The 144,179-nt window shown below is 42.7% G+C and overlaps 2 protein-coding genes across 2 annotated transcripts; one reads left to right on the top strand and one right to left on the bottom strand.

Annotated features, from left to right (window-relative positions):
* Window positions 1–27,249: 27,249 nt before the first annotated feature.
* LOC126547352 (docking protein 5-like) lies at window positions 27,250–62,628 on the bottom strand. The gene is made up of 7 exons (XM_050195330.3): window positions 62,345–62,628; window positions 61,857–61,941; window positions 58,087–58,309; window positions 57,127–57,243; window positions 49,676–49,865; window positions 48,248–48,395; window positions 27,250–32,663 (listed from the first exon to the last, which is right to left on the bottom strand). Exons 2-7 carry the CDS (start codon window positions 61,920–61,922, stop codon window positions 32,406–32,408), a joined length of 1,002 nt encoding a protein of 333 aa, XP_050051287.1. The 5' UTR covers window positions 61,923–61,941; window positions 62,345–62,628; the 3' UTR covers window positions 27,250–32,405.
* A 230-nt stretch (window positions 62,629–62,858) lies between these two features.
* On the top strand, window positions 62,859–142,600 carry LOC126547355 (RING finger and SPRY domain-containing protein 1-like). Its single transcript, XM_050195334.3, has 15 exons — window positions 62,859–62,954; window positions 66,471–66,941; window positions 67,222–67,387; window positions 73,500–73,626; window positions 77,671–77,729; window positions 84,753–84,822; window positions 88,587–88,727; window positions 98,585–98,595; window positions 100,680–100,784; window positions 102,008–102,151; window positions 102,638–102,749; window positions 104,051–104,153; window positions 120,863–121,018; window positions 124,060–124,164; window positions 133,916–142,600. Exons 2-15 carry the CDS (start codon window positions 66,520–66,522, stop codon window positions 134,001–134,003), a joined length of 1,809 nt encoding a protein of 602 aa, XP_050051291.1. The 5' UTR covers window positions 62,859–62,954; window positions 66,471–66,519; the 3' UTR covers window positions 134,004–142,600.
* Window positions 142,601–144,179: the final 1,579 nt, after the last annotated feature.

Raw genomic sequence — 144,179 nt, 5'->3', positions numbered from 1 at the left:
CAGAATGTACAAGAAATCTTTATAGTTAAACTTTTCTATATACAGTGCAGGTAAAACAAATACATTACAAACTTGAACAATTGAGAAACAAAGTCTCACTCTTCGACTGTCTCAATGACTGTTAGAGCCCAGACTCGTTTTAACGTACATAGTACGGAGGCTCACTGATCTATCAGCAATCCTGATTTCAGCCAAGTCTGAGGGACAGCATGTCGTCCCGATTTTTATAGCCCAAATATACAGAAAAACAAATATACAAAGAAAAAAAAGGCAGTAGGGCCGTTGGCCCGTCCCACAGGTTCAGTTGCCAATCAGAGTCAACCGTTTGTTAAACCACAACCCACAGGGATGGGCTTACTCTTAAAAATAAACATATTGGAAAACAAAGCTCTTTTCCTTCTTCCCTAAAACTCCGTTGCCCTCTCGTTTCTACGTAGTTAGTGACGGGCTCAGCAAAACACGCCAGGCCCGAACAAGTTATCGCTAGACCGCCTCAAATCCCAACGGCGTCTAGGCCTCAAATGTCTCGGAAGCAGGGGCATCGACACCACGTAGTGCCGCTGTACTCAAAGTTTGGCCGTGTGGGAGACGGATGGCCCTCCTTGTCCTTCAAACTTATTGTCTACAAGACAAAGTTCTCCGAGTGCGTGTTTACAAGACGCCGCCGTCCGAATGCACTCTTCACGTGTGCACCGCATCCCTACAGCGTGCACTGTAAGCTGGCCTTCGACACCACACAGGCAGTCGCACCCAACAACAAGGCTGGCGATTGCGTTCCGGACGCGCGGCACGGGGTCAAGGTTGCTAAGCCCTTCTTAACCTCGGCGGCGCCTCCAATTAGTCAGGTACTCGGGCGCCAGACCCACAATACCGTATACAGCGGTCCCTTTCAAGGCTGGTCTGTGTGGACTCGTGTGACCGTCGGCGGACTGCCAACACCCTGCGCACAATACCGACTTCCCGGAACCGGCACTCGCCCTCCTGGCGCCTGCCGCGACGCGTCACCCAACACCGCGCGGTCCGTGACCCCACATAACACACAAACGGTTGCCCCGCTGACATGGGGGGGAAGTGAACCCCCTCTCTATACACACAGCACGTGGCCGATTCGTGACACTTAAGAACACGAACAATCAGAGCGACCTTACAGAAGAGATGTGTATATACGAATTCACAGAGTTGTGGCCTCTCTAAAGCCGTGCGTCCAGCCCAGTGGCTTGGAGAAAAGCTATAGCGGCTCTTGTTACCAGGGCTGCGCTGTTTGCATTAGGCCAAAGACCTAAAAGAAACTCGTCCGATAGCGGTCTCTCATGGATCTTTGCAATGGAAGAGACAAGTTGGTGTCGTTCTTGCGCGTAGGCGGGACACACACAAAATACATGTTCAAGCGTTTCTGGCACCTCACAGCATTCACAGTTTGGGCTAGTATCACTGGCACCTATCATATGTCTATAACGGTTGGTGAATGCGACACCAAGGCGAATCCGGTGCACCATGCTCGTGTGGCTTCTCTTGAGCTTGTGAGGCATAGGAAATTTCATTTCTTGGTCCCATTTGTGTAATCGCTTGTGTCGTCGATCTGGTTGGGTCCAGTGTTCTAACGTAGAGTTGCGGTTTACGCGACGAAGTAGGGCGTTTGTGTCTGTACGTGAGAACGGAATGCGTACTTCACAAGCATTATCTAAAGCAGTTTTCGCTTCAGCGTCTGCTTGTTCGTTCCCGATCAAAGGGATCAAATACATGAATAATAACTTGCATGGATAATAACTGCATTGCCATTGCCAAAGATGTCGCAAACGAATTTTTTAATGCTACGCACTGTCAAGACATGTAAAATATATTTTTTCATAAAAGAATATATTCGTACGTCCCAAAAATTTGTGCCGGAAATAACTGATATGAATGCTTCCACCTTTTTTGTCTATTTAATGTGTAAAGAAAATATCACATGAACTTTAGAACTATATCAGTTCAAAACCAGCAAAGCAGTGCATTAAGCTTATATGAAAATAGTGATGGCCATGAAATGAACAAAATGAGGACACATATTTAATGAAACTTTGTAATTCAAGAACTTTGTTTATAGGAGGGGAAGTCAAAAAGTAAAAGGACTTTGGAGAAAAGGTACATATATGTTAATGATAGAAAACTGAAACATTATTTTTCTATACCCAACCTCCCTGCACTTCAACGCCCTTTGCCCAACATTTCACAAGTTTTCTTATTCGGTCGGAAAAAAAGTTTTTGGGTTGCACCTGTAACCAATTTTGCACGACGTCAATGACTTATGCATCGGCTGCAAATCTTCCCCTGAGCCCTTCCTTCAATGGTTCAAATGTATGAAAATCACTTGCAGCCAGGTCTGGACTGTATGGCGGCTGTTCAAGCAATTCGAATCCCAACTTGATCCTTTATTGTTTCGGCCGCCCGTTTGGCAGAATGTGGCCGAGCGTTATCTTCCTGCAGGATGACACTTTTCGCAGCTTTCCACAACGTTAGGTTTCAGTTTGGTTCGCAACACATCGCAGTAGTTCTCACTGTTCACAGTTTCGCCTCTTGAAGTGAAATGAACGGCTACCACACTTTCCATGTCCCAGAAATAGTGTTAGCATAATCTTCCCAGCTGATGGTTCACATTTAAATTTCTTAACTTCTGGTGATGAGCGTTTCCAAACCTTGCTCGCAGCCTTACTTTCTGGTTCGTGATGATGTACCCAAGTTTCATCTACACTAACAATTTGCTGTAAAATCGCATTTCCCTCGCAACGATAACGGGCCAAATATTTGCGAGATTTGTCCAAACTTTGTGCCTTATGCTGCGCTGGCAATTCTTTCGGGACCAACCTTGCACGCACTTTCCGAAAATTTAGCCTCTGGTGTAAGATGGTATACGCTGAACCATGACTTATATGTTAAGTATTGGCGATTTCGTCCACTGTGATGCATCTGTTTTCCATCACCATACCCTCAACGACTTTCAGATTGTCCTCAGTATTTGACGTCGATGCACTGCCCGATCTATCCGCATCACATAAAGAAGTTTTTTCCCAGTTAGAAATTCTTTATCCATTCGTAGATCTTGCTTCGCGATAAACAGCTGTCACCATACTGCGCTTGCATTCGACGAATAATTTCCACAGGTTTAACACCTTCCGCAAACAAAAAACGAATCACTGCCCTCATTTCCTCCGTGGTGCAGATCGACAATGGAGCTGCCATGTTTAATGGTCTGCTACGCTATAATGACTAACGCGGGAATAAAAGTGACACGTTCCATAGAAGTGTTGCAGAGCGCTGGATGCTAGCAGTGTTACCATGCCCTAGTGCGAGAAATTGCAAAAGTCCCTTTGCTTTTTTACTTCCCCTCGTATTTTTGTACATATGCAACGGCCATGGAAAAATCTCAATGACGCTGTCCTTTGTTCCAATGTATTGCGCAGGAGCAGCTGTCACCGGTCGTGTATTGCGGGTAATTGGATCAAAATTATAGTCACAACAGTAAGCACATATAGAAAGAAGTTCTACAAAATATATATTAGAAATGCGAAGATACAATGAAATAAACAAATGTGAAGATACACCTTGATAAAGGATAAAAAAGCCTCAGTGGAAACAAAGTTCAGTGAATCTATACACAAAACCTCGCAACAAGATATTTAAATATCCGTGTAAGTCTCCAATAAACCTATGCATCTAAGCAAAAGCCACTGTATATAATGCGTAAAACAAGGCAAATAAACATGTTGCGCAATCACAGATTCAGACCACAGAATCATTATGCCCCCTCCCCCCCCTCCACTCTCCCCGATGCATCGCGTTAAGGAGCCCGTGTCGCAGAAAATCCGGCGTTGGCGTCCGGCGTCGTTGCAGCAAAAAATTTTAGAACCACCCATACCCAGGCTATCCATGTGATGAAAGGGGAACTTACCGAACTAATTCAATGTCTCAAGCTGAAATACCTCGAAATATCGTAAACTACGATATACACATACCTACAGACATGATAGCTCTCCGATTGTAATTTGACTACACGAGAAAACATAATTCTGTTACGCGAAAACTCAAGGAAGTCCCTTTCCCAGTGTTTCTACAATTCACAGACCGGCTGCGGCGTCCGCCATTTGCGCACGCCAGCGCATGGGTGTCTCGGGGGCCACGGGGCGGTTCGATCGCCCGATTCCTTGCAATACCTCCAGCTGGCGCTCGCCTCCGCCGCATCGCGGGTCATGCAAGAGGCCACCTTTCTACCACAAAGCCTGCCTTCGTGCACAGCGTTCGTGGCCAGCGTTCCCCGGTAAACATTACGGTTACATACGCTCCAGTTTCCGGGAAGCATGAGAAGCATGCAGTCGGAGATCTTTGAATGCTATCATGCTCCACTCTTAAAGGCGAAGCTTAAACGTCTTCCAAATTTTCTCCCTTGCAGACACAAGGCTGAGCCCCCAATGTCGGCTCACCCATCCGCCTAGTGAACTATATGCTTTCCCTCGCGCATACACGATTGCCTGGACTGTCCGTATAATTGCCATCGCAACAATATAAGAGTATCCGGCAAATGAAGAGTCCCGTGGCCCATTACTTTCCGCAAAAGAAGTAAAAAATCGAACTTTCACATGCCACAATTTGCTGCGCCGCAACAATGTCCTTTTTTTTTCTTTTGTGGGGCGGGGGCACCAAAATGGAAAAAGAAAAAAAAACGCAAAGGAAAGCATGTTGGCCACAATCGAATGCCTACTTTAGGCACCTTATGGGCTACCGAAGGAATATTGAGGAAACGTGAGACGCTTGGTTCACAGAGACCCGTACACATACTGCCGAGTATCCTACACCGGCGAGACAAAAGACTTTCCGGAGAGGTTGCAATAACATCGAAGTGAACGTGATGCCCTCAGGCGAACGCGTTGCATTCCGTCAAGTCCCCACAGTGATGGCGGTGAGCGACCATTGCTTCTTTTTCTCATCTGTTCGCCAAAGGCCGAAATCCACTCAGCCAGAGAAAAACGATCGCACACTGAAGTGCGCCGCGTGGTTGTCAGGACAACACGTGAAAAACGCATGACCTCTGGCTGGCTCTGGCAGCCCGGGGTTAGTGAGAACAAGAAAATTGAAGAGGCTCAATGTGTCCTCGTGAATAAAAGTCAAAGTAGAAAAAATAAATATAAAGCGTAGTTACCTTTGCTAGCTTTAGTGCCTTGCCGAGGATGCTTTGGCGCAAGTGAAAAAATGTTGATATTCACACATGATGACACAAATGAACCACCACAATGCTTCGTCGATCTCATCGGACCTCGCTGCATGCTTTGCCAACTTGTCTGATAGTGTGTTGATTTGGCTTGTCTCGTATGGTCTGATGTACGACTTTAGAAAAGTCAATGCACCTTAATTTGGCATCAAATGTTTATTAGAACACTAAACCCACCAAGTTTCGGAATTGAAAACCTAAAGCACACTTTGGAAATCTCAATGCACATTGTGCATCAAAAGTTTACGAGAACATTATGCCCATAATGTTTCGAAATTTGAAAGCCATGTGCTCCGTATATTCTGCGGCCTCCGCGACGTGCCCCGACAAGTGCGCTGGCCATGAAAACGCCCCTGAAACTGTGCTCGGATGGCGCTCCTTATGTTATGCGACCCCAGGTGCATGAGCGTTGCCACGAAATCCAGCCAGAGTTCACAATGTTCGTGCCAAAACGTCTTTTCAAGCATGAACAAGACATTCTAGACAAAAGCCAGAATTATTTCCGGCACCGGGGTTGTTAGTGGGCGGTGCATGACAGCACAAAAAAAAAAAAAAGTAAGGGGAGGGGGCGGTTATGGGGTCTGAAGCCCCATAACCGCCCTCTCCACCCTTGGCTACGCCCCTGACTACCAGTTAAGAAGCAGTTCGGAGTAGGATTCCTAAGCCATAAGGACATAGCGGGCAACAATGACAAATTCCCCAGCATTAATGAGAGGGTACCAGTAGTCGTGATAAAGCTGACTAGGAGATATAGAATAAAGGTATGACAAACCTCAGCTCCAAACTCCAGCCACGATGATGAAATAGAACAGTTTTATGAAGATCTTGAATTAGTGATGCGAAAAGTGCAAACTCAGTATACTGTAGTAATGGGAGACTTCAATGCAAAAGTAGGGAAAAAGCAGGCTGGTGAACTAGCAATTGGCAACTACGGCATAGATTCTAGGAACACTTGAGGAGAGATGTTGGTAGAATTGGCAGAAAGGAATAAGCTGCGAGTAATGAACACCTTCTTCAGGAAGCGTAGAAAAAGAAAGTGGACCTGGAAAAGCCCTAATGGTGAACCAAGAAATGAAATTGATTTCATACTTTCTGCCGATCCCAGCATAGTGCAGGAAATAGAAGTGTTAGGTAGGGTAAAGAGCAGTGATAATAGGTTAGTGAGGGCTAGGATTCACCTCAATTTGAAGAGAGAAAGAGTAAAATTGGTCAAGAAGAAACAGGCTGACCTAAATGCAGTAAGGGCAAAAGCAGACCAATTCAGGTTGGCACTTGCAAACAAATATGGAACCTTAGAACTGAGAGATGAAGATGACATAGAGGCAGTGAATGAAACCATAACTAGGCTGGCTTCACAAGTAGCAATTAAAGTGGGAGGTACGGCGCCAAGGCAACCAGTAGGTAAGCACCCCCAAGTAACAAAAGACCTAATAAAGAAACGACAAAGAATGAAAGTTTCCAACTCAAGAGATACGAACTGACTATTCATTTTAAGGGTCCCAGAAAACTGGAAGGATGCCACCATTATTATACTAATACTACCATTATACTAATACACAAAAATGGAGATGTTAGAGAATTGAAAAATTATAGGCCCATTAGCTTACTTCCATAATTATATAAAATATTCACCAAGATAATCTCCAATAGAATAAGGAGAACACTGCACTTTAGAGTCAACCAAGGGAACAGGCAGGTTTCAGGAAGGGATACTCTACAATGATACTCTACAGCAGCGGTGGCGTAGAGGTAGAACACCCGCCTCGCGTGCAAGAGGTCCGTGGCTCGAATCCCGGTGCCGCGCAATTTTCCACCGGATTTAAAGAAAAAAAAAAATCCGCGTGTTCATAAAATTGCATAAACAGGCCTGGAGTGTGGCCTGATTCCAGTGACTAGAACCGGTAACGCACTCCCTCACCAGAGCAGGATTGACCACCCTGGTGCAGTACTTCGCCACAACCTCCTATATGAACACAACAATCAAACCCCGGCCCTCAGTCCCCAGCAGGAAGAGGATCATAGGAAGAGGACCCAGGAAGAGGACCATAGTGTTGAAGCAATGAACGACAATCTTGAGGGCATCATTAAGGAGTGTGCAATAGAAGTCGGTGGTAACTCCGTTAGACAGGATACCAGTAAGCTATCGCAAGAGACGAAAGATCTGATCAAGAAACGCCAATGTATGAAAGCCTCTAACCCTACAGCTAGAATAGAACTGGCAGAACTTTCAAAGTTAATCAACAAGCGTAAGACAGCTGACATAAGGAAGTATAATATGGATAGAATTGAACATGCTCTCAGGAACGGCGGAAGCCTAAAAGCAGTGAAGAAGAAACTAGGAATAGGCAAGAATCAGATCTGTGCGTTAAGAGACAAAGCCGGCAATATCGTTACTAATATGGAAGAGATAGTTCAAGTGGCTGAAGAGTTTTATAGAGATTTAAACAGTACCAGTAACACCCACGACGATAAGGTGAGAGAGAATAGTCTAGAGGAACTTGAAATCCCACAAGTAACACCGGAAGAGGTAAAGAACGCCTTGGGAGCTATGCAAAGGGGGAAGGCAGCTGGAGAGGATCAGGTAACAGCAGATTCGTTGAAGGATAGTGGGCAGATTCTTCTAGAGAAACTGGCGGTCCTGTATACGCAATGCCTCAGGACTTCGAGCGTACCGGAATCTTGGAAAAACGCTAACATAATCCTATTCCATAAGAAAGGGGATGCCAAAGACTTGAAAAATTATAGACCGATCAGTTTACTGTCCGTTGCCTACAAAGTATTTACTAAGGTAATTGCAAATAGAATCAGGAACACCTTAGACTTCCGTCAACCAAAGGACCAGGCAGGATTCCGTAAAGGCTACTCAACAATAGACCATATTCACACTATCAATCAGGTGATAGAAAAATGTGCGGAATATAACCAACCTTTATATATAGCTTTCATTGATTACGAGAAAGCGTTTGATTCAGTCGAAACCTCAGCAGTCATGAAGGCATTGCGGAATCAGGGTGTAGACGAGCCGTATGTAAAAATACTGAAAGATATCTATAGCGGCTCCACAGCCACCGTAGTCCTCCATAAAGAAAGCAACAAAATCCCAATAAAGAAAGGCGTCGGGCAGGGAGATACGATCTCTCCGATGCTATTCACAGCGTGTTTACAGGAGGTATTCAGAGACCTGGATTGGGAAGAATTGGGGATAAGAGTTAATGGAGAATACCTTAGTAACTTGCGATTCGCTGATGATATTGCCTTGCTTAGTAACTCAGGGGACCAACTGCAATGCATGCTCACTGACCTGGAGAGGCAAAGCCGAAGGGTGGGCCTAAAAATTAATCTGCAGAAAACTAAAGTAATGTTTAACAGTCTCGGAAGGGAACAGCAGTTTACAATAGGTAGTGAGGCACTGGAAGTGGTAAGGGAATACATCTACTTAGGACAGGTAGTGACTGCGGATCCGGATCATGAGACTGAAATAATCAGAAGAATAAGAATGGGCTGGGGTGCGTTTGGCAGGCATTCTCAGATCATGAACAGCAGGTTCCCATTATCCCTCAAGAGAAAAGTTTATAACAGCTGTGTCTTACCAGTACTCATGTACGGGGCAGAAACCTGGAGGCTTATGAAAAGGGTTCTACTTAAATTGAGGACGATGCAACGAGCTATGGAAAGAAGAATGATAGGTGTAACGTTAAGGGATAAGAAAAGAGCAGATTGGGTGAGGGAACAAACGCGAGTTAATGATATCTTAGTTGAAATCAAGAAAAAGAAATGGGCATGGGCAGGACACGTAATGAGGAGGGAAGATAACCGATGGTCATTAAGAGTTACGGAATGGATTCCAAGGGAAGGAAAGCGTAGCAGAGGGCGGCAGAAAGTTAGGTGGGCGGATGAGATTAAGAAGTTTGCAGGGACAACATGGCCACAATTAGTACATGACCGGGGTAGTTGGAGAAGTATGGGAGAGGCCTTTGCCCTGCAGTGGGCATAACCAGGCTGATGATGATGACTCTACAATGGGTCACATCCATGTCATCAATCAGGTAATCGAGAAATCCGCAGAGTACAATCAGCCTCTCTATATGGCTTTCATAGATTATGCAAAGGCATTTCATTCAGAGATACCAGTAGTCATGGAGCCATTCCGTAATCAAGGAGTACAGGAGCCATACATGAATATCGTGGGAAATATCTACAAAGAATCCACAGCTACCTTAATTCTCCACAAGAAAAGTAGGAAAATTTATCTACATCATAAAGAGCAGAGGCAACAACGGGCAACCCTGGCGAAAGTCTATCTATATAAGCTATGTCGTCACCACTTAGACCAATTCCTATTGCTATCTATACTTTATCATTCCCATATATATAATTCCTTTAGTAGTCTTATGTTTGCTTCCCACAGACCTCCATCTTAATAGAAATATTCCACAAAATGTCTGTTTACATATATTGTATGCACCACTATATATCGAGAAAAGCGCATTATAAATCTTTATTATCTGATCTGGCTATTTCTATAGACATTGTGATTGTAAAGAGGTTATTATCTATGCACATGTACCTACCAACACATCCCAGCAAAGTTTTGTCACAAATGAACAAGTTCTTTTTCACTGGCACTCATGCTTGCTGCGCACACACATTTTGCTTGCCAACTGCAATAAAATTTCCTGCTGACTAAATTGGTTGAAAATGAGTATGATATATTATTGAAATGTGCTTGCTAAAGCTGCAGGTTTGGTAATAGTCAAATTTTCTTGTTAACAGCCTTTAAAGCACTTCAGCTATCAATGCGTGCACCTGGTGGTTAATGGATTAGACGTAAATCCCGACCATTTATCGGAGATTTTCAGTGTACTGCGGATGCCACACCATCTCGAAGCTCATGCCGAGGAGCTGCGTTGATTCGCAATGTTCTGGGTTCTGTACTTTAGTGGTGAACAGTAATGGCGGCGTTTTTGAAGACAAGGTCTTAGCTACGAGACATTCGCTGACTTTACACGAGTTTGGCATGGTATATGGATATCTTGTAACCAGATCATGAAAAAAAAACGGCCTTTTAGCGCCTCCAGAGCTTCGTATGGAGTCACAAGAGTAAACAAAATGTAGGTCTCAAAGAAACAGGAAGCAAGAATTAGCCGCAGAGTAAGTAAAAATAACGGTACGGGCGTAAGTAGCACCATTATAGACGAAAATTAACCCTATCGCACTCTACCCCTGTAAAGGATGCACCGCCATAGATAAAAACATGTTGAGGCAAAGCCACCATAAGGCACACTTTTGTGTAAATGAGCGAGTTCACTTGGACTAAGGAGATCATGCGAGGCAATGGTGTCGAAGGCAGCTTCAGAGGTGCCAACAAGATGAGAGAGTTAGTCGCAGAGTATGTAAAATTAACGGTACGGGTAATTAGCACCAATAGAGTAGTAAATTAACCACATTGCACTATATGCTTCACTATCTCCTGGATCAGCCCTCCAGGCTTCTTGGTTAAAAAAAAGGTCACTTAAGAGTTGACACTAAAAAAGACAAGGTTGACGTAATAGCGTGTAAAATACGATGGGAATGTGATACGAAATGCGCAAATAATGAACATTAATAAGGGTCAGAAAGAGACAGAATATAGAGATATAATGAATAATTAATCATTGAATAATTTGATGACCGAGTTGAACAACGTCAATCTTTTTTTTTTCAGTTTCGGTATCAAAAACTTATATTTTTTGCTAATTCTTCGTGAAGTACCCACTGCTATTTCAAATGTAAATTATTCTATGGAGGCTGCTATATATGTGCGCTATCCTAAACTAGGCTATTTAAAAAAAAAAAAAAGGCGGCGGAACCCATCTCACAATGTCTGTCGACAGTAATGCATTGGATCAACATAGCGACACAATTTATTGCCACCGTCGAAACGAGTTATGTATGAGGCGTGTACTACAGCAGGATTCTTCTTTCGCGCTTTCCTAAAAACACTCGGCACCATCTAGCGCCGCTGCCGTGAAGCCTGCGCGTGGTCTCCGAAATGCATGGCGCGCCGGTGCCTGCGAACGCTGGGAAACACACCATGCGGCAACCGGACTCCACTCTCGCGCTTTTTTGTGGACCCGCTGCGCCAACTAGTGGCACTGCCGAGAAGTACACGCGTGGCCTCTGAGACGATAAGCGTGACACGCCGATGCCTGTGAACGCTGAGAATTGTTCCCTTGTTTGCAACACAGTCAATGGCACATACTCAGTGACCAAAGTTGGCGAGGAGTTAATTGAAAAGTGGCACATTCCCAGTGCATTTGTGGCGCAGCCTGCTAATGTGTCATGTTGCTGTCGTTGAGGAACCCTTGTGACGTTGGTTTGATTCCGCTCGGCACTGGATAAATTTATGAATTTTTACGTCATTGTAGAGCGGCACATTCCCAACGGCGCATACCTAATTACTCAAGTTGGCGTCAGAGACTTTCATTGAAGAGCGGCACTCGCCTACTGGCACATACCAAGTGACCCAAGTTGACATCAAAGAGGTTTATTGAAGACCACCACAGACCAAGTGACACATACCCATTGCTCCAGTTCAGCATCAAAGAATATCTTTGAACAACGGCACCTACCCAGTCTCGCATCTACAGTGACCCATGTCGGTGTGAAAGAGCTTCGTTGAGCACATATGTACACATTGCCACATATTCAGTGACCCAAGTTGGTCCCATGGTTGGTTTTTGAACCTTGTTATGTCAGCACAGCAGCCTGATGCGCTACCCATTTGCCTGCGAACTACCCATTTATCAAGGTAGGCAGGAAAACAGTTAGATACAAACAGACAGATACATAGCCCCCAGAAAGTGCACAAAGTAACAGAAGATTGTGAACAAAAAAGTTTTAACAGAGCTCAACTCATCATGAATGTCGAGGTTAATGCGATTAGCATTGAAGTAATGTAGTGACACACCATATTGCCACTGCAGACATGCATTATGAATGACGAGTGTATGCAGCTGGGTTGACGCTTTTCCCACTAAACACGCTGCACCATATAGTGATACCGCCACGACATCTGTGTTTGGCACGTGCAAATGTATAGTCAGACAAGATTATCTGAGTATGTATATGGTGTGGTCTCGATGCTGTCCCGCACTGGAAAACTTTTTAATTTTTTTGTCATTGAAGAGCGGCACATACCCAGTGGCCCATACCAAGTGACCTAAGTTAGTGTGAAAGAGGCTAATTGAAGAGCGGCGCATACCCAGGGACACATAGCCAGTGGCCCAAGTTGGTCCGACGGTTAGTTTCGAGCACTGTTCCCTCAACACAGCAGCCTGATGCTAAACTCGGTAGACCACGGACTAATCAGTGGCCCAAGTTGGTAAGATTTCTGGGATTTTATGTGCCCAAACCACAATCTGGTTATGAGGCATGCTGTAGTGATAGGTTTCTAACTGAGACTACCTGGGATACTTGAATGTGCATCCAATGCACAGTACACAAGCGTTTTCACATTCTGCCCTGATCAGAATGCAGCCACAGTGGCTAGGATTCAACATGTGACCTTGAGCTCAGTAGCGCAACACCATCGCCAAGCTGCTACTGCGGTGGGTCAAGGCTTTTTATGCAGCCAAAAATTTTGTTGTTGTTCGCTTTTAAGAGCTTAACTATAAATGTGCAATAGTGGAGATCTGTTTATGTCACTGGGTGAGCCAATTGGATGCTAACTTGAATGGAATCCACAAAACAAAGTGAAGACAAAAGAGAGAACCAAACAAGATAGGTACTCACCGTAATCTCAGCTCCTGAAGGTGTACAGTTAGGTTAACCTGAGTCATCTGAAACTTTAGACCAAGACACAGGTGCATCGCAATGCATGGGTGAAAGTGTGTGCCTTTCACTTTTAATGTGGTAGTGTATGCTATAAAAAGCCTTATGCACGAAGCAGTATATGGGCCAGTTGTGGGCATCTCAAAGCTTTTGTCAAAGGCTTTGAGAACGTAAGAGTATGACAAGCAGCAGCGATAGAATGGCTGGGATACATGAACTGCCACTTACCCGTTTGCTAGAAGGTTGGAGGAGTGTGCAAGCATGTGCGAGCTTTTACTCCGAAGAAATTCATGGTCATGAACAATTGTCCAATGGCTGGCATCTAGCAATGGCATCTACAACTTCATTGATTGGAGCAAAAGAGAGGGGACCTTTAAAGCTACAGGAGAGCGAGCTACCTATTATGTGAGATTGCAAGCTCCCTGCTGGATGCAGTGAATATTTGGTACACATCTTCAGGATCCAATTGTCTATAGATAGTAAATGCTTTGTTACCATGTTGATCAAGTACTGCAGTGCTCCTTTCATGTTGTTTTACTCCATACGGAGAAAATTTTTTCTACAGAGCTGTGGGAAAAAAAACGAGAATAGCAAGTCAGTGCCATTTTTCTCGAGCAGAGGAATATTCCCAAACACGTACACACGACTAACTGACTGAATGCTATACGTTAGCCAAGTTATTCGTATCAAAGCCTTCAGTACTCATGTGCTCGCTTGCCAAGCAACTGAGATACTAAACGCATGAACTGTTCAGTTTTGAATGTTTGGAAACATTGCAGTGCCTGCTTTGCATGCACACTGAAAATGATTGAACATGCGCATGTGTTACAAGAGCACAAAATGCTCATACTTTTGTGTTCCTGTGTTAAAGATTAGCTTGACCGATGTTGCACCTTTATTGCATGGTCAGGCTTTCACAGTGTCAAGTTATTGGTTGTGAATAGTCACTGCATGCACATGTGATGCATATTTTTACAGAGCATACTTAGTCAGCATCTGTGACAGCACTCTTCTTCCACCTTGCGCTGCTTCCCTTATCCTTCCCGTATCCACACGAATGAGAAATCCACCCACCTGCTGCAAGGGGAGCACATCACATGATGACATCATGCCTTTATAAGGCAGCATGATCTTGTTGAGCTCCCTGCAGAGTAGGGGGACTGTTTGTTCAAGTGCCACAAACGCCCACCCACTGCTGGTGTGAGACAAGCACCCAGCCTTTGCAGTGCATCTGCTCAACGGCAGCACTGCCTGCAGGGCAGGAGTGGAGCTTACCAGAAAAATCCCCCATATGAACACTCCTTAAATTCACTTCGCATACCCTAATTGTTCAATCTTTCTACTTTTTCTTCTACCTCAGCTCCACTTTGTATGGCACAGTTCAGGTGTTCCTTCACTGAGTAAAGTATAGCACTTCGAAAGAACAAACAGTGATAAAACCAACCAACCGCAGCGGCAAGAATGTCAGTGTGCCTGATATAAAAGAAAAATCTTAATGTTCACAAACATATTGACTTGTAGTTATACTTCTAAATGACTACTATATTAGGGGAGACATGGACGAAAAATAATATATTTCATTACATTTTTTTTTTATTTTGATAGCAAAATTACGCGACAACATTTTATTTTCCTGCATAAAAACATGGAATTGTCATCAATCCAAGCACTGCAAAAAATTATCCTACTCAAGGTATGGTAGCTGGAGGGGCTTTATTTTTTTAATTCATACTCTACTGATGAGACAGAAGCACAGTTTTGCCCAGATGGAGAGCATTCCTCACAAGTGAGCACTAGCCCTGGCTTTAAATCGTTATGAGCTCATTCTCCACTTTTCACCAGTACTCAGGTGAGGGCTATGCTTCCTACATATGCGAGACTGACAAGCAGAAACCTGTTTTGCTGTATTCAGGGCAAACCCTAAAATGTGGCCGAGTCTCTCTATGCCCCAAAACAAGAATTGCTTCACACACTGTTGGTGAGATGGTCACTCCTATAGCCATAGTGTGGTTCAACAAAGGCTTTGAGGAGGTTCTACAGGAGTTCGGCATCCTTACAACTTGGGAGTTGATCACTCTGAACAACCAGAGAGACCAGAGAATGCTCCCAGGGACCAGAGAATCTCCGGAAATAGACAAGTGAGGCTAAATCTCGTCATTGCATGCTGTGTAGCAAAGAAAACTCTGCTGGATGAGTAAGCTCACAAGGCGTCCGAGGATGCCACCTATGTAGCAAGACAATTTTTGGGTTTTACACTTCTGGAAAGACTGGTCTGCATTCTCGCCAAATTTCATGCAAATTGATCATCTACAATAATAATAAGCATGTTTAGATGCTTTGTTTTTCACTTCTTTCAATCTTATTACCACTTGTGCACAAAATTCTTGTACTTAACGTGACTCAAACTCGGCTAATTTTTGCTAAGGCATGGACAAGGATGTGCAGAATGCAAATGTCTAGGCTTTACTGCAACTTGCACCAATTTTGGTCAAGTGCATTTTAGGAAACCAACCTTCAATGTTCAAAATAATTTTAAAATATGTAATTAGATTCTAGTGTTTTACGTGAGGCAAGCCATAGTGGGGGACTCCAGATTAATTTCAACCACCTTGGGTTCTCTAACGTGCACCCAATGCACAGTACATAGGCATTTTTGCATTTTGCTCCCATCGAAATGCGACCGCCGTGACTAGGATTTGATCTCGCACCCCCAGGCTTTGCAGTGCAACGCCATAGTCACTACGCCACCATGGCAGGTTGTTTTCTTTAAATGATGATACTAAATGAAATTACCTTTTGAGCTTGTTTGCAATTTACTTATAAGGAGAAATATGGTATTTTATAACACTCTGTTAGGCCTAATATGAAGCCCAAACCTTGCACAAGAGACCCTACTTTTCCAACCTCCAGGAGGTACAGAAAAATAACCAAATATGATATTGAGCAGCTAAAATCATATTTGAAAATAGGAGTAATAGCTATATTTAGTGTAAATTCCATCCAAATAGCTTCATTAATAATGAAAATGGCTCGCTGAGGTGCATCTTAATAGTAAATAGCACAAAGAGCGGCATATGAGATATTGTCCAGCCGCTGCACCAATTGCAAAAGCTAAAGGCTACTGGAGCCTGTGTGCTTCGAACAAAGTACCAGTAAAATCCCTATAGCTACACTGCTCTTCGTCCACTCCAAACTATCACACACACTGAAAAATTTGGAGGACGCTTAAGCTTCACCTTTAAGAGTGGAACACGATAACATTAAAAGATGCCCGACTGCTTCTCACGCTTCCTGTCAACTGCAGCGTATGTAACTGTAATGTTTACCGGGAAACACTGGCGGCAAACGCTATGCACGAAGGCGGGCTTTCTGGTAGAAATGTAGCCTCTTGCGTGAACCGGGATGCAGCGGTGGCGAGTGCAATCTGGAGGTGTTGCAAGGAACCAGGCGCGCTGCTCCGTGGCCTCCAAGATATTCGTGCGCAAATGGCGGATGCCATGGCCAGTCTATGAATGGTAGAAACACTGGAAAAGGAGTTTAAGTTTCGTGCAACAGAATTACGTTTTCTTGTGTATTCATATTACAATCCGATGCTATCATGTCTGCAGGTTGTGTTTAAGTCGTACTTTACGATTTTTCTATGTATTCTAGTTTCAGAAATTCAATTAGTTCAGTAACTTCCTTGCGCCACATGGAGGGCATGGGTATGGGTGGCTTGAAATCTTTTTCCCAAAATGACGTCCGACGCTGGACACCGATGCCAGACTTTCTGCGGCATGGGGCCCTTAATGCTGTCGCGTTGAAATAGCATTTTAATGAACCGAAGGCCAGTAAAATGTCTCCACAGCTTCACTATGTCAATGCCTAGAGCCTCCTTACCAGCCTTATTGAGCAAACAAACACTTTCTTCCCTTTCTTGAACACTGACTATTCACACCAGTGGGTAGTATTTTACACATTACGCAGAATAACTGCAGTGTCATTTACATGCAGGAAATAAAACATAGTACACTGATATATTATTGCAGGAGTGACAATGTAAAATTCTTCTGAAGGAAGTTAACGCTTTACGGAAGGAGTGCTCCTACACCACTGCCTTGTTTTTATGTATTTTGAGAGTGCACATAAAAGATTGAAAGGTCAAGCTCACTGTCTCAGATACATATTGCCACAGTGTCCATGCCTGTTCTCTCCGCTACTCTCACTGACAGTTTGTGTGGTGTTTTGTTGAAGCGAGACTCATTTAGGCAAAGTAAGAAAAATACTGCTATGGTACTGTTCATCCTATGCAACAAAGATATTGAATTTATGAAAATAATGGAAATCACACGATGCATGCCTGCTTTGTGTGTCAATTTACCACATTGAATGTTGCTTCTATCCTGCACCAATATTTCAAGAAATGTAATTATAATTTTTTCCTCACAAATACGCTGGTTTCAAGCTGTTTCTTGCAACATAGCAGTGGAGGCATCAGCATACATCCTATCCACACCGAAAAGCAACTAGTTAGGCCAGCAGAGATACTTTGAAGCAGCAGTATCTTTCTTGAAGAAGATATCCAATATGCCAAAATTGCACAAGCCAATATGCTGAATTATGAAATTACAAGGTTTATGTCTGAAAACTGCACAGTGTGTTGTGAGAGGCACCTAGAGGAGGGCTTCAGATTAATTTTGACCACCTAGGGTTCTTTAACATGCACCTAAATTTAAGTGAACAAATTTTTTTCATTTTGCCCCATTGAGATACCACCACCATAACTGTGAATTGAACCTGCAACCCTTTGCTCAGCAGAATGCCGTAGCCACGGAGCCACCACAAGTGGGATGACAGTACATACCGATGTGCTTGCTGCTGTGCACACTGTGCATTACAAATTCACATCTCCCAAACAACCTCACAAAAATTCTTCAAGGCGATGTATTCAGAACATTCAGTATTTCTGGTGTTGGCGAAGACATTTGGTCATCTATAACATGTCCTGATGATGCATGTGTAACACAGCCTGAATTCTTGCTTTTAGTGTGCAAATGCTAGAAAAAGGCCTATAGATTAAGAACTAGGTAGTGACTACAGTGACGGGACCCGGTACTTTAACATCTGCACTACAGTGACGGGGCCCGGCACTTTCACATCTGCACTACAGTGATGGCGCCCGGCACTTTAATATCTGCACTGAAGTGACGGGGCCCGGCACTTTAACATCTACACTACAGAGACTCTTTAACCACATTGACATATGACAAAAATACGAACATGTATATGGACATGTTGATATAAGAACCGTAATCGAGGTCCCATGACCATGATCGTGTTATGACAAAAGGTGGAGAATAGCATTTTTGCGATTTCACTAAGTTCCATGTTTGGGGCCTTCCTGCATAACGATACATTTTTGTTGCGCATGAGCATTTTCTTAGCGATCAAATCTCGATACATCTTGCGTGAAGGTTGGGCTGAAAAGTGGCTTCTTCGTAGCGCGCAGCTCGTGGAGAAATGTTTAGGAATTTTTCCCAGAGTAAGAATACAACAAAAGAAATATTACTCAGTGTTTGAAACAATACAAGTTGTTAGGCTTACATGAGAAAATACTCAAGCACGACAAAAAAAATTGTGCATGCAGGAGGCCCCAGACTTGGAACTTTGTGAAATCGCAAGAAATAGCATGCTCCATTTCTTGTCACATAAAACATTTTCCCAAGAAAACTAGAGCGTGTTATGCAGAGCTAAGGGTTATTCCTTTGTGTCAACATATTCGCCCATCACATATAAAAATTCTAAAGAAAACAAAAAAATGGTAATGGAACTTTGATTAGCGTAATCTGAACACACCCATATTGAGAAAACTTTGTATAATTTCGAAAATTTCACACAATTCCGACAAAACCACACCTTACTTTTTGGCGTAGATGTGACAGACACACATTTATAGTGTAGCCACTTCAGGCACGCGTCACACCCAATGGCGTTATCATGAACCCTTTGCCGACATGCACTACACGTCCACAAAAACTATGATTACGCTTCTGAGTAATTGTTGCAGTGAGTGCGGCCCACCCATCATCAGTGAAATAGTTCCAGATTTCACCTATCTCAACTCTGTCGTCCAGAACTGCTGAAGGAACTTTCTCAGGGGCGACTTCAATTTCTTTTTCACCAATCTTGTGTCCCCTGATAGCCTTTGGAGACATGGAACATACCCTCCAAAAAAAAGCACGAAATTTCGGCACAGCACTACTATCATATTTATTAGCTATAAACCACTGATTTGGTACCTGTATTCTTGCTTGGCGTTCTCTTCTTTGCGGTTTGATAATTTATGTAACTGGTGATAATTTTTATGCATGCTGTAAAAAAATTCATTTTTGTTTTTGTTTTTAATGGGCTAGTGTGTTGCATTCATCCTCTGCATTGACCCCCTATGCTTGTACCGAATGTGTATTATATTTCACATCCGGACCCATCCACTAGCCTGCCGCTATTGGGTCCAACAGTCTTTTGCGTATGCACTGTAACACCTATGATGATGATATTAAAGAAAAAGAAAGTTTACTGGAATGGAAAGGGAACGGTACCAAGCGCATTAAAGGAAAGGCATGACATATGTTGATGCTTGTGTAGCACCAGACAATGAATACTGTACTGGATTAAAAAAAAAGAAGCAGCGGGTAATTGCTCGCTTAGGAGACCGATAAGCATCCAGTGCAATGCAACTTGAGAAATAATGATATTGAAGCTTTGAAGACTTTAGAAGAAAAGAAACAGAAAACACTGAATCATTGCGATGGCACAGCACAAGTCGCTGTATAGACGTCGAAGTCCCTAGTGTTACGTTTCGCCTACAACGCGCGGTATAGCCGGCGCGGATGCAACGGACGCCGGGGCTTCGTTCAAAGCGGCGAACATTTTGGCCCGTTCGGAGCTGCCGCAAAGCCTCCCCGCCAAGCGCGTCCAGGCGTGTTTCAGTGCCACGTGTCTTCGTGTGTGCGTGTGTGTGTGTGTGCCCACGCTTGTCAAAGCGCGGCAGCCGGGGAGAGGAGCTCCCCAAGTGTGAAGCGAGGAGGACCGACCGGCGCCCGTTTGGCGGATCCGTCACTACACTCGTCTCAACCTGTCTCTCAGCGTGTCCGTGCCCAGTCACGTGCGCATCTGACGAGACGTTCCTCCTTGCCCTCAGCTGCGAGACTATAAAAGCAGCTGCCCCCAGACGCCAAGAGAGAGGCTCCGATTTCATCCGTTGAGTTACGTGCTCTCCCGTCTCTCCACTTCGGTCGACCTGACCGCCCGCTCTTTTGCGACGTTAAAATAAACAAGTTGTTCTGTTACCAGTCGACTCGTGCTTTGCCGGGACCTTCGGATGCTTCCAGTTGTGCCCCAGGCCGCCAGGCCAACGCTACCCTTGGGGCTTGCGACCCAATTGCAACAACGGGCGTCAGCACTGAGGTTCCAACAACTCGTACCAGCGGTGCGATTCTAACAGCTGGTTGCCAGCGGTGAGATCGCGACAACGGAGGCCAGCAGCGAAGAGATGCGGTTGACTGTATGCTGAGCAGCACAACGACCATCCGGGAGCAGTGCAACGAGCCCTGTGTGATGACTGGTTGCCTGCAGCGGAACGACTGCGCTGAATTCTTGGCTGCGAGGTTTGGTGAGTGCGGGACTTTCTTCTTCTGAGTTTTGCCAGGCTTTTGTTAGTGTCAGAAACAGAGCTGGTAATTGTGGTTGTCGTTGCTGCCGGGTTAGTTTGCGGCAAGACAATAGTAGGCAGTAGAGAAAGCAGCATTCAGAGCAGCCATGGATTTGAAGTCGTTGCGCAAACCGAAATTGCTGGAGCTTGCAAGAGAGTTGGGTCTGGATGTCTCAGACAAACTCAGAAAACCAGAACTGCTGAGGGCTATTCTTGAGTTAGAAGCTGAGGATGACGAGCTGTCGGAATGCCTTGAGACCATTGAGGAGAGGGAGACGGCAAAAAGACAGGAGCGCGAATGAAAAGAGCAAAAAGAGAAACAGGAGCGCGAACTTAAAGAACAGAAAGAGAAAGATGAGCGCGAACGAAAAGAACAAAAAGAAAAAGAAGAGCGCGACCGTCAACACGCTTTGGAAATGAAGCGTCTCGAGGTAGAGATGGAACGCGCTCGTAATGGAAGTCAGGCACACGGTGCAGGAGAACGAGTATCGTTCAAAATGACTGATTTGATGCGGCCGTTTAAGCTTGGAGAGGACATTGGTTTGTTCCTGGTTAACTTTGAGCGAACGTGCGAGAAGCAGGGGTTCTCTCGGGAAACGTGGCCACAGCGCTTGCTCACTTTGTTACCCGGCGAGGCGGCCGACGTAGTCGCTCGCTTGAAGAGAGAGGAGGCAGAGGATTTCGACCAAGTGAAATCGAGTCTGCTAAAAAAGTACAGACTGTCAGCGGAGGCTTTCCGTCGGAAGTTTCGGGAAAATGAGAAAGGCAGAAGTGAGTCATACACAGAGTTTGCCTACAGGCTAATGTCAAACATGCAGGAGTGGCTCAAAGAAGAGAAAGCGTTTGGTGACCACGAGAAAGTTCTGCAGTGTTTCGGGCTAGAACAGTTTTATAGTCGGTTACCTGAGAACGTGCGGTACTGGGTCTTGGATAGGCCAGACGTTAGTACGGTGGCTAGAGCCGCTGAGCTAGCCGAAGAGGTTGTGACGCGTCGGGCTCGCGGAGCTAAGGACGGTCAAAAGGGTGAATTTGGCTCGAAGTTTGAGAGGCCGAAGTTCACACCTATGAGAGCAAAGGGGGATACACGTAGTGCGGATGCGAGTGAAAGCAGTCCGACCGAACGTAAGGAGACGGCGGCAGCCGAAGCCGAACGCAGAAAGCGGTTCGAGACGAGGCAAGCGCGCGTTTGTTATACGTGTCAGAAGTCGGGTCACTTTTCGGCGCAGTGTCCAGGAACAAAAACAAAAGTCGTGTTTTTGTCATTATGCAGCACTGACGAGAACATGAAGCTTCTCGAGCCTTACATGCGAGACCTCCTCGTGAACGGGAAAGAGTGCCGAGTGCTTCGCGATTCCGCAGCTACGATGGATGTAGTTCACCCCTCTTACGTAGAACCCGATATGTTCACGGGCGAGTGCGCATGGATCAAGCAAGCCGTGGAAGCTCATAGCGTGTGTCTGCCCGTAGCAAAAGTGCTTATTGAAGGACCTTTCGGAGCGCTTGAGACGGAGGCCGCAGTGTCATCTATGCTGCCCCCCCAGTACCCGTACCTATTTTCGAACAGGTCCGATCACCTCCTGCGCGAGAAGGGGCTTTTGTTTGGTGAGGCTAGCGTTCAGGCCTTAACCAGATCGAAGGTTCGGGAGCTCGCTGCAAAGGCGGTAGTTGCGGGGCCGACGTTGTCGAACAATGAAAAAGGGTCAGAGGCGCAGCAAGCTGATATTCAGAGCACGTCCGAACTGAATAAAATTGAGCCTGTAGCGTTGAAGGCATCAGATACTGGAGAGGAAATGCCCGACACGGGAAAGTTAGAAGAGCTATCTGCAGATTTGCTCATCGCGCCTACGTCAGATGGACTGAATAGGTTGCTAAAAGTCAGCCGGTCGGCTTTGATAGCCGAGCAAAAGAAGGATGGCAGCCTAGAAAACATACGCTGCATTGTCAAGGAAGGTGTCGCCAAGAAAAATGCTCGTTTTGTGGAAAGAAGTGGGGTCCTGTACCGAAAGTATCTAGACCGCAGAGGAGTGGAGTTCGATCAGCTGATCGTGCCTCAATGCTACCGTCAGGATCTGTTGCGCTTGTCGCATGGGGGTTCGTGGTCCGGACACCTAGGAGTTAAGAAAACTAAGGACCGTCTCTTGCAAGAGTACTATTGGCCAGGGTGTTTTCGGGACGCAGACCACTTTGTGAGGACATGTGACACCTGTCAGCGGGTGGGCAAACCAGGGGACAAATCGAGGGCGCCGTTGAAGTTGGTACCTATCATTACGGAGCCTTTTAGACGGCTCGTTATTGATACAGTGGGACCTCTGCCGGTAACAGCCACGGGGTACAGACACATTTTGACTGTGATCTGCCCAGCGACAAAGTTCCCTGAAGCAGTGCCGCCTAAAGAACTCAGTTCAGTTGAGATAGTCAATGCACTACTGTCCATATTTGCGCGAGTTGGTTTTCCTGCGGAAATCCAATCAGATCAGGGCACAGTGTTTACTAGCGCTTTGACGACAGCCTTTCTCGAAAGGTGCGGGGTAAAGCTGTTACACAGCTCAGTGCACCACCCCCAGTCGAATTCCGTTGAGAAGCTCCACTCCGTCATGAAGCGCGTGTTGAGAGCATTGTGTTTTGAACATCAAACTGACTGGGAGCTGTGTCTGCCTGGGCTGATGTTTGCATTACGGACCGCGCCGCATGCGGCTACGGGGTTTTCGCCAGCTGAGCTGGTGTACGGTCGCTCGCTGCGATCTCCGCTTCGCATGCTTCGAGAATCGTGGGAAGGCAGGGGCGACGACCCAGTCGTGGTGGAGTACGTGCTTCAGCTCCTCGAACGCTTAAGAAGGGCACAGGAGTTGTCAGGTGAAGCAATGGCAAAGGCACAGCAGAGGGCCAAGTTTTATTATGATCGGACAGCCAGGGCCCGTCGTTTTGAGGTGGGCGATGAGGTCATGATATTGCGCACATCGCTAAAAAACAAACTCGACGTGCAGTGGGAGGGCCCAGCACGGATTGTTCAAAAACTGTCGGACGTGAACTACGTGGTCAGTCTGCCAGGAAAACGGAAAGCACAGCAAGTTTACCACTGTAATCTGCTCAAACCCTATAAGCAACGGGAAGCAGTAGTGTGTATGATGGTAAACGCTCCCGAAGAGCTTCCGGTCGAGCTTCCGGGACTAGGCTCAGTGACGAACAGGAAAGACACCGATCAAGTCATTAATGACTTAATCAGTAAAGCATCGCTGTCGCCTGAGCAGAAAACCGAACTACACCAGCTCTTACAAGAGTTTCAAGGTCTGTTCTCTGAGAGGCCTGGTAGGACTTCTGTCCTTACTCATGACATAGAACTTACCTCCCCAGAGCCAGTACGATCCAAGGCGTACCGGGTGTCACCCCGCCAGAGCGATATTATGGAGGCTGAGGTAAAGAAAATGCTACAGCTCGGTGTTATTGAGGCGGGTGAGAGTGATTATACCTCCCCTTTGATTTTAGTTGAGGTACCGGGCAAGGAACCTCGCCCTTGCGTCGACTACCGCAGGCTTAATTCCATTACTAAGGATCAAATTTATCCGATCCCTAACATCGAGGAGCGCCTTGAGAGAGTGAGTAGCGCTCAGTTTATTTCCACCCTAGATCTTGTCAGGGGCTATTGGCAGGTTCCACTTACAGAAGAGGCTAGTAGGTATGCGGCGTTCATTTCACCAATGGGGACATTCCGTCCTAAAGTTTTGAGTTTTGGTTTGAAGAACGCGCCATACTGCTTTTCAAGCCTCATGGATAAAGTGTTGCGGGGACAGCAAGAATTCGCTTTACCGTATCTAGACGACGTAGCGATATTCTCCGCATCCTGGCCTGAGCATATGGCCCACTTGCGGGCAGTGCTAACCCGCCTGCGCGATGCGGGCTTGACAGTCAAGGCTCCCAAGTGCCAGTTAGCACAGGCCGAGGTTGTCTACCTCGGACACGTGATTGGTCGGGGTCGTCGCCGCCCCTCTGAAATAAAGGTGGCCGCTGCGCGAGACTTCCCGCAACCGCGCACGAAGACCGATATTCGGTCGTTCTTAGGTGTCGCCGGCTACTATCAGAGGTACATCCCCAGGTACTCTGATATCGCGGCTCCCTTGACCGATGCTCTAAGAAAGACAGAGCCGCAAACAGTCGTCTGGGATGAGACAAAGGAAAGAGCTTTTAGCGCCCTAAAGAGCGCCCTAACAAGCCAGCCTGTGCTACGATCGCCCGACTACACAAAAGGGTTCGTTGTTCAGTGTGATGCTAGTGAGCGAGGCATGGGCGTTGTACTGTGCCAACGGGAAAATGGAGAAGTAGAACACCCCGTCCTGTATGCTAGTCGTAAGCTGACGAGTCGTGAGCAGGCGTACAGCGCCACCGAGAAAGAGTGTGCGTGTATCGTGTGGGCCGTTCAGAAATTGTCATGCTACCTAGCCGGCTCGAGGTTTATCATTGAGACGGATCACTGCCCTCTCCAATGGCTGCAGACCATCTCTCCCAAAAATGGCCGCCTCCTGCGCTGGAGCCTCGCTTTGCAACAATATTCCTTTGAGGTGCGTTACAAAAAGGGGAGTCTCAACGGTAACGCCGATGGCTTAAGTCGAAGCCCCTAACGTGGGAATTAGCCTCAAAATTGTTTGTTACTGATGTTTTTCTTCCTGAGGCAGGATTTTTAACATATTGCTTTTGTGTAGTGTTTCAAAGTGATGATGTGCTTTCTAGTGCAATTTTCCGATTTGTGGACGCGTTCTGAGTGCTGCTAAACTACTGTAAGGAACTAGGCAGTAGTATAAAAGGGGAAAGAGCCTGGCAGGGCTTAGTGAGGGTTGTGCCGTGCTTGCTGACTGAGCGGTTGACTTTCGGCGTAGTTCTAACGCTTGCCGGAAACGAGAACAAAAATGTCAACTCTCCCGAAGTCACTTTGCAGTGTCCTGTGTGAACCTGAACGAGAGAACGAGGCCTTCTCTGTGCGCTGCGCTCAAGAAACGCCGAAGGACGACCGACTTCGGTTATGAGCATCATCAAGCGACATCCCTCCGGACAGCGGATGCAGTCCCCTGACCATCGGGATCTCCTTCCCCCGGCGGGGCGGTCTGTTACGTTTCGCCTACAACGCGCGGTATAGCCGGCGCGGATGCAACGGACGCCGGGGCTTCGTTCAAAGCGGCGAACATTTTGGCCCGTTCGGAGCTGCCGCAAAGCCTCCCCGCCAAGCGCGTCCAGGCGTGTTTCAGTGCCACGTGTCTTCGTGTGTGCGTGTGTGTGTGTGTGCCCACGCTTGTCAAAGCGCGGCAGCCGGGGAGAGGAGCTCCCCAAGTGTGAAGCGAGGAGGACCGACCGGCGCCCGTTTGGCGGATGCGTCACTACACTCGTCTCAACCTGTCTCTCAGCGTGTCCGTGCCCAGTCACGTGCGCATCTGACGAGACGTTCCTCCTTGCCCTCAGCTGCGAGACTATAAAAGCAGCTGCCCCCGGACGCCAAGAGAGAGGCTCCGATTTCATCCGTTGAGTTACGTGCTCTCCCGTCTCTCCACTTCGGTCGACCTGACCGCCCGCTCTTTTGCGATGTTAAAATAAACAAGTTGTTCTGTTACCAGTCGACTCGTGCTTTGCCGGGACCTTCGGATGCTTCCAGTTGTGCCCCAGGCCGCCAGGCCAACGCTACCCTTGGGGCTTGCGACCCAATTGCAACAACGGGCGTCAGCACTGAGGTTCCAACAACTCGTACCAGCGGTGCGATGCTAACACTAGCTATAACGAAATTATTTTTGAACAGCTCTGATAGTGTACATGCAACAATGGTTGCTTGCGTACGGTCAAATGCTCATACTGCGGCATAAAGCTCAAGGCACGGTGCGAAAACGCTCTCGCAACAAAAGCGAAACATTGTGCGCTGGACATGCATGCAGACGCGCAGTCGGTCACCGCGAACCTGTCTGATCGCTGCATTGAAGCTTCATTCTGTGATGCTCCATTTGGTTATACAGACGGCCCACTATAAGAACATATTTCGCATAGTTTTCTCTCAGCGATTGCTACCTTTAACGCAAGAAACCGGTTCGGGGGAATCGATCGCGGCGACTGCGTGCAGTGTCCCAGCTTACTGTACGTAGTAGGTAAAAAGATAGCGTCTGTAAACCATTCTGTGCCTTCTGTTTGTCCAAGATTATTATTTTAAAGGCAAGATGATCCTGTCATTTCGAGAGTACTTGCAAAAATGTCCAGGAGAGCTCCCGCGTAGTATGTTTATTTAGCGCCGATAGCCAAACCTATGTGGAGCGCGCCGCATTATCCCTCAGACTACACAAGTGAGGCGCTTCCGACAAATGGCGACTCCGTAAGTCCTCGCCCCCTATACCGACATCGTTATAGTGATGGCCCCGTCGCTACAGTGTTGTTAAAGTGACGGGCCCCGTCACTTTAGTCACTACCTAAGAACTATACAAAAATGTGTCATTTGCTCAATACTGCTCCTGTACAACAGATCTTAACACACTCACGTACATATCTTGTCAGATCAATTTATTATGCAAACATGTTCACTCATTCTGTACAAAACTTGACGTAATTACTCCAATGCAAGTAGATTAGGAGCAACAGTTGCACTAGGTAACAAAACACAACCTGTACTTTCTAAAAAATGTACACAAGTCTCACTGTTCAAATTACAAAAATATGCGGCAATTTGGGTTCAATATGATGCAAGACAACCATCGTTATGTACACTCAAACTTCACTGCAAGGTGCTTGGAAGATTCCATAACAAAGCAGCTTCTGTACCTCAAAACAATTATTTTAAATCATTTTAGGCTTTATGGCATTGCTAAGCTTCACCTCAGTAACCATTAACTGCAAAACTCTAACTGACATGTGCTGATAATCATTACTTCAACTTATAATACATAAAGTTAAGATCACGTTTGTTAAACTTAAGGCTGACATTCAACAACAATATGTGCATGCAGATTCCCAAGTTCATCTTCAGGTTCATATGTTGATGTTTCACAGCATTTTGAATTAGTTTTCACATATAAAAGCCTCGTGCCAACTCTTGTGACCATTATTCTGTTGTAGGCCACTCACATACACCTTGGCAGCTCAGGTGGAATATGTCACACACTCAAGTGAAGGTAAAAAAAATATGCTCAAGAGTTCCCTGAAGGCATTCTTTCAGAGGGGTGTGAGGCAGGTGGGACCAACAGAATGAAGGACATTAGAAAGTGCACAATAAGTACCAATTAGTGAATTAATAAACTAAATGGCAATTTCAAGTGTGCGAGCAGGTGCACTTCTTAACTGTGCTCGTGTGGGTACCCAACTTCCTTCGGCTGAAAAAAAAGTCGGCAGCGGGATCACCAAATTGGCAAGAAAAAATCTGCTTACTGCACCAAGAGCAACAAAGCAAGAGGCAAGGGCACATGAGATATATCTCCTTTCATACCACACTACTATTGCGAATTCTGACAAAAAATGGCCAAATTATTTTGAAGGACCCCAGTTGTCGAGATGTTTTGTTGCCTCTACCAGAGTAAACTTGCTCCCTCTTGCACTGCCCCATGTATTATGCGTTGCCACCCACCAGAAGCACAACAAAGCACTGACAAAACCAGCTTGTCTATGGCACTGCTATAAAATGCAAAGTACCGCCAATGAGCTGAGCTTGTCCTTGGCCATTTATACTAGAAACATGTGGATAAACCCAGCTCGTCCATGGCACAAAAAGGGTTGAACAAGTGGAATAAAACATTCACTATTAAAAGCCACTGGTGTATGAAACTGCTCTGTCCCGAGTACGACAGAGGGTGAGAGGGACAGTGGAATAAAAGGGATATCCAAAATCAACATACTGAAATTACAATAAACAATGGTGCTAAAAATAGTATGCCTTCTGAATGACCATGCCAACAGCACAATGACCATCTGAGAGCTATGTTCAAAAGTAGTCAAACACCTCTGTAGCATAGTTTCACGCTAAGAATACCATAGGAAAATCTGGCACTGGTGTTTTAACAATACGGCTGCTCAGTGATAGCATGGTAATGATGGCCAGTACATTAATTTGCTTAACTTTGTCAGAAGTTCTCCTTATAGCGTAAGTCCCCTTCATGACCTAATTTGAGCCATTTGACAGTTTCCATATCAGTACTAACAAAGATAATTGTCTAGAATACAAACCATCATAACACATGGTTTGCGTTACTAACATTGCACTGTCTGATTTAGTGACATTTAGGGATGCACATCCCCAAAAGTATCACGATTTATTGATGTGCTGAAAATCACTTTTAAACGAGAATGTAAAACATTGAACTGCTCAGAAGAAACATTGCGAGGCTAAAATGCGACACAACTGAACTTCAAATAACAAGAGCTGCAATATGCTTTCTTAATGAATCTGTGCCAAATAGAAAAATCCATTACTCAGGATTCTCATGGTCATTAGACAATAATTGCAGCACAAGACTTCCCTTTAGTAAGTGTAGTATGAAACTATGCTATGCGGACAGTCCTGATAAAGTTTAATGACATTTCTTACAGAACAATAAAAGCACACTGAAGAAATGACAAAAGTCTAGGATTTTACAAAAGCTCTTCTGGTAGGGAATGATTATGGTACAGTTGTGTATGAACAAAGGTGCAGAACAATCAGAAAACTAGAGCGTTAAAACAATTAAATAGAAACAACTAGACATTTTAGCTCATGCACAGGAGCTGTACTGCTTTGTTTTTAAAGAATATTTTAACCATCTAGTGTTTTTAATGTAGTCAGCATCTATGTTATTACATAACTGTGCCATGAAATGGTAAAGGAGGAATAAAAGTGGAAAATTCTAACACACTAACATCGATGCACATGAAGTTTATCGCACTGTGGTCAGCTGGAGAGACAAGAAACAAGCAAGAGGAGGGACACAATGTCTTGTGCATTGTATATATAGCTGGCCACATCAGAACGAACATGCACCAACTAACCCACCTATTCACTTTACATAGAAAGCAGAATATACGCTCTATTACTTTCAGAATTCTGCATCCTAAGTATGCTTGTGACAATGCTCACAAAAATTCATATGCTTCGAGCATAAAAAATTACCCGCAAAAATGCTGTTCGGGTTTTGCAGTGGCCACTGAGGCTAGCAGGCATGCACATCTTCTGTACTGCTTATTTTAACATGCACACATGCACAAATTGTATGCCCTTTGTCAAAAGTATATAGTCTGGACTGCATGCGACTAGAGCAGAATGCAGGATGAGCAGTGGGCACCTAATGCGTACCCAGCACAGATGCACAGAAGACCGAGAACTCTTTCCCTTCAGAGTTCTGTAACGCCAGGACTGTCACAGCACCATCACCACCTAGCCCAGCAATAGCTCTGATCAGTCTTGCAGATGCCTGTATATTTTTGACAAAGGTTGTCACAAAAACCACATGGCCAACATCGGGGCAACACAGGCACTGTCCCATAAGTGCTGGCCACAGATAATGAGGGAAAGTACATCATCCCACATGACACATCACAGTCCAATCCACTGCCATGCACACTTAACCCATCACACTGGCTGTTCCCAGCTTGTTACTTGCACGCAACAAATCAAATTCACTACTGTGGCACGAAGTCAGGCACACAAAGTTTCCATCAGGAAAGCTCCCATGTTCACATGATGAACTGAAATTTTTCTATACAACTGCTAAAGCGAGCCTTTCCCACTTATGAAACTAATGTACAGGAAGCCAACCAATGTAGACACAGACAAGTATTGAATTGTAATTACTGAAAGGAATATGGTTCCTAAGTCACTAATATTAAGTTACTTTAACCTGCACTTTGACATAATCCTTCTCTTTCAACATTGGTCACCCTTACTCACTGCTCCCTCCCCTCAATGAAATCAGGCACTGCTCTTATTTGTGTCTTTGCACCCAATAGCTAAAATTAGGTGCACATTAAAGGCACTCTACCCTGCATAAAATTTATTTGAGGGCATCTTATTTCCAGCATCTAGCAAGAATGCAACTGTAAATACAACACAATGATTTTAGCAAAGGCACAAAATTCAGCAAAAGAAAAATAAACTTCAGGTAGAAAAAGATCCCTCCATGAATAACATGAGCACTGTGTTACATCATAGAACTGCTGTGGAAGTAGCTTTTGCTTGTAACAAAAACAAAAAATAACAATCAGGTATCACCCTTAACTTTCCTATCTTCATGTGAAGTAGTTACATCAGTAATTGTTTCAACCAATACAAAAGGCCTTCTTACCACTAGAAATTAACAAAAAAAATTATGTATGCACTACGGTTCTGTTGCAGTGCTGTTTATATACAATCCGGATCAATACAAACTTTGTTAGTAAAGCCCAGCCAGGGCTATGCCATTAAGGAGCCTGTGCAGAACAGATATGAATACCAGCACAAGACACAAGGCAATGCAAATAACACAATCTAGAATACAGTCTGCCCACGAAGGCATTATGTCTACAGCAACCTGTCCTAACTTCACCACAAGATTCAAGAGTTTGGGCTGCAGAGCTACCTTATGAATATGACTGAAGTACCCATTCATGTTTGGGATAGTTAAAATTAATATAAATACCAAAGCTAAGAAAAAATTCAAAATAGCACACCAATTAACCAAATCACACGTTTGGTACATTCACTCACTTTCATGTTCAACAAGTCACTTTGCTTTCTTCCAGTGTTCTTTTTTTTTTCCTGAACATGCAAAGTCTGAATTTGAATTCTGGGGTTTTGCGTGCCAAAACCACGATTTGATTAAGAGGCACGCCGTAGCGGGGAACTCCGGATTAATTTTGACCACCAAGGGATCTTTAACATGCCCTCAATGCATGGAAAACATGGACGTTTTTGGTTTTTGCCTTTATCGAAATACAGCCGCTGCGGCTGGGATTGATTCCGCAACCTCGTGCTTAGCAGCGCAACACCATAGCTGCTAAGCCACCGCGGTGGGTGAAAACAAAGTCTAGCATTCAGAAAGCAACCAATGGCTGTGCAGAGGTGTTCCATAAATAATACAAACACTAATTTCAAGCAACTTTTTGTTGGCAGTGTACAAGTACAATAAATGACATAAAAGACGTAAAGTGCTTATTCACACACACAATTTTAGCGTCCACTCTTGTTTCCAACGTATATATATGATGGCCTTAAAGCCAAACAATGGTTGGAACATGTACCAGCCAGCCCAGGCCTACAATATGTAAAGATGGGAACAAAGGAGGGCAACATGGTTTCTTAAACATACTCATTTCAGTGTCCACAGCTTAGGGCACCTGAGGTATCTGCCAAGCACAAGCTATGTCTAATCGACCAAATAAAACAGCGATGCACAAGGCTCTGAAGGTAACATAAAAAAGTGCCACGTCATTGGGTAATAACAACCACAAAGGCTTATCCACTTTGAGTCCACTTTAGTGCACACATAAATCAGTACAAGTGATGACAAACATTTACACATGCACGGTGAGTTGCAAAAATGGTGTCCTACAACCATTTGAAGGAGGACAGGTCCAAAGCTGCTACAGCAGCAGCAGTCCACTACTGTGTGTTAAAAAGAAAATCATGATCCACATGCCCGTAGCTTCACTTGTTCAGCAGATCATTCACATATACACAGTCTCCCTCACTTGCGCTGATCATCAGCGCGCTTGAAACTGAAGAAGATGGGATCGCAGACTACAACGCGAGGTCCCACTGACAGTACTGGAAACTCGTGGGGGATTTAAGATGTTGTCAAAGGACTGCGAGGTAGTAGGCACGTCCCGCAGGGGCATTAATGAATGGTTGGTCCGCTCCTGACTACCTGGTAGGTTTTCAGATGAGCTGAATTGCTGGAGGGGGCTCGTGGAGTTACGATAGGGCACAGACGATGTTGGGCCAGTGGGTGGGATCAGGCTCTGCAAAAAAGATCACCGACATTAGCAGCAGTTGCTGGCACAGTTGGCTACACTGACCATTGACCCTGGCTGCCACAACAGTTCACACTGAAGACTGCTAAAAAATAATATTCATATAAGCTTCTCAGAAGAAAAGAAAAATGCTGATGCATGACAGAAGCCAATTGGGGTACACTTGCAAATTAGCCATGATGCAAAACAAAATTACTGTAACATCAGAGCATCTGTCAGTGCTGTAATAAAGTATGTGAAGCCACCCCAGGTGGTTTTGAATGTGGGCCCTTAGAATCTGGTGCTGCAGTCAAGTGCACCATCAGGACATTGGCAGCGTGCATGCAAAACCAACAAGCCCTTTTTTCATAGCTGCCTTTGCAGGCAGGTGTGACATCAGAAATAATCACTACATTACTCTAGCCCAGTATTATGAAAGCTTGCTTTATCTAAACCAGAGCTTCCCAAACAAAACTATATTTTTGTGTAAAACTTGTGTAAGGGCCACACCCCTAAATTTAGGCCTAAATATTTTAGAAAAAATTAATCTAAAAAATTCCGGCAGAACCCATCTCACGACAACTATCAATGTTATTGCAATCAGCATTCAAGCCACAGGTCCATTCGATTTGCCTGCACCATTATGAACTAGTTCACAGCAGTGCACGAGACATTCAAAACTTGTGCAGCTCAATTTCTGCGGTGCAGACACAATGTGTCACTTGAATGCCGAGGTGCAGATGAGGTGGAGGCATTAGGTTTTGGCAGATTAATGTGCACTGAGTCCGCAAATTTTAAATGTCCTGAACCACAGGTATTGTCGGCTTCCGAGGCACAAATACACCCAGCGCATGCGTACACATAGCGGGGTTTCAGAGCCACTTTTGCCTGTATGCTATGTCGTCCGCTGCAATGCTACTTCACACCTGTATGTCTTCACTGGTCTCTGCACCACGTCTGCACCAACAGTAGAGAGGGTGCAGCAACATTGTGAACTAGCACAGCACCTTTTGAAATGAACCACTTGGTTCAGAGGGCGCCATTGCTGTGCCACTGAAATGAACAGCGAAGTCAGTATCTCGTGAACTGGTTTATGTGGCGCTGGTGATTCAAACAGACCTAATGTGGCAACACACCATATTGCTAAAGACATCTTTATTTAGAATCTGTAGTGGTGATTCTGAGATTTCCACTGCTTCAGCATCATGCGACATACAGTTAAACCTCGATATATCGAACACAGATATACTGAAATATTGCATATCTCAAACACTTTCTATATCACCTGGAAAATCGCATAGATTTTTATTTCAACTGGGGTTGGACGTAAAATGGATATATCGAACTCCGCCACTCCAGACCACGTGCGCTCTGTTGCCAGGCAGCAAGCTTTCCTGCAACACTCTCAAAGATAGCGGTGGAACAGTGGGCGTTCCCGACTGCTGCGCACTATAGCTGCACACATCGATTGCGCTGAGGGTGCCATTTGAACGTAGCGGTGTATGCACGTGGCAGCTTGGCTAGTTCAACAACGTCAACAAGACATTGCATTTGCCACACTGATTCTTCGGTGCTGCGCTCTACGCCTGCTGCACCTCGCAAGGACTGGCGGTTTGCTTTCACAAAGACTCGCAACAGCGCGCATTCACTGGGCTCACTCATAGACGCCATGGCAGATGCCACTTAATACTTTGTTATTGACAGTGTTTGAAAACGCTTCGATTGACGGATGTGGAGACTGCAGCGGAAGCAGCGGCCAAATGAACATACTGCCGAGGTTGATCCCTCAAGCGCTGAAGTTGCCCTGCTCCCAACTTCAACTGAGGCTGTAGCTGCTTTGGCCCTCCTACACCGCTGCTACGGCGCAATAGAAGGCACCGGCCTATCGCTTGTGGATTGCTTACGCTATGTTGAGGACGCCATCGTTAAACACGAGGTTGCCAATAAGAAGCAGGCTGCACTGGTGCAGTACTTTCAGCCAAAGAAATAAATACTTTGAGTGAGGCTTCAAGTGAGTATTTACTGCACCATGATTGGTTCATTGATTGATTTGCAGAAGTTTTTTACATGTTTTTTGCATGTTTTTTACATTATATATCGAATTCTAGCTATATCGAACTATTTCACAATCACCGCGCTGTTAAATCACTCGCGGTTCGACTGTACACTGTTTCCAGGATCGGCCCACGACACTTCCTCGCCACAGTCAACCAAGACTGCATGATGAATACTGTATCATAATTCAGTGACTATGAAGAAGTATGAAAGAATGATGTTAGTGGAATAATGAAGGCAGCATGATGATGTCGACATGACGATCTGGGATGACGATCTGGGATGACGATTCTGAAATGACAAAACCCATGATAACGAAATCTCGCGAGAATGAAATATTTTCATAACCTTGGCGAACGCCCATAGCATTCAATACATTTCATACCTATCAACAATGAAATATCGCTGAACTGCAATCGTGGGTTACCAATAAAATTTCGTGGACCGTAACTTTGCACATTACCTACTTGTAAAAGGCTAGCAGACTCCATGAAGTGCTCAAACGCCTTTGCTTTGCACTTAAAGGGGCCCTGAACCACCAATCGAGCTTGGTGAAATAATGTAGTCCAAGGGAAGCATACACTACTGTGAACATCCCAGCCAAGTTTTGCTGTTGCACGCAGTGCGTGGAGCTCGCAAGTGGAGCATGAAGTCGCCTTTCTCTCAAATGCTCTCTTTTCAACAGAAGCCTGCTCCTCATTCTCTTCTGGACACTTTATTTTGTAATAAAGCGGATTCCCATACATGGCTGCTATTGGTAGCTGCAGTCTGCCCCATAGCATAGATACCACGGCCGCCGTGGGGTACTGCCATGATTCCACTGGCTAAGCGCACTGCGGCTTGCTGAGGACAACTGCGTTTTGCGTATGTTTAGCATGCCGTAGGCACAAAAATCTGAAATCGCGCCGCCTACGTTATCATTCAAAATGAAATTTGAACTGCACACCACAGTGACATTTAGAATGCAGAGTGTTGTGGATGCCCCACTCTGCTGTAACCTTCACAGTGCAAGGCAATGAAGGACCGGGCGCACAGCGGAGGTAGTGTTTTGTTGCCAATAACTCCGCTTCTGCTGAACACATTCAAGTACTTTTTACGGCACAGTATTTCTGAAACAGCCTATTTTCACTTCAAATACTTGTCTCCACTTCGATAAAAAGTGGTTCAGGGCCCCTTTAAATGTCATAAAATACCACCATATTATCCTTATGCGGGCGCTGCCATTTTACTTACAAGAACAACCACGTGCCAGAAGAGATTGCGTGAGCCAAAAACACATTGTGGCCTTCGTCTTGTTTATCCATTGCCAGTTCTAAATGGCATGGCCACATTTCGCTACTGGCATGTGACGACACACTTTGCATATCTAGCACAATGAATAATCTGTGGCTCGGTGAGAAAAATGGAGCAAAAACAAATGAATCCACCTCCAGCGACATGGACTTGTTATGGCACTTGAGACTGCAGCTGCAGCATGGGCTGCAACACATTCAGCCATAATTGAGTGATTGTCTGAAAATGTGCGTCCCTTGCTTCAAGAACGCTGGTTTCGGTGTCACCCATCAGGCACTGCATGCGGATTTGGCGCACTATCCAGCGTCAGTGGACATTGATTTGCGCAACGGGGTCATTATCTAAATTGCTTTCAGAGATAGAAGATACAATCAATTTTGTGCTTGGCGCTGGACGGGTCGGCATCAGCAGGCGACAGTGTGCACTGGAGAAACGCTGTTGCACGAGTGGAAGGCTGTTGCTTTGCATCCGGTGCCGAGTTATGCAAAATTTAGCCAAATTGGTCGTATCTCTGAAAGCAGACTGAGCGAAAATACTGCTCCATGGCAGCGCCGCCACCGCAGATTGACGCGTGGGGCGTACTTTGTGCTGTCGGCAATGCGGTTCTATAACCTTGAGCAAGGCTTGCCAAAGTCAGCTAACGAAATTTTCACAGTAAAGTTTCATTTTGCGGCACATTCCTTATCTGTCTCATTTTATAACAACTAAATTCTTGCGAGGCCAATTTTTTTTTGGTTTACCCCGCAATATCGTTATTGTGGGGTTCAACTGTATAATGACGACAACATGACAATGACGACTTGAGGATAATGGCATGACGAGTGTATGACAACCATGGTGTGACGACTGTATAATGACACAGGTATGACGAGAATCAGATGAAGCTCGAATGACGACATTAGAACGACCATGGTTGCATCATGACGATGGTGTGACGACTTCATGACAACAGTGGCATAATCGCAATTGAATGACATGATTACAATGGAAAGAAAGACATCAATGGAATGAAGGCAGTATTACAATGAAGGCATGATGATGGTATGACGACAGTGTGACAACAATGGCACGATGACAATGGTATGACTGTATGAAAACGATGGAGTGATGACGACAGCAAGATGAGTCGGATATGAAGCTGGAATGACAATACAATGACCATGACAGCATCACGACGACAAGTATATATAAGCGGCTTAAGCTAGTAGACTACTTGGATCACTGGGTTGGCTTAGAAGGCTAGACAGACTCAAAGTGGCTGAAGTAGGCTAGGAATGCTAATCACATTAAAATTATCCATGCATGGGGTGCACCCCCTTTCCAAAGCCTATACTCATCAGCATTGATTTCATAATCTCTATGTGGTATTAACACAGTGCACAGAGACATCAGTCCCTCCTTCGGCGCCTCAGTGAATAAAAGTAGCACTGTCTTCTGTTTGCCGCCTCTATCTACACCAGCTCTCCTTCCTACTGCCCCGTAACTGCTACGCCGACACTGTGCGTTCTTTTGTCTTCCTTCTATTTTTCCTTCTATTTAACAAATGAGGTAGCAAACAAAGCCGAAATAAGGCTTCCCAAGGTCATCACATACGACAGCAAGCAGGTCCTGTTTTATGGAGCAGATACGCATTTCTTTCCCTTTTGCTCGTATAAGGCTGCACACAAGAAATTTAGACCCAAATTTACAAAAAAAAAGGTGGCTCACACAAGAATATACAACATGTGGCCATGGAGAACCCCACCAGCACCAGTCATCACTTGAGTGCCAAGTAGCCTTTATGCCACACATTTCCTCCTCCTGTTATTCACGGAGTCTGAATGAATGTCACTTTGAACTAATTAAATGGCTGCTAACAGTGTATGATGTGGAAGTAACGAACAGTCAACAATTACTCAATCATTAAAAATGAAAAGAAATGCGTGGCTCAGTGCTACATGTGATTACAGACTCAAGTTACCTGCTACACATGAATCTGGGTGTAGCATACTTGCAGCCGAGACATATTTAAATGAATATTTCGGAAAAATCAAGGTTTCCATGTTCTAGCAGCAAAAACAATTATAGGTTCTCCCATAACAATACTTTTTCCCATGTTGTGCATAAACATGTTTAAATATTTGACCAATAATTTGGGTTTTAGTTACATAAACGAATAACCAAAACCATGCCACCAGGTCAGCAGCATGACGTTATGACGGTTATTCCGAAAGACATCACTCGACATTGAGGAGCCCATGATAATACCTAAACACGAGAAATTTTGTTGAAGTGCTACATGCATCAGTGTGGACTGTGCACATGTGTCCAAGTGACTACATGGAACATGCTGTAGACCTGTGGCTATCGTGCTAGGCACTGAACATCAACTCCAGCATGTAAATGCTGTACATACAGAACCAACTTATTTTACGCACAGATATAACAAATTAAATGCTATAATTATAATGCAATGCAGCGCTAACAATAAAAGCCCATATTAACCAGTTGGACAGTCATTTTCTGGAACATGGTCCGCACCCAGTGTACAGTACACAGGGATCAACTTGGACAGAAAATAGGTATTTTAGCTTGTCTGCAACCGGTAAACAGTACGTAAGTGAAAGTTTTATTGTCAACTGGTAAAAGCCTGAACCCTTTATTACACCACAATGAGGTGTGCATGTGCTTGCAAATCTAAGCCCTGAAAAGCAGCCACTTTTATAAGTATCAAGACCAGCATTTGCTTGCTTACTGTCCCTGTGTTTAATATTTCATGGCATATGTATCATACACCCAAACAATATCACAAGCCAGTACGAGCTGGAAATAGTACTAGTGCGCAGCAACGACCATCGCAGAGTTAATTTTGCAAAGTGATCTTACACTAAAAAAAAAGTTCACAGGCATAGTGTAGGCTCGTTATTTCCAAGTGCACCTCCAAGCTTAAGAAATAAGATCATGTATAGTCCGCACCCTGCAAATTTTGAACTTTCAAACTTCAATAGTCCACTTGCTATTGTCCAGAAAATAAGGTACTTCAGCATACTTTTCACAAGCTTTTACTGCAGATAGGGAAGAAACGGACAGAGGTGCTGTTACATATATGTAGTCGTTTGGTGGAGCCCTCCTAGCGAGAGACTTGTGTACACAATAAAGAGGGGTAAGGCTGGGCAGGCCCTCAGAGCTTCACCACCACAAAGTATGGTCATGCGTCTCAATTCTACATGCTGAGATTGCAACAAATTTTGGCGACAAGGGTAAAACTCTATAAATTACAATACAGTCGCCGACTGATTTTTCAGACTCCGAATAATCGAGCATGTCTGAATTTTTGGTCTGCTTCGCAGCACCGCCATTCTCCCCATAGACCATAATGTATAACAACTGCCGAAAGTTCGCACACCTTGCAACCTCTCGTCGGATTTTTCGGACACTTCTTGAGCCAACTCAATCGAGAGCACCATGCACCGACTCTGACCGGTGCACAGTTCGACTTGCTGAATGCCATTTTTGTTTTGAACGGAGCCTCCTTGCTGCCCCACGAAGTGGCGCTACTGCAAATCCCCACTCATCATCATCGTTTCTGCCTGGTTTGTGGCCACAGCAGTTCCGGTCTCAGCTTAGTAAGCCATGTCAAGACAATCCAGCAGCTGATTTGTTTCTTTCTTCGTGCACGACGCTGCGAGTAGGCCACATTTTTCATTCGTGCGACTGGTGTCAGCATGACGGCATGGTGGTGTTTGCTTTGTGTGCTGTGTCGAGGTTGCGGTGATCCAACGCGGCATACGGAAACAGCGTCAAGTGTCTAATGGCGCCGACAGTGGCCGCGGAGACTGCGCTGGGGAATGCCGGCAAGCGGGTGCCGGGGGGCCTAGGATTTGTCGCCTTCCGATGTGCTCCCTACTGCCGCCGAAATTGTTCTGCCGAGACTTGCGCAGTGGTTGCATTGCAATTCCCGACACCGTCTCATTTGACAGTTTCACAGGTGCTGACACTGCTGTACTGACATGTGAAGAACTCGACAACGGCGAGATCCTTCGTCAGGTTCCTGCTGCACCGCCGGACGATGACTCCGAGTCGGAAGATGACGGATCATGTGCCACGCTGCCGTCGCATGCGGAGCGTGTAAAAGCAGTGACTGTGTTTTCAGCCGCCTATAGTGACTGTACGACCCTCTCCGAGATTCAGGCTTAATTGACTGCGCCTAAAAGGGACAGCGTGCAACGGCGCATTTACGATTTCTTCAAGCCTACTGTCGAGCCCGAATAAGTGCATGGAAATAAAAGATTTTTTCTTTCTTGACCTGCTTTTTCGGACACCTGTTTATTATTTCCGCAGTCCCCGTGAGGTCCAAATAAACGGTCGGCGATTGTATGCCAAAGTACGGTTCCCTTGACCCGTTCGATCCAGACAGTGGTCCCTGGCAACTCTATACTCTACTGCACAGTACTGTACATACTCTATTCTGCACAGCCTTCTTGCACCAAATAAGCTGACTGAGACTACACTTGAAAACTGCCTGAAGACGCAGAGTGGCCATTTCTCGCTTAAGTCGTCGATGGTGGCGAGTCAATTCAAGTTAAATAGTCGCGTTCAGGAAGAGGCTGAATCTGTGAGCGAGTTCGTTGCCACCCTCAAGAAGCTCTCTGAACATTGCGAATTCGGCACATTTCTAAAGAACTTGCTTCGTGACTGTATTGTATGCAGCATCAGGGCAACACAGATACAGACGTGCCTGCCAGAAGAGCTGAATCTCGCACTCGAAACCGCGGTGTCGACTGCTCTCGCCATGGAGTCTGCCAAGTGCGACGTGTCTGAGCTCTGCATAGCGGAAGGGGAAGTTTCTGCGAATGTAAATGTGCTATTGAGGTTAGATAAAAAAACATGTGAGCTGCTATCGGTGCGGTGACACCCATTACGCCACGGAATGTCCGCATATTCGCAAAATTTGCAGTTAATGCAGAAAGGTCGGTCACCTAGCAAAGGTGTGTCAGTCTAGAGATGCTGGCAGCAACCACCGAGCGTCCATGCAACAGTTCAAGAAAAAGAACGCTAACAAGCAGCTTCGTGTGCATGCAGTTGGCGACTCACACCACAGCACAAACAAGTCTGTACAGAGCAGCACCGTTTATTTATCTGACGAAGAAACTGTCTACAACATGCAGAACTTGGACCCAAGGCCGAGTGTTTTTGCACCTAAACTTTTCAAGGTGCAGCTGGAAGTATAGGGGCATCCATTCAAAATGTAGCTCAATACTGGGGCGAGTGTGTCCATCATTGCAGAATCAACTTTGCGTCGCCAATTTCCATTGTTACCTTGTCAACCATCCAAAGTCCAGCTCGGAAGTTACTGTGGTGACTTCAAGCCTGTGACTGGTAAGATGACTGTGTCAGCAAAGTACAACAATCACGTTTGAGTGCTTCCACTGCTTATTGCTGAAGGTGATGTCCCATCACTTCTAGGAAGGAATCGGATTAAGGCACTGAACATACCCATTTTCAATGTTTCTGATGTCTGTGCTTTGAGTGACCTCCAGTAACTAATTGACCAACACTCCATGTTTTCTGATGGTCCAGAAACATTTCAGAGCATGTAAGTTAACCTGTCAGTCCAAGAAGGAGCAAAGCCACGTTTCTTCAAGGCTTGCACAGTTCCTTTTGCACTAGTGGACAAGGTGTCTGAAGAGCTGTTGAGACTCCAGCAAGAGGACATCCTGGAGGCAGTCACTTCATCTGAATGGGCCGCACGAATTGTGCCAGTGTTAAATGATGGTAGCCTTAGCATATGTGGGGATTATAAGGTTATAGGCAACCCGATTGCTGTTGTTGATAAGTGCCCAATCGCTAAAGCAGAAGTGCTGTGGGCCAGGCTCTCAGGTGGAGTCAAGTTCAAACTTCACCTCAAGGATGCTTATCAACAATTCGTTTTAGAGCCCCTCTTCAAGGAAGCTCTACCATCAACACACCAAAGAGGCTATTCCAATACAAAAGGCTACCTTTCGGAGTGTCAGCAGCGCCATCTATTTTTCAGCGAGATGGAGACTCTCCTGCAGGGCCTACATGACATCGTGGTATACTTTGATGTCCTGGTGACTGGCACGGATGACAAAGATCACGTCAACAACCTTGGCAAGGTTTCCCAAAGAATGGAAGAGAGAGAACTCAAACTGAAACACAAGTAAGTTTATGACGGATAGTGCAAAGTACCTCAGTCACATCATTGACACTGACGGACTACACACGGCACCACACAAGGCTGAACCGGTCATCAAGGCTCCTGTGCCAAGCAATGTCAAGTAGCTACAGAGTTTCTTAGGGCTGGTAAACTATTACAGGAGGTTTATGTGCAACCTTTCTGCTGTACTTCATCTATTGCATCACCTTCTGTCAGCAGGGACCTCGTGGTGCTGGAAGAAAGAACAAAAGGACGCAATAGCTGAAGCCAAATGCTTCTCACTTCAGCCCCAGTCCTAGTGCGTTATGATCCCAAGCAAGAACTTGTATTCACATGCGGTGCTTCCCCTTTTGGGCTCTGAGCTGTGCTGTCCCAGCGTGATGCTTATGGTATGGAGCGTCCCACTGAGTTTGGATCCAGGAGCCTACAGCCAGCCGAAAAAACTATTGTCAACTGGATAGAGACGCACTGGCACTCATCTTTGGTGTCACAAGGTTCTGGCAGTACCTTTGAGCAAGACATTTTGAAGCTGTCACTGACCACAAGCCCTTACTCGGACTGTTCGGCCATGACAAGGCCATTCCAGATCACAGCTCCCCTAGAATTATACAGTGGGCCCTCATGTCTGCCTAGACTAAACCCAGGTCTATCACCCAGGACAAACCATAGGTCATGCGGACAGATTGAGCAGGCTGCCCTTGGAAACTAAGAACTTTACTGTGAAAGCTCCCGTGGATGTATTTATGTTGAAGGTCAATATCCACATGTTTTGTCATCCACAGGCATTTCCCAGGCATCAAGAAAAGACCCCGTTTTGTTAAGGATCCGTGACAGTTTGCTGTATGGTTCATAAGCCGGAATGGAGACATTACTAGACTCGTGAAAATGAGCTCAACCTGCAGGACGGTTCCCTTCTTTGGGTTATGAGAGTGGTCATCCTCACTTAGACGAGAAGTGCTAAAACTGCTTCATGAGGGTCACCCTGGCATCAAAAAAGTGAAAGCTCTTGCCCGAAGCCATGTGTGGTGGCCTGGTGTCGACGATGACATCATACACAAAGTGAAATCCTGTGCGGTGTGCTAGGAATATCAGCATGTATGCCGACCAGCGCAGTTGACACCCTGGCCATTTCCTGAACGACCATAGTCACTTCTACGTGTCGATTTCGGAGGCCCATTCAAGGGACGTTACTTCTTAGTCATTGTAGATGCCTACTCAAAATGGGTTCAGGTAATTCCAGTGACATCTTCTGATGCCACTATCAGCTGTCTATGAGCAGTTTTTGCCACACATGGCATTCCTGACATTATTGTGTCAGACAATGGCACAGCGTTCACTAGTGTCAAATTCCAGCAATTTTTGTAGAGAAACCAAATCAGAGGAATCGGAGTGCCACCTCGCCATCCTGCATCAAATGGTGCTGCCAAGCGTGTTGTTCAATAGGTCAAGAACAAGCTGAAGAAGTCGGCATCTGGCAACTTCGAGAATTCCCCTTTTTGCTGCCTCTCGCTTCAACGCGAACTAGGCGTACGAGAACACAGCACATACGATGTCATCAGCTATATATCCAGCCGGCTAGCCTTCAAACCCAATGCATATTGCCTGCAATATAGGACTCCCACGATCGCGCTCAGCCGTTGAAGCTGGAGTAGAAAAGGAGATTAGCAGCTACCAATCATGAAAAAAAATTCCTCTTTGGAACAAAGTGCTGCCTAGCATTGCTCCGGAGATGCTGCAACTTTCTGCTACTACTAAAAAAATTTCTTGTAGTGCTGCTGCCCTTCAGATTCCGCCAGAACTGATTTCTCACTTTACTCAATGGTGGCTGCAACCATGGTAGTTTAAGGTAACTGCAGTTTGCTCACACCCACACTTGCACACTTTATATTTAGCGTTCTCACGCATGTCGTTTCTAGTTAAGGGTGTCTGGGAAACTGATTTGTATCGCATTTCTCATCTCTCAAACTGTTACCATGAGATGATCTATCACACGTCTCTCCTGCAGGCGTGCAATAACTTTGTTTACAGAGATGCGCTTGCAGACCGGTGATGCTGCAGCATATGCGCCTCCTTTTGAGAGACATGAGAACTGATAGAATTCCATTCACGAGTCATTACTGCAAGTTTCTCACTCATTTCATTTTTCTGGCGGATGAGCACCACTGAGTTCGCTTGTGGATACTCGCATGGCATGCCTCACTTTTGCTATGGCCGTATGTTCCCGAGGCCGTATTCTCTAACAATGACACTCAGCAGGATGCTGTGTTCAACTAAAAACGCCGTGAAGTGGCATTCTGCACGAATCACACCGAGGTCATTGTCGCTGCATATAAAACTTGCTAGGCTTGGCTGGCTGTCTCCGGCTCGCACGTATCCCTGAAGCTTTTTCGAAGCGATGTAGACCTTGATGTCAGACTTGCCGCCATGCGAGATGTTCACATCACAGGCACATGTGGTGCAGAATCCGAACTTCTGTCCTTTCTTCAACTGCACAAAGCACAGGAATTCTGCCTTGTACGATTTCAAAAATACTTGGAAGTACTGCCGGGCCTTTGAGCCTGCCATTGCACTGCGAAACCGGATTCGCACTGCGTCCGACGCGGCAGCTAGTCACACGAAGGAGAGGCCAACACTGCAGTGACTGAAGTCCAAACCAGTGCGTCCGCGCGAACAAAGGCAACAGCATGGCAACAGGTTTGCGGAGGCGCTAGAGGTGCTATCGGCACTATCGAGCTTTGGATATGGATTCGTGACCCCCCTAGTAGACGAGAGAAGTCACTACAACCTTGCAGCTGTTGATGATACCACGCATGCGTATTGCCCTCTCGTGGCGGCGCAAGATACCAGGGTGTAGTTTTACATTTTCACTTCCTTCTTTTGCAAATAACATGTTTTCCGTAAAATTTCAAGCAAGATTCGTAAAATCGTAAGACTGCTCAAAATTCGTACATATAACGGAAAATTCGGAAGAGTTGGGAGGTATGACTGCAGGCAACCAGTAGGTTATAGACACCATCGGCCACCTCACATGGTACAGCGAAACTGCCCCTCTGCCCAACGCCACAGCATAGGATGTCGCATCCTTCCTTCTTACCCAGTTAATTCTTCGTCGTGGCCCTCCATGCGATATCCTGAGTGACCGCGGCCGTGTCTTCCTATCTGACGTGATTCAAGCACTGCCTGATCACTGCCATATTGTCTATCGCACAGCATGGCCTACTATTCTCAGACAAGTGGCCTCACTGAACACATTAATCGGATTTTAGGAGACATCCCTGCAATCCATTTTGCGTCCAATCGGGCAAACTGGGACCTGGTTCTCCCGTTTGCTACTTACACCTACAACACTGCTATACAAGTCACAACCGGTTTTTCTCCATTCTTCCTATTGTACAGTTGCCAAGCGCGTCATACCACAGACATCTTACTGCTCTACAACCGCAATGCCTCCAAGTATATGCCCATTTCCAAAGCTGCCCGATATGCTGAAGAATGTCATGAATGTCGTCAACTGGCCAGGCATTTCACTACAACTGACCAACAGCGCCAGAGAAAGATCCGGGACAACCACCCTCACCTGCTACTTTCCTTCCCGAACACTCGTATGGTCGTACGTACCACCCCATGCTCATGGTCTGTCTTCCAAACTGCTCCCCAAGTATGATGGGCCCTATGACGTGGTCGAGCGTACATCTCCTGTTAACATCATCAAGCCTCTTGCTCCGCCTGCCGATCTCCGCCGCCGTGGACTCAATATCGTTCACGTAGGCCACTTGAAGTCCTACTTTGACCCTCCTGTGCCCACCTCTCAGATGACCAGGATGGCTCATGCTTATTCCGTGGTGGGCAATTGTAATGAAGAGTAGGACAGCTGAAGCACAAGCAGGAACGCCAATGCAGTGCGCGATACAGTACTCGACCTGAACCAGTGCTTTTAGCTGTGGACCTTTCTGGATTCATGGCCCACATCCAATAAACCTCTTCACTTGTATAACACCATACATATTTCAATTTTTCTCGCATGTCACTTAACTCTTTCGTTGCCACGCCTATTCAAATCGATCACCAGTGGTCAATGCTTTCGACATGTTCGAGCCGTTTATTATTCACTTAAGGCCATCCAGTAGTTAGCATAGGCACGGCATTTTCTGAATCAGTTTAAATTTTCGCGCTCCGACAATGTTGCGATTCTTGATGGACCTTCTTGTGAACTAATGTGCAAATGTTGTAGCGTAAAGAGGCGTTGCTGTCCCCTTCTGCCGCTCGAGAAAAAAGCATGCTGCTCACGATTACGCTGCACTAGCATACAAATTTTGTAATGAAATGGCTTCCAACAAGTCATGAATTAAATAATTTCGCCCGTTTTGCCATCCGACAGTGCTGAGCGGTGATAATTAACCGAAAATGACGCCAGCTGTTACCAGTGAGCTTTGGTTTAGAGTCCGAATCGTTTTATTCCGCCAAAGTGTATTTCTGAAGGTCCGCCACATGTCCAACAAGGGGACCTGGCATTTTCAACCAGTTTCCAAGAGTTTCCGAGAGCAAGGGGCGCTGTCAGTGTCACAGTGCAGTTACCGAAACTCCCTCCCATGGCGTTGTCCCGCGCGGCTGCGTCGCGAGAAAAGCATCCTACTCAAAACTATGCTGCACCCACACTTCAATTTCGTGATGAGGACTCGAGTTGACAGATGACAGCATAGCAGATTCAAGCTCTGACGGCGACAATGTTTTGAGTCAGCGTGGCACACCCCCAGCTGTTCACCGGTGAGTTTCCTTTACGGCCTTGAGTGGTCTCCTTCCTAGTGCGCGTTAAGACGACATATGGCGAGAGCTTGCGTTCGTCTGCTGTGCACGACAACATGATGGTAAGTCGCATTTTCTCATTGCCAGTGGACCGAACATAAACTTGTTTAGAGTCCCTTTTTGTGCACGGTGAGGGAAGATGGCATGTCCAGATAAACTGGCGTTTGGTCAGCATTGCCGATTTACCCTAGCTGGAGGCTCTTGGACTTGCGCAGCGAAATAATGTGGCGCTGGAAAGCCACAAGCAGCTCTTCGAACGATTACGGCAGCTTTTGCGAAATCGAAGTTCGGCGGCGTAAGGAAAATCCAGCACTGCCCATGCAGCAATAAATCCAGTGCATGCTCGCTTTGAAGGTGGAGCTCAGTAGCCCTTTTTCTCTTGCAAGCTCCTTAGGTTTTGCCTGCATAAGCTCCACGCTCACAGCTAGATGTGCGGCTCGCTGTTGGCATACGAACTCCATCAGGGCGAGTTCGATTTACGGGAATGTCCCACTCTTCGGACCGCGAAAGCTTCTTCGCGTTGCGCTGCACGTGAAAAGGGCTTCCTTCTGTCGACACCATAAGCGAATGCTTCCCTCGTTGACGCCAAACTGCCTCCCGGCTGCACCGTTGCTGATGTCCTGTGCGGCTAAAATAACCTTTCTCTTGAAAGCAGCCGAGTACTGCTTTCGTGGTCCAGACATCTTGGTCCTTCAATGAGAATAAAAAAGATGCACTTCGCGAAGCGTGGTTTGCACGGGTGCTACCAAGGTGCACACTCAACCATAAAGAAACAATGCTGTAGTCACGCAGAAATAAGGAAGCCAAGCCGTAGCCACGCAGCAATAACGAAGCCAAGCCATAGCCACGCAGCAATAATGAAACCAAAACTTCTAGCCCAAAATTTGTGACTGCAATTTTTGTTCGGATCCGCATATAGTAGGAGGCGAAAATTTGGGACGCTAATATTAGGAAAGAAACCTCGTATTCTATGCTGGTTTTTACGGTATTATTTGTCGTGGCCAATAATTCTTTTGCAAGACCTATAAAAAACGACCACTTGCTTGCAGTAACGTAAGAGTTAAAAAATTACTTCGTGTTTTCTCGAAATATTCGCAGAAGAATTAAAATTTTAAAAATTTTACTCTCAAAGGGTTAAGAAGGTGCTATCTGCATATTCTAGGGTGCTTGTAGTGATGACATAACCAGAGCATGACAAAAAAACATGACATGACAAACTGACCATGACAAACATGGTCAGTTAGCATACACACAGATGCATTTCAAAGCAGTAGAATAATGCTACCTGAGGTGGAGCTGAAGGCACTGCATGCAGCCGTCTGGAACGATGATGCGCCTCAGCAATGGCAAGCGTGGCTTGGTGAACTTTGCAGTAGATCTTCTCTCCCTCAAGAGTGTGGAACACAAACATGCCTTCTCCAGTGGCACAGTGCCTACAAGACACCACAACATTTGAAATTAACATATAGGTTCTTACACAATACACCAGCTTTCGCTGGACTCAAAAGGAAAAGCACAGCACAAACTTCAAAGACTTGTATTAGAGGGACACTAAAAGCAAATACTAAGTCAAGCTAAAGTGATAGATTAATGCTCGAAACCATGTAAGGTGTCAACACATTACTGAAAACAGCATTTGTAAATGGAAAATTGAAGTAAATGTAGGACAGGATTTGAGAATTTACAGAGGCATGCTAGTACTAGCTCGATGACATCGCAATGCTAATTATAATTGTGAATAGCACTCAACCACTAATAATAAAAAGATCATCACATTACATTATAATATTGAAGAAAATACTACTTGCCCACTTCTGTTCAATTCTTGTAAAAAGAACTTATTGACGTTATTTTTCACAAACAATGCGGATGGTCAAAACGTTTCTTTTTTGCTCGACCCCGCACTGGCTACAATCATGTTTTAGTAGTTTCCGTGTCGCATAGTGCTGCGCTGGTTTTGTTGGCTTGCAAAGCTCATATTAACTTCAAGCAGCAGAATATGCTGCATTCATGTGATGTCAAGGGATGTCCTTTGGCAATTAACTGCACTGTCAGTGCTGTCTTGGCTCTCTTTCTGGCTGCACTCTTGCGTTTTGCGTAAAAAGCTATAGCACCAGCTGTCGGGCCTGTGTTACTGCCCACAATTTTACTTGCACATAATTCATACTTGACTGGTCAGCACACATACACTTAATTGTGGCCCCTAATTGCGACTCCAACAGCTGCAGTGTCTGTCTTGCGGCGTTTAGGGGACAGTGAATGCATTGAAGACACATTCTCTTCCATCAAAAACGCCCATAATATGCCTGCCCTAGGAAGATTTTGAAGTGAAAATGGTTGCCCACAATGAATAATCGCTGTAGTTACCCGATTATAAGTGTACCTTCTTATAAATGTATCACATTACTAAGTTATATTTCTGTACTTTAGCGGCATTCCATTCACCTCAATAGTGTTTCGGCAACCAATTTATGAGGAGAAAAGAAATTACAGCCTCGTTTTAGCTAATAGATTGGTGCCGATCACAGACAGATGCTCCCTGCACAAGAATATCAGTCAAGCTATGTAACCTCAGTTAAGTCCGACAGCACATAACTTCCCAATCTTCCAGCATGTAATTCTATATGTGCTGTCCAATCTGGAAAGTGGCCACATACATACCCGATGTCCTTCCTACTATAATACCAAAGGTAACCAAAGCACACATGCCCACCTGCCAGCCTCAAAGGTGAATTTTGCTGGGTCACTGCCATAGCGTCGTAGAGCAGTCAGGGGCCATGCAGCCAGCTTAGTACGAGGGCTAAGCAGATCCCAAAGGTATATGTGTTCATGGGTGACCTGTAGTAAGCACTCGCCAAAGACATCCAGTTTTGGGCTTGGTACCAAATAGACATGAAATTGTTCTGCAAAAAAGGAAAGAGAAAAGGGGAGAACAAAGATAGAATCTGCCATGCAGAAGAAATCTTTTACAATGGTTCAAAGACCATATTTAATATAACAATGTGCTACCATGCTGGCATCAATTCTATCAGTTCTAGAGTAAAATAGTTAAACCCCTATATAACGAACTTCAATATAACTAAATTCTTGATATACCAAACTATTTCCCTTTTCGTAACTTCTTGTCCATAGAATACAATGTATTTAGAACCTCAATATAATGAGTGTGTTTGTATGCGATTTCAAATATATCGAAACTTCACTGCTGCTGCAAAGGAATGCTGAGACTATAAATAAAAACTTTCGTGGACGTAGATGGTTAAATGATTGAACTAAAAACGGCTGCTTGCAAACGCATCTCTGAAAAGACAAAAGCGACCGCCCAAGTGCAGCCGCATCAAAGTGCAATAAGATCCTATCGGGCCCAACGCACTATGTGCTTTAGGTGCGATAAGATCCTATCGTCGAGCCCACACACTATGTGCTTTAGGCGCGAGTAAAAGAGTGCGAAGGTGAGCCAAGGATAGTGGCTTCAGGAATGCCACCTTCCTGCGCGAGCAAAAGGCAAAGAGGGGGAGGGGAGCGAGCTCATGGTAATGTGATCAAGCGCACATGGAGGGTGGGGGGTGGAGTTGGGGGTAAGTTGGCCCACCTCGCTTTCTGGCGTGTCTTGGCCGTGGCTGATCAAGGCTTTGTTAAGTGTGGCTGAGTGCATACGCAGCCTCACACCCAGATTTAGAGGTAATCTACCGCGTGTGCAAAGAGTGGGCGCGCCTAGAGGGCATGGCACTTTATAAGCTGTCTTCCCACGCATTTAGTATTGGCCCTTGCATAATCTCGACTTTCGATGACCCATTGGTGCAAGAGACAGCTGGTACGTTTCCTGATAGCGTCATCCCAGTGCGGGCGACGCTATCAGCCACGGGGGCGGAGTGCATGCGAAAGCGTGGCTGGCTTCGCTTAATTCGTACCGCCGATGTGAAGATATCATCGATGTATGTGACATCAAATCGTATCATTCGTCACTGACTCTTAAATTTATCAAAATTAATTTTTTTCTCATTCAACTTTGCTTTTTCAATTGCCCGATACATAATTTGGAAAATTATTCCATGTAAGAAACATCAATCGGCGACTGTACTTATTTGCATAAAAGGTTAAATTTCGATACAATAAAATTTCAATGTAACGAAGCAAATTGCCGATTTTACCGACTTTGTTATATCGAGGCTTAACTGTACTATCAAGCTGCATAGCTTATATTGTAGAAGGATAATTTAATAAAGTTGTACTTGAGGCAATATCTCTGAAAGAAAAAAAAAAAGATCAAGTTCTGTTTTATCGCTGCAAATATATCTGTATACTCAGACAACAGCCCTCTTGACAGACATGCTGTATCAAATAAAATTCTGATAGAAATGACATCGGCGATAATTATCAGAGCTTAATTTGCACGGCTATAGGTCTGCTATGGCATGTGGGTTGAATTGTGGAGTTTTTAACATGCTGAAACTGCACAGTGGGTTATGAAGGACACCATAGGGGTAGGCTCTGGATTAATTTTGACCATCTGGAATGCTGTGACGTGCACCCCAAGAACTGTATACAAGCATTTTTGCATTCTGCCACCATCAGAATGTGGCTGCTGTGGCCGGAATCAAATTTGCAACCTCGTGCTCAGCAGCTTAACACCATAGCCACTGAGTTACCGCAGCAGGTTTGGCATGACAGTGAGGCCCCTGGTGATGTTTACAGTGTGGTGAAACATTGGGCCTCTTTGATTTTCCACTTCTGGCTACCAACAGATGGCAAGAGCACCTTCGTTTTGCTCGGGCTGCACAGTTCTGGCTACCCGCGGGCTGCCAGAACCAGCCAGGATGACTTTGGTCTGGCTGCTCTCTGGAAGTTCTCTGGCTAGCAGACGACTAAAAGAAGCGATGGGCACTCACCGCCATCTTTGAGACAACTTGATGGATTGCAACGCAAGCGCTTGAGGACTAAAATTTACCTCGCTCAGCCAACCATCTACGGTTGTCTTTGGATTTCCTTACTTCTAACGTTATCTTCCTAGGTTCTAACACACCATCCCACATTGCGAGGCGGTGCAATACGAGCGGCGGTGAACCATTTCAAGCTTTTGTGTGTGTGTATGTGTCCAATGAAGGCTTCTTCCCGACGGTAATAACCGGGCCACGCTCTCATTCATGCATGTTATCTGCATTGTGTTCTGCACAAGTTGTAAACGCTGACTCACACACAATGCGGCACATTTTTGGTTCATATTTCTCTAGCAGTTCTTTTTACATATCTCGCGTATGTACGCGGTAATATCTCCTTTTTCTGCAGTTAGCGAAGGCGTTGCAGCTGGCCCGTGTTCGCTCTGTCTCTCCATCGTATGCTTGGATGGCAGCTACAAACATATGTGTTTGAACTCCAAGCCAGTGATAAGAATGCACTGGTTGGGTAATAGGCACACATACTCGAACGATCATTGCTCGAACGATCACAACCAATATTATTTTTCATGTGAAACTTTTCGCTGGTCACAGGCGGCGTGCATTTTCATGCGCCAGCCGCATCCCCAGCACCTTAGGGTCAAAATGAGAAGCACCATCAGCCGAAACAAACTTTCTAAAATCGAAGCCCAAGCAGGTCGGCATGAAATTTTATGCGTAGAAGACGTACCCGATATCCTGCTTTTTCATGTCTTGTCAAGTGATGACACCACGCCAACTCATCAATCTTGCAGGTGAGTGACATGGTCGCTGCGAGCAGGGATCCTCGAGCGATCGCTTTCAGGGATACAATCACTTACGCACAATTTCACATGTTGGCATCGGATGCGTTGGAGGCCCTCTGTTGCGCTGTACAAGGTGAGGTTGGTGGAGTGCGCATCCTGTGCTGAATTGCGCGAAATCTCGCGAAAGTGATTGTATCCCTGAATGCAACTATACATCCTTTCAAGATGGCAATGCATAAATGGGCCGACTATGCCTAGCACGCGCCGGCCTTGCCGAGCGCTGCCATGCTGGTAGCATGTTTACATTTATCCAGTAGCCAGCTGCTCCCACCCCGGCATTCGATTTTGCAAACTTCGGACAGCTTTGGATTCTCTTGGGATCCCAGCCCATGCAACTTCCTATCAGGACCACAACTAGCTGGCTGCCGTCTGGCTGCCAGAACTCCGAAAATTGAAGAAGCCCATTAACACCAAAGCCACTGACGACGTAAGAAAAGCACGGCATGACATGATAAAAAAACACACACACACAGAGCCTCCTTTTGCACAAGGCCATGTGCTACAAGTACTCGCATGCTATGCATGTCAAGATGACAAACCCCGATGAATGCCCACAAAACATTCAGTGGCTCTACAGCTACTGCATTAATCAAGCTTCTCAAGACAGCCCCTTGACAAAAAAAAAAAAAAAAAAAAGAGCCAGAAGAATGAAGTTGGCTCATGTTATATGTAGAAAAATTGCAATTAGTTATTCACGTTGCAGCTTCAAGTAACATGTAGCACTAAGCCTAAAACCACAAACAGCCAGGCAGTAGTGTACTTTGGGTGCATTTTCGGATGTTGATTAGCCAATTAATCCCGAGGGATGTGTTTTCTAGTTAAAGTAAAAGCAGGTAAAGGTGCTAAAACATGCCAGCTTGTACATGCCAATGCTGGCACATATGAACCAAGTAAAAAAACACGCCCCACGTCTTGTCTACTATGTTCTGTTTACCACAATTAAAGATATGTCAGTGAAACAAAACCGAATGCACTATTATGGATTAAGATGTCAAGATCATTCTAAATAACCATTAAGAAGGATAAAGAAATACGGCGAGAATTTCAATGGGAAAAAGACAAAACCATGGTGTTTAAAGAGATCCATGGCAGTGTCTCCATGGGTCTTTACAGTTTGAATAGTGGCAGCCATTACAATGTGTCAGGGCTACTTGCTACCACTATCGTGTGCACCAGACATTGCAATATGAGGGAAGCACTTAGTGATAGCAGGTGCTTGAGTAGAATTTTGTTGTACATCTCAAATCTTTGCAAACAGTGTTTTTAGAAGGTCACATCACCATAAGGTAAATGGGCCACCTTGGTTTCAGAATTTTATTGTAAGAAGTACTATAAATACTAATCTGATATTTTTCATGCTGAATGGGGATGCGATTTATCTTAACTTTCAGTAGTATTTTTTTCACTGTAGCACCTCTAATAGTTTGAAATCTACAAATCTAGCTAAAATTTGGCAAATAATTACATCGTACCTTTTCTCAGAAACTGACAGGATGCCCATTTGAATGGGCAGGTATATTTCATGCAGTATTGTCTTAAAACTAAACTTTAAAAAAAATCAGAAGAAACATTTTTTACTCATTGTCTTTACTTATAAAAAGAGAACTTGAGGATTTTAATCCTTTTGCCAACATTATGCAAACAATGCTTTAACATATTAGGTTGAGATTGTTGGCAATATGATGTATTATACAATCTGCAAGATTCACTATAATAATGCAAGTAGTTTTCAAGAAAACATACATAAAGATTTTAAAAATGCAAGAATGACATTTTGAGAACATAGATTTAGGTTTCCACGTTTACTACAAGGGTTAAAAGTAGGGGTGTGCAAATATTCAATATTTCAAGCATGAATTGAACAGTCTATTTGATTTATATTTTATTCAAGATTTCACTATTTGACGTTACTGAATATTTGTTTCTTTTGAATACTATAATGAACAACCACTGTTGCCTTAAATAACAAGAAAAATTTATGCAAATGGAGATGCTTTCAAATCATTCTGCCGCTGGAGAGCCGCAGATATTTCACAGATGAACCAGTTTCTGAACCAACACATGATGTACCCTATGCACAATCATTTCAATTAAATATGCTTTATTTCCCAGAAACAGATTCAATCTTCAAATAAATATGTCTCGCGTTGTGACAGTCTGCAAATTTGCTTTGCTAACTTGATTTAGACAAAACAATAATTCGACCAATCTCACCGTTTTTTTTTTTTTTTCTTTTAATGCTGTCTTCAATGAACACCACACTACTACATGCATCCGGTGACTTGCTCTTCTTTTGATTCATTATGGTCATTGTCATGGTGCACCTGATACGATCACCTTCCCATTGTTTCACATTTAAAAGGTTCACAGTTCACCTGATATCCAATATCAACAGCAGCAGATGTACGATGGTAAATAAATCTTTCATTGCCAAACACTCCATGGAATCTTTATATTTCACTCTGTGTAGAAAATGGGAATACTCTGTATTTGAGTAAAAAAATTTGATATTCAAAGACCCCTAGTTAAAGGGTTTCCAGCAGAGTGCACATGAGGGTAAAGGCCGTGATTGGATGTGGCATGTATTGTAATGAGTGCCGGGGAGTTTGAGTGGATGAAAGTGCAAAGACAAAGGTGTGCATACAGCGAGCATCCTGGCACAAAGACAGCCTGTGCTTAGTATGCGACATGCTGCACACAAAGTGATTGGCACCAGATAATAGCAGGTGCCATGTTTCAAAGACGCAGGCTAGTTCTCATACAGTAGATTGTTGTACTATACACAAGTCGATAAATTGTTCATTCTGGCACAGGGCTTTGTACAAACGTTTTCAAAGATTGCTTGCCATTGCCTGCCATTTATTGCTGTCATGCAGAGGAGCTGGAATTGCCTTCCACAGCCTTTATATTGATTCAATGCATTTAAAAAACAACCTCTTTCTTTGCTGGCAGCAGTGCATACAGACACAAATTAGCAGTTACCAGTCAGTGCATAGTTATGCTGCACTCCTGCCATGCACATACTAATGAGGTTTAACTGTACAGTTGTCGACCGATAATCCGAACACTGATAATCCAGACAGCTTTGCGGCACCGCCAATGGCTCGTTAGACATAATGTGTAAAGACGATCAATATTTCGGACAGCCGCCAGCTCTACATTCAATTATCTGGACTCTGCGTGTAGCTGTAGCGTACACCGGCTCTGCCGCCATTATCTCCTCTGGCCGCCTCGACAAAGATATCAAGTATGGCCTCAGAGATTACACGCTGAATAGAAATCCCTGTGGCCTTGTCTTGGTCGCAGCACTGCACCTCAGATATTAAACTAGAGATGTCTATCTTGGAGGCTTTGCCTGAATTGTGCGGTCGCATCAACAACGCGATCATCACATCCATTCCGGCACCACCACGCATCACCCACTCTTGTTTGTTGAATTTGCCTTTTCGACAGCGTTCCGCCATTCTGTGCTTGCTTGTTTAGTATGCGTTCCAGACAGCGTTCTGCTGGCTCCAAGAAGTCTTTCTCATGAAGTTATTGACAGTCCGTGTAAAATGACACCAACGGTGCCCTTGCAGTGCAACTCCGAATGAGTCTTGAGTTGCAGTCCGAATGAGCCTGGCTCAGCAACTGAAGAGCCTGAACTGCCGTCTACCATAAAGAGTTCAAATGCGGACATCACTGATGACCTGCTAGGCTGTGGTGTGCCGATTCCTGCAACCATTACATTTGAAGACTTCGCAGACGTCGACAGTGCAGTGTCGTCATGTACCTAACTGAACGACGACAAAACAACTGAGGAAGTTCTCCGACCGTCAAACCATATGGTCAAACTGTGACTGTAACTCGGGTGATGATGTCCCGTGTGCTCCAGAGCCTTCACACGCTGATCTGACTCGACCCTTTGCAGTCCTTCCATCGGCATACAGAGACAACACAAAACTTGCAGAAATACACATGGACTTGGTTGCACGTAAGCAGAAGTGCATGCAGCAATGAATCAACCACTTCTTTCTTGCACAGGGGCCTTAAAACGTGAATAAACCTTTTTTGGACACATTCGCTGTTTAAGACATTCGATAGTTCGGATTTATTTACGTTCCCCTTGGAGACCAAATTATCAGTCGTCGACTGTACAAACAAAAATCGATTCCAAACCAAATGGCTAAACTGACAAAGGAGACTGATGATTTCTAAAATAAAATTCAGGACATTCACGCAACATCTTGGACAACTGGCCCCCAAACTTGTTTATAACTTTACACATGCCACACAGCTTTCACCAGCCAAAGCATCAAAGTTGTTCCTCTTTGGAGGTTCGGCTAGTGAGTAAAGTGTTGCAACTAAACCAGACACACTTGTGATAGAACATTTACATTCAACCTACAGCTTCAAGAATTCCGAGTGAAAGCAACAGTGCACACCTTGGAGCTCTTTCTGGATCCCTGGGCTCAATATGTCTGGCTCCCCAGCTGAAAGGCCAGACTGTGGCTCAAGGCATTCCTGTACCATCAGTTTCACCCAGGTGTCCGCTTCCAGATCTGGACAAAACACATAAATATCTTGACAATACAAACACAACAGGTGACAAAGCTGTGGCCTGTTTTATACAATAAATGCTGGTAAGGTAAAGTTATTCAACATCTTCCATTTTCTTTTGCTCACTGAACCCATTATGAACAAACTCAACATCAAGATACTATATAGCTGAGCCTTATTCAAACTGTAACACAGTAGCACAGAAATGAACTCGAAGCAGCTAGATCAACAGAGGTAGAGGCTCTTCCACCTCTTCTTTGCTGCTTTTCTCATTATTTCTTACATATATGATCACCGTTGCGCTGATAAATTTTTTTTAAAATCTGAAGACACTGCATTGCACTCAAGTAGTTCACTTTGGATTCCACATCAGAACAAAGCCAACTTTTTGGCCGATTTCACACTACCATGCGCTCAACGTCAAATTTGTCCAGTTTTTGTTCAGCACATACTTTAGTGTAAACTGGGACTCTGCTATATAAGCGTCTATGATAACCTGTAAAGTCAATTCAAGCACGTCAAAGCAGCACTTGCACCAACAGCAACATAACCAGCAATAAATTGTCATTGTTAAGCTGTATATTTTTTTTCCATTTCAGAGCAAGTGGGAAAATTTTCAAGAAGGGGATGCAACAATGCTTTGATTAGCAGCATGGCAACACAGGGTACAATGCTTCAAACCTATGTTCAATTTGCTTTACAATACCCTTTCACTGGTTTCAGTTTCATTATACATGCTCAAATTGTACCAACTCCCCCCACAAAGAAAACAATAAGTATCAAGAGTTTACATTCTATTCAGAAACTGGCTGCAATGACCACTCAAGTTATGTCTGAATCCTTACCAGAATCGCATGCCACTGATTTGACTGAACCATCCTGAAAGCAGATGGAGAAGGCATGCTTTCGAACGCTAGCTGGTAAACGGGTGATGCTGGTGGCTGGTGTCAGGAGCACCACCTTTTGTCCAGTGTGGGTGCGGGCGTGTTTTTCCTCGAGATACTTCTCCAGACGACATGCTGTTGTGCTGGTTGCCTTGCGCAGCACGAGCCACCGTCGCTGCCACACCTGCAGGCACAGCCACCAACTGCTTTTTAGCGTCACACTTTATTACAACCACCGCATGATTTATGCAACATAAAAAGGATAACGCTGGTGAATAATCAAGAAAGCCACATGGGCCCACCAGTCCATGCATTTTGAAACTCCTCTCCTACATAAAGGCTATGGCCAAATTTCGGTATCCCGCACACAAAAAGAAAGAACTAAAGAACAAGCATGGTATGGGCAGAATGGCATGCATAATCCAATGCCACGGCAAAGTATGCATTATAAAAAAATACAAATGCCTTATTCTGGTGATGAATGGATATTGCCAAACAATTGTAACAGCCCAAAATGCTATACATGTATGCCACTATTTGCATGCCAAGATTTTCACATTCAACAATATAATCTGACGTGCACTTACACAGCATAGATTTCCTTCTACCGGGTGTTTCAAATAACTTGAATCAAACCTAAAAAATAAAGTGGCACACCTTACGACGAATCAGACCAAAAGAATATTGTTCGTAATTGTCTCTAGTTACTCAGAGTTTCTTAGGTGTGAACAGTTAGCTAATTAGTTATCTTTTTCTTTTTATTCAGAATTTTAAATATTTGTTTCAGGGCAAAAGTCATGTGCGAGAAATTGCAGAGCGTGTTCAGAAACAGCCACTCAAGATGCTTCCATCGAAGTTAGCTTTTACATAGTTCCTTTTTCTGGGCTCTGAAGAAAGCCTGCAAAATATGAAAAAGACATCGCTGCATGCTTGCGTACCTGGATTGTAATACCCTCAATTGTGTTTCTAAAGAACAAACCCTGCATGCCTGTCGCTAAAACATGCATGCACGCACACATGCAAACAACACACGCATGCACAGCTGAGGAGTGTTTGCATCCGTGTCCAGCACTGCTCTAGTCTTATCATTTAAGATGGTGGTAGATATCACGGTGCTGGCATATGCTAGACACCGTAGTTGATCACTTTTTTTCTTTGTGATGGGCATGCCGGCTTCATTTCTAAACACGACTGAGGGTGCTGCCATCCAGAAATCCAAACAGCATAGAGACTTTTCTTTTGTGTGTATGAGCATGGGGGGGCTACCTTCAGAACCCTGAAAAAATAACTTTATCGAGTATTTTTGAATATGCTCTACAAATTTTCAAATTGAACTTATGACCTAAAACAAACGTAAAATTTTGTCTAATTACATGCAACTAGTTAGCTACCTGATCACACTTCAAAAAGTTGTCTAAGTAACTCAATATGATTTCGAACAACATACCGTTGGTGTCATTCACCTATGGTGCATCACTCTATTTTTAATGTTTGGTTCTAGTTAGGAGAAACAATCGCACCTGCACTAAAATAGGAATTGGAAATAACACATTGTACAGCAGGCTTAAGAGTTATACTAGTCATCACTACATTAATGCCACAGCCAATAACAAGAGTGCCATTGTCCTATTCTAGAAAATAGTGAGAAAGGAAAAAGAATTAGGTTTTAATGGCAGTGCAGAACTATTAAATATTCCATGAACATGCTTCCTTTCACTGCTTAATGCTGTAAGCAAATTGGCACTTTGGCTTCTTGACAACATGGCAAGAGACCATTTTATTTATGGCATCATTTGTTGTAAAGCTTGCCTGTAGAATTTTGAACATGTCCCGTCCCTAGTGAATATTCCAATAAAAAACTAGTACCCTATAAGGTTATCAACATCTAATAGCCTATTAGCCTAAGTTCTTACATGAAGAACCAACAGTCTCTTTGCGTGTCGACAAGCAAAAGCCCTGTCAAATAAAACACCAATTTACAATTGGACCATTTGCCCCTACAAATGTTCGACACTCAATTTGAGAAGCTTGTATGCTCATATGCACACACACTATGACAATTCATTTCAATGATTCACCCACCAATACACTATGTACAATCTCTTTCACATATTACATACGGAAGCAAAATTTGGGTCACCAAGTAATGCCAGTGGTTCAAGTCAAATGGGTAAAGCTTTAGGGCAGATTTTTAATTCAACAAAAAATTAAATGCTATCTCTGCTGGCCATACCGAACCACAAAGATATCTTCTTTGAAGACTCAAATTATAATTATGCTATTATTAACTATATTGTTTCATGGCATAACTAATGTAGCGACTTCTAACTGGGATCTATTAGGACCAATCGACATATTGCACCCTACCAAAATTGGCATTTAATTCCAACACAAATATACATTACCTTAGTCTGCTACAACTTAGAACACCAGAAAGCTTTACCCACAATAGTGCTAATACATTGACAGCGTGCTTAATACGTATTTCTATTAGCCATTCGGCAAATGCTATTGCACTGTATATGCACAAATACAAATTTCCTATAGACTAATATGAGCCCAAAGCAAATTCCTAATTGTCTGACAGGAGACAAAATTATTCTATACATATATAAAAACCCATCAGGCTAATAAATGTTTCATATATCAGATACATAAAGTATTTTAAATAATACAAGTCTGTATTGCAATTTTCGCTAAGGATTAGCCACATTCTTTCAACTGCTCCCATTGTGCGATACTTTATACTAGAACAAGTAATTTCATAAGCACTTCACTATTTGATCAAGGTCAGTTGTTTTGTCCAACCTTAAACTACCAGAACACTAGGGAGAGAAATGGTGGCGGTTCATCAAGAAATTGATTGGCAGAATCTAATTTGACACTAACAGAAGAGAATTTGTGCTTAGTAATGCAATCTAATTTGTCATTTCTCAGTTCATCTAGTACAAGCTCAGAACAGCATTAACCTCCCCCGTTTTAATTGCAGTCAAACACTCCCTGCCTTTCCCATCTTCTATTTCTCTATCAAACACTATCTGTATGGCTGCTCTCCAAAAGCAACAAATGTGAGACAGGTCACTCGTTGCAACATTTTGTCAGTAGCTTACGATACCACACTGGTCACAAAATATTTGACAGCATAGTATTCAGAAGCTTGCCAAGTTCTGACCATGCCAAGTTGACAAACATGAGCACACACAATACATCACTATCATGCTTGTTTCCTGTTTCTCTTCACGCACCAGTTCAGCCAAAATTTCAAACACCAGCCAGCACAGCTTAAGCCAACTGTAATGAGAAAAGATCTAGAAGTGCACATATGCAGAAATGTACAATTGTTTAACTCATTGCGAAATTCAACTACTTTGAAGACACACACAAACAAGGTTGCTTCAGTAATCAACACATCAAACGCAGAACCTCCCTGTCTTTCCTTTGCCTTTCTCTCTCTCAAACGCAGAAAATATCATTTTGACTAATGTAAGAACAAAAAGTGACACGATGTGAAAGAACCTGGCACTTGCTTTATTTACTACACCGCTAGCACTTAAAATAATGCACGGAAAGAGCTCCTGCAAACATTCAAGTACTAAACGGTGTACTGAGCGCCAGCGTACTGTCCAGACGACCACGCGGGCTCTTCACAATACGGCAATTGTTGCTTTTAAACACACCGTTACGTCTTCTCACGTACTACATTTAAAACAATCCCTCCAGCGCCTACTTACGCCGATGTTACGACTGCGAACACGAACGTAGCCTTGCTTGGCGATGTCACTTGTGTCTGTTGCCATGGCTGCACAGCTGCGAGACCTGGGAAGTTTATACACAGCGTTTCAAAGCAGTGTATCGAGCGTGTGAATTATCACTACATAAAACTTATCAAATCAATCAGCATCATGACCTGTAGACGTCTACTACCGGCAGTCTATTACCTTATAGCAACAATATATGCAGCATCACTTGTTGATTCGGGCCCGTGGGCTAGAGAAACTTCCATAAAGGCTGTTTCACCCTGAACCATGGCAGTTTCAGCTGCCAATCGCATACGCATGAGTGCAACAGACAGCCCCACAAATATCGCCTGGTGATGTGCAACTGCATTTTCATCGTGTCTGTCACACTAGGCTACACGAATTAGCAATAGTGCAGTAGTTCTGAAGCGCGCAAAAAAAGAAATAGAAAAACGTTAGGCTTAGCGAGTCTGTCTGCTTACCTGAGACCGCGAAAATGTTCGGCACCTTTTCTCCCGGCAGCACTATGTTCGAGTGTCCGATTTCAACAGTGCAGACGCACGGGGCTTTAACACAGGGCCCCGTTCCATGCTTGATCTATTTCCTACACGGCTGCCGCTTGATTTACACTTCGATCTTCGATCAGCGCTCGCGTCAAGCCCACTCGGCATCCGCCTTCTTTTTCCGTGATCGTCATCAATCAGGTTGGGGCCACTTCCTTCCCACCTCGCTCGCTGCTCTTGCTCCGCACACTCCTCTTCGGGGAGCAACCAGAGGGCAACGCCTCTCCCATCAACCCCTCCCTTTCCTTCTCAAAATCTTGCCTTCCTCTCTTTCAGTCCAAAAGAGAGGGTGTGGATACGTAATATAAAGCAAAGTGCTATATTCATTGTGTAGATGTTATACAAACCTTCATTAGGCGCTTCTTTATTTAGTCGCAATGAGGTTGTATAAAGACTTACGGTACCGTTATTTTTTTCTACGAAAGTGCGTCTACTCAAACGTTCGTGTTGTTGCTAGCTGAACCAGTGGCTGCAGCTGATGGCGGCCAGAAGGAGGCATTGACTTCTAATGTTTACATGAATGTTTCAGGTAAATGTTACATTGAGATGCATTTGTCTGCGTGATCACGGTCGTTTTAGGCTGGGTCTTAAACTTGTGTTTAGTGCTCATAAAAAGTGTACTGCCGATAGCTTAGGGAACGCTTCTCGTCTTGTTCGCGTCTGTTTGGATGACTCGAGGGGAATATTTCCGCTTAATTTCTAATCTTTGATCGTTGCACCTAGAATATTTTAAATAACTATTTTCTGGGCCTGTTTGAAAGTGCGGCCGTGAAATGCGTCACGATTTCCGTGAAAGATGATGTCATGCTTAATGTGCAAATGTATTTGTGGTCGCGAAAGATAACCCGTACCCGAAACTTGATTCCGATGGTTATCAAGAATTGTGGCACCAACATCGTAATATTTGGTTCTGGCAAGGTGCTTGCTATGTATATATTTTGATGTGTGTTGTATAACGTCACATGTGCCGCTGACCGTCAAAGGTGGAGTCAAGCCGGGCAGATGTGTTAGTGACCGTAAATGTAGCTCCGCCGTTAGTTTTGTTAGCGGTCGTCTGATTGCAACCGTTGCTTTCCCCGACCATTCTCCTGTCTTTAAAAGGCTACCGCATGACTGCCTGCTTGCTTGATGACTAAGAATCAGTAAGAACGTCAGTCAACGGGATCTTGCGTTGCGGTCTCGTAAAATTTGTCCACTTTTGTTTCTGTCCATCCGGACACCAGGCTCATGCGTATTCGAACCTGTAGTAGTTGGAGAACAAAAGTATTTGAAATAGCCGTCACAGTATATCGTTGGCTCACTAACCTTCTCATTATGTATTAGTCTCAATGCAGGCCTTGCTGTATTGGAATCGTGATTTGTCATATGAACCAATGTTTGCCCTCACTTAAATGCAGGACCACAGCAGAGGAAAGTGTTGGCATGAAAATTCCCTTTAATTTCGTGCGCAACACATTTCTGAGTGTTAGAAGATCTATCACCTGTGAGTTAAGTATGGGATTAGTAGATGGGTGTAAATATGATGTACTAAAGTAACACATAAAAAAATGACAATTTTTTTTGTTATGTTCATCATATTCATGCCACATTGAAACTTTGTGTGCTAACCAGGCCTGTGAGGTTAATGTACCTAATAAATATGGTCAAAGATTTTGACTCGTTAAGAACATTGCAGAAAAAAAGATTCTCGAAAAAGATACCATGAAAACAACTTGAGCGTGCTCTACAACTTGTCACATGCGACTTATGTCCTAAAACGAATATTTTAAGTTTTGAATAAACGTAACGAATTTACTAACTAATTGCACTTCACGAAACAGTCTGAGTAACTCAAGATGACTATGAACAATATGCTGTAGGTCTCACTTATTTAACGTGTATAGCTGTACTTTTAAAGTTTGGTTCTAGTTACGTGATATGGCCAGTATATGTAGGGGAATTGTGGATTACCATTGCATTAAAAGTGAGAGGCCGAAAATGCTACAGTGACAGTTATTTTTATGATTAACAGATCTGCTTATCAATCACACATGATGAACCATTATGGGCCGGTTAATTATAATCCTTTATCCCAACAAGTTTCCTTGCAACTTGCCTTCGTGTTGAAAAGAGCAATGCTTCTTTTGTTCGACGGCACTAAGGAACTCCCAATTTCAACAAATAGACCAGGGTGCCATCCTCCCCTTTACGTAAAACGCAAGTGATGTCTGGAGCCACCAAGGCAAGTGGCCAGCCTCTCCATGCACTGCCGTCATGCTGCATCCTCGCTGCAGAAGCTAGGAATACTAAATAAAAAGAAAGAATTACTTGTGTGACTGTTATTCTGAAAAAAAAAAACTTGGTATCAGTCCAGGGGGTTGTTAGGTTTGCCAGTGTCCGACAGTGCCAGTGCCAGGTGTGCCATTGTGCGGCAGTGCCTGTTTTCAAAAGGGGGTGTGGGGGGGGGGGGGGGGGATGGTATACTTTGCCCCCTGCTTTTACTTTTGACTGTGGGGCAGCAGGTCCTCTCCTCCTCTACGCTCCAAGCCTGTAATCTGAATGGAGAAGTTATTGCAGGGCGGTGTAATGCCAAGGATGATCAGTGGTTTAATAGCTGTATAACACATGAAGCCTTTGTGCAAAAGAATTAAAATATTGTCTTTCAACTGAAGGTCGTGACAATAGTAAAGGAAACACTGTTCCTGAGAGGAAGTTTATGATAGTTGTTCGGACAAACTGACAATTTGGTAAGAATACAGCACAACAGAAGTGAAGACAGAAGAACACAAAGTAACTGTGACCTTGTATTCTTTCCTCATCCCAATCATGCTGTATTCTCACAAAGTGTAAGCCGACTCACCCAAGTAAAGGTCTTAAATATTGGCAGTGTTCACAAAGGTTGGCAATGGTGCCAGGTAGAAAAAATATTTCTGTGCGTCTGTCACACTTCTTGTTTCATCTATTTCCACATTGCTACAGACTTATTTTGCATGCTAGAAAGGAAGGAACATAGACAGCTTTGTGGTCATGAAATTATAGGCACTATGTCCATGTAAGAAAGCCAATAATTGAATGTTTTCATTGAACATCTTACACATGTTTCTTTCTTTCCTGTTATGTTTTTGAGTGCACAGTATATAAAAAGAATGAAATTCTGTAGTTTGGGAACATTTAACTTATTTTAATGCAGTTTAAAGATAATGTTTCGCATTGTTATTGCATTGTGAATGCAGCCCTGTGAACTTCCTGCAATTTTCAATAGATGTTTGCAATTCTTGGTGAGGCAGTTAGTCATCAGAAAAATGACAGATTTGTCTTATGTGCTGTGATGACTCAGGCCCAAGAAGTGTGGTGCCAGTGAAAAGGATGAGTTTATTTTCAACTTTTGCATATGGCATGAGACAAAGGGGCATAGGCAGCTGGGAATTATCACTTTTTTGCTGATGCCATGCTACATTGAATTTTGCTCTTGGTGTATGCAACACGCCACAAAGATTTACAGAAACGCTTGAAAAGTTTCATTTCCGTGCAATTCCTTTCATTTCCTTCACTGCATACGACACACTTGTGTGTGTCGTATGCAGTGCACCTTTACAGGCCTAATGCTCAGGCCATGTGTAAGTTCACTTGTTATGGTTGCTTCTAAGTTTTGAAAACTTGTGTAAGCGCTTGTGCACACTGGTCGTTCATACCGCTACCTTCTTTTTGTTGTCAGGCTTGCGTTCCAGTTATAAAATTCAAGAATTGCTTTATATTCATGAACTTCTTTGATTACGTCAGTTTCATACATTTCTTTAAAATGCGGTTAATTTCTGCTGTTTACGATCCCTACTGAAACTTGATAGGTTGTGTTGATGTTCATTGGGTGTTCCGGGAGTTTTGAAGAAAGGTCTGCTGCTTGCTTGGATACATGAAGATGTGGCTATTGTATGGCTAGTTTTATTGAGCAGCTTCTTTCCTTTGCTGAGAGCTACATCTAAACTCAATAGTACCTCTGAGGGCAGCTTAAAGATTACTGTTTTAGTTTTGTCATAGTTTCATTGTTTGAACTCTTTGGAACCTGCAGCACCTTCACGAGTTGACCATGTGATGCTGGGACCCAACTGGCTCACCAGATGGTTTACTTCCACACTGTTGCTTGGAAACCGCAGCAGGGACACTTGTCAGCCTCGTGCAGCTGTCGCTGTGCCAGCACTTTTGCTACTGTCCTTGTGACATGTGGAGGCCCCGCAGCAGCCCACACAGCATTTGAAAGAGCTGCGAAGGCAACGATGGGTAACCTGCTCTGCTGTGTCTGCAGGGACCACAAGTCAGGGGTAGATGATGGTGGCAGCACAGGTGGAAGGTATGGTTTCCACCGAAGACAGAGTTCTCGTTCACTTCCTGTTGAGGCTCATGATGGCACAAGTGAGCGGCGCCGATCCAGCTCTGCTTTCAGCTGGCATGGCACGAGAGGCTCCCTTAGTGCACCTGCGACAAGCTATGTGGAACATCTCATTCTTGAAACCCTGTCTATCATCCGGACCTTGGTTGACAAGTAAGCACTGAGGCCTTTTATGTTTTACACAGCGCCCCTTTAAAATATCGGTTTGAAGAGTTCTCATTGAATATTGTTGTGGGAGCACTCACAGCATAAAGGCTTGTGAACAGCTGCTTCAACTTTATCTGATCTTCTCTTATTTGAGTTGTTCTTCTATGGCGCTTGTGACTTTTGGGAACTGCGTCATAGTGATCTTGCTTCTCATGGTTCTAGTTTTCTTTATGTGGAAATAATTCACTGCAGGATAGATTGAATGACTTGTGTACAATATTTACAGTGAACAGGAGCCTCCACCGTTCATGATCAAGCTGCACCTGATAGCTGACAAAGAATCTGGTTGGCTTTTGGTTGTCCGATCCATGGTGAATGCCATTCCTATGGATGACCCCCTGGGCCCTGCTGTCATTACTCTCATCCTTGACGATTGTCCTCTACCAACTAAGGTGTGTGACAGTGGCCTGTATGAATGTACAGAGGCAGCCACTGATAATGCCAAGACAAGCACTGTGGCTGACATGTTACTGTAATGTGTAAAGGCATCAGATTTAGTTTGGGGCATGTTCGAGCTTCACTGTGAAAGTGCCACAGTGTGATTCTTCACTGTGAAAGTGCCAACCTTAGTCATTTTACTCATCTGCATTTTATTTCGTAAACTGCTCGTTTTAATGCATACTGTGATATGTCAGAGTGTAGCTTATTGACCTTTTCAGTGAAAAATAATGGATGAAGTTGTCAGAATGTCTGTGAATATTTATTTCCCAAGGTTGGAACAAATGCTAAAGAAAGAAAGTGTAGCCAAGGAGAAGATATTGCATGGTAGACCATATGGAACAAGGATTATTTAGAAGCCTTGTGTCCCAGTAAAGTCATGGCACAGATAATGACATTGAGGTGCCATACATTGCATGCAGCTACAAACTCTGCAGCACAGGTGGAGGCATGCGTGCCAATTCTAGGCTGGTTGTGACTCGGTGCCTCTTGAGTCCCGTGGAATGCCCCAAGCCCAGGCTTTTTTGCCATTTCCACAGAGTTTAGCATAATAATGAAGTAAATGAATGAGTTATAGAGCAACTAAAGTGCCAAGATATCCTTGCTTTAAATACAAAAAGTAGAGCTCATCCTGGCTTGGATAAAATTTATAACCATATTCACTCATGTAAGGCTGGACTTTCGAAAATAATTTTTACAGGTCGTAGACCTTGTGCAAATAAATAAATAATAATAATAATAATAATAGTAATAATAATGTTGTTGTTGTTGTCGTCGTCGTTGTTCAATATATAGCATACATCTTGAAGTTCACATTACAGGACATGCCTGTCAGGCATTTAATTCAGATTTCATCTGTGTTTCTAGGTTACGTGACTTTGTTGCCCAAATTGTAAGATTGTTATTTTTATTGCTAAGAAACTATAAGGTAAATATAGAAATCGTCAGTGTTACCGAAGGACAGTATCCATACATTGCCACTTATACCTATTTATAGAATGCTGCTTAGTACCATTGCTGCCTGTTCTGCATGTGTGAACATATCGTTGACGGCAAGTGGCTCAAACTATTTACTCTAAACCTTAGGCTCAGTGCTAATGTAATGCACTAGTTAGCATGCATTTGTCATTGGTAATGAGGAGGATGTACACCTGTGCAGGTCATATCTACAAGCTTAGGCACGTAACGGTTTGTTCATTTTGTTCCTGACAAGAAGGATGACACCTCCTAGGAGAAGGTCATTACTTTCTCCTTGAAGGCTGCGTATTGGCTGCTTGGCTGCAGTAGTTCAGCTTATTTATGCCCCATCTTGGGATCATAGGAGTTGAGTGTATATGCCTCTGGAAAGTCATGGCGACAGGTTACACTATTGCAGACACTTGTGCATGAAAAAGCCACGGAAGTTGTGCGCATCATCTGAGTAGTATTGCCATTTTAACAATTTTGTCATAATATTTACCAAAATATTTTTTTATTTAGCAACCAGTGACTTTCTTTAGCGACAGTCTGAGAAATTTGGCGACATTTTAATGACAAAGAAAGTTCCTTTGAAAATGGCGGTATAGATCAGACGTCATTATTCAAGAGCTGAAAGTAGGCGGCCAATACTGGCTGTATGATGCGTCGGCTTTGTGACTACACTGAAGCAACTGCCCTCTGCACCCATGGAGGTCATACGGTGTGGTATATTGTTCAAAAAGAATCGGGCTTTATGCTTGCAAAATGGGCATTTTTTTTTTTTGCAAGACCTATTTGCATAGGTCTCCTGAGCAGTTCCTGGAATTTCACTAAATATGTTCCATTGGTGGACGTTACCAAGCATATCAGTAAATTAATGTACCATTTGTAATAAATTGGTGGGATATGGAATGTAGTTGGTGCATTGTAATACGACAAATCAACTGTACAAATTAATACATGTTATAATGGCTGCACATGTTACGCAAAGCTCACATGCATTTGAATACACCGTTTACGTTTCTGGTGGCTTTCAAGGAAATTAATAGTGCATGAAGCTTTCAAGTGCAACAAAAGGTGGCAACACAGTATTTGTCCTGTGTAAAGGCCATAATAATAACATGAACAAGCGCTTGCCACAGAATTTGGTTCTCCTCTTGCGAGCGTCAAATCTAGAAAATCTGCTGGCAGTACTGGACCAAGTGCATCATTATGCTAAAAAAATCAGATTACCTGTGTTATTTTTAATTGCAGTGGATTTGTAATCTTACAGTCTGAAATGTGAAAGTTTGTTTGTCATCATTTGTTGTTTTGTAGACATATTAGTAATTATTAAGGGAAAATGAGACATCCACCCAAATGTAGCTAACTGCTACAAAGGAAATCCAAACGGGTTCCTCGAAAGAAAAGCCTCTCAGTTGAAGAAAAATTAGTCCTGGTCCGTGACTCAAACCCGGGACCACCGCCTTACACCCATTACTATTACGTCAAACATATTAATAATGTTAAAGGGCCCCCCACCAGGCCACACAACAAATTTTGATTATATGCTGGAAGTTGTTACGTGCCCTCTAGGGAGCGTTCTACCGCAAATATTTTTTCAAATTGGTTCCACAATTGCAGATAGAAATATTTGAAGTGCTGCTAACCAACGATTTCAGGAGGCGAGCTTTACCGCCAACATAGACACTCTCTTCACTTGTCCCTATTTAGCCTCTGCAAGCAAAACTCTTTCTTTTCGTTCTCCTATACTGGAGCCGGAGGAATGCGTTACGCATATGTCACGGGCCCCGCCTTCCTTTTCATTTCAACAGTCTCGTGCGTGAGCTGTGGCGTTTGTCTCGTTTTGCACACTGTATGTTTTTGTGCGCTCTGCACACAAGCACCTGACTAGCAGTGTAAGTCAGGGTCACACAAGCACTGAGGCAGATGCAAGCAGATCAAAGAGCACACTCACGCACTGAAATCCGGTAAAAAATGGCCGATAGTTTTGTTTCTTGCGCGCACGACTGCACAGTGTGGGAACAGGCAGACAAAATGGAAGTACGCCCATCTTGCTACGGCACGGAGTAAAACTAGGACTCTCAGACATTTGGTTTGTAGGTTTTATTATTTCTATAAACATTAAATAATCTAGTGAAGCAACAGATCAAACAAATAACTGCTGTAGCTTTTAACAGTTCTCGAAGTCACTTGTCGCAGTGAGTGACGTTTCGGCAATGCGAATTACATAGGCGCACTTGTGCATCTGACCTCAACTCTCCGGCTGGGAGCGCGGCTCCCTTGAGATGAAGGGCGCGTGGCATTTGTGCTTTGAAATTTCAGCTGGTTTCACAACGCGCAGCGGTGTAATACTTTGCAGACCCGATCATCAGCATGCATTGTTTACACTGCGCTTGTCTGTTTAAAATGGCCAAACCTGGTGAGGGGCCCTTTAAAGCCCTCTTCACCCTGCTGTTAAATGTTTGTCACCTACACAGACACTGGACGAATGTAAAATGCTTTGGTAATGTGTTAAAGCAATAAAACCATGGACACCGACCAAAAGAAGTAATAAAAAAGATTAAATCTAAAGGACGTTTCGGCTTCCCTACGAAAGCCTTGTTCACAATGGGATGAAGGAAAGTTCACGGAAGCTTATGTATACTTCAGAATGTGACGTAAGCAGCACATGTATGATGGGGGCAGGGGTCCCCTCATTTCGATTGAGCGTGTGACATGTTTTTTGTATCTCGAGCGGTTCCAGATACAGCCGCAATTTCAGGTTCCTTTTTTTGGCCGATAACGCTCCAGTGATCCCAGTCAATCTTGTGGCCCATTGCATCCATGTTCTTGGCGAGGGCATTCGAAACTGTGCGTTTCTTTTCGACATCTTTCTGATGCTGCCTCGGTCTCTGTTTGAAGTTGCCCAATTCATCGATGTACGCGTAGTCGCAATCTGCACAGGGTATCTTATAGATGTGTTGCACCATCTTCGCTTATTTTATAGTGTTCCAAACCACCTATGTTATTGAAAAGTCCCTCGACAGTTTGAGCGACAACTTTAGCAACATTGCAACAGTATTCAGCTAAATTTTGGCGACTTCCTTTTCTTTGTTTAGTGACATGCTTGAAAAAAATTTGGCAGCACTGTATCTGAGAAGCCCTGAAACTTATGGAAATCTATGAAAAAGCATGAGAAAGCTTGTGCGACAGGAAGCAGCTGTCATAAGAAGCCAATAAACAAAGACAACATAGGGGAAATTACTTATACTTACTAAATGAATTAAAGAAATGATAAATTAATGGCAATGAAAATGGATGAAAAAACAACTGGCTGAAGGTGGGGAACAATCCCAGGTCTTCACATTACACGTGAGATGATCTTACCAATTAAGCTACCGCGGCGCCATTTTCCCATCCATTTTCTGGGGTGTTTATGTTTTACTACTAGAACTAACCCTGGGAGTCTTAGCCAGCGCTACCACCCACCACTCACAAACCTTGGCAGCAGATGTGTAACATCCTTTCTGCCACAGGCTTCATGAGTACGTGATCTTTTTGGGTGAAGGCATCTGGCCAATAAGCCCATACATGCTACCTGAAGGCATCAATATTGCCGTATTCGAGACCCTCCTTATGTGGTGAAGGAAAAAGAAAGGGAACCGAGGGGCCCGGTTTTTATTAATCATATTATAAGACGGCAACAAACAATGACACCAGGGGCAACATAGGGGAAATTACTTATACTTACTGAATGAATTAAAGAAGTTATAAATTAAAGGAAATGAAAATGGATGCAAAAACAACTGGCCGCAGGTGTGGAATGATCCTACATCGTCGCATTATGCATGCGATGCTCTTACCAATTGAGCTACCGCGGCACCATATACAGTGCATGGGCGCATGGTACAGCACATGTTGGAGAGCAGTGCTGTTTCCTCAAGGATTGCTGCTGGTAGCTTGTTTCACAGGCATTGCACTATATAATTAGCTTCTTGCAATGACTGTTTCTGAGGCTGAAGCTGAACTTTCCTACATTTTCAGTGCTCCTTCCATACATAGAAGAATGGAATGCACCTGAAGTGCCTTCTCTAGTGCTGTCAGGCCTTACATTTTCTCCTGCCTTGCATGACACTATTGGGCTGGCTGCTGGCATGAATGGAAAGCTTTCTCACCCAAATGCTGCTTCCTCTGTAGTCTCTGCCTTTAAGAAGATAATAGTTGGTATGGTCTTGACTTTAATATTTGTAAGTTTGGTATGATAGCATAAAATGGTAGTCGTTTATTAGAAAGCATAAAATTGAAATAGGATATTTTGATGATCCCACTGCATGCCATCTTATCTGAATGTATCTGGCAATTTTCCACATTAAAAATGCAATAAGGTAGAAGAGCATATGAGAGCTGCTGCTTGCAGTAAGCAGAATATCTAATAACCTGTGTTATGAAAATGTTGCTAGAGACTGAGTACTGTTCCTAAGGTCTTGAATGAATGAATTAATTAATTAACCTTTATTTCCCATTTGAACAATGGTGGAGGGTGTGGAAAAGCCTCGAAGAGGTGGCTTGTGTGTTCTATTTCATTTACTAATTTCTTGCATTAGAACACATTTTAGGGCTAATTGGTTCATAGCTTTCAAAAGCTGAAGCGCCAACAGAGACAGCACACTAATGAAGAAAGAACAATAACTGGACAAGTGCCTTGTCCTGTCATTGTTCTTTCTTCATTAGTGTGCTGTCTCTGTTGGCGCTTCATCTTTTGAAAACTAATCTCTTGAAGTGCCTAACCTGTGGACCTTGCATTTTTGTTGTAATGTTCTGTGCATCACTCCATGTACAGTCGCGGACAGAATAAAATGGACCACGGGATCTCCGAAAACGTCCAATTCCCGAGCAGCCTGTAGCAGTAACCAGTAAAACTGCCTGCGACAACGTTGTTAGCATATTCTAGTCGAGGTCCAAAATGCAAATGCCAGATTGCGTTGTGAGGTTGCGGAGATATTCAGCTTTTTCTTAGATTTCATGGTCCATAATATTCTGTCCGCGACTGTACATTTACTATAAACTATTCTGGCCAGCTTCACATATCATTGACCTGACTTAGTTGCTTTATCTTTATTAATCAAGGAATCCGTGGGAAAGTTGTCGCAAATGTTTCAACTCTCAAGAGAGCTGTCGCTGAGTGGCAGGAACAACCCAACCTGGCACCGAAACATTTGTGTTGTCCTCGGGTGTATTGCAGAGAAGCTTGCAGGTGAGATTTATTGTGCTGCCCAAAGTTGGTTTTTCTTGCGAAAATAATTTCTCTGTATTACTTAATAGCTTGTGGTGGTTCTATGCTTTTCATTTCTTTGACAAATGCCAAGTCAAGGAGCCTAATGTATGGGGGCATTTTTTTCAGCAAATTTTCTTTCTACGAATTACACCAGTTTGTGAGACAGATAATTTTTTTCAGTGAAGAAGCAGAACTTTCCTTTATAGGCTATATATAATGTGTTATAATGAGCATAAAGAGCTGTACTAAACTAGTCCGTCCTTTTTGCATGCCAAATTCGAAGGTAACATGTGGGGAGTGAGTTCTACGGGTATTACTACCATTACAACTTGTGCACCATATTGTGGGCACTAATTTATCATCTTGCGAGAAACATCAATATAGTTGTACTGCGTCAAAAGATTTTTTCAGACACCTTTGACTATTTAAATCTCAAACCCAAGCTGTACATGTTCTTGCAGATAGTTTTAGCATCATATAAGGGTGGTCCTGCTACAGTAATCTATCAATAAGCTGAACTCTGTTAACCTGAACCTGCAGATATGCAAAATCCTCCCAAAGCTCTTGATTTGTTATCCATAGTGTAGAAAAAAAAATTCTAGTGCATACCATGAGCCACTGTAGTCTTGCATTTCAGTTATCCTGAACATCGTAATGACCGCCAACACCAGGACTGTCTCCAGTGTTGCAAATCAAAATGGCTGATGTTACATGAGAGCCTTGTGCTGGCTACACACAGTCAGGAGCAAAGTGCTAGTTCATGGAAATAAGGCAAAATTAAGGAAAACATTTTTTCATTGCCATAAGGGCTGTGATACAAGGCATGTCCATGGTGCTGCAGGAGCAAGGAATGACGGGATAGAGAGGCATTGAAACAAAGTCTTTGTTACCATTGGTAAACAAGTCAGGCAGCAACGGTCACTGGAGTCTGGAAGGGAAAGCATACGAGCCTTGTCGGGGCTACGCACAACTCTGCTGGTTTCAGAAACAGTGGATTCACAGTGTAGTGCAAGATCTCATTCATGTTGTGCAAGTTGCATTTAATTCATATGTGGGTGTGATTGTAAGCCACTTGAACTTACAGAGAAAGTTGCTGTATTGTTATAGTGCATGAGGCAACATTTTGAAAGTTTCATATAGCCCGCATGTTTGATATCTTGAAAAGTTCTATGCCAGGTATCTTGAAAGAAAGAGAGAGGGTAATGAACACTTTCTGTGATTGCAAGTTTGCTGCAAAATGGAGGATAACGTGCAGTGCGGCATTCAAATATTTTGAAGACATCCTAATTGCATGGCTCCTCAACACTGTCTCCTTGAAGGCGAAGTGAATCAGCCAGAGTTTAGGCGTGAATATTTCGAGCAGCATCAGGTGGCTTGATCACTTCTGCAAAATACAGCTTAGTCTTGGCAAAACACGGGGAAGGCGGGAGATGGAAATTCAAGATGATGAGTGAAACAAGGTAAAAGCGGGAGCCATCATTTCGTCAAGTGGACTTTTCTTTTTCAAGGCAAGTCAAGACAAGACAAGCCTTGGGAAAGACATGTCCACTTTTCGAAGCGTTGGCTCCCGCTTTTACCTTGCGCTCATTTTGCTCATAGCTTAGTCCTGTGGTGCGTTGCTGGGGGGGGCCACAACAAGACTTTTACTCACTCAAAGTGAACTGCATACTGTTGTTGGTATTATTTTTTTTTTCTGGTACAGTTTTTTATTTCCTCTAGTAACAGCTACTCAAATAATCCACATGTTGTGGGATTATCATGTGAAACTGAACTTCAGATGATGAGTTCAACAACTTTCCAGGATACCTTCAGGTTCGGGTTAATGGGAACCTAGTGTAGTCCATCCAGATCACAGGTGGTTTGCTTCAATTTGCCCAAAATTAGCCATGCTGGTCAACCAGTTTTATGTTACTCAGTTTAGGCATCAGAAGGAGTACATGCTCTCATTACCTATTTGGCTAAGAGTGGAGGCTTGGAAACAGCAATGCCTGTGATAATTTGTGCTGCCATTTCCCAGTTTTAAGGGCTGTTGCTATTTCCCTGAACATATGAACGTTTTCTGTGTACTATACATAACAAAACCACATAAGGGAGACCCTGACCTGATGTGAGGATTGCCAAACACTGCTACACATAATGTCCTGCTTTGAAGGCTACAAAAGTAATTTGCAGATTGTTTGTGGCACACTGATGCTATCACTTTGGGTATTTGGCAAATCATGCAGGGTTTAATTTTTAGGTTTCTATTTGTATTGGTGTGCTTAGACATTGAGTATTTGCCATAGAGGGCTTTCATGTTTTTCTTTCTTTATGACCTTTTGTTTTGTTAAGTTTATGGGTGAATTTGAATTGCACACCAGTTGCGTAATGTTATTTTCTTGCTGAGAATGATAAGAATAAAAATTTGAAGGGGGGAAAAAAAAAGTAAATGACGACTCTGAAATGTGGTAAGTGCAAGACATGGATTACCACCATCCATAATTATATTTTCACATGGGTAAAAAAAAGTGATTTCAGCTCTTAAGCACAACAAGACTGTCTAGAAATTGCGATCAGAGTTCACAATCTGTCCATGATAGGGAGGAGAGGAAGCTGCAGTATTATTCCCATGAATGAATTGGTGTGCCATAGGTAAAAAAGTTTAGTGTTTCCAATACAGCCCAGATGTCGCAGGAAGATATATTGTTTTCCGTGCATATATTGCAACTTTTTGTGGCATTTGTGTACTTTAAAAATGATGGCAAAAAATTATGTGACTGTATGATGTTTGATGTCATAGCATCTGTTAGTTAAATAGTGCAGGGAAGCAAGAACTTGTCTGTCGCAACTGAAAACGCACAATATAAATTAGAAACTGTTAGAAATATATTTAAGATATGTCAGGCCGTGTGAAATCCAATCCAAAGGCCAGTTCAAACTGTTTTCTGAAGAAAACCAGTGGTCACCATTGAAGGGTCTAAAATATTTTCTGGTAGAACTTGCAAGCTGGAAACTATGACATTTGTGAAGTACACAGTCTCAACCCACCCCCTTTTTATGCTACATGCATGTGCACACACACACTTATGACATAAATGAAACTTCTGTTAAATTTGTGGAGCTAATATAAATTAATTATAACATAGGATGTTCATGCAATGCAAGGACAGCCTTTCAAACCAAGCAGCAGCGGAGCTTTTACTTGCTCTGTGTATATGTTCATGGTTATGCTAAAATTTTTGAAGCCTTAGAAGTAGGCACAGCATTGCAAATAGAATTCACTGCAAAAAGTCAGAGCTGCGCTAACTAGGCAATAACAAAATACTTGTTGACATTATAATTCAATATCGTGACTTATATGTAGTTGTTAACATTTGCAGTCACATGTCAGGCAGGCAGCACCCAACACATTCTACCTTGTACACATACACACCTACACTTATTCTTTATCTTCAACTGGTTGGGGGTGGGGTTGATGGTAGTGGCACCTGTTGAAAAATTTTTGAACACCTGATTATTGCACTTTGTGCATCTCTACATAGTTTCCAGTGGCAGAGTTGGTTATGTGCACACATTATGCAGTATGGCATAGCCAAAACATGATGTTTACCCCACATACATTTTATAAAGGCAACTCGTGTGTGGTCTGTGAATGCGAATGTAACTATGGTGCAGAGGAAGAGTACCCAATACCTCTGCAGTAAAATTTACTGCAAGGCCTGCAAGATAAATCCCTGCCTCCACCCTGAAGAGTGCTTCGAGCAGCGGAACAAAATAGTTGGGTGTTCCTAATGAAATAAAGAAGTTATTATGCCTTCCTGCAACGCAGTAGCACTTCTGTGTGGTTTCTGAAAGTTATTGGCCAGAGCAACTGCAAAGGAGGTTAAAGTTTATGATTGCATACGGTTGACACTGTATTGTGGCATGAGGTTTTTATTAGTTTGCTTTCACCATGCAGGCACTTTAATGTGAAGTTCAGTCATTTATTTCTGGCATCTTTCTTTTTCTTCCTTTAATTTCTTACTTTCTTGAATGCATAAACAGGACCAAGCAGTGTTGCACTTCTGACGGAAGATACACTTGAATACCTCATTGCAAATTTGGTGAGTGAATTGTGTTTAAGCTTTGTTTCCCTACATTTTCCCAATAAATTACGCGAAAAAGGTAAGTAATCCAAGAGGATATCTTTAAGCTAAAGTAACATAATGTGGAGACAGATACTTATAAAGGGAGACTATGAGTAGCACTGCCCCAGCCATTGATTTGTTAGGCCAAATCGTAGATGTGACTCTAGTGGCAACCTGCTACAGCATCTCTACTCTTTAACTCTTTCTGTACCGTGCCCATTGGGCATTGTTAGCCGCTAAAGATGGTTTGAAACGCCCCTCTCAAGACTTTCCGCGCCGCTCACGGACCCACTGCACTATCGGACGTAAAGGAGGAGAACTATATTTTTGTTTGCTAAGCAGTTCGCTTTTTCCTTGCCAGGCATTAAATTTTTTAATGCACTCTGAAGTTTCGCGATCGTCACAGTAGAAAGCACAAATGGCCGCCTTTGGGAGCGGCGTGTGCGCTTTGAAAGATCACAGATGTTGCGATTCTGCTGCGTCTGCTGCTGATTTTATCTATGGAACGAGCAGCAGCGAGTCAGACGATGCTGCCTTTTCATCGTACTTTCACTCTGAGAGTGATGACAATGCAAGCCAGCCTGGAACATCGGCGGCCGCAGTCCGGCTTGCCAAACTATAGTGCTTGCACTTACATTTTTGTAGTGGGATACCTGTTCAATGAAAAATTTCGATTGTTGGGGGGGGAGATAGTGGCTATTAGACGGCAATACATTTTGTGTATCTCATAATTTTTTTTTTCATTTATTTCTTAGTAGATACAAGCGTGTCTTTACAAATTTTGTTCAGTTTTATCCCACAATCTTGATTCTGGCAATTTTTATAATTTTTTATGACATACATGGCATTAATAAAACTTTTATGCGGGAAAAATGCATTCATTCTGATTTTTTTAAATGTATTCTACGAAATATTTAGTGCACTAATTCCTCCAGAAAAAAAAATCTGGCATAACCTACAAAAAACGCCTATTTTCCCCGTGGTAAGGAAAGAGTTAAAAATGACTGACATCCATTGCTTGCTGTCATATTATGATACATTCGGTTGGTCGTTTTTGAGTAGTCCAGGGTGGTCTGGCGACACATGTTACATTCAGCTGTTCAAAATCAAGTGCTTGGAACACATTCGGCAAGTTCTTTCAGAAAGTTACACTCCAGCTCAAAGCTTGGAGGCACTCTCAACTTCAACCTGGGAGCACGACCAAGATATGGTGGAGTTCCAGACACGTGGTTCTGCTGTATGGCATCTGCCGCAGCGGTAGTGGGCAAGCGCCTAGGCACCAGTGTGCCTTGTTTGTTTACAACAGAAAAAGTGCTGACGTGCTTCCTCTTTTGGTGTCGAATTGCTTGGTGATGCTTGGTAATGCTTGGTGATGTCTCAACTTCCATGACAACACCAAGAGCAGGTCTTTTTTTAATCTGGCACGGAGATTGATGTCCTGCAGTGGATGCAGATGTGGCATGCTATTTGCTGTATTTAGTACCCTGCTTATGCATCATTCTTTAGATACTTGACAAATAAAGAAATAAAAATTGTGCCACTTCTCTACTCTTTTAGTCAATTGTCTGTATGCACTGTATTGGCGGCGAGGAGTTACGGAGTCGCCATTTGTCGGAAGCGCCTCCGTTACGTAGTTTGAGGGATCACGCGGCGCGCTCCTCATGGGTTTCGCTTACGGCGCTCAATAAAAACACCACGCGGCAGCCCTCCTGGACATTTATGCAAGTAGCCTCTCATAACGAGGGAAGTTTTTGACTGTCAACATAATAATCTTGGGCAAACTGAACGCACAGAATTGTTTACAGACGCTATCTCTTTACCGAATACGTACAGTGAACGCCACTGCGCGCGGTCGCCGCGATGGAGTCTCCCGAACTGGCTTCTTGCGTGAAAGGTAGCCAAACACTGAGAGTAAACTACGTGAAATATGTTGTCAGAACGGGCTGTCTGTATAACCAAATGGGGCATAACAGAATGGTGCCTCAATCCAGCGATCGCACGGGTTCGCAGCGACCGACTGCGCATCTGCATGCATGTCCGCACACAATGTTTTGCTTTCGCTGTGAGCGGGTTTTCGCACCATGCCGTGAGCTTTAGGCCGCAGCATATGAGCATGTGAGAGTACACTAGCAACCATTGTTGCGTGGACGCTATCAGAACTGTTCAAAAATAATTCCGTCATAGAGACTTCGACGCCTAGCTATGGAGACTGTGATTTACCGTCGCGACGATTCAATCTTTTTTGTCTTCTAAATTCTTGGACATTTCAATATTATTTTTCAAGTTGCGTCACACTCTATGTTTATCGGTCTTCTCAGTGTGCGATTTCCCTCTGCTTGTTTTTCGTAATCCAGTACATTAATTCATAACACAAACATGACCATATGTCGTGCCTTTGTTTAATGTGCATCTTACCGTTCCCTTTCCGTTCCAGTGAACTTGCCAGTATCTAGCATCAACAAGTTCATAGACCAAACCATCATGACATCAGCCGGGCAGCGGGCGTGGGCGAGCGTCTCAGTGCGCATTTTCTGCTACTCACCGAAACATTGCGCAGTCCCGGCTCCGTAGCAGAAATGTTCCTCACGTTTGTGCTTGCTGCATACCCGAGTTGTAGCCGATGGCTGTCTGCCAGTTCTAAGTTTCGCCAGCCAAGCTTCACGCAGCTCCTTTCCCTGTGGCTACGTGTGAATAAGGCTGACACAGGGCTCCGTTGCGTATGTCCGGCACTGCGGCACCGAGCAGTAGCCTACCATGCTGTACGCCTCCAAAGGCAGCCACTGCCATATAGTAGTTTGAAATGTTGTCAAGCAGACACCCAAGGCGGTAAAGCCTCACCACTTAATCAGAACCGCGGCGCAGGTGGGACTTTAAACTTTCATTTTCAACTCGCTTCAGCGCTTCCGAAACAGCCGACGCGGCCGCTGTGTCCACGTGATCCCTCACGCCACGTCACGCCGACGGTGGCACTAGCTTTTCCAGTGGTGGAGCTCGCCGCCAATACCACACATGCTCATATCAAACCAAGTAGCCACATTTTGGAAAAAAACATTATTATTTGATGGTTCTCCTCTAAAGAGTGGTTATAAGAGCCCTTCAAGTGTGCTAAGCAATGAAGAGGTTAAAGTGTAAATTTTTTATTGACCTTTTACGCAAAAAGTCAATACGAAACAATTTGGTACTAATGTAGTAAAATAAGCAAGTTACGCATTTAACTAGGATGTTTGCCATTTGATTAATGTAATGCATGTTATTGCCAAAATATTAAACTAAAGAAATATCTGCCATTTTGGCCATTTCAAATGAAGCATCACAAAATTTATTATTTGGTTTTAGTGATCACAGTTCACTACACAGCCTGATGTGTAAGGAAAAAGAATATAAAGTTTCACTGAAAAATGTTTATTTGTGAAGACATTATCAGTGTCCATGTAACAAAAAATTGCAGAAAGTATGGTTTTGAGATACCACCCAGATGGCATTTGCTGGCATTCCAAAAATTAACTTTAATGTAACTTTCAGACAGAAACAAGGTGGAGAGATAATTCTGTCTGCAATACATTTTTTAAATGTCTTGGAATGTATAAAATGCCAAGCACACAAAATCAACTTCTTTTGGGAAAAAAAGAAACATGAAGGCATTTTGAAGGGCATGACATGTTAAACAAACTTACAAAAAAAAAAAAAAGACATCACGATGCCAAAATACTGCAAGTGGCACTGAGGGCACTTTGCGCCACTTCACTTCAAAGCATGCCCTGCTTTTGCCAAACACTTCCTTTACTTGCTTGCTTATTATTTTCAATAGCTGTTCTGCACCTTCCACCTTAAAGCAACAAGACCAATTTTAGTTTTTATGTGGCTGCCTTCATTTTTCTTTTCTTCTGTTAGCAATGTGTATAGGATGAAGTTTATAATGATAGAAACATTGTCTGCCTTTTTGTCCACGTAAAGGATTAAGCAGAAATCGGACTACCACTCACAGTGCATATCTGACCTGTCTGAACCGCTTAGCAAACAAAAATATATGCCTTGCTGCATCCGAAAATGACAGCTTAAAAAAATCTTAATTAGTGGCTGTGGTGACAAGGGTACGTTAGAAGAATACTGGCGAAAATTTTTTTTCTTTATTCATCATCATCATCAGCCTATTTTTATGTCCACTGCAGGACCTAGGCCTCTCCCAGTAATCTCCAATTACCCCTGTCTTGTGCTAGCTGATTCCAGCTTGTGCCTGCAAATTTCCTAATTTCATCACCCCACCTAATTTTCTGCTGTCCTCGATTACATTCCCCTTCCCTTGGCACCCATTCTGTAATTTTAATGGTCCTCCGGTTATCTGCCCTACGCGTTTCATGGCCTGCCCAGCTCCATTCTTTTTTTTTTTTCTCTACCGCTCTCTTCATGTCTCTTAACATTATGCCTAACTCTTTTCATTACATCACTCTTTGCACGGTCCTTCACTTATTCTCGAGCATCCTTGCTAGCCTCCGAGTTTCTGCTCCAAATGTTAGCATAGGTAGAATGCAATGATTGTACACTTTTCAGTGACCGTGGTAAGCACCCTGTCAGGATTTGGTAATGCCTTCCGTATGCACTCCAACCCGTTTTTATTCTGTAAATTTCCTTCTCATGATCAAGGTCCCCTATGAGTAATTGACCTAGATAAATGTACATACTCCTGCGGATTCTAGAGACTGACTGGCGATCATGAATTCTTGTTTCCTTGCCAGGCTATTGAACATTATCTTTGTCTTCTGTATATTAATCTTCAACCCTGCTCTTACACTTTCTCGGTTAAGGTCCTCAATCATTTGTTGCAATTCATCCCCTGTGTTGCTGGACAGGGCAGTGTCATCTGCAAACCAAAGGTTGCAGAGATATTTGCCGTTGATTCTCATTCCTAAGCCTTCCCAGTCTAATAGCTTGGAATACGTCTTCTAAGCATGCTGTGAATAGCAGTGGAGAGATTGTGTCTCTTTGTCTGACCCTTTTCTTCATAGGCAAGAACCTAGGTAGCTGTGGAATCTTTGAAGATATTTCCCAAGATATTCGCGTATGCATCCTGTACTCCTTGATTACGGAATACCTCCATGACTGCTGGTATTTCTACTGAATGAAATGCCTTTTCATAATCTATGAAAGCCATACAGAGAGATTGGTTGTACTCCGCATATTTCTCAGTTACCTAATTGATGATGTGGATGTGTTCCATTGTAGAATAACCCTTCTTGAAGCCAGCCTGTTCTCTTGGTTGATTGAAGTCGAATGTTGCCTTTATTCTATTGGAAATTATCTTGGTGAATATTTTATACAATACTGAAAGCAAGTTAATGGGTCTATAATTCTTCAATTCTTTAATGTCTCTCTTATGGATTAGTGTAATGTTGGCATTCTTCCAGCACTCTGGAGCATTTGAAGTCGTGAGGCATTGTGAATAAAGGGTGGCAAGCCTTTTAAGCATAATATCTCCTCCATCTTTGATTAAATCGACTGTTATTTCATCTTCTCCTGCCACCTTTCCGCAGGACATGTCTTCGGTAATCTTCAGTGTTATTCAGTAATCACACTATGTGGCTTCAATTCCTCAAATATGTATTAAATCATGAACTATATGATCTTTTAACATGGCTAGTGCAAAACGCATTCGAAGTGAAGCACAGATTCATGGCGGAAGGTGTACATTACCACCACCACGGAGGTGGTGGTAACGTAGTATGTCAAATTGGTTATGTGCAAGTCTGTCAGTTCAGTGCACTGCTTGTAGGCCCCTCTGCGACAGTCTTGCCAAAAGCAGCACATATTGGGCACTCAAAGGAATGATAGGCGAGAGGAGGTGAGAGGGGCACTATGCATTCTGAAAGATTCCCTATTGTATGCAGGGAAGGAGTGTGAAGGACGAAAGAATGGCTGATATGGTGCTGTGGGCTTGCATCCTTCTGTGACATTGTCATGGTGCAGCTGGCAGCCACTGCACCAGGCCGATTGTTGTGTGCATCAGCAGTCTGTGACGTAATTAGGAGTCCTGCTCAAAAGACCCTATGCCGCAAAGACATGATCCACTTGCATGTGTGTTGAACTGGTCACATTAAAATGTATAATTAATCAGTTGTTGTGGGTTCAAGAAATTGAGGCCCTATACCATGATTTTGGAGTTAGCAGCTGTCTAATAAAGTACTTTTAAAGTATTAAATATTGATGTTATTGTTACCTGCAGGAAAGGTGCTCTTAATGGTTCACAGTGGATATTGTCATTAGTGAGTGAAATGCAGTCCATGCATTGAAAGCAATGAATGTTTCTCTACAATGTTAAGAAATAATGTAATCGGTGCTTACACAAGAGACCAAGAGGTGTCCTTTTCAAGATGGTGCAAAATTTGGCTGGCTGGTAAATGACTCCCGTATAACAAATAGGAACCACATAACCACATGACTACTGAATTTTAGAAGAACAAGGAGTATTGAAAAGCAACCCTATGTTTTATTGCCAAAGGTTGCTTATGTAGGCTTGAAAATACCAAGAAACCTAAAGCAAGTGTTTGACAGGTTGATTTCATTTTGATAGTATTGCAACACCATGCCTTTTTTCAGAAGAGACTTGTAAAGGTGTGATGAAGATATAAGAAATAAAAAGAAAAAGAGCCTGCATTAAACTGGCAGGCTTCATCTTGTTATAGTGTTTATGTATGTCAATTTGTATGAGTCACCTGTGTAAGCCTAATGTCGATGTTGTCATGCTGTCAGGGTGCTTTCTGTTATAACTAGCAGTTAAGCATTACACTTTGGAATTAAAACTATGTTTCACTAATAATATCTCTAATAACTGGAGTAGGTGTTTCATCTTTAAGAGTGCCCTCAAAATTTTTAATAAATAAAGTTTCTGCTAGAGTGTGCAAAATTTGTATTGCTTTAGAGACTTGTTTAAACATTGATATGTTTTGAAAACAGCATCATTAGCGTTGTGTGTGTGTTCTTTTTTTTTTCTCAATTATTTTGCAGGATCCCATCACATGCAACACACTTGTGATCTTGTTCTCACTTATTGCCTTGGAGAAATTTGCTCAAACAAGTGAGTTTTTTTGCAACCTAGTTTAGCTTTTTTTTTTTTTTTTTCAGTGCTGTGATACAGAATTGAAAATTCACAACTGTGCTATAGAAAGTATGTATAGTCCATAGTTGTCATGCATCTATTCTACTATGCGCTCTGTTCACTAGGCACGCTGTGCTGTGGCCTGCCCTTGCTTTAAAGGGGCCTCTGCAACACTTCATTGAAGTCGCAAAAAAACATTTCACATGAAAGGACACAATTTTAGAAATATTTAGCAGCAAAAAGTATTTCAATGCATTCAGTAGAAGCAGAATTATCCATAATCATAGGGTCCCTTTGTCCCCTCTGCAGTGCTCCCGCTCCATCATCGTTGGCTTGCACTGCAGAGGCTATGGTGGAGAGTGGCAGTGCCTTCAATGCTCTGCCCACTGAATGTAATGGTGGTGCTCCATATAAATTAGGATTTAGATGTTGACGTAGATATCTCTAATTACGGTTTAGGCCCCTACAATGCACTAATAAACTCTGGCTAAAATATGGAGGTTGTCACCTAACCAGGCTTGCCGAAGCTGCCCGTCGTAAGGTACCTGGTGCAGTGCATTTTTTCCACTAATCTCCGTCTTCACAGCCAATAACTACACACAGACGTTGCACTTCTGTGTTTATTTTCAGCGAATGGCCACTGAAGCATGTCTCGCACAAATTAGACAACTGCAGAAACAACAAACGCCATGTTTGAACTGTACGTCTCATGGGAGCCAATGTGCGCACAAATTCTATACACAAAGCAAAAGATGCCCTTGAACATGCAGATGCTCACTGCGGTAGCAATCAGCAAAACTTCAACGACGCCACAATCTTGTACTCTGGAAGAGGTGGCACAACTTCACCGAAAAAAGGAAATACAAAATTGAATTTTTATGTAGACATTCTGAACACAGTGGTACTTCACAATTTTTTAATACGTAAAGTATCCTGAACGTTGTTACTGTTAAACACTTTTGTAACCATTGATAAAGTTGATATTGCTTGCGACGTTTTCACACATCTAGCCAATACTCTTATGTATGAGGGCACCATGGTGTCATTTTGCTCAGTTTAGATGGCAGGGGTTACACGGAGCCACAGGAAAGCATGGCCGGTTTTTACAGAGGCATTGTGCGTTTCCCGCTGCATGGAATTGAGCAATATTTGGCTCAGATGTTCACGGAAGCATTCTCCCATGTCCAGTATGAGGTATTTACTAGCTTAACATGTGTTTCAGGGCCCCTTCAAATTTCTTTCATTTTTCTGACTTCATTAGCTGTGCACTCCTCCTAAAGCACTGAATGCTTAGAACATCCGCCATGTTGGCTTAGCTGCTATGGTGTTGTGCTGCTCAGCATGAGGGCGCGGAATCAAATCCCAGCCACACTAGCCACATTTCGATGGAGGCGATATGCAAAACCACCAGTGTCCTGTGCCTTGGGGCCACGTTAAAGATCCCCTGGTGGTCAAAACTAATCTGGAGTCCCCCGCTATGGCTTGCTTCATAATGAAATCGTGGATTAGGCACATAACATCCCAGAATTAAATTCAACTGAATGCTTATTTTTGGTGAAGTAAACATTAGGTCGATTCTATGAGTGACCAAGAAAGTACGGCATGTCCTGCTGAGAATTCAGAACTTCTTCCACAAAGGCACCTGCCCTTCACAACTCTCTGCTCAAAAAGGATTTTCCTTTGTGCGCTGATAAAGAAAGGCACTGTCATATCTCAGCTATAAAGAGCCGACAGTGCACTGTTGTGAGGTGTGTCCAGCCAGAAGGGGTTGGGAAAGGCATGGAAGATACTAAGGAAACTTGCCACCATGCCCTAAGTATGGAGAATTGCTGCAGCAGGGAGTAGAGCTGATGACATGCTGCGACTTGCTGCTTGGACAAAAGGACAGTATGGGGAAGAGACCAGGGTGCTTACTGATGAGTGCGCATACATACATGCATACAAATATGCTGGTGGCACTTTGAGGTTGGCTGTTCATCTAGAAAGCAGTGTGGTTTTTTCTTGGTGGCAGCATTTTGTAACACCTTGCTGCAGACAGAAAATGGGTGATGACGAGCTAGTGTCAAGTGAATAGAGAACACATAAGGGACATGTAAGGGACGTAAGTAATGATGATTGGCTGATGTGTGTATGACTAAGTTCCTTTGAGGTGTGTTTACCACTGCATTGTTAGGTTGTAACTGACTGTAGCAGTAGTAAATGTGCAGCTAAATGCAAAACTCTTTTTAAGTTTCACTGAAATGATGACATATGGTGGCAGGTTCAGTGCATTCCTGATGTGAGTTAAGGGGGGGCGAGGCACTTCAAAAAACTTTATTTTTTAAACAATCTGAATAAAATTTGCACAGTTGATGTATTTCACCAGCTGATCTCAAAAATGCAATAATCTTTTTTCTATGATAAATATTTTTTATGATGTCCAAAATAGGGTGTTCTTTGCTTAGGGCCTAATTGGTTAATTGAAAGCAATTTGCATGGCAACGTACAGCACACGGAATTGATTCTGAATGTTGATAGTGTGTTGTAAGCTATAAATCATTGTTTTAGGCCATTATGAAGCGAAGTTATAGTTTGTCAAACTAAGTCATAACAATGCCCAACATGATATTTTTCTGTTATCAAAGTGGACATTTTTTATGACTAAGTTTGACAACATATAACTTGGCTCAAAAATGGCCTAAAACAATGATTTATAGCTTACGACAGACTGTGAACATTCAGAATCAATTCAGTGTGCTGTACATTACCTTGCAAGTTGTTGTTAATTAGCTCATTAGGCCCTAAACAAAGAACATCCTCTTTTGGATATTATAAAAAATATTTATCATAGGAAAAAAATTATTGCATTTCTGAAATCAGCTGCTAAAAATACATTAACTGTGCAAATTTCATTAAAATTGTTGAAGGAAATAAAAAAAGTAATTTAAAGTGCCTGGTCCCCCTTTCATACGAGGCCAACAAACACTGACGCCAAGGACAGACAACATAGGTGAAATTACTTGTGCTTAATAAATGAAATAAATAAATGATAAATAAATGGAAATGAAAGTGGATGAAAAAACAACTTGCCGCAGGTGGGGAATGCTCCCACAATCTTCGCATTTCGTGTGCGATACTCTACCAGTTGAGCTACCGTGGCACCGTTTCCCCATCCACTTTCCTGGGTTTTTATGTTTCCTAGTAGAACCCTGGCAGTGTTAGCCAGCGCCACCACTCACAGACCTCGGCGGCAGACGTGGAACATCCTTTTTGCCGCAGGCGTCACGAGAACGTGATCTTTTTTGGGTGAAAGCAACCGGTCAATAAACCCACACATGCTACCTGAAGGCATCAATTGCCGGATTCAAGACTGACGTTATGTAATAAATGAGAAGAAAGCTGGTTAACCGAGGGGCCCGATTTTTTTATTAGTCATATCATAAGAAGCCAACAAACACTTGACACCAAGGACAACATAGGGGAAATTACATGTGCTTAATAAATGGAATAAGGAAACGATAAATTAATGGAAATGAAAGTGGATGAAAAAACAACTTGCCGCAGTTAGCCTATGTTACCCTACGTTAACAGGTTACATAAAAGTATGCATACTTAGCATGTGAACTCGCACCAATGCAACTGCTAGCTGCGGCAGTTTAGCGATTGTGCTGAGTGCATGTAATCAGGCTTAGTCCAGAGGTTTTGATGCACTTGAAGTGAAGAAATGAGTTGTATAGTATAGTTGTCTGTGCATTGTAATGCAGGTGAGAACAAAGTAACCCTGGAAAAGCGCCTCTCAAGCCTACCAGAGAACCCTCTGGCAAAAATGGAGCCCTGGGTTTACAGTGAAGATTTTGTGGAGCGACAGGTTGGTTTCTGTGCCCAGTGGTGCCTGGACAACCTCTGTGAGTATTTCATGGATTTCACTTATGCGAAAAGTAGCTATATCTGTAGTTTTTTAGATACAACCATAGTGAAATGGTTTGTGCATCTATTCAAACAGTAGCAGGAAGGTGTGTACCACAGTATAAATCAAAATACGAACTGACAATATCCGGTCAGCACTCCTGTTCTAAGGAACTACATGAAAGTTTGACGTATAATACAGTCAGATGCCTTTATAACAAAGTGCTTGGGACCTGCAAAGTCCTTCGTTGTACAGGTCACTTCGTTGCAAAGATTGCACACCGTACTGCTCACAACAGAGCAGGCTAAGTACGTTCAACTAAAGAAAACATTTGTTTAACATGAATTCTAGGGAGACTTAGTGAAATAAGTCACTATTTTTTGTGCAGTCTGACAAATTTTGCGACTGCAGCCGACCTTATTGCACCGAAGTTCATGGCATGTTCCGCGGCAAAACGCGGGTGCGATGTAAAGTACAGCTGCAGACTGTTGAATACCACTATATAGCCTCTTTAACGGTCCATAGTTATGGTTCGTTTACAGCCTCTTTATCATTGTTGTCTTCGTTGACAATTTGCATCCTTTCCGCTCTATAGATGGCTTTGAAGGCGCTGGTGGTTGTCCATTACGATCACATCATTACGTCGTCATTACGGCGATGTATTCATCAGCCATTGCGCTGGCTACTGTGTTACAATATCCAGCATATGAGTTCAGCAGTTCCTGGAGCAGTGCAACAGGACTGTGCCACTCACTGACATCAGCATGTTTGTCAAGTGGGTTGCTAGTACTGCCGTTAGTGCAGAGAGCAGCTCACTGGTGGCTGCAGAGGGCAGTAGCAGTGCCGCCGTATATATAGTTTGTTCTAAAACCACAAATCAGCTGCCAGGAGGGGGGGGGAGAGGGCTAAATTCCTTCATTGTACAGGCAAATTCATTGCAAAGGTGTTCGCAATCCATATGAAAAATAGGAATTCAGCTGAGCCATAATCAGTACTTTCTTATACAGGTCATTTCAATGTAGAGGCGTTTGAGTGTCCTCTGTAGCCAGTTTCTAAGTATACAGTATTCCCAAGTGTACGTTTTGGAGTCTGAAATAAGCCATTGTTACAAATTCAGGCAAACCTGGAAATGCAACAATACATTCAAATAGTTTTTTACTTGTTTGGCATTTGAATTTGTGCTGGTGATGCACTTGATTTCCTGCATTTGGTACCTCTTGCTGTCAGCATAGAAAATTTCAGCACTGCTCAACTGAAGAGAGGTGAGGTTAGCATATGGGTTTTTTTACTCTTAATGTGAGCTTTTGATTTTTCATGCTCTTTTGTCTTGGAATATTGGTCATGCTTTTTTTTTCTTTTGTTCAGTAAAGGCTACATATGTTATGAACTAATGTTTACTTTGCGATGAACATGATCATGGTGCTAAAAGTTTAATATATTACCTGAGGGCCAGATCTTGTGGCAATTGAAAAAGGTGAATTTGCTTTTCATAAACCTTTTTTATCCTACAATTTTAAAGACTGTACAGCACTTTGCCAGAAACATTTAAAGATGTTCCTAAGCAAAGTGTGTTTGTTTACTTGTTCACTTGTTTCTGAAATTGCCAAATAAAGGCCCTCTTAGAATGGTAAAAGAAATAGTAAATATCACACATAAAATTATGAAAGTTGTTTTCTTTGCCATGACTACCATGGACTGAGTGCAAAAATGATGAATAAGAGTGAAGTGTCATAAAAATATAATAAAAATAACTGCAGGACACAGTTTTCATCCACTGGTTTGAATTAATAGCCCAGGAAGCATCTGTGGTAGCATGTGTGGTCTGTGCAACTGTAAAGGCACTTCACAGTCTGAGCACTCGTAAAGTTTGCAGAAATTCTAGATGGAGGAACTGCATAAGGTTGCTCTCTATGGTGATTATGCATAGCGGCTTACCGTTTTCCTAATGGGTTTCTTTCCATTACATAAATGTATGCTCCAACCATCTTTTAATCTTCCCTGTTTTGTCTCTGTAAAATTGAGTAAAACTTAAATGAGAAATGCTGTGTACAATAATTAAAAATATTTGTTTGAGCAGAGTGTTTTTCACATTAACTACATTGGTGTCTGAGGTTTAAGCATGAGCTATTAGAAGAAACTTCATGTGAAATACAGAAAAGAAAATATGTGATGTTTGCTTGTTGGCTTTGTCTTGTCTTGTGTATGTATGTTAATTTACATCCCTCTTCTAATATGTAGTGTTTTATCAACTAGCCCAAAAAATATTTAACCCCTTACTGCATGAATTCATATTTTCTTGTGAAAAAAAATGAGACAAGCCTTTCTTTATCTTTAGGCCACATATGTCTAAACAAAGCAAATTTTTCTTTAAGAAAATGCTTTGTTGCAATTTTTAACCAAAGTTGCCATGTATCATATGTGAAATGCATGTATCATGCATGTTTTATGTATGCAGAAAGACATTTCAATTGCAAAAAACATGTAAGGAATATCAGCATTATTGAAAAAACTTGGAAGTATTGCTTTAAAAAAATGGGAGTGTATTTCTCGCAGCCCTTGGTAGTACAAGCTTCTTTAAAATTTGATGACGCCATCCTTAAAGATTTCAAAATTAATAGTTTTAAATTTTGGGCCAGATCATTTACAGCACCTTGGTTTTATGTCAATAATTGATTTGCATAATCATTAGATGCTTGATGCAGGCCAAAGGAAAACGTTCTTCCTCTGAGATTTATTGCCGCTGCTGTTATTAGCTTTTGGGACACAGCAGGCCCCATGCTATCTTCATTGTAAAGATTGCCGGTGTTTTAATTTTCTCACTTATTCATCACCAATAAGGTGATAAGAAAGAGTACAGCCCGTAAAAGCATTACATTTTCCACAAAATTAGTTTTTCCATACGAAAAGAAATGTCTGCTCTCATCTACAAAACAACCTGCAACTGAATGCTGTGTCATATATTATACAGCAATTAATTCTTGTATCACGGGACCACTAGATTGTCTTTCAACAAAAACATTGCAGTGTGCTTATAAACAGCAAACAAACACGCCGGTATTTTTGTGTGCTGATTTGAAGTTTATAAATAGTGAGAAAAGCCTGTTTTTTATATAAACTTTTTGCAGGTTGTGCGACATGCTGCTGGCAAACATTTACTAAAGAAAACAGTACCTCTCAAGTTATTTCCAGGCACTACAGTAGCTATGTGTTTCATTACTTGAGATGACATAGGTTTCGACTGAATATGCGGAATTTTCTTCTTTTTTTTTTTTTTTTTCCAATTCGATCAGGCTAGAAGTAGTTGTTTTATGTGTATCGTATATGATACACCATGTGGTGACGGGTTAAGCATCAGCATATGTTCTAAAACATGCACATTGTATGTACTCAATACAATGGCTAGGGACATGTGGAGTTCATATTTGTTTGTTTGTTTGTTTGTTTGTTTGTTTGTTTGTTTGTTTGTTTGTTTGTTTGTTTGTTTGTTTGTTTGTTATTGAAGGAGCCCAGGCAAAACACATAATAAGCACGGACAGAGGAGGAGCAGTATTACAGATGACAGTAAAGTCCTATGGCTATAACACATTCTACGACAGCTCTGTGAGCCTCGACTTGAGACCTAACCTCGTGAAAATAACAGCGAGTGAAGTTTGTCAGCACAGAGCAAGGACTGTTGAAAGCTGTGCACTGTAACGGCAAGTGTTGATGCTTCTTGCAGCAGTCACTGCAAGCTGAGAATGAAAGGTTCAGTGCTCATCCTAGCCAATGTAGACAATTTTCCACATTAATTCACCTGGTGTGTGTCTTGAGCAAAGGGACATTTGTGCTGTGGTTCAGAGAATTTAGTTCTGCAGTTTAGAGAAGGGTACGAGCATTCATCCAACTAAGAACATTATAGGTGGCGGTGTGTAAGCAGCTATGTGTCATCTAATTTGAACACAGTATTGTAACAAGTCAAGCTTATGTGCTGAAGCCTCAAGAGCATACACTGCCTTTTTTATGACACTATTGTGTGATATACACTGAAACTTAAGTGTTTTTTTCCCTAAGATGTGGTATCTTGAACTTCGCACAAAGAGTCAGTTATGGGAATGGCACTTGTGTTACCGAAGAGCAGCCTGCAAAAAGCTGGTAAAAATGTATGATAAATTTGGCACGGACTAGTGGTGTAGCACTCTTCATGGGGGCTTAGTGGCTACAGAATTCTGCTGCTGAGAATAAGGACAGGTTCGAACCTCAGCCACAGTGGCCATATTTTGATGAAGGCTCGTTTATTAGAATTCTAAAGAAAGGCAGAGGGCAAAAAATTATTCTGAAGCCCTCCCCTTTAATTTCCCTTATAGCCCCTGTGCAGCTGTGGAACAAAAACTTCTTTAGTCAACCACTTAATCGCTTATTGTGTAGCAATTAAAAAATTCGTTATTTTTTGTGCATTTGGGGCATAGGCTCTAAAAGGCAAACTGGTGGCATCAGTATAAGTACAGAAGTCTTGCTGCAATTAGTTGAGATGATGTTGTTGACACAAAGAATAAATAGAAGCAGCCGGAGTTTTAAAATGCTGCCTTGGGGCACACTGATGACATTAACTTGAGGTCTGGAAATTCATTATTTGTATTACTGCTTGAGGACTGTAAGCATTGATGTTAAGGCACATTAAACCCTTGTTATGACGAAATCGCCTTATTTAAAGTTTTCGTAGTTCCAACTGCAATGCATGCATTTTATACCAAAATACTCAAGGTGCAAAGGTGCAATGGCTCTGGACAATGCTTGATACAAAGCGCAAACCTGGAAATCTATATAGGACTGCTTGCCACAGCACACATGGGGGCCCTTTGCTCCTTTTCTTCATATCAACCTGAAGATGCAAAGAGTGCTGCAAAGATCACTCAACCATATGGCACCAGCTCCTTGGGACTAACAGCATCATGTGATGATAACTGACAGACAAGCAGCTGCTCACAGGCGTCAGAAAAATTTCACCAATGTCATGTTGCCATTATCGGGTGCTGCTTTGTTTCAATATATATTTTACGAGCTCATATCCTGCATTATTATGTGTGTCCTGCATTACTATGACTCTTATGGAGAATCTCCACTTATAAAAAACTCCTGCTTACAATGAAGTCTGTTTCCTGCCACGAATTTGTTATGATGACAGCTTATTGTACAGTAAAGGATTGGCTGAATCCATCATTTCAAGAACATTGTTACAATACAACTGTATCAGCCTACATAAAAAAAAATTGTCAGGTGTGTTAAAGTTTGTACATTTATTTATATATTTCAGTCAAGTCTTCGTAACATATACAAATAATGTAAAACTGGTACAGCACAACATAGAAAGGAAGAAACAAGCCGAGCCGGCCAGATGAAGGAACAGAGCGCTGTGTCGGAGACAGTACGCGAAAGACCGCGTACGACACACAGTGAGGGCTATTAGGTTAGCAATTAAAAATCCACTTGAAGAAGAAGGAAGGAAGAAGCCCGATGTACAAGAAATGAAGTTCACTAAGAAGCAAGAAATAAAGTTCATAGTGCTCTGTTCCTTCATCTGGCTGACTCGGCTTGTTTCTTCCTTTCTGTGTTGTGCTGTACCAGTTTTATATTGCAATACCAATTCACCCAATCCTCAACCTTAGTGAACATACAAACAGCTACATAGCGTACAAGAAGAAATGTTTCAAAGTCATTGCTTAACTGAGCACAGTTGACCTCTGTGACTGCAGGGATTCTGTCACCATATATTGCATTTAACCGATTCTAACGCACATTTTTCATTTTCTGGAAAAGTTCACTAAATTATGACATGCACGTTAGAGTACAACACCTAAATTGCAATAGTTGGTGCCAAAATCGAACCCCTGCTCACGGATCTCTCTTTTCCAATCTCAAAGGCCATGCTTTGCTGTCATGCGGGTGGTAGAGCACTTGAGGTTTGCTGTCATTGGACACCACACACACCTAAAAGCCCCTCAATTATTAAATGTAGCTCCATCTTCGCTGCCCTCCCCCGCTTCACGCTCGTTTTTCTTCTCGCCTCTCGATGGTGGCACCTCCTTATCTGTTGCAGCGTAGCAGATGACGCCACGTGTTAATCCGAGTTAGGGGGGTAACTTTTTAGTTTAGCGCTTTTGTTTTAGCTCCTATTTATTTCCTGTCGCACTGAAATTACATCCAAAAGCAAGCCTTATTTCAACCCTGGAACGAAGAAAAAGCAGTACAAACAAAATTTTAAGCTGGGGGGGGGATGTAAAAGATCTATGCTTTGGAGTCACTACAGGGATAGCGTGGGCGCACATGTTCACGAGTCTTTGTACGAGTTTTTGCTGAGTGCAGTTTGCAAAACGTCGCAAGTAGTTGTGAAGCACGGCTGCCCCAAAGTGTTAATCAGAAATACGAGGGACGTTCCGAAAGCAAGTTTCATCATTTATGCTCACACGGAAACTTTATTTCCCCTTAAAAAATACACCATGGCTTCATGAACTATACACCTTACACTATTTTTCCACATAGTTTCCACCGACATCGAGACATTTGTCGTAGTGTGCAATCAGTTTGAAGAAACCACTTTGGTAAAACTTGGTGCCCTGCGATGCAAGAATTTGTCGCACAGCCTGTTCCACATCAGCATTGTTTTGGAGGCGACGTCCCGAGAGTGCGGCTTTCAATGCAGGGAACAGGTGCCCATTCATACCATGGCATACTATTGGCAACAGGTGCCCATACTTCCATTGGCAACCACATTGTCAGCACACATCTGTCTGCCATCGTGATTTGTACTCAAATAACATCGGGCACGCCGGTCTGCTGCTACTCTCTCTTCTTTGACGCTCTACGCATGCGTCATTCCTCCACCGCTGACACTCCTTCCACCGTTGAACCAGCAACGGGGGTGGTGTACTATCTTCTCTTTCATAAAAATAACGAAACTACTTTCGAAATGTCCCTCGTAGAAGCTGCAAATCTGTTTTGAGCACTGGTGGCTGTAACTGCTCAGTTATACAGCTATGTTGTTAAGGCGAACGGAAGCGGTGGCCGAGTGAAATCAACCATTCAGGTATGATGGCTTCGCCTGTAGCCTTGCAATAAACAAAAATTTATTACATTGGCGATGACTGTGCACTCTGGCTGATAACCTTGGAGCATTCGGCAGTGTTTGTGCATGCTTGCACTGAAGTGCTACATTATTTATTTATTTACTTACTTACTTTACTTACTCACCCACTCACTCACTCACTCACTCACTCACTCACCCACCCACCCACCCACCCACTCACTCACTCACTCACTCACTCACTCACTCACTCACTCACTCACTCATTTCATTTCATTTACCCTCAGCATAAAAGTGGATTTCTATTTTGGTTAGCCAGATCATGAATGGGACTCACGTGTAAGGGCCGGAGCGCGATTTACACTGACATTGTCTATAAAACTTTGTAAAAAAAAAATTAAATTACGGGGTTTTACGTGTCAAAACCACTTTCTGATTATAAGGCACGCTGTAGTGGAGGACTCTGGAAATTTTGACCACCTGGGGTTTTTTTTAACGTGCACCTAAATCTAAGTACACGGGTGTTTTCGCATTTCACCTCCATCAAAATGTGGCCGGCGTGGACGGGAAATTTTTAGCAAATGAGCAGCATTTCCAATCGAAAAGGGGAGACGGGCAGTGGTGTGTGCAGCTGAGGGAGAAAGGTGGAGAGCCTGCGCGGTGGTGGAAAAGTTCAAAGGATGGCGCTACTCTTGAACATTGAGGGGCTTTACATATACCTGGTGTCCAACGAGTCCTGCGCGGTTCACTGTGGCTCGGATAGGGTAAATTTTTGTTTTGCATGTGAGAACAAATTAGTTTTCTTTTTTATCTTGCCATGAAGATTCTGGCGAGAGAACAAGCAAGGGTATTGCATTTTGTATATCTTGAAGTATGAAAACCAGGATGCGCATTACAATAGAAAGAAGTGCATTTTCCATTTCTGGCTGTGAAAAATTAGGTGCATGTTACTGTTGTAGCCATGTTAAAATTGAGCAAATAGGGTAAGTGATAAAGGCACCAGTGCTTTTGTAGCCATGTTTGTTTGATGGTTGTTTGTTTATTTTATATTCTCAAGGCACTCAGGGCATTAGAGAAAAGAATGGGTGCACATATGACAATGAAATGCAACAAAGAAGCAGGAATACAACTATAACAAATAGAGAAGTATTAAAAATACAGGTATGATACTGTATGCAAGATAGATAACACAGGCTATGAAGTCATTTATATCAACAATACTGGCAATGCTGCCAGGCAAACTGTTCCAACATACAGAGGTGCGTGGTACAGAGGTACAAAACAATCTTGAAACCATTTGTATCCTGAAAGAATACATGCTTGATAGTGGCAGTTGATGCGTGCATGTATGCTGGCATTTGTAATAGTCTTTTTGTTGTGGTAGTCTTTGTAGTTTGACCTTCATGTTTGTTATCCTTGTTCTGTGCTGCTTGAAGAAGTCAAATTAAATGACGTCATCCATATTGGTAGTTTTAAAGAGATTACCATTCTTAGCCTACTTCGCCCACTTTGTTATGCTACTGTTGTCTAGCCCCTGAAATTTCGCTCTCACTCAAGAAACAAAATGAAATTGCATGTTCGAGGGTAAAAGTCAGAATAGGTGCTCTTCTAGCTGACAATAGAAATTGAAGTTTTATGCCTGAAAAAGACGCCTATGCAATGGCGCTGTAGTTCATTTGAACCACATGCTCACCCTCTTGGAATTTCTGTGTACCAGGGTTATCTGCCATAAAATGATGCGATACAGCACCCATCTGCCCGGCCCCCCTCGCCAGGTAAAGTGGGTGCCCCCTCCCGAAAAAAGTTCCTGGCTACACCACTGCATTTTTCTTTCCCACTTAAGTTCTTATGGCCACCACCCTGGTTACAGGAATTCTGCCAACGAAATTCACACTGCTTCGTGGTTTTTTCATGGAACATGTCTGCTTGTGTGTTGTTTTTTTACCTTTCTGTGTGTGTGTATGTGTAAGGGAAAGAGAAATACTTTTTCTTAGCAGATGACAGCATTGAAACCATACCGGTAGCACGTTTTTTACACAGTAACGCAGCTCTTGATACACCATCTTGCTGCCGTAAATAGATGTCGCCAAGGGGAAAGCTGCAGGTAAAACTATGGCTTTACCACGGAGCAAGTTTCTTGCTCCGTGGTATAGAAATTGAATTCCACTGGTCGATCTAGAGCAAGTTTGCATTTTCCGCTGGTCGATTCATATCAACCGGCTCCGTGACGAAGCGCTCCTCGTTGATCCGCCGAGCAGAGACGAATTTCACCGGAACTCCAATGCCGCGTTGACGTCATTTCCGGATTGTTCGGGTGGCTTGGCTGTTTTCAGCTCTTTTTGAAGCGTTGTTTCGTAATCCTCTGCAGTTGTTTACAGTCTCAAAATGGTGTCGTTCAACCTTGCGGCAGTGATTCTTGCCTTGAGCGATTCTGACAACAGCTCTAGTTCCTCAGAAAGTAGCAGCAGCGATGACGAGGAGTTTTACGTGCTTTACGAAATGGTATTTAAGGTGCAAATGATGAAATCATGATATGGCAGGTGCCCAACTTCTGCTGTGCTCCCAACTGGAGGATGTTTATTTTTCACTAGTCCATCTTGATTGGGTTGTCCCGTGCTGGATTTTGTTGATCTCTCGTGGATAACCCACTTCGCTTTAGATTGACCAGTGGAATTCACCATAAGTTATGTTAAGTTTAAAATAGCTTATATATTTCATGTCTTTTTTTTTTTTTTTTTGAGTGACTTCTAATTGCTTACTCGTTCTTCTTTTTCCTCACATGCAAATGATGTTTGCAGTCATACTTGAGGTGAGTTGCTGTTACCTGTTAGTGTACATATGCATTGCAGAATGTGGTACTACAAATGTCCCTGTGTGTGTGTTTCCATAAAAGGCCTCCTTCTATTCTTTTTTTCTCCTGGCAATGAAAGGGCTTGCCACACAGTTTAGCTACTGTACTAAAGCATCACTTGGGCACTGGTATCACATGAGAACAGCATTTTTGCAATGTCAGGTCCAGCTTCCACTGTGCTCAAATTGGATGCACTCATCAAATACACTCAACCAAATACTTGTGGGTATCATTGTCACCAATGTCAATCACATTGCTGCATGCAATAACATGACTATGCAGTTATTACTGCCACTGTTCAGAAGACATGCTGGCAAGAGTGGGTCAAAAACCAGTTTCATCAATGGAATACGGTATTGGCTTCTCTCTGCCCTATCTAAATGAGTCCCTTCTGCTCTTCCTTTCTGCTGCATTGTTTTTCCTTTTCACTCTCTCTGAACAAACCTCCTTCTCATGTGTCTGGCCCTGTCTTCCATTTGAATAAGAATATTTATTTATGCACTGTACCCATGAATAGTAAGAGGCCTTGATTATGATGCCACTTCAGTAATGCAGACAATCCACTAAATTGAAGCAAAGTAACAGTAAAATTTTGTGACTGTCACGGACAGATAGGTGGACTTTTGCTGTGCTGCCTGTGGATTTCATATGTATGAGTCTTGCTCTTTTATGGCAAACAGCACTTATAAGCTAGGAAATGGGTCATACATGTTAATTTGTTCATGTATTCATCATGCTTTGGTTCAGGCACTGCATGACCTGATATTCGACTTGTGATCAAACACACAATGAAACATTTTCAAGTTGAGCATTTTAGCCACATACCATGACCACTTTGTGTAAGTGAACAGGTAATCTCTTCACTGGGTGCTTTGAAACGGCAATGATTTTCCATTGGATTCATCTCGGGTACCATACCAGAGCATTAATCGAGACATGGTGCCTGCTCTATTGGTGCACATGCACTGTGGTACGCACTTCCTTCGCTCCACCAGCATTCACATAGAAGCAAGCGTGCAAAAAGATGTGCCTGGGATAAAGACAAACTCGGCTGCCTTGTTGAAGGCTCACTAACTGTGTGTGTCATGCCCTGCTTACCAATCAATGGTGCTGCTGACAGCATGCATCTACCGCTGCATCCAAGTTGCATGCTTCACAGGTTTTGGGCAAAATTCTTGGGTGACACTGCAGTTCCTTTAAAGTTTTGCAGGGATACTGGGGGGTTCTTTACATTTGGGGGGTTCTTTACATTAATATATGACCCGCGAGTGGTGTGACCTGCAGCGGAATGCATTACATTGCAAGACATGCTGAGGATAGCAATGAAAGTGACCATACCAAACATAGACCGCCTTTTTTTAAGCAAAACGGGCAACATTTCCCACTAAAATGTGGCCTGTGTAGCCTCTATATAAGTTGGTTTTGACCTCCGCTGATTTTGAATAGTGCAGACCTGCTCTAGATGTATTAAAAAGCTGAAGATTCATCATTGCTGTTCACAGCAATTGAGTTAGGGTAATCGGGAGGTTATGTGAAGGCTAGATTTTGTCAGGCACCGTCTTTTTTCCCTGGTGTTCTGCTTGTTACCTTGAATTATGCAACATGTGCTATTTCTAGGTTGAAAGGCTCAGTTCATTGATAGGAATTACTCACAGCTGGGACCTTTGAGCTGAAAATAACTAATTGAATTAACTGTGGTCAAATTAACGGAAATCTACTGTGTAAAATTTTTTTTCAGAATGGGCCTGCAGATGCAATCCCTAATCACCCATTTGCTCTCTTTGTTTGCATACGGTTTTGCTGTATGTCAGCACTGTTGTTTACAACAAAGATCACTGGGTCAACAAAATGCTTGTTCTTTTGTAACGCAGATTTTAACTCTACTGCTCTCGTTTTGATGTCTCAGGTGCTGCTGTGAAAGTGTAGAAAAACATGGTATCTCATGCAATCTCGTTTTTTAATCGCAAATTTTATTTTTAAAGTATTGGTCATTAGTATTTGTTCTAGCATGCCGGAGTGTTAACATTTGTGTATCATTACAGGGACGTCGTTACACGTATGAGGTTACTGACCGAACCAACATTAATGCCATGCTGAACAGCAATGATGTCAGCGAGTATCTGAAAATCTCCTCAAATGGTCTCGTGGTAAGGCTCTGCCATCATGACATTTCCATTCTGTTACAGCTGAAGACAGTCTGATGGTGCCTAGCAAAAACTGCGAGAACTTGTAAGGATAATTAGTGTATTGTGGTTAAGCACCACCCAATTCAAAAAAAGAAGCAGTTGATTCAAGTACCAAACTGAACATTGTCGTTTCTGCATGTTCAGGCTAAACAGGTATACCTAAATCAAAGTACATGAGTGTTTTTGCATTCCGTCCCAGTTGGAATGTGGCTGTGGCAGCCAGGAATTTAAACTGCAACCTTATGCTTATTAGCAGTACACAGCAACCACTGAGCCACCCATGGCAGGTCATGAATAAAAAATGCTTATAACTCTTGCACATTAAGTGCTTTAAATAGCTTTTAAATGAAAATACACGAAATATATATTTAACCCGTAGCCTGCTGTGAAACTTTTTTACCATGCCATCTATGCATCTCTGACACATATTGACATTATTTTGTAATTCAGGATAAATTTTGACAAATATGAGAAAAAAACACTGAAAGGTGATACATAAGGTACATGCTTTGATATTATTTTTTCTTGCTACATAGAAAAAAACAATTCAATACACTTCACAGATGGTGGACCACTGTTAGAGGCGAAAGGAAATTGTGAGTGAAAGTGATCACTTTTAATATTTTTTTATTATTTTGTACTTATTTATACATTGTTATAATAATTTTTTTTTTTTTTTCAGCATAGATATGCAGCTATGTCAGCTGTCACAATAGTTTGGTAAATAGTTGATTGTGGCCTGATATTCAGGACGCACTATATTGACTAGATGGGACAGCACGTCTCTTATTTTTTATGTTTCAAAAATTTTCTCTGTGTTCTTCTTTTGATTACTACACTCTGGCAAAGCTTATCTGTAAAACTTAAGCAGACAACAAAAGTGCATTTTTGCACAGCTCAAATTTTGCATCTGAACAACGTAACATTCTAATAATGATAATAGTAGTAGCAATAATCTTTTATTTTAGAGATGATTTAAAAGGTACAATCTAACATACAGCATATGGTCAGTGCAATAAATGCAAATGCTGCTGTCAAGGAAATGAAGTTAAAGTCAACTTCTGACTATGTCCAAAGTGAAGTGTGGCCATAAAAGCTTTCAGTGCATTGTTACACTAAGTGCAAGATTTAGGGGAAACAGAGCCGTGGATTGCCATGATACCTCTTAATTTTTCACCCTTCAGGCACGATGTGATGCATCATCATTTGAGAGCGTACGCTGCACCTTTCAAGTGGACTCTGGTGTCTGGTACTACGAGGCCTTAATTGTCACTTCAGGTGTAATGCAAATTGGCTGGGCCACCCGAGAAAGCAAATTTCTCAATCACGTAAGCATAGTCTTGCTCTTCACACTTGTTTTTTTTGGGGGGGGGGGTAATGATCTGTGCATCGTCAGACTTTTTTAAGACATATAAATATATGGTCATCTTAACAGATGAGGTTATGTGGCATTAAGCAACAAGGGGATCAAGACAGGTATGAAAGCTAAATTTCACTTAGTGCGTATGAAATTAAGGTTACTGCAGTGTATTTAAGTTACTTCAAATGTGACGTGAAAGTAGTAGGACGGTCTTCTGTCCTCTATACAAATTGGATGCGCATGTTCATAATACATAGGATTTTATAAAATTGTGATTAAAATTGATGGAGTCTGATAAATAAGCAGGTTGCTTTTGAAGGCAACATTTTTGTTCCCCCATATTCATCACCATAGAGCCCTGTATTTGTGCATTTCTGTGTAATTAGCCTGTGCATATGTTAGCATATTGGTTTGTTCATGTGAAAATTGCATCTCTATAAAATTTTTTGTGCAGGAGGGTTACGGAATTGGTGACGACGAGTTCTCAATAGCTTATGATGGGTGCCGGCAACTTATCTGGTACAACGCCTTGAGTCAAAGCCATAACCACCCTTGCTGGAAACCAGGTAAGCTCGGGTCAAGCTGAGGTATCGTATCGTCTTTTGCATCAAGCGGCCCCTCTTTCTTCTCTGAGGCACCACCTCAAGCAGTACTGAAAGCCTTGATGCCGAAACATCAGAACTTCACGTGATCTATTGTTTTAGAATAGCTTCAAAGGAATATATCAATGTATTATTTTGTGTATTGATGATTCCAAGTGATGTCAGCATAGAGGGCTCATTTCTGTTGCCTTTCTTCACTTTCGTCTGTGAGTTGCCATCATTTATCATTTATTACTCTGTGATGCTAGCTCAAAAATAATAATCAGCCTGTACTGCTATTTCACTGTAGCTTTTTAAAAATGAGGCCATAAAATTTGCTTTGTAATTACTACAGCCAGGACCCTGCTACAGTCCTTCTTGCCTTTAATCTAAAAAGCTGCATGAATAGTACTTAGGGAATATTTATATTTCAGTGAAAAGTTCTTGGCATATGATGACTTGTTGAGCTTGCAGAGTGTTACTTTTGAGGCTGATTATTATTTATTTTTTTCATTGTTGCATTGTGTCTGCACAAAGTAAGGTGGTATAGGCAACCAGTGTTTTGCTGAATGTTCTTAATGTTTTTGTTCTGGGCGGAGCAAATACATGTACAAACATATAGGTGCAACATGTTTTGTTGTCATTTATACAGGTGGCTAGTCATTGTGTGCAAGCGGTCTCAATTTTTCTCTCTTTTTTTTTTGTTCTTCCCTGTAAAATAATGGAGTTCAGACAAAAATAACATTCTCACATAGAGCTTTTCACAAAGAGGGAGGCACTCCATTTGACACCCACAGCAAGCTACAGGCTGCCAGGCAGCAAAGGCTGCAAAGAAAAGATTACAGAGACGGTGCCAGGATATTTCTGTTGGGGGTCAGAACGGGATTCTCCATTTTTGTAGGAGGTGCATGAGGGCACTCCACCACTTGGCACTACATGGTGGAAGGAGGGAGGCGGTGGGTGAACAGGAGGAAGTATTGGGGGGTAGGCCACCCCATCTCGCCTCCTTTAGAGTGTCCCCTGGACGTTGGAAGTATGTTCTTGTTAGCTGTAGCTATTGGAGAGTGATATTGGCCAAGTAGTTGTCCCATTTGCCCATGTAAACCATATTTCTTACCTTCTAATTTTAAATTGAACCTTTCTTTGACTTGAATGCTCTGCATCAATTCCCAAAACAAGTTTTGCCCACTTTTGTGCGACTTTTAGTGCAAACCCCTAAGAGGGTCATTTTCAGACAAAGAACATCAAAACTTGGATGTTGAAGATAGTATGTGCTTTCTTTACAGGTGACATCCTGGGCACCTTGCTTGACATGAAAGCATTCCAGATTACATTTTACCTTAATGGGGAGCCCCTGCCTCCAAACACTCAAGTCTTTCAGAATGCCAAGTAAGTTGTTTTTGCCTACGAAGTCAAGTACACCTCCTGTACCTTTGACACCACATAAAAATTAATAATAATGAAAAAAATACAACAAAGATTACTGATTACATGTGAAATCGCACTTCCTTCTAGTTTGCTCTTCTAGTATATACATGACATATGATAATTTGCTCTAAAAGAGGCTATGTTGAAGTTATGCACTGAGCCAATCCTAAGCCCAGCTTAGGGATGGCTCACTGTATTCATCTGTATGAATACTTGGGGACAACGAGAAAAAGCAGGACATGATTAGACAAGAGCTCGTATTGTCTATTCTTGTCCTGTTCTTTTCATACTGTCCCCAAGTATTCACATAGGTATGTATCAACAACCCTTCTTTAAGCCCATGACTAAGGTTAGAAAAGAAGCATGACGATAAACTGTAATAATCTTACACTGCACTGTGCTCTAGTGCACTCTAAGCTAGAGAACAGCTCTCTTGTCTGGAACTGCCTGCCTCAATAGAACACATTCAGAAGAAATTCATCAAGATATATTGCAATCGGTACCTACACCGACATGTCTGTTTCTGGTGTGGAAGGATTGTGTAGCTCATTGGTATTGGTTCCCTGCCACAGAAGCGACTTGGCCATGACATGCACTCCCTGCACAAGCTAGTGCATGGGGCCATAGACTCCACTGCACTGCTAACCGCAAGCAGTTTTTGCCTTACTACTTGCTGTCGCAGGTCTTGCCTGTTTTATTAGTCCCACACTCTCCTCAAGAGTCCATTGAACGATGGACAAATCATGAATAACCACCTTGACGATAGATATATTCATATCATTTAATCACTTTTCTGAGGATGTTATGAACAGCATGGCTTATCTCTGTGTTAAGATACACGGGCGAGCTCTGTGTTGAGTCATCTAGAACCTTTCCATTTCTTCTACCATTCTTTTATCCGTCCTTTAATTTACTTCTCTTTAGGTTATATGTATGTGTATGTATACAAGGTGTTTTAGTTTATTTTTTATTATTTATTTACGATATCCTCAGGGCCAGTGGAGGCATTGAAGAGACGTCATTAAAACAGATGTAATTAAAGTTACATCTGTTACACACAAAATGAATGCAGTAATTATTCATGCAGCAAACAATGATCATATCATAAGTAATATTAGTTAAAGTGCTACGAAACAGTAAGTTATCATAGATGGAAACAATATTGGTGGGAAGGTGGTTCCATTGATTCGATGTGCGAGGAATGAAAGACTGCAAGAAAGTCTAAGGGTTAGATGTATCGATGCCAACTTTATGATGGTGATCGATGTGATGTGATAAGTAATGAGGTCGAAGAACGAATTTGTTATTCAGGGCAGAATGATGATATAGCTTGTGAAACAGAACTAAACGTGGTATTTTATGGCGTTATAATAAGGATGGAAGCTGAAGGTCAGACTTCATGGCTGTAATGCTTTTAGTTTGGCTGTATTTATAATTAATAAAATGAACTGAGTTATTTTATACAAGTTCTAAGGCATTAATTAAGTTTTCGTGACATAGATCCCATACAGATGACGCATACTCTAATTTTGGACGAATTAATGTCTTGTACAGCAATAACATTATAGAGGATGGAACGCTGGTAAAGTTGCAGTGTAGATAACCAAGCATGCGGTTAGCTTCGTTAATTACGTATTCTGTGTGGGTTGTCCAAGTGAGGTTGGATGAAATAAATAAGCCCAGGTACTTATATGAACTTACAGATTCTAAAGGAAAGTTATTCAAATAGTACATGTTCGGGGCATTAGTAGTCCTGGCTACACACATGGATTTACACTTACTAATGTTAAGTTTCATTAACCCTAGTTCTCACAAGTTAGCAAATCGCACTAAGGTCAATCTGAAGAGAATTTATATTATCAGAATTATTATCGTGGAAAATAAGTCATTGGCAAAGAAATGAATGTTAGAAGATATTTGAGAGGGGAGGTCATTCATGTAAATTAAGAAGAGTAATGGTCCAAGTGCAGATCCCTGCGGTACACCAGAGTGCACCTCAGAAAGCGAGGAATTAAGATCGTTAACTTAGACAAATTGCAGTAAGAAAGCATTGGATACATTTTAAAATGTTAGGCTCAATGTTAAGCTAACTAAGCTTATGAAGTAGCAGTTTATGACAAACCTTGTCGAAAACTTTGTCAAAATCTAAATATATGCAACCCACAAATGATCATCAGTCGAGAATCTGGTGAAGTTTTCAAGTGAAATATATGAGCTGAGTTTCACATGAGTATGACTTACGGAACCCATGTTGTGCTGGCGTAAAGAATAAGTTACAGTCAAGGAATTCTGTCAGTTTAAAGATTATATGTTCTAATAACTTACAGCATGTACTTGTTAGAGAGATGGGGCAATAATTAGTGGCAATGTTTTTGCTGCTCAGCTTGTAAAAAGGAACCACCTTTCCAATCTTTCATTCTGTAGGTAACGTAGAGTACATGTGTCAAGAGGTTGCTGAAATATCTGTGATGATATGTTGGAACTATATGCAGAAGTATTTTTCAAAAATTTTGCATTGATAGAGTCAAGACCGGGAGAAGAATGATAGTCAAGATTTTCAATAAGTTTAGCAACACTACCAACATCTACAACAACTGAGAACATGATTCCGTATTTGTAATCTTGTGGTTGAGGAAGGTGAGAACAAGGAGCAAGGGAAAAATTTTTAACAAATGTATCATTTAATAAAAATAGGCATTGTTCGTTAGAAACTTGCTACCAGAGGAGTCCTGTAAAGTAACTAAATTTTCAGGAGAAGGGTTAACTGCGCGCCAGAATTTACAGATATTTGTTTTCAACATAGATGGCATGAAATTAGGAAGAAAATACTGCTTTGTGCTTTTTAAAGCTGTTATGTACGTGGAAGAAGCTAGATTGTATATCATCCAATGCGAGTTAGTAGGTCATGCCTTAGCTGCCCGATAGAAGCATTTTTTTGTTATAAAGGTGTTTCATATGTGTGTTATACCAAGGGACGTGAAAGAAGTGATGGTGTGGTTTGGGACGTACCTATCAGTCAGTTCTTTTACTTTGGCTGCAAAGCTATCCCATTTAGCCTGAACAGTATGGCAGTGAAAGTTAGTCAGAAAAGTGTCTGAAAAGGCAGATAATTCGTTATTGATAGCATCGAAGTTGGCTTTCTCATAATCTAAAATTAGTTTTCTTTTTTTGTTGGGCTGGGGCAAACCACTCTGAGGATGAAGTTTAGTCGCGTGATCGCTTATACTGGTTAGAAAAGTCATATCTGAAGCGAAATTAGGTTGATTAGTCAGAACTAAATCTAGGGTATTTGCACCATGGAAAGTGGCTCTAGTAGGACATGTTACCAATTGTGATAAAGAAAAAACAGAATGCCTTGAAATTCATTAGCTTGGGTTGAAAAGGGTAATAAATTTGGAAAGTTATCAGTCCAAGTAATGTTCAGAAAATTAAGATCGCCCAGCAAAAACAAGGGTGATGAAGGATAGTGTACAAACTGTGTTAATGATGTCGTGAAGGTCATGATTAAATGTAGACTGATATAAAGAGGGGCGATAACATACACTGAAGATCAGTTTGACATGACCTAGCATTATTAATGACCAGACTATTTCTAGATTAGTGTCGATTTTGATGCGAAATGAAGGGATGCTGCATGAAATAGCAAGAAGGACGCCCCCGCCCCCTCCACGGGGGTCATTTCGATCACAGCGGTAGATTGTGAAGGGCTCGTGCATCGTGGAAAATTTCAGAATCCTTTATATGTCCAGGAAGCCATGTCTCAGCCAGAGCAACTATGTTTGCAGAACAAGAGTCAATTGCTGATGATATGGATGAAATTTATTAACTACGTTTCTAATGTTAGTAAAAAGAACAGAAGTGAGAGTTTTTGTGAAATGGCCACTACGCCTCTCGCTCACCTATCTAGAACCTTGATTAGACGAGGCAGCATCAGTATTAATGGTGCTGCCATTTGACCTGCTTTCGTTAACACTGTTGGAAGTGGGATTGTAAGTGTAGCACTTATGATTTAGAAGCAGTTTATTGTGCCGTAATTTAAATTATTTAGAGCTTTCCTGACTATTGCCAAGTTCAATGAGTTTTTTACAAGCGAGATGGGTAGAGGCTGAGACGTCTTCACTAACATTGATGTTGTTGGCCTTAAACTTGCTATGCGTAGAAAATGTGTTTTCTTTAATTTTGGAGTTGCCAAACATAATAACAATGACTGTACGACACCTATCAGGCAAAAAGAAGCCTAGTTGATGGGCGTGATGAATTGAGTCTACGGAAAAAGTATCTAGTGCCGAGTTTAGAAGCAATGTTACCTTAGATTCAGTTTTCTACCAAGATTCTTTAGCATCTGAAATATTAAAAAATTGGATTGTCTCGTCGGGATCGGTCTTCTAGTTCATAGATTGTTTACCGAAGTCTGAATGGCAGATAAAGTCTCAATCGTTTTAGTTCTTTCTTCTAGATCATCTATTCTTTTGTGAATACTTGCGATTTTGGTTTCCATGCTCTTCTGAGTATTTTTAATGGCTTTGATATCTACAGCAAGTTCAGTGTGATTTTTCGGAATTTGCAGTGAACGAGTGTGTACATCTTTCAGTATGCAAAAAAAAACATGTTCATTTGCTCAGCAGGATCATCCGGTAGTGAGTCAATTTTCGCAAGTGATTCAGATTTCGTGTTTGGATGAGGGTTGGATTCAGTGTCCCCAGAGCAGAGTAATAAGAGCACGGTAGATAAACACTCGCTAACCGTTCCACGCAACACCCATGGGCATGGGAACAGTAAAACAAAGGGGTCATCGCATTTCCTTGCAAATAATGGAATGGTTTCACATAGCTGCATCATACAAGAATGAGCGTTACACATCATGCTGCAAGGTCTGTCTCCATGCCCACTGAAGGTGAAGATGGCAGGTGGTCAACTTATGTCTTTCATCAAAGATGATGCCATGGTTGATGCGGTTGGCAGTCTGTAGGCAAGCACCACCAAGAAAACTGGGCTGAAGAAGGGCACTGCATCATTATCTTTGGTGGCGTTTCATGCTCTGAGAGGCATTGAAACATGTGTTGAAACACAGGATGATGTCGATGGCCAAATCACCAAGAGCGCAAACAGAACCTGCATCGTACAAGGATGAGCGTTAAGCATCATGCTGCAAGGTCTATCCCCATGCCCACTGAACTGAAATTTTATCATTAACAGAATATTTAAGAATTGTCTGTAATATGTAGCAAAATTTTACTTTTTGAGCTAGATTATTCTCGGAGGCAGACATTATTTGCACAAGAAATTAAAGTGAATATTTGACTGATGAACAAAGTTTTACTAATTAAGTTTTAAACTGATTACATTACGCCTCATATTGCAGTTTACGAATTGTAGTCGGTTACTTTTAAAGTCTGAGAACGAATACTGAGAATGACACCAGTTTCGAGATTTGCATTCCCAAAGTGTGCAACAAAATGCATTAGTGTTCCTGTAACTTTTGAGCTTCAGTGCATAAAAGTATGGTCGGCGGTGAATGGGAACAGCATCACCAGTGTTTTTTATCCAATGCTTAACAAGGGCCGTCTGACCAAGTGGTCGATTGTCAGTGTCAAATATGTCGCGGTAGGAAAGCAAAAGGCGATAGAGGGCAGCTGCTTAGTCAGGAGCGAGGGCCGGAGCGACCATGGGACGTAATGGGCCGTCGAGGTTCAAGGCATCCTGCGGGTAATCAGGAGGATGTGGAGACACGTCGGCTGTAAAAGCAGTGACGTGGTCGTCTGTCACTGACCGGAGCGGGGCCACCACTATGCCTTCAGGTAACACTTGCTTCGTCAAGCCAAAATTGATAATGGGGAGGCACAGATAATGGGAAGACACATGGGGAGTGTGGCACAGAGATGTGGCGCACCAGGAGGACACCACGAATAGGTGCGATGACATAGTCGCCATCAGGCACGGTTACCATTGAGGCCAGTTCGACGAAGGTTAGGGCTTTTGGAGGTAAGCGAACGAACGCTGTAGTGCAGAGGGTGCTCGGTTGTTCGGGGCGAACGTATGAAAGAAGAGGAAGCTCTAGGCACAGCGTACCAGTGGCCAGTCGATGAGGGCAGAATGCGTCGTCAGAAAGTCGAGCCTGAAGATTAGGTCATGAGGGCAACTGGTCAGCACGGTGAACAGGACTAGAACTTGGCGGCCAGCAATTCCTATGCGAGCAGTGCACATACCCCTGACGGCAACAGTGGCGCCATTGGCGACGCGTATGGCTCGAGTGATGGCAGGCGTAAGAACTTTTTTGAGGCGACGACATAGGTTAGTGCTCATTATGGACATTTGGGCTCCAGTATCAATTAATGCCGTCAACGGAAAAGCATCTACGTCTACTTCAATTAGGTTCATGTTAGTAAGGAGCGTCAACGGAGGATTTGTACAGGACGAATCCGATGCAGCAATATGTTTTGTTAAAAATGGAATAGTAGTTCATTTTTACGGCAAGTTTGCATATACTGTATCTTGTTTCAAAATTTATTCCCAGTTGACATGCCTTGTGAAATCACTAACTTCAATTTGTGTATCACAATATGTGTGCTAAAGTAATTAGTTTAAAAGCTAATTAGTTAAATTTGTTAATTCGTCAATTATGCATGTTGCCTTCCAGTATAAGTAATGTATACATTTCGAGTACTCCAGCTCAATAAGTGCATTTGTTCCAATTGCCAAAGGGATATTTAAAAATTCTGTTAATGTTAAAATAAAACACATGGTATAGTTAATGTGTATCAGGCCTGTGCTATTTAAATGCTTCATTGTTTTTCACTTTGTTTTGCTCCACTCGTTTTTTTGTTTTTTTGTGTGTGTGCTTATTATGCCTTTCTGCTGCTACATACACCATTCAATTCGCACTGTTGTGCATCGCACTAAAGGTGCCAAACTGTTTGTGGTCACATATTCAGTGAATAAATAAATGAATAAATAACTATAACAGTAAATGATTGGGCAGAGTAAAAACCAACACGAAGATTCAGCATTATGATACACTTCGAAATACATAGAATAATTTTTGTGTTGTTTAATAAACACCTGCTGGCCAGGAAAGCCAAAGTAATCTCTACTGCAAAACAGTCTAGTGTTAATTTGCAACACGGGACTCTAGCTGGCTTTTGACTGTAATTTGACATTTCCTCCCTTCATGTTATCTAATCCTAATAGAACTAGATTTACGGTCCATAATAACCTTCTGGTGCCTAAAATACGTGCCAATTATGGAAAAATTAGCATTGTTTTCTGATCTATTTCTTTATGGAATTCACTCACATCTGAACTGAAAGAAATAATGTCTATTTATCTATTTAGGGAGAAGCTAAAAATTTTTTTATTCAGTGTGTAACTTGCGTTTAACTTAGTTAACTGTGTGTTTCATAATGATTTTCTGTGTAATCACTTAAATATTTGACGCTGTCTTGTAAAGAGTAACATTCCTAAAGTGTTTTTATTATTGTATGGTTGCTTTATCACTTTTCTAATGTATTAACATAGGAGGTCCCGCCTGCAGGTTGTAACCTTGGGACATCCTTCTGTATATTTACCTGTATTGTATACTCTTACTTTTACCATTAATAAAGATTGATTGAGATTGAAAATTTTTGTTTCAGAGATAATGTAGGCAAGTTGTACAAAATTATTTAGGTAGTTTTGTGTTTTGATCACAAGTATATGTTACAGATGCTACGGTTGCAGAAATATTTGCCTGATGTTTCCATTCATTTTTCATCTCCATTTGTATACTATTTTCGGACATGTTTCCCATGCTCCTGTGATTGATATGAAAGTGGCCTAGCTGTTGATACAGCATGAAATCTTCTTTTAGCATTTTACACTAACCTAAATGCTTCTAAGGGTGATGTAGTAATTTTGAAAGGTGGTCGTATTGAAAAAATGTTTTTGTCAGAGGTGGGCAAATGCCCCCTTATCATCCTTATCATTTACCACCATTTGTTTCTCTCTGACAATTACCATTACACAGTTCTCAAGTATTTTTAGCCTGGTCCCGGGATCGAATCCCGGCCATGGCGGCCGCATTTTGATGGGGGCAAAGTGCGAAAACACCCGTGTACTTAGATTTATGTGCACGTTAAAGAACCCCAGGTAATCGAAATTTCCGGAGTCCTCCACTACGGCGTGCCTCATAATCAGAAAGTGGTTTTGGCACGTAAAACCCCATAATTCAAGTATTTTTTGCCTGTTTTCATATGGTGCACCTACAGCTCAAGGTTGGTTGAACAAAATCATACTTGTAGTCAACCGCTTGTTGAGTTCAGAACTTTTTTTCATACGCTTTTAGCAGTGCGATGAGCGAGAATAATGGGAACCGGGGAACTCGTGCTTTAATAACAGCCATATGAAGCGAATAGACAGTGAAGCCTAGAAAAGCATAGGGGAAAAGAACTCTTTCTTTTTTTGTTGAAATATATAGAAATTATTATGAATGAGGGTAAAATCTGTGATGAGCTTCATATTCTTAATAATCGAAAGTAAAGGGAAGTTATAAACTCCATGTTATGCAGAGATTGTGGGTCTGTCTCTCACTTGTGACAAGCTGTCTTTTAGTCTACTTCTATATTTTTATTTTTATTTATGAAGAATATGAAGCTTAGTTCAATGTAAATTTAGCCCTCATTCATAATAACTACAGTATTTCAATTTTTAAAGAAATGTTTATTTTCCCCTATACTTTATTTTGTCTATTCACTTCATATAGTTTAACAGTGCAGGTAATCTTAAACATTTTCTTTATAACCCGCCATCCAAAAATGAAAAAATATATTTATGTGTGTTATTAATGTTTGGCTGAAAGTTTATCAGGCACTGCTAGACTCAGCTGTCACTGTCAGATTACAAAAGCTTCCTACCCTTCCCACTTTATATGTTTCAAAATGCCTTTGCACACATGAACAGAACACACCCAGCATTAGCATCAACAATGGGCCAAGCCAGAAAGTGACACTGCTATGCATTTTGCTTGGTGCTTCTCAGAAGGAAATGTTCTTGCAGGGGCTGTGGGTGAACCCATGTGATATCTGAATGCAGAACCAAATGGTTATCTTTCTATGTGTTCTAGGCAAGTTTAATACCAAACGAAGTGTGTGTGTGTGTGTGTGGGGGTGAATGTGTGCGTACACATGCAAACACCTCAGCTTGTTATCAAGGCAGTGGGCTTGCATCATTTCTGAAAGCTTGCGTATCTTTCTTGCACCAGCACTACTCTTCACACTTATTCCAAACACTTTTCTCGCCTCGTCCTGCTCTGCTCCACACCAGAGAGCACAAATTGTAATTCTCTTCAGATTTCTCATCCCATTGGCATGCACGGGCAACATAAATCCTGCCAACGATTTTAAAAATGAAATTCTGGGGTTTCACATGCCAAAACCACAATACAATTGTGAGACACATAGTAGCGGGAGACTCCGGATTACTTTTGACCACCTGGGATTCTTTAATATGTACCCAATATGTGGCACACGAGCGTTCTTGCATTTCGCCCCATCGAAATATGGCCGTGGCAGCCAGGATTTAATTTTGCGACCTCATGCTTAGCAGCACAATGACAGAGCGACTAAGCAACCACGGCGGGTTCTGCCAAAGATTACTATTCTTGCCATGATGTAGATATGTCATGGGAACAAGCCTTGTCCTCCACTACTAAATTGATTACGAGTTCTTATCATCCAGTTTTCTTTTGTCTGTCTTAGATTACGTTTGCACAAGCATTTCGTCTTTTCAGAAGCCTGTCATAACTGGCATCTGAGCTTTAATTGCATCCGTTGCCACGAGGAAGCTCAAGAAAGGCTATGCTCAAAACTCTTAACGTCGCAAATCAGTAGTTTGTACATTTTATAAGGGGAAAGAAAAGTAGGGTTTCTTTACCTAAATAGCTGATTACTTGTTTTTTGCATGGATACGACATTGCAGAGTTAGGGAAACATAGTAGTAATTATTTAATGAAAGAAATGACAGATTGTGTTGACAAGTATAGTGACTACTTGCTTTTATCTGCTTCTGTGTTTAAGGCATAACCACAAAAAAGTAAAAGAGGGTATGAAGGGCCCTCGTTCACCTCCTCTGACACCCTGCCTGCTCTGCCTTGCTTGGCACCCTCTTCATGTTTTTGTCAATGCTGCTTCTTGCTTTGCCCTCACTTCATCACCTGAAAGTGATGGCACTGCTACTAAATTACTGTCAGGTTTCATAGTATGGCTAGAAGCCCTGCAAAAATATTACTTCTTTGCATTACCTGCCATGCCTGCCAGTATGTATGTCACATGTGGCGTGGCCTCTTTTTGATCAGAGGCTGCTGGTTAAACATCTTCTTGCTCGTTATGATACAGCAAAGAGTGGTTACATGTGGCAGGCAATGTCTCATGTGGCCCCTCTACATTGTCTGCTGCATGAAAGCACACCCTACAGATCTTGCCTGGCAGTCCCAGAAAGCAGGGAAAAGGAATTATTCATAGCGTGGCACTTAAGTGATTGGCACAAGTAATCTATAAATGCTGAGTGGCAGCATATGATAGTTAGGATGCTGTAATGAAAAGTCCATTATTAATAGTTCTTTACAGAAATGATTTATATCAGGCAAATTTCTGAAATAGCTGGATGTTTCCCAAGTACACTGCACTTAATATGCCAGTTGATTTTGTTCCCATACATGAAATATCTTAGTTTGGACATGAAAGCGTATTTCTAGGCAAAATGAAGTTAAAACATTCTAAATTTGTTATCTGTTCTTTTGTTGTCTCTTTTAATCATTGTGTTCATCAGCTTGCATGTCAGACTGTAATAGGAGCTGATGTCTTTTGTCAGGCTATATAGCCTTTAGCCTCTGCTCCCGTTCCTGTAAGCAAGCAGGACAAATAAGCTTCAGTTCAATTCAGTGATCCTGGAAATGAAAGAAATGTGGTTAAACCAAAATATTGTAACGGATACGAAAGGCAGGTACAGGAAGAAAGAAGACGAAGAGAACAAGGAGTTTGAGAGGCCGGACTGCGTTACGATCATCGTCCATCTCCTGTCAATAAAAGCATTTCTTCACAGCTCTTCGTAACAGTTGTGGTGGAAGGTGCGGGGTAATCGACACCCGAAGACGGAGGCTGAACCACAAGTTCTTCGACGGAGACATCGCCTTGCTGGACTCCCACCAAATCCACCGGAGTTGAATATGTCCCACGATGCAGACGAACAACGACCAATTCCAACTGCTGCGCCGACCAGTTCAGTTCTACAACTGAGAGATGCGCGTCCCTTCGCCGAAAGATTGGAATAAGACGTCGAGGAATGGCTCCTCCATTATCACCGGATGAGTGCCGCCAACAAGTAGAACAGCGCTTCTCAGCTTTCGAATGTCGTGTTCTTTCTAAAAGATACTGCGTTGGTGTGGTTTGACAATCACGAGTAAACGTTCACAACATGGGGAAGAATTGTTTCGGAAATGAAAGAGCGATTCGGCGACTCTGCGATGAAAAAGAAAAGGGCAGAACAGACGCTACTGCAACGCGCGCAAGTGCCAGGTGAAACCTCCACGACCTACATTGAGGCAGTAATAAAACTGTGTTGGATGGTGGACTCTGGAATGTCTGAAGAAGACAAAGTCGGGCACATCCTAAAAGGAATTGCCGAAAATGTTTACAGTTTCCTCATCGCAAAAGACAACCTGGCTTCCGTTGCCAACATCATTTGGCACTGTCACACTCTCGAGCAACTGAAGATGAGGCGCATCACGCTAAAACTTGGCAGGCTAGCCAGTGTGACAACAGTTGCAAGCGTAGACAGCAACCAGCCCCTCGATCTTGCATCAACGATCCGACAAATAGTTCGGGAAGAGCTCAGCCTGCACGCGCAAGTGACACACCCAGGCACAGACACCCATAGCCTCCGCCTACCACCAGATTTCGAGCCAAACATGGCATCCTTGACTCCATATTCTGCGGTGAGGGGCATTGAGGATTAGGAACTCGCGCCCCGACAGCAGCCACATCTCTACGACAGAGGCCCTACTTATGACGCTCAGCCACAACGAGAACAGCCGCGTTTTTACCCCCGAGGCCCTGCGACTTCTGTCAGGCCGTGACAAGAACAGCACCGACCCTACTACCACAGCATGACTTATGACCGATATAACAGATTTCAGCGAGCAGCAGAGACACGTTATCCACATGACAACGAACTTTCTCGCCCCCCGCAGCAGCCTAGCATTCATTTTGAGGAAGATGCTGTGAACCGTGACCCTCCCGTGTGCTACAACTGCGGTTCCACATGCCATATAGCTTGGTATTGTCGCCAAGGCCGTCAATCGTCGCCAAGGCCACCACCCAGAACTCGTACTGCATGTGACTTGCAGACGACCAATTTGCTTCCAATGGAGCACTTCTCACACGAGACCAGACGCAGCGATTCGCCAGCATCAGAGCGGAGTTTGACGCCACGAAATAACCATCCCCGTCACTCTCCGTCCCTTTGGCGCCGTTCTTCCTCACCGCCGCCGGGAAACTAGCATCTGCGGCCAGTGGAGGTGAGGTCGCCGGACGGTCTTTGCAAGAAATACCTCTGCCTGTTGTGATGCTCAAAAACAAAGTGAATGTGTTGACTGATGGAATACCAACCAGTGCGTTAGTTGATACTGGGGCAACTGTGTCTGTGATGAGCCTCGCTTTCAAAAACCGTCTAGGCTACAAAGTTATGTTTTCTTGAAACGACGATACTACCTTTCATGGAGTAGGCGGCGAGTGGCTTCATCCCCTTGGTGTTTGTGCTGCGAGTGTTTTGTTGGCTGGGAAAGTGTTTGTGTCGGAATTCCTTGTTCTTTCTCGTTGTTTGCACAATGTTATTCTTGGTATCTATATTATTCAACAGTGAGGCGCTTCCGTGGACTGTGGTTGTGGCGAAATATCATTGAACAGGTTATTTATATCGGCACATTACGAACAAAGCTCGCGTGGTGAAGACAGGGACACAGACACACTCAGTGTTGTTGATGAAGTGATTGCACCATCGTGGTGCCTGGCGCCCGTTCTTGTTTCTGCAACTACTGTTGACGCTGATTGTGTTGACCTTGTAGTCAGGCCTCTTCGCATAAACTGTCAAAAAAAAAATATTCTTGTGCCCTGCTCTGTCGTGTGCATGACGAAAGGAGTCGTCACATTGTGGGCGCTGAACTGTTCCGCCACGGCGGTTATCCTTTCTCGTGGTATGAAAATCGTTCTATTCGATGAAGCCGCATGTAGCTCAATAGCGGCACTAATTGCGGACGTCTCTACAGCTTGCTGTCCTTGCGATAATCGCCATTCTGAAGAGCTGATGCTTGGCATGATCAGCGAGGCTTTCCATACATCGGAACGGCAAGCACTGGTACAGGTCCTTGCCAGGCATGAGGCTGCATTCAACTTCACGCATGGAGATGCACCCCTTCATTTACCGTCGTCCCGCGCTCGTCACAGAATTGATACTGGCTCAGCACACCCCATCCACCAGAAGCCCTACCGAGTGTCATCCTCCAAACACAAAGTTATTGCAGAGCAAGTCAAGGAGATGATGAACAGAGGTGTCGTTCAAGACTCGTCTAGTCCATGGGCAGCCCCAGTAATCCTGGTCCGAAAAAAAGATGGCTCCTAGAGATTCTGCGTGGATTACAGATATCTAAACATAGTGACGAAGAAGGATGTCTATCCACTACCGCGAATCGATGACGTCATTGATTGCTTACACGCTGCTTCTTACTTCTCAACACTTGATTTGCGATCGGGGTATTGGCAAACATCTATCGACCCTGCCGACAAGGAAAAGATCGCTTTCGTGACTCCAGATGGCCTATTCGAATTTAATGTTATGCCTTTTGGCCTTTGCAATGCTCCTGTCACCTTCGAAAGATTCATGGACACAGTACTACGTGGTCTAAAGTGGGAGATATGCATGTGTTACCTCGATGGTGTTGTAACCTTTGGCCGCACGTTTGAAGAACATAACGAACGCATCAGCCTTGTTCTCGACTGCATCGAGAAAGCTGGACTGGTTCTAAACTAAAAAAAATGTCGGTTTGGCGAACGTCAAACACTGGTCCTGGAACTGCTTGTTGGCCTAGTTGGTGCTTGCTAAAAGACATGTTTTTTGCCACAGTTGAACACACACAAAAGGAAAACACATAAAGACTGACTGACACCCTGTGAAGTGAGTGCCCTTTTTGGTCATGTTGCACCGTCCACACAGTAACCGCCTGTGCAAAATACTACGTTCTGAACTTTGGAGACAAATACGTTTGCTTAACGGTTGGCTTCGTATAGAATAGCTGCCCATGTTGTCTTTATGTGTTTTCCTTTTGTGTGTGTTCAATTGCGGCAAAAAACTGCTCCTGGGACACTTAGTCGACAAGAATGGCGTCAGACCCGATCCTCACAAGATTGAAGTGGTGAGCTCCTTCAAGCCACCGCACTCGGCACGAGAAGTTCGCTCATTCATTGGCCTATGTTCGTATTTTCATCATTTTGTTCCCCGGTTCGCCGACATCGTTTACCTGTTGACAAGTATTTTGCAACAAAATGCATCCTTCAATTGGACACCAGAGTGTGACGCATCATTCTCTCAACTGAAGTTTATACTAACGTCAGCATCCCTCTTGCGTCACTTCGATCCATCATGCCCGACTGAAGTTCACACTGATGCTAGTGGAATCAGGATAGGAGCGGTGCTTGTACAACATCACAGTGGCGCAGAACATGTCGCATATGCCAGCCGTTGCCTGAGCAAATCTGAACGCAATTATATGGTTACGGAACAGGAATGCCTGGCAGCTGTTTTTGCCATACAGAAGTTTTGGTGTTATCTTTACGGTAGACGATTAAAGATCATCAGCGACCATCATACTTTATGCTGGCTGGCCGGTTTGCGTGATCCCTCTGGTCGCCTCGCACGTTGGATGCTGCACCTCCAGGAATACGACTTTGTGGTATCGTACAAGAGTGGCCGTCGTCATGCTGACACAGATTGCCTCTCTCGGATTCCTCTTGCGACTACCGACTGCGATGCTGAGAATTTTGACGACTGTCTCGCTGCTGTTACTTCTACGTTCCCTGACGCGGCAGACTTTCAGCGAGAACAACGGAATGATCTTACCCTCGATCCGCTTTTTGGCGCCGCCCGTACTTCTCAAGGCAGCGGTCGCTTTACTGTCCCTAATAAGTTGCTCTACAAAATTAATTACTCCGGGCATGGAGCGCGTTTTCTGCTTGCTGTCCCCAAGAGTCTCCACTCCGACGTTCTACGCGCCATGCATGACGATGTGACATCCGGCCATTTTGGCTTCATACAAACGCTACACCGCACGCAGGAGCGCTTTTACTGGCCCAAGATGTACGAAACAATCAAGCGCTATGTCACCAGTTGTGAAATGTGCCAACGTCACTAGCGACCGACCACCGCAGCCCCGGGTCCCCTTTGGCCATTGACACCGCCCAGTACACCGTTCGACCAAGTAGGCATTGACATTTTGGGTCCATTCCCGTTATCTAACAAGAACCGTTGGATAATTGTCTGCGTAAACCATCTTGCACAGTATGCAGAAACTGCAGCCATACCGTCTTCCACTGTTGCTTGCGTGGCGGTCTTCCTGCTGCGTTCCGTGGTCCTTCGTCATGGCCCACCACGTGTCATCATCAGCGACCATGGTCGCCAGTTGACTGCTGCTGCCGTTGAAGAGTTACTTCGTTTGTGCACTTCACAGTTCCGTCATTCCACGCCGTATCATCCACAGAGCAATGGCCTCGTTGAAAGGACAAGCAGAACGCTGACCAACATGTTTGCCATGTACGTCTCCTCCAATCATAAGAACTGGGACGATCTGCTGCCTTTCATCACTTATGCATACAACACGGCGAAACACAAAACCACGAACTATAGCCCATTTTATCTCCTGTATGGAAGGTTACCGCGAAGCCCTTTGGGCAGTTTCTTACCCTTCATTCTGCACAATGACGATTCTGTATCGAAGACTTCGTGTCTCGCTGAAGAAGCCCGTCGAATAGCTCATCTTCGTACTCTGGCCTCGCAAAGTCGTTTGAAAGAGCAATACGACGATCGTCACGTACAAGTATCATTCGAAAAAGGTGATTTGGTCCTTCTTTGGACACCGCAACGCAAGCGTGGATTGTGCCAAAAGTTCTTGTCACAATATTCAGGCCCATTTGTAGTTGTGAACCGCCTGACCAAACTCACTTACGTCATAGCTCGCCTCCTGTGCAATGGTCGGCGATCAAGCAGAACTCAGCCGACGCATATTGCTCGCCTGAAGCCTTTATACCCTGCTTGTCCATCCTGACTCGCCCCATGGGCTTCGTCTGCTTGTGGGGAAATGTAACGGATACAAAAGGCCGGTACAAGAAGAAAGAAGAGAAGACAAAGAGAACGAGGAGTTTGAGAAGGCGTACTGCGCTACGATCATGCTACGATCATCGTCCATCTCCTGTAAATAAAACCATTTCTTCGCAACTCTTTGTAACAGTATGAACAGACAGAATTAATAGGTGCCTGAATAGGATTGTACTCATTTTATTCCTGAAAAGTATCTTTAACTGATCGACAAAGCAATTGTCTCTACTTGCTTGCTCATTTGTTTGTTTGTTTGTTTGCTTGCTATTATTTTTCAGGTCTGGCTTCTTCGCTGCTGCCAGTTTCATGACATTTCAGCAGTGCGAGTTCAACTTTGGCCGCTCACCGTTCAAGTTTCCACCTAGTGGAGTTCAGTTCTCTTGCTTTAATTCTTTTGCCCATCTGTCCGAGGAGGACAAAATTATTCTGCCAAGGTGAGGCCCACAGTGTATTTGCCAGAATATGTGAAATATGACTCTGGAACTTTTGATCGCAATGTCATATCCAGAGACCTTGAAGTATGCTCAATTGTTATGCACTGTTGAGGCTTTAGCTCTGTGAAAAACAATGGTTGAAATTGCACTTGAGATAAGTAGTTGTTGTGGTCTTCTATCTGCGTTCTGCTACTCATGCACCAGCAAGCACTGTGCATTTGAGCACACCGAGTCCTATAAAGAGCTGCCTCTGCTCTTGTACTAAGCTGTGTACTAAGCTGACATGCCACTGCATGCACACACTCAGCCTCTCCAAGGGGAGGCAAGCCATTGATAAAGCAAGGGAGACCGTAAGTGACACCTTCGAGCAGGACGTCGTTTACTAAGGGTGGTTTGAATGTGACACAATCTGATCACACCAGTGTCAACGACAGAACAGCGGCCATGAATGGGACATCCCAACAGTGAAACATACAGAAGAGTGTTCGAAGCACTGCAGTACGACATGCCAGCAGAAAAGGGAGGACAGCTCCCTGCAGTGTTTGCACAGTGCTGGAAGAAACACTCATCTGTTGGGTAGCCGTCACTTACGTCAATGTGATGGCAAGTGTGATGGCGGTTGGTAGAATGAAAATGGTGCACCTAAATCAAATTGTGATCGAAAACGAACCCTCTTCTTTGCAGTGACAGATAACTGCTTCCACTGCTGGTGCCCTTGATTGTAAATGTCAAATATATTAACGCGACAGCACTAAGGGCCTGTGTCACAGAAAATACGGCGTTGGCATCTGGCGCTGGTGTCCCCATGAGCAAAAATTCCCATGTATAGTTAGGTATATGTATATGCCACGCCTTGCGATATGACATGCGGTATATGTGGGTTATATTGCCTCACCTTTCTATCACTAAAGTTGCTCATACCTTGTCTTGAAGTTATTCCTCAAAATTTTGAGAATGACAGCCCACAAACAAATGTCATGAAACAAAACACTGACAGCATGTGCCTTTTATGTTTATTAATATAGTAGTGCGAAACAATAACATAAACCTGAAAATTATGTAATTTTTTTGGGACGGCTGTGCACTTCCTTCAGGATCGGCCCACGCAAGAGGCCACATTTCTACCAGAAAGCTCGCCTTTGTGTAGCATTTCCTAATAAACATTAAGGTTACATAAGCTGCAGTTGCTGGGAAGCATGAGAAGCAGTCAGGGATCTTTGAATGTTATCGAGTTCCACTCTTAAAGGTGAAGCTTAAGCATCCTCAGAATTTTTTATCTAGGCACTAGAAACACAAACGAAATATGTCTCTCCATAGAACAGTGTCAGTGAATGTGGCTGTGTGTCACTTGTAACAAAATGACTCAGTGGAACGAAGTTCAGTTGAAGTTCAGTTCATAAAAAAAAAATTGTTTTCTTTGGCAGCAATAAAAATATGCCTTTAGTGGAATGCTCAGCACGCAGAGAGATGTAATTAGATATAAACATGAGCAGAAAAGTGCTTGTGTTAAAAATAGATAAAACTGTGGAACATATTTAGCTTACTAAGAAATGCTAAAATTACAGCACCTGAAGCAGCAATTGATTTTTCCTTTCGTAAATTGTCTTTCGTTCTGATATAGCTTCTCTCTCTTTCTCTTTTTGTAGGAGTGGGGGGATGCATATAGTGAAATGAGGACTATTCTTTAGCTCTTTTTTCCACAATCTTTTACAGTAATTATCATGTAATATTTTAGTATGTTCTTTAATTACTCTAGCTTGTAGTTAAGCAACTAGAATTTGTCTACAATATTTTGTAGTTATGTTATTGTATTTCATGCCCTTTCTTTCTTTATACGTGTGTGTGTGTGTGTTTATTTTGTTTCTCTAATGTCGGAGATATGATGAACATAAATATGAGAATATATTCTGTACACAATCAAGAGTAGAAATAAAATCTGTCATTGTGATATGGAATCCTCAAGCTTTATGTGAAAACAAGTGGCTATTTCAACACAAGAAAAGCACACTTAAATGCTGTCCATGGATGCCGAGATGGCATAGAATAATTTATCTTTTGCTGTTCTTTGTTATAATGTGAAAGTGGCGCATGGTATTTCAAATAGAAGGCAAGATTCTCTCTTGTCAACTTGTAGTGGTAGCTGGCACAAATGCATCAAATGGCAGGAACGAAAGCATGACTAAACCAGTGACTTTGTAAGCTGCTACGACTTAAATTTTATTTGATTATTTTATACATAGAAGAGTTGTGGTTGAGCGTAACTTTGCGAGCACAAGCTCAGATTGATGGTTCTTTAAGATGGTGCATTCTTTTGGCCTATATTTGCATGCACATTATATGTGAAAATGAGGTAGGTGTCTGGAATCCCTTTATAGCGATAGCATGCACAGTAGTGGCTGCATATGATTACTGTGTGATTACTGTGTATAGCCAGGTAAATGCAGAAGAGAACTATAATGATGTAGTTCAAGATAAATCTTTCACTTATAAGGGTGACTGTGCTTTATCGAAAATCCCCTTCATGTAAAGCCCGAGTCATGTGGCCTTTGAGATATTGATAGGTAATAAATTTTCAAGTGATAATTTAGTAAAGACAAGAGAGACACTGTGGTACTGATAGCATGGTGAGTTCTCTAAAAGTTAAGTAGTTATCATGTTTTTATTCAGGTCTCTTTATCTGTGTGCCAAGGCGGTACATTCATCACCAGTACGGAATTCTGATTTTCCGATCTCAAAGAATAAAAAAACACATAGTTTTTTTTATTCAGCATAATGTCTTATAGCTATAATGAAATAACTCTAAAGTTGTTGTTAGTATGGTTGACACGAAAGTAAGTAACCAGACAAAGTCTGAGTATCTGCTAACACCCTTTCATGCCAAGAGGCACATATTGAGTGTAGCCGTAGTGATTTATTAGGTATGGCAGGTTAGTGCATTTGAGTTTTATGCTTAAAGTTCCTTTCTGGCTGTATAGTGTCACACTTTGTCACTGCATTGGCTGTAGGGTCTAGTTGACTAAATGCCCTTATTTCTTTACCAGGCACATTCGTATGGAGAAGCTAAGGCACAGTAGTGTTCGTGAAGATTCTTGCACCCTGTGCTTTGACCGCAGTGCTGCTGTCCGGCTGGAGCCTTGCCAACACAAGTTAGTTTGCAACTTTGTTATTGCTTACATTGTGCAGCTGTTGTAGCACAGAGGCCCATAGGTATTTGCCAGGGTTTAACTTTTGTAGTAGGTTGTTTGACCTTGGCACTAGAGTTATTTGTCTTTCTGTTCAGTACTAATGTAGTGTGGCAATTGCCATGCTTATTCCACCAAACCATAGCAATCCTTAATATGTCTTGCTTCTTTTAGGCAAAACATTAGTAGTTTGCACTGAGCCTACACAACAGTTTCAATTTTAATTTCATTTGAAAATGAAACAAAAATCATCAAGTCGCGTCATATTGTGTTTACACAAGGGACTTTGTCTTGCTGGAAAGCACATATAGTCACTTGGATGCAGTATCATATTTCACAGCTGTTAATTTGATTTTATATACCTTGACCTTTTCAATTTATCTGTGTACTAAAGTCATAATAGGAGCAAATTCACTTTAAATATGTAATAATTGGAAGCATTTTTACTTGGCCCAGTAAGGCTGAAGTAACAGAAGAACTTCAGAATAGTGGATAGCCGGGCTTATTGGTACAAACACATTCTTTAGCAAACAGCGCGAATAACGGGACACAGAAATAAGGCACACGACACAGGCGCTGTCTTCCAACAAGTATGTTTATTGCGCGAGCGCAGAATATATAGGCAGAGAAGTAATAGTAAAAGCATAAATGGTGTGAAAACTTGAAAAGAACGACTTGAGATGGTAGGTAGGCAGAGATCGGTAAAGTTCACAGATACGCGATTTTCTTGTCTAATAACTCAATGGATGGTGAACTGATGCATGAAGGACCACGTTGGATGACCGCAAATGCTTTGATAATTTCATGTGTGCACTGGTCAACGTGCTTTTGGATGACAGTGACTCTTCTAAAATAGGGGATGCATTTACACAACCTGCAATACAGAGCAAGATTGCTGCTGTATTTTTGTTTTATATGTTGTTGGCGTGCTTCCAGAGGCGATCATTGAGGCAGTGTCCCGTTTGGCCTACGTAGGAGCGCCCGCGCTTCAAGAGTATTTCATAAAAACTCCTGTGATGCAGCTGGTGAGGCACTCCTGATGCTTCTTGTCGCAACCTTTTTTGTGTGGGTTGTCTTGGTTGACCCTTCTGCATAAGGCATTCAGCTTTCCTGAGGCTGAAAAAACAACCGAAACACCCGCCCTTCCCCCGGCCTCCTTCAATCTATGGGACACCCCGTGCACATAGGGAATGAGTCATTTTTGGAGTATTGATCTTGGTTTTGCGTGTCTTCTTTCTTTGGTGCATTTCCGCCAACATGTCTTCCGCTAGCTGTACCAGGAGGACGCTCGGAAAACCAGCCCATAAAAGCCACTGTACCTTGCCTTCAAAGGCCATATCAATCTCGTGTATGCACGATCTTTGCAGTGCATTACGGAAGGCAACTTTTGCAATTCCCCTCTTCACTAACCTTGAGTGAGTCGAGGAAAAAGGCAAGAGGCTTTTTGCTGAGCGGGGTGCATACCTCCAGCATACATGTTCTTTCTTGAACAATAGGAGAAAGTCCAGAAAACGCAAGGTACTGTCCTCCGGTAGCTCCTTTGTGAGTGTGAGACTGTCCGTATTACCTACAAAGCTTTTGTAGGCGACTTGTGCTACTGAAGCAAGATTGTCTTCGGTGCATCCCTTATTTCAGAAGAGTCACTGTCATCCAAAAGCATGCTTCGGAGAAACGGAGAAACACTGCGGAGAAACGGGCCACATCTACCGCTGGTGCCCATACCGCGAAATGGGGCTACAAAGGTTTGTCGTCAACGCACCGCGCCCACAACTTGGTGAGTGGCCACGTGATATCACCGACTACATCACCGCACTCAGTGGAGCCCTCGACGACCATCCCGTTCACCATCACCAGGCAGCTACCTGTTGCCACAGCGCTGACCATACACTGGCCCAGCCCGGCGCTGGTCCGTCAGCCCGTATCCGGAAAACTAAAAGCAGCAACCAATGGAGGTGCAGTTGCTGTTTGTCAAGCTGACGAAGATCCTCCGCCACCACCGAAGACGCCGAAAAGACTATCTCGACGACATATCCACGAGACGCTGCCATCCCGACAAAGCCTGGAAGCAAAAAATACACCAAGAAAAGAAGAGTTGATGACGTGACATTCCAGCCACAGGTCATCATGATGCAGCCGTGACCCAATGCCAAGACCAAACTGCAACGCACGACAAAGAACCACCGACCTTGATGTGCTTCTCGACGGCCACGACGACTGCCTTAGTGGACACAGGAGCCTACTACTCCGTCATGAGTGGACCCATCGCCGCGCAGTTGAAGAAAGTTTTTTGTGCGACTTGCTATAATTTGTGTTTGTGACAGTGTGATCATATGTTTTCACACATGTGCGATTAAGCACATATATTGACAAGCGACAAGGAATAAAGTTAGTTGAAAGTCAGCGCTGGTCCGTGTCTCTTAATACGTCCTTTATTTATTTTTATTTATTGATTACCTGCATCGCCCTGTAGGGCATTACAGCAGGGAGGTGACAAACTTGAATGAATACATGAACAAATTATTTCAACGCGTGGGAAAAAGCATCATTTTCTGTTATGTATACAATGCTCGATTGCAAACTTTTCCTATCTCGAACAGTTCTAACAAAAAAGGAATAACAGAAGACGTCACCCCAAGAAAATTCCCTGACCTTCAAACAGTGGTCAAGTCGCCTAGATATGTCGTGTGGTGCCTGGATATATTGTTCGCGGTTTATACCTGTTTTAGAATAATAAATATCATGGAAAAATTTTAATCTGTTATGCCTTCTACGATCCTTCAGCTCTTGCCATTTAAGTTTAAGTTTGCTTTCTGTCATGCTAAGCTGCCGGCTATAGTTACTAAGAACAAATCTAACTGCCCTATTCTGGATTTTTTCTAATTTATTTATAAGCTCAGATGTGTGTGGGTCCCAACAAACACATCCATATTCAAGTATTGAACGTACATGACTGAAATACAACTGCGTCTTTAAGTTACTCGGTAAGTGACTAAAATTGTGCCGCAAGAATCCCAAAACTGATGCTGCCTTATTTCCAATATAGTTAACATCTTGTGCCATCATAAATCAGAAGTAAAAAACACGCCTAGATATTTAAATTCCTTGCTTATTTTTAGAGTTGAATCATGAATTCTATACCTATACGGATGATTAGCTCGTTTTCTTGTGAAGGTGACGTGAACAGTCTTATTTATATTTAATGACATATCCCAACGCGCACACCAGTCTGCTACAGTGTTTAGGTCAACTTGCAGGATTTGTGAATCGGAAATGGCATCTACGACTCTATAAACAACACAATCAACGGCAAACATCCTGAATGAAGACTGTATACCAGCTGAAATATCATTACATACAGCAAAAACAATAGTGGCCCCAACACTGAGCCTTGGGGAGCTCCCGACGTAACTGATGCATATTGCGAAGATATACCGTTCAGAACCACAGCCTGTTTCCGCAATGACAAATATTCACCAATCCAGGCTATTATTTTACCATCCAAGTTATAAGCTTTTAATTTGGAGAGTAGGAGACTGTGTGCGACTACATCAAACGCTTTACTGAAATCTAAGAAACACAGTCCACAACTTGTTGCTTATCAACTGCCAAGGCTAAATCATGAATAAACTCTACCAACTGTGTATTGCAAGATAAACCACGCCTGAAACCATGAGAACTTAGGAGAACTGGCTTAGGAGTCCTTGTGTTGAATTTTGCGCATTACATTTATTTCCTCACATAAGATTGGTGGGGATGTAAATTTATATATGCTGGTCTATAGGCTTTCTGGATTCTTCAATATGCTGCCACTAGAAGCACTTCTAGTTCTATTGTACATGCAAAGGTAACACTCATGTGCGACAGTGTTGTCATATGAAACCGCGAGATTTTATTGCTTTATTCAGCTTAGTTCTAATGTCAACTTTGTGGTCAGTAATTCAAGTATTTTTGTTTTGTAATATGAGTGAATTAAGGTTCTGTCTACTTTTATTGTAACATGTGAGCTTTTTAGCACAGTGCATGTACAGTGTAGACAATGCAGTTTCTTTTTTTTTCCGTTCTTTGTTCACACTAATTCCCAGCAAATTCGCATAGCTTCAGAAAGAACGAATACAAGTCAATGAACACAAGGGCTGTAAAAACTTTGTTAAAAAATTTGTTGAGATTTCTTTTTTCTCTTATTTTTCACATCCCCTTCACCAACATTGCAAGATTTTGCAGCATCCACATTGATTTGGAGTGTTTATCTAAGAATACTTGAAAGTGTGAATACATTTATTTCAGTCTAATTATGTGAAGAACTATGGTACATTATTCATTTCGCTTGGACAAAGAATGAAGAAATTAAATGGAAAAGTAGCGAGTTGCACTATGTCTTAGCACACAGCATAATTTGTGAACAAATATTCCAGAATTTATTTGCTACTGTATTATTGTATTACTTTATTGCTTTAAGAAAGTGTTTTAAATGTGTTTCATATTTGTTTTTGCATTAAAATATCCAAAGATAAGCCAATACAAGGCACCAGATTATTCACTGTCACCAAGTCTAAATATTTTTGTGTGCATAACCAAAATATTGTTCAATCTTGAAAAATGTAACCAGCTTGCACAGAAATTTTTTTAACTACTTGTGCTTGTGGCTGCTGTTATGAAGAATACTTTAGGCAACTAAAGACTGTCAATCTAGGAAATTTTTTTATGTGAGGTTTCCACTATTCAATCATGTGTCCCATCTCTTCAGTTCCATCGCAATTTAACTCCATTCTGTCTAGGAAATATGTGTCTAACACCATTATTCGTCCCCTTTTCTTATGTATTCAGTTTGGTGCCTATAACAGCATGATAAATCTCTCTACTTTGTCGTCTGCATTTCAGTGGTGGGTGAAATGCAAAACATGCTCATCTACTTATACTTTGGTGCACATTAAAGAACCCCAGGAGGTCAAAATTAATCCAGAGCCCCCACTACAGCTTGCCTCATAATCACATCGTGGTTTTGGCATGCAAGACCCTAGAATTTAATTTCTTAATTTGTCTCCCCCCCGCCCTCACCCCCCCCCCCCCCCCCCCCCCAAGTTTATGATGCATCGCCATCTTAAAACCAACATTTGAATGTTAGGTCGTCCGTCTCTCATCTGAGTACAAAGCTCACCTCAAAGAATCTGAGGTCTTAATAACCAGAGCTTCCCAGGGTCGCGAAGATGAAAAAGTGGGGGTAAGTAGGCACGGGTGGCCACTGGTACCATTTTGCCAGGTACCGGGGGCAACTGTTGACGCACACTAATCAGTGGAGTGTATCACTACTGTGTCGTGGCCTGCCCGCTCCTGCTTCCCCGTAGGCCAACAGATGCCACTAACTCCAAATTCTGTAAGGACGGCAATTTTTACAGTCCACGGTCTTACAAAGTTACAAATACTATAGCCAGGCCTATTATGGGTCCAACTGAAACCCAAGCCTGACGAGCCCAAAGCATCTAGACCCAAGCCCAGCCCGAGCCTGGCTTGGGCTTTTGGGTAAGCTTGAGCTTGTGCAATGCTCCAGTTTGCTGTAATATGCAAAATGATGACTTTGGTATTTTGTCGCATGTTATTGCAACTGTGTTTGTTTTAATTGACAGAAAGAAGCATTTCAAACTTCCTGTTTGCTCTATCAGTGACTGCCATTATTGTGTCAACATGCACGTCTAATTATTCTAGCATGCAGTTGTCCTTTGGCCTTAGTATGTTACAGAAAAGTAATACATGACCTAGGTTCACAATAGTTTTACTGTGTTCATAGGTTCTACAGTATTTACTTCTAGTGTTTATTTGAGCACCATATGTTCCCGACTTGTGCTATTGTTTGCTGAAATGTAGTGCCCCCTTCTCTGAGCACACAATATAGCCACAAACCACATCCACTACACCATCTATGCAGCTGAAAACACAGACTGGTCAATGATGCTAAGCTATAAAACGGAACATAGGCATTTCACAATACATTCAGAGGTGTTTTCATTCATTCAGTTAAGTGCCTCTCACACCTTGTCGCATGTCACATTCTAGTTGCTGCTTGCTTGCCTGGGCTTTAAATGATCAACACGTTCACTATTTCACAGAAAGCTAATTATCTGAAAACACCTGGAATATGGGTTTTTCATTATAAAATAAAGCATTAATGACACCTTGTCACATTATTTCAAAGTACACCATAATAAGTATGAACCAACTAGCGCAGCAACAAGTAGTGATGTATTACATTAATGACACCTTTCAAAATACCAATAAAAATAACAATCCATTTTGTCCTGCCAATCACCACCGCCATTCTTTCCTTTAGCAGTGTAGTACTGTGCCACCAAAGTGACATTCAGTGAGGTGCCATGTACTCGCTCAAAGTGACATTAAATTTGCCCAGTCAACCAGGGTATCAGTACTCCAAGTGTAATGGAAACTTGATCGGGATGAGCGTTGGTGCCCCAATGGAGTATGTTTGTGAGGGAACACCATTCTCACTCAGTCGATGTATGCTTGTGTTACTCACCTGAATTTATTTATTCCCACATTCTTTATACCTTCTGCTCTGAAGCATGCTGATAGGTTGCTGTTATGCGTACGCAAATATTTGAAATTTCAAGTATAAATTGAAGAGTCCTTGCTATTCAATTCAGTGATTTACCTTTCAAAATTGTTGAATATACAATAGAACCTTGTTCATACGTTTTGGAAAAAGCCGCGAGAAAAAACTTACTAACCGGGAGAACATATGATGCGAAGTAACTAAAAAATTTTGACATTGTTGAGTCTGCGGATCGTTGCAGGATGTGGCGTCGACACGCGTCGTGCTGGTGGTGCTCTGGCGGCCTGAGGCACACTTTGTTCTTTTCCTATTGTGTGGTGTTTTAAGAGAGTGACGAGAAACCGAAACGAAATCGAGCTGGTGGGCCACGCCGCCGGATGCCGCCAAAGCGAAACGTGATGCCCACATTGTGCCGCCTGCAGTAGGGAAAGGCTGCGTGTTTGGATTATTGTCTACTAAAAGCATGCAGTATGCTACCAGTGGCACTACGCACCACGCACTGTAAAATGGATGAGTGAAGATTCTTATCGCAATAGGTTTGGCGGCGATAGCTGTGAATGCGGCACGCGATGACCCGTGCAGATATTTGCTGGTACCGGAATAAGAAACTGTGAGCGCCGTCGTTTTCACGTGAGACGTGCGGGTAAGCATTAAAGTGAAGCTGCCACGGCAGGCAGCTATACTATTCTCGATCGCGCATTTTCTCATTTACATGGGATCTAATGGCCGGAATACGTACCATGCGATCGCAGTTTTGCGGTGTACGGAATGTTGGTGCCTCAAAATTGTGTTTTCCGGAAACGTATAAACCGCTAAAAAATAAGCATAACTGTATTGGGTCATTTTTTGTGTTCTCGATTGAGAACGTTGGCGCCGGGAAACATACTTCACAGGAACATATCAAGGAGGTTCTCCTGTATTCATTTCTGCTTGTAAACAAGAGGTAACAACGCATATTAGGCTCTCGAAGGTGACAGATTGATTCAAGTGTGGACTGTTCCGACTGATTCAGCTGTTGGAGAGCCGTGGTTGTTGCTCAGAGGCAGCAGTTTCTGAGCGAATAAACAGGGCAAATAACTGCAGCTAAATAATTTCTAGTCACTCAATATCTTAGAATGCCTCACTTTTAGGCTACCTATATACAAATTTGTTGTCTTCACTTAGGCAAGGCAGCTGATTATTTGACCAATATCACCATATTTGCACTCCTTTAAGATTGAAAACAATGTGCGGTACTATAGTATCCAACTTCTTCAACGAACACACGACTCTGTAATGTACTGTACGTGCATCTGTCGAGGTGCTCTTCTCTAGTTTCATTACTGTCATATTGTTGTGGTGCACCAAAGAACTGAAAGCAGTCGTTTCTTATCCAGTTGGGAACGTCCAGTTACAAATGTCATTATGTGCATGTATCAATGTAAATAAGCCTCAATCTTTTACTAAACAGGCTCCATGCAAACTTTATACTTAACTTTTTTTTTCAGAAATAAGAAAGAAGGGTGTTGGGCTCGTTGGTGAAACATGCTTTAATGTTCGGTTAACAGCACAAGGACACCAGAGGGGACAGAGGAGAGAACAGAGTGCTGACTTCCAACAGTTTGTTTTCTTTTCAGAAAGCATCGCTAGTTATATAGTCGCACACTAGCACACCAACCATGCGCAGAATTCCGTGACAAAACCGCACAGAATTCCGTGACAAAACCACACAAAATTCAACGTTGTGATAGCCCGAAGTATCTGACCTCCTTGTCAGTGAGCACGACAGAGGGGGTACTGATGCACCCATCCTTTAAACATAGAATTTTTCCTGCTTCAATTATCTCATGCGTGACACAATCCCTGTGTTTTGCGATGATAATACATTTTTTGTATCTTGGCTTGCATCCACACATGCAGCAGTGGGCAGAAAGCCAACCCTATTTCTCAGTCAACATTGTACTTGTGCTCTTTCAGCCTTTCATTTACGCATTGGCCCGTCTGTCCGATGTAATATTTTCCACAGGACAGTGGGATTCGATATACCATGTTGTTTGTGCAGTTCATAAATTTATTTTTGTGTGTGATAAAGCATCGTCATTTGGGCCTAGATGCTGGGACGCTCATTTTGCAAAGGTTGCCTAATTTTTCCAGGGCAGAGAAAACAACTTTCACGTTTACACGCTGGGTGACCTTTTTCAGATCGTGTGCAATTCTATGCATGTATGGAATTACTGCAATTTTAGTCTGTGGTGAATGTAAATCCAGATAGACCAACCTGGGATAGACAAAAAATTCAATGAGTTCATTTTTCTAAAAATGAAATAGAAGAGGACATGTATCATTTTCTTTCGTCTTCTAATGCAATACAATGATGGTTTTGTAAGCACTGGTTGAGTACCAGTTACAGAATTTTAATGAGGAGTGTGTTCGCCATTGGTCAAGTACTTGAATATCCTGGGGGAATCTGTCATCGTGTCCGGCATTTACCTCAATTTCTCGATTACTAAAGCTCTCTTTGTGGTAATATTGACTCCTTATAGATTTTCGAGCTCTAATCTATCACTTAACTTAATGTTTGCCTTTAGTATCCCTTTAAAGGATGGGTGCATCAATGGCCCCACTGCCGCGCTCACTGACAAGGAGGTCAGATACCTCGGGCTATCACAACGTTGAATTTTGTGTGGTTATTGTCATGGCGTTCTGCACACGGTTGGTGTGCTAGTGTGTGACTATATAACTAGCGATACTTTCTGAAAAGAACATAAACTGTTGGAAATCAGCACTCTATTCTCTCTTCTGTCCCCTCTGGTGCACTTGCGCTGTTAATCAAACTTTAAAGAAATACGGAAATATTCAATATTTGATTTGACATTCGACGACCATTTTTCTAAAATATTTGTTTGATTCATTTACAAAATTTCACTACTTGAACACCTAGTTACCATACATACATTGCACCAGCTTTTGTGTCACTGTGAATGCACATACATACTTCCTCCTTTTGGTACTAACCACTATATAATATTAGAATACAACCTTTCAAACTAAGTTCCAACAGTTCTAGTGCATGGTCTTCACTGTTGTTGAATACAAAAGTAATACATACCTTGTGCAGTGAATTAGGGCTACCCAGCAAAATTGATGTCACATTCGGTGCTTGTCTGTGTGCAGGGGTTTCTGCAGTGAGTGTGCCATGCAGCTGGAAGTGTGCCCCATGTGCCGAAGTGAGATCCGGGAACGGATAGAAGTGTCTCTGTAACTTCTAGACTACAAGCCTGCTGGCAGTGCTGCTTGGTTCAGGAGATACCACGCCTACAAATGTAACAATTGCAGAGTCCACTGGCTTTCAGCTGATGGCTGGAGAAATGTGGTATAGTGTAAAAAAGAGTGTAGCATGCAGATTGGAATGAAAATGTGGGTTACTGATACTTGTGAAGCTGTTCTAACTTTTGTTTCTATCACTGTTAGTTTCTTTGCACTGAAGGGCTTGTGTGTTTTCAACAATGGGGACATGCTTCCATAGATTATCTCAAGCATCTACTGTAGGTATTGAATTAAAGAAAGACATGTGGCCCAGAGTTGTTTGAACAAAGTTAGTTCTGATAGCGTCACATAATTTCTGACAGGGCATTTTCAGAATTATCTGATGTTATGACTGCATTTTTCCCGGTAAAATGTTAGCATTGATTTGTGATTGGTTTGGAAGAGTGGCATTAGCAACTGCTGCCAGTCACAGTTGAACTTTGTGATGTTATATTGCCTGTGCAGTGGCGGCACTGCATCAGTACTACAATAGCCAGCACAGCATTGCATTGTGCACTAGCACACTTCTAGCTGCTTTCATAAGCAGTGCCATTTTCCTCTGCATGCTCACGTTTGCTGTGGTCAGAATCACTGGGTCACATAATTTTTGTACCTTAGGAGTTGAAAACTATTATAATGAACAAAAATTGGGCTGAGTAAATCAAAAAAGAATGCTGACATTGGATATAGCATGCTGAATGTTTCTGACGTCCACATGTGGTAGTCGTAGCAGAAATACTATGTTGCAAAATCAATGTGCTGACCTCTTCAAAGTCACTGTAATGTGTGTTTAAAGCAAGCAGTAAAATCTTGTGACAAGATCAATAAATGTCAGTGTTGGGCGCAAATCTGTGCAGGATGGGGCAGATGCAAATCGACAAAGAACCTGCCACGGTGGCTCATTGGCTATAGTGTTCTGCTGCTGAGCACAAGGTCATGAATTCATTTTCTGGGAATGGTAGCTGCATTTCAGTGGGGAAAATTGCAAGAACACTTATGTGTAGGTTCATATTAAAGAACCCCAGGCGGTAGAAATTAATCCAGAACCCTCCACTGCGGCGTCTCTCATAACCCATTGTACAGTTCCTGGACGTTAAACCACACAATTTAAATTTAATTGTCAAAGCACAGCGCAGGTGCACTGTGAACAAAGCTTTACAATGACAAATGTGTGCAGAAAATGTCCATCTGCTTTAACCATTTGCACTGCTATACTATTTAGTCAAAGTACCATCTGTGACAGCTGTAGCTGATGACAGAACATATGAGGAACACATTGGTTACAAACTAAGCTTAATTTTCTTTGGGAACTTCTGCATTCTCAGCATTTTTTGAAGAGTCTTGTAACAATTCTCTTAGCAGTGTTCTTATTCCTAAAGCATGGATGCACAGCCATATACAGAATGATCTTTTTTTGCTTACTGTTATGCCTGCATGTTAGTTCAATGTCATCAGAACTCAGTACTACTAATAGACGACACTGAACCATTCCTAATTTCATTCAAATTAGAGATCGAACTACAATGAGCTAGGCACAACCAAGCACATATGGTTGCCACCTCACTGGTTTTCCGCCACCACCACCAATTTTTTGCTCACTGTGCTGGCTGCCAGTTCGACCCACACAGTGACACGCCATTTGCCAATTTTTCAGTTCTCCATAAATTGGCACATCATAAGCTGCATCGCCAGCATTCTGTCAGGTGTTCTTATAAAGCAGACAACTGAATTGTAGAAACACATTCATTGCTAATTCCTCAGACCTTTCAATGTCATGAATTTCGAAGCTACAAGACGGAACCATGCATCCTTTCACTTTCTTTTGAACTTTCTTCAATAAGTCCAAGCGTGTCCCCTGTTTCTCTCTATAAATCTTCTCGGCGACAATCCAGTGTGGCCGCTTATCATGCCAGCTGGCTCATCAGCGGCACTTAATGCTAGGTTGTTTGCAGGCTACAATGTGCCTGAGAATAAATGATTTTCAACGACAACATGAAGATTTAAAAGTGTGCCAAAGTTTACATAAAGCCTTTCAATAAGCTTCATTCATGCAAAATTTCTACACAGTATATCGTTTGTTTATTATGTTCTCATTTTGTTTGTATTTTGGCATACCACACTTTTCACAAAAAGAACACACACACGACACCTCCCCTTCCCCTCTTGGTACTCATTTGAAGTGCAGTGCCAGCACTCGTGCTTTAAGTACTTACTGAATCATCTAAGCAACAAGTAGCAAAAACTTGGACTTATTAGGACATAGCTATGGCAATTATTTGTATATTTGATGCGAGAGTTCGTGAAGAGAGATTTATTTTATATGTGCATGCTACATGCTACATCTAGCTTGCAAAGTACCTCAACAGTGCACCGCCAAAATGGTACCTTGCTGTTGTCATACGGTCCTGATAACTGCCATTTCACCATGAAAATTGCATGAGTTAGCCGAGACATATGTGGACTGTCATAAATATTGCATGAATATAAACAGCTCAAAATTTTTGTAGCAAATCTTTTTTCATGGTTGCTAAAACATTAACACAGCTACTATACAACCTACTTGTATCAGAACAGCTTTTGAAAGGCAATATGTAAATCACTTTGCATTACTGTTAATGTCCTGATCTAATGTTTCATGGGTAGATCTAGCCAACAGTACTAGGCTGCCAGCCATGTGCCACTCCAAAGGAATTGAAGCTTGTTTTTTCGCTGAAAAAGAGTAGTTTTCTTCTGTTTTGAGCTTTGCCTTGGTTGTATAGCTGTATAGCTTTTGCTTTAGCAAATTATGGTTCTTGCGAATGTGGAAGCACAGCTGTAAATGGTAACTTTTGTGGTTTCGAAAATAGCTTTTGTGTGATTCCTGGGAGACTAAAGTAAATCAATCATTGGAAAGTTAGTTGTTACATGGACATTATAGCTGAACATCAGTTCATTTTTGGCACTAGTGGTGCACAGACAGTAAAAGAAAAAGAAGAAACTTCTATCACTAATTTATTCTATTGATGCAAACCTTGTGGATTTGTATCACTAGCACTTACAATAAGTGCTGTACAATAGCACTGTACAATAAAACTTTGAAAGCACTTTATGTGTAGCATGTCATGTTGGAAAAGATAGTTGGAAAAAGATATTTTGAGTTTGCTTAAAGGTTTAAAGACATCAAATAAATTCCTGCCCCACTCCTTCTCTGCTCTCTCTCTCTCTCTCTCTCTTTTACGATGTAGATGCCATCACGATACGGAGCACGATGTGGAATTCCTTTGCCCATTTTCACCCAATCACCTGAATTTCAAAGCTACATCACGGCATACTGGACAGCACATGCCTAAATGCTGTGGCAATTGTAGTTTAAACAACACATATATTTATCCACATTGTCAGCTTCTTTCCAAACCACAGTGTATGCATATTGTTTTAATTTGAATGAAATAGTAGCAAAGTCTTGTAGCAAAGCAAGGACTTCAGCCCTCTCATTCATCGGAGTTGTTTGTAGACGCTGTAGCCTATTTTGCTTTTGATCTACTGGAAATCTACAACCGTGATGACGGTGAGTGCAGGTTGATCATCTGCAGCATTGCCTTAGGTTGCAGAGAATAAGGCTGCACACTATACGAACGAAGAAAACACCATGTGCAAGCATATTGAGATGTCACATTAACTTCAAATGCTCTGGCCTTGAAAATTTGACAAGCTGAACTGTACAGTAAACACTGTGTTAAATTATTGCACGTTTTGTTGTAAAGTAAAAAAAAGTACACAGTTGGAATTAGTTTCCTTTCGCTCATCTAGAAGGTATCCAGTTAACATGCAGCCACTTTTCTTTAAGGCAGAGCCATCTATGCAGGTGAAACCAAGTGTTTTATGATAGCAAGCACCTGAAGAAGCCTTCAGTATTTTTTCTTTTGTGTGTTTCTTAAATAATTAGTGCCTATTAGCTTCTTAATGGTTAACTTTACAGCCACTATTTCAATACTAGGGTTTTAGAGCACATTAGGAAGCATCAATATCATTTTTTTGCAGTGCACTATCTTTAGCAAAGCTTTTTATTGCAATAAGCAATTGTGTGGAAACTCCAGCCGCACTCACACTGTCCAATACATTTGGTGTAAAGAGGGGTGTGATTCAGTTTATATTTTATATGCTTTTTGAAAAAAAGGTGATACGGCATTGAATTCTATTACATGCAAGCCCACGGTTTCTACTTGCACTAATGAATTGGGCAAGAGTGCCAGAACTAGCGTCCTTTCCGAGATGCGACTTAATGTTGACCGATTGTTATGTACAGTTGTCACAGCCATGGTTTAACAGGCAGAGCACTGGCCATTTTTCATTTGGCAGAGAAAGCTTCTGGTGTTTGGCACATCTGGAACACTGTCAGGATTTTGGAGTGCATGTGTGGAGATTTATCCACATGTGTGCAATGTGCATGCATTGTTGTGTGTATGAAACCTTTAAGAAGAACCCTCTTCATTGTACTGTTTGCATATTGTGCATTGAAGGACAGCCTTTGCATTAGAATTTTCAAATCTGGTCAAACTGTGGCAGGAGAGGTCTGATTTTCTGACACTGTTTTTGACTTGCATCTGGTAGATGTTGGAGAAAAAATATGGTTCTCTTGAGCATTTTTTCACTCTACTACATCTTTATCACTTCACAGCCCTGCAATGTCCCAGTAAACTTATGGGCTACTGAAAAGTGCCAAGCCAGGCCCATCACCTTATGTGAGGCAAAACAATTGTACTTTTTTTTTAATTGAAAGCAGTGTTTTGTTTAACTTTGATAAATGCTGCCAGCTCTGAGCATGTTTAAAGAATTCTTATTCAGGCTCCAACCCAAGTAATTTAGGCACCCCATTGAAAGCCCCCTCCCACATAGGAGTCAGCTCTCTCCCCCCTTTCCTTTCTTTTTTTGTTATTTTTGCTCTTTTTAATAAATGTTTTCATCTCTATCTTGCCAGTCTTTACACTGCTTGTAGCTGTAGCCTGTCATGTCCAGTATAAGTTGATTGCTTGACTCCAGCTGCATATTTTCATATCATTTCTAGAAAACTTTGTGCCAGAATATATAAAATGCGGGGAAGCTGATTGGTCGCTAATGCTCACCTTCCTTCCGTCATTGCTATAAGTTGACTGTTCATAGCATTGGATTCAGTCACCTATAACGGGCAGCTATTGCTTGGTGGGACTGGCTGCACTGCCCAAAATGTATATTGTGCTGTGCAAACAGTGTGGTTTCTATACTTTTTAGCAAGTGGCCTGCCTTGTGGCTGTGTTGAATGTTAGTAACTTCACACTTTCAGGCACAGAGAACAATGGCTATTGTGTTTGAATAGTATCTATGTCATTTGTCTTTTATTCAATTCATTGCTCAGGGTTGCAAGTTCAAGGGTGATGATTAGACTGTGTGTTTTGACTTGGTTATAGAATTTGTGTGTTTGAATAGAAAGAAATCTGTTGAATGCACTTCCTTTGTTATTATTATTTATTTCATTTTACTTTTTTTTTGTGCAGCAGTTGTGTCACATGATGTACAGTGAGCCTGTGGTGAATGTTATTCTGACTGCACATGGTGCAAGTGATATGACCACTTGTAACTGAATTTGCTGGCAGCTTCTACTTATGTCAGTGATATCCAAGTATGCATGATCAGTGGAACACCTGCAACTGGGCTCTTCAGCACCATTAGTGAACAAGGTCAGCTATAAAAAGATGGCCCATCTTGCCCTTTCCAACATGCATGCAACATTGAATATTTGGTGCCAAGCAAGATGCTCCTTTTCATTCTAGGGCCAAGAAAAGCGCCTGTAGTACCACAGGGTGTTTGTTACAATACCATGTTGCCTTGCATGCCAGGCAATGCCAGCAGTCTCAGTATGTCATACAAAAGTAGTAATAATAAAGGAGACGGCTGGATTAACTGCAGTAATTGGTTCCATTTGTGTCGATGTCTACTGCTTGTGGAACCCATTGTTCAGTGGCCAATCTAGCTGAGCTTTAGAAAATATGAGAAAGACAACTAAAGCACCCAGAACTGTTAAGGTAGCTGCAACACAGAAACAGTTTGGTGTCATGCTTATTGTAGGCAATAAGGCAACACAGCAGCAACCACTGCATCATTGCACAGTTGTCTGCAACTACTAAGTAAAGTCCATTTAATTCGAATGTAGCAGTGCCATTTGACTCTTCGTGGCAGAAGATGACATTTTTTCACGCTAGAACTAAATTTTTCAGTATTTTTTTTTTTACCACACATTACAAGGCTTTCTTACTGACCATTACTGCTTTGCTCAATTAATGTCAGCATTTGCCTAATGACATTGTCATGTAACCTGCTACTGTCCCTCTTAATGTTTCATGCACATTGAATCTGGGACAGAGTGACCAGAAAGGTGCTAATAATTCGTTTGTCACCAACAATATTTTCTTCACAACTGGTTTTTACTTTAAAGATCTAACAGTTCATATATCATTTTGTACACACAAATAATACAAAGGTAACCAGAGGGTGAGGAAGAGGATGGGCCAATGCTAGGCTATCTTCACTTTAAATCTTCATGCTTACAACTAGTTTATTTGTGTGGTTGTTTCACCTTGTGTCTTCATATTTCCTGCTAATTTTGTGTGGTTGTGCAACAACTTGTCTAGCTCTTCACCCTGTTGTATTGTCATGTACACTTGCGACTATTGCACCAACACATATTTGCTGGTGGGATGTTGATGTTCCAGTCAGGTTCGTTCAGCTAAAATGGTTCCCTCAAAAATATTTTTGATGACGATGGCTTACGTGCTTAAAGGGACCTCCATAACAAAAAAAAACATCAATATTCTAACTAACACTTTATTACACTGTAATTCCTACACTACAAAATTTTAAAGCACTATATGCCATGAGACATTGATAAGCAGTTTTGGCAAGTGCAAGTATGTTGCATGATCTGCCAAACAATATTAATACATCTTCAGTTACAAATTTACTTCAGCTAACCTTTATGCCCAAAGGTGTTACAGGTTATTGACAGTTTTATTTAGGCCTTAAGTTACGACAGCAGCTAACAAAAGCACCAAATGTCCAGAGTGGCTCTGCTGAGATGAAACAGCATCACCCTGCCCTTTTCCTGTTTATTGCACATTCTAGTTATTTCTCTTGTGAAGTCGGGCACTAGACATTGTCATCCATGTGAGACAACACTAACAGTCGTGTATCTAGTGATGAAGGGAGGCTGCAAAAGTGCAGGGCTTTGACTGAGCAACGCACAAAGTATGCAGTGGTGTGTAGCTTTTCTGTTTTTACATTCTTGTTTGGCTAGGCCTTGTGTCATTGCATCGTAAGTCACTTCTGGAAAATGCATAAGGAATCATATTTTCTGTTCCACATATGTTACCTTTGTTTGGAAGATGACCCAATTAGCAATACCTTGAGGCTTATTAGAGCCCATATGCTGAAGCTGTTTGCCTTCTAGAACAGTGCATACCCTAAATGCAGTCCACAAAAAATGAAGCATATGTATGATCTGTCAAAAGCCATAAAGGCAGTATGTCTGTCATTATCTAGTTATGGCTATGATTGTAAATCTTCAGACTACTGGAAAAGATGGACCAATTTGCAAGATTGGCAAATGGTATCAAACTTCAATTGTGGAATGTGAATGGTGCTTAAAGTAATGTAACTGGCATGTTAAATAAGACTTTCCACACCTTGCTACTATGGTATGGTGTGCTGTCTCTCTCTCCTGTTTTTTTTTTTTTGGGGGGGGGGGGGGGGCAGGGAATGTTGTCAGTAGGCATATTTGTTTACTGATAATCACTTTTCTACAGTCAAGCTACAGCCAGTGTGACGAGGCCTTTAAACATACCAAGGCTAATCATACATTGTATGACAGAGTATAACAACAGTATGTTGGAGGACAAACCCTTCTAGACAGACTGCTCGTTCACTGTAAGAAATGCTTGTGTTCACCTCTGCAGTGCTGCAATGAGGAATGTTACTGTCTTGTATGCTTAGATTGAAATGTTTTTGGATATTTTGTGCTCATGCACAGAAGAGTTTGTGAATTGATGTCTCGAAGCTTGCTCTGCAAGTACTTTCAGCTCTAACTTATCTCGCAATTATTTTTTATCTTCCCAATTCTGAACTAAGTGGATCTGGCAATTTTAGATGGCTCTGCCCTTTAGGTAAGCATCAATAATCTCTCATGAAGAAGCTGTGCTGGCTCAAGCTGTATTTTTATGAAATACTTTGTCAGTGTTGCCATCTATCTTGCCAAGAATTGTTAAGGAGATGAGTATGCTGTCACTACTGCTTGTCCATGTTAATTGCATTGACTTATTGCACAGGGTTTTCACTGGATGTTTCCGTTGTATCCCAGCGGCATGTAGGTCACCTGTACAGAATCTAGTCACCTTTTTTTTCCCTTTCTCCAGCTAAAGAATATACATTCAAATATTTTTCATTTTCTAGCCTTGCTTGCGAGGCCACTTGGGAGTCATGTAAATATGGAGCTTGTCGTATATTGTACATCATATGTACCAGTTGATTAAAAGTGCTGCTCATGAAGTGAAATTTCTTTGTTTCAATTTTCAAATTTTTTAGGCTGCTAAGCACATAAATTCATTCTGCATGAAACAGCAGCATTTTACATGCTCACAGTGCCATAGACTAAATCTAGGGATGTGCAAACCATGCACAAATAAAAGCATTAACTAAGTATCTTCCAAAAGTTTCTGGAACAAGAAGTTTCGTGCAGGTGGTCAATCTCTTGTTGCAGTAAAGGAATACATTTATCTACAGTCACAGCATAGTTGCAAAGACTTGGATCATGAGAAGCAAGTCTGCCAAGGCAAAAAAACAAAATTGGTTTTTATGCATTGGCAGGCACTGCCACATCGTAAACAGTTGCGTGCCGATATTGCTGAGAAAAAAAAAAATGTAATCGCTCTATTGCTAGTACTAACCTATGCAGCCACTTTTTGAGAATAAGAACATGAAGAACCATGCAACCAGAAATGGAAAGGAAAATTATAGGCAGAATGTAATAGCAGAGTGGATTACAGAGCATAGACAGTCAAGTTGAGGTAGAGAAGCTCAACTGAATTTAGGTGGTGAGATGTGTAGAAAGCGCAACCATTGATCTATACAAGTAGTTGAATGAGTACCAAAGGAAGGAAAATGCAGTCAAGGATGACAAAGGATTAGACGCAGTATTGGGATGAGGAACTTTGCAGGCATTGCATGGATTTTGCTTAACAGGACAGAGGTAATTTCAGATTTCTGGGAGAGGCCTTCGTCCTGCAGGGCACGATCACTTTTGTCCCCTACAAGTATACAGTTGGAATGAAAGTGGCAAATTTGTGCATCCATACTTAGACATACGTAACTTGCGATTCGCTGATGATATTGCCTTGCTTAGTAACTCAGGGGACCAACTGCAATGCATGCTCACTGACCTGGAGAGGCAAGGGTGGGTCTAAAAACTAATCTGCAGAAAACTAAAGTAATGTTTAACAGTCTTGGAAGAGAACAGCAGTTTACGATAGGTAGCAAGGCACTGGAAGTGGTAAGAGAATACATCTACTTAGGACAGGTAGTGACTGCGGATCCGGATCATGAGACTGAAATAAGCAGCAGAATAAGAAGGGGCTGGGGTGCGTTTGGCAGGCATTCTCAGATCATGAACAGCAGGTTGCCATTATCCCTCAAGAGAAAAGTTTACAACAGCTGTGTTTTACCAGTACTCGCGTACGGGGCAGAAACCTGGAGGCTTACGAAAAGGGTTCTACTTAAATTGAGGACCACGCAACGAGCTATGGAAAGAAGAATGATAGGTGTAACGTTAAGGGATAAGAAAAGAGCAGACTGGGTGAGGGAACAAACGCGAGTTAATGATATCTTAGTTGAAATCAAGAAAAAGAAATGGGCATGGGCAGGACATGTAATGAGGAGGGAAGATAACCGATGGTCATTAAGAGTTACGGAATGGATTCCAAGGGAAGGGAAGCGTAGCAGAGGGCGGCAGAAAGTTAGGTGGGCGGATGAGATGAAGAAGTTCGCAGGGACAACATGGCCACAATTAGCACATGACCGGGGTAGTTGGAGAAGTATGGGAGAGGCCTTTGCCCTGCAGTGGGCGTAACCA

The sequence above is a fragment of the Dermacentor andersoni genome, chromosome 1 (assembly GCF_023375885.2).
Source record: "Dermacentor andersoni chromosome 1, qqDerAnde1_hic_scaffold, whole genome shotgun sequence".
NCBI classification, from domain to species: domain Eukaryota; kingdom Metazoa; phylum Arthropoda; class Arachnida; order Ixodida; family Ixodidae; genus Dermacentor; species Dermacentor andersoni.
Note: the sequence above shows the minus strand (reverse complement) of the source record. Positions and strands in the feature narration are given on the sequence as shown.

Coding starts and splice junctions, on each gene's coding strand:
- LOC126547352 (XM_050195330.3), bottom strand. CDS start 61,922: ATGGCAACAGACACAAGTGACATCGCCAAGCAAGGCTACGTTCGTGTT. Junction 49,866..57,126: donor GATCCAGAAAGAGCTCCAAG/GTGTGCACTGTT, acceptor CCTTTTTTGCAG/AACAATTTCATGTCTATTTG. Junction 32,664..48,247: donor TGCCTTCAGCTCCACCTCAG/GTAGCATTATTC, acceptor TCTTTTTTGCAG/AGCCTGATCCCACCCACTGG.
- LOC126547355 (XM_050195334.3), top strand. CDS start 66,520: ATGGTTTACTTCCACACTGTTGCTTGGAAACCGCAGCAGGGACACTTG. Junction 100,785..102,007: donor TCTCCTCAAATGGTCTCGTG/GTAAGGCTCTGC, acceptor TTCACCCTTCAG/GCACGATGTGATGCATCATC. Junction 102,750..104,050: donor CCACCCTTGCTGGAAACCAG/GTAAGCTCGGGT, acceptor CTTTCTTTACAG/GTGACATCCTGGGCACCTTG.